General features: G+C 45.2%; 2 protein-coding genes across 3 annotated transcripts in view; one reads left to right on the top strand and one right to left on the bottom strand.

Annotated features, from left to right (window-relative positions):
- Positions 1 to 19,661: 19,661 nt before the first annotated feature.
- tmem87b (transmembrane protein 87B) lies at positions 19,662 to 74,465 on the bottom strand. Its single transcript, XM_055636316.1, has 21 exons — positions 74,220 to 74,465; positions 67,009 to 67,069; positions 56,710 to 56,801; positions 54,617 to 54,757; positions 54,478 to 54,531; positions 50,579 to 50,644; positions 50,059 to 50,100; positions 48,728 to 48,824; positions 44,736 to 44,797; positions 43,355 to 43,538; positions 40,858 to 40,957; positions 38,148 to 38,241; positions 34,402 to 34,472; positions 33,207 to 33,316; positions 33,067 to 33,125; positions 31,521 to 31,624; positions 29,932 to 29,999; positions 28,274 to 28,341; positions 24,620 to 24,669; positions 22,289 to 22,319; positions 19,662 to 21,038 (listed from the first exon to the last, which is right to left on the bottom strand). Exons 1-21 carry the CDS (start codon positions 74,358 to 74,360, stop codon positions 20,997 to 20,999), a joined length of 1,737 nt encoding a protein of 578 aa, XP_055492291.1. The 5' UTR covers positions 74,361 to 74,465; the 3' UTR covers positions 19,662 to 20,996.
- Positions 74,466 to 100,838: 26,373 nt separating this feature from the next.
- Positions 100,839 to 104,227, top strand: part of mertka (c-mer proto-oncogene tyrosine kinase a) — a 158,996-nt gene continuing 155,607 nt past the window's right edge. The window contains exon 1 of one of the 2 annotated variants that reach the window (XM_055636313.1): positions 100,839 to 101,221. In XM_055636313.1, the coding sequence (XP_055492288.1) occupies positions 101,158 to 101,221 (64 nt within the window). In that variant the 5' untranslated portion in view covers positions 100,839 to 101,157. The remainder of the gene's footprint in view (positions 101,222 to 104,227) is intronic. The other variant, XM_055636311.1, reaches the window with a different exon arrangement.

Raw genomic sequence — 104,227 nt, 5'->3', positions numbered from 1 at the left:
GTATAAATGTAAATAATTTGTTGTACATATAGCTGCTGGTGTACATATGGTGTACATATAGTGGCTGGTGTACATATGTTGTACATATAGCTGCTAAATTTGTATAAGATAATTACAAGCAGTTGAATAAGGGGTGGGAATTAATAAGCTTTGGCTTATTCCTGCTCCTTTTCGGACACATACAATGCATTTATTTGTAGATATTGTTTGACACTTTATAAATATTCTTGTTTTGCTATTTGTATGCTGTTTCACACTTGCTATTTATTCTTTTATTCTGTTCGAAATAAAGAATTCAATAAATAAAATAAATGAATCTGCAGTTCCTTCCTACACATGGTTCCACGGTACATTTGCCCCGACCTGTTATGCCCAGCGTCCCCGTCAACAGTGCGAACTAGTCGTGGATTCAGCTGCGAAATTCCCCAAATTCCATCTCCTAGACTTTTCCACAATTCCCCATCACCCGGACAACAAGAGCTCCATTTGCATAAACTATTTATTAATAGAAGGACAATAAAGATCGCAAGGAATGTCAGCAAAGTGGAGTTGATGCCGGGGCCCGCCGTGAGTGATTGGAACAAGTGGGCTGAAGCGTGCAGACAGGGGTGAGACCAGAGGACAGAGAGTCAAGGGATGTTTAATTGTCAAATATATGGTCAACTTACAATGATATTCTTACTTGCTGTAGCTGCACGTACATAAACGCAAAACACAAATAAATATACAATAATCAGTAATACAACACATTATTAATCAATTATAGGTTCAAGGTGAAGGTGAAAAGATTTAATAGGAATCTGAGGGGTAACGTTTTCATAAAGAGGGTGGTGGGTGTATGGAACAAGCTGCCAGGGGAGGTAGTTGAGGCTGGGACTATCCCAACATTTAAGAAACAGTTAAATACTTACATGGATAGGACAGGTTTGGAGGTATATGGACCAAGCGCAGGCAGGTGGGACTAGTGTAGCTGGGACATTGTTGGCCGGTGTGAGCAAGTTGAGCCAAAGGGCCTGTTTCCACACTGTATCAAGGTTTCAAGGTGTCAAAGGTCAGTTTATTGTCACATGTACCAATTAAGGTGCAGTGATATGTTAATTATCATACAGCCATGCTAAAAAAAGCACCAACTACATAAAAGTTAACATAAACATCCACCACAGCGGATTCCCCACGTCCCTCACTGTGATGGAAGGCAATAAAGTCTAATCTTCTTCCTCTTTATTCACCCGCGGTCGGGGCAGTCGAACCATCTGCAGTCGGGGCGATTGAAGCTCCCGCAGTTGGTGATCGAAGTTCCCGCGTTGGGGTGATCGACACTCCCACATTGGGGCGGTCGAAGTTCCTACATCAGGGCGGTCGAAGCTCATGCGGCTTGGAGCTCCCGAAGTCGACCTCTAACCGGGGACCGCGGGCTCCACGATAAAAAGTCCGCAGGCTCCCGTGGTTGGAGCTCCCGTAGTCGGTCTCCAGCAGAAGCTGCCAGCCCCTCGATGTTAAGCCGCAGTTTCCTCCAAACCCACCCCCCCCCCCAACCCCCAATAAAACAAGCTAAAGAACAATAAAAACATACATTTAACACATACTATCAAACTACTAAGAAGGAAGGGACAGACTGACTGTTGGCGAGGCAGCCATTGCTAGCGCCACCCGGTGGTTCAAATATCACTCTATGATTCTAATAATACTAGTTAACAAGCAAGTGAAGAATGGTTTATTTGTCACGTGTCCCTAAAGGGAACAACGAGATTCTTACTTGCTGAAGCTTAACATGTCCGTTAATTCAAAACAAAAATACATATACAATACTCAGTAATACCATCAATAACTCATACCAGGTGACTTGACCAAAGGAATGTGAAGATAGACACAGAGTGCTGGAGTAACTCAGCGGGGCAGGCAGCATATCTGGAGGACATGGATAAGTGACGTTTCAGGTTGAGACCCTTCTTCAGACATTATTGGGGTGATGGGGGGGGGGGGAGGGGATAGGGGTGGCGAATGAAAGCTGGAAGACAGGAGGGGCAGGACCAAGCCTGACAGGTAATAGGTTGAAGATAGACACAAAAAGCTGGAGTAACTCTGCGGGACAGGCAGCATCTCTGGAGAAAATGGAAAGGAAAATGCAATGGAAAATGGAAACGTCACCCATTTCTTTAGTTTAGTTTAGGGATACAGCACGGAAACAGGCACTTCAGCCCACCGGGTCCGTGCCAACCACCAATCCCCACACATTAATACTATCCTACACCCACCAGGGGCAATTTTCACATTTACCAAGCCAATTAATATACAAACCTGCACGTCTTTGGAGTGTGGGTGGGAAACCGAAGATCTCGGAGAAAGCCCCTCGCAGGTCACGGGGAGAACGAACAAACTCCGTGCAGACAGCACCCGTAGTTGGGATCGAACCCGGGTCTCCGGCGCTGCATGGTCTGTAAGGCAGCAACTCTACCGCTGCGCCACCGTGACCACTCTTCTCTCCAGAGATGCTGACTGTCCCGCTGAGTTACTCCAGCCTATTGTGTCTATCTTCGGTTTAAAAACCAGCATCTGCAGTTCCTTCCTACACATTGTTGTTGAAGTAGGTGAGCGTTGCGCAATGTTTAAGAGCCTGATAGTTATTGGGAAGAAGCTTTTTCTTGAACCTGGGCGGTGAATATTTTGAGTTGGTTGCATCTCATCCCTATGATCACAGTGAGGTATGCCTAGAGTGGCGTTTGTCTTTGATGATGATATCAGCTTTCGAGGCAGAAACTCTCTATATCCCTTTGATGGTGGGAGCATCAGTACCCATGATGCATTGGGCAATGGCCACCATTTTCTGCAGCCTTTTTGTTCCTGGCTGTTTGAGTTACCAAACCAGACTGCGATGCAACCAGCCAATATGCTCAGCAGGTCAGGCAGCATCTATTGAGGGAATGGACAGAAAGTTTTGGTTTGGACTCCTTCTTTAGACTGACCTTGCTGCTCGGCAAGGCCAGCAGCATCATCAAGGACGAGTCGCACCCTGGCCACCCCCTCTTCTCCAATCTCCCATCAGGCAAGGGGTACAGAAGTGTGAAAACGCACACCTCCAGATTCAGGGACAGTTTCTTCCCAGCTGTTATCAGGCAACTGAATCATCCTACCACATCCAGAGAGCAGTGCTGAACTACTACCTACCTCTTTGGTGACCCTCGGAATATCCTTGATCGGACTTTGCTGGCTTTACCTTGCACTAAACGTTATTCCCTCATCATGTATCTGTACACTGTAAATGGCTGGATTGTAATCATGTATTGTCTTTCTGCTGACTGGATAGCATGCAACAAAAGCCTTTCACTGTACCTTGGTACACGCGACAATAAACTAAATTAAAACTAAACTAAAGATGGGACTTGATCTGAAACGTTGTCTCCCTATTTCCTTCCACAGATGCTGTCTGACCCGTTGAGTTCTTCCGGTACTTTGTGTTTTGCTCTTGTTCCAGTTTCTTGTTTCCCTCTGGTGAACTGTGGCAGCGCGGAGTCTTCATCTGACATCTTCCACTGTTCCACCTCTTCCCAAATAACATCATGTGGGGAATAGACAGGGCAACGGCACACAGTCTTTTACCCAGAGAAGGGGAATCAAAAACCAGGAGGGAAAGATTGAATAGGAAACTTACTGAGGCGTAACTTTGCCACACAGAGGGTGGTTGGTATAAAGTACGAGCTGTCAGAGGAGATGGTTGAAGCAGATACTATAACATTATTTAGAAGACATTTGTCCAGGCACATGGAGAGTGAGGTTTTGAGGGACATTGGCTTAACACGGGCAGGTGGTACTAGTTGGAAGAAGGGTCTCAACCCAAAACGTCACCCGTAGACATACAGTGGCCTACCGAGTCCGCACCGACCAGCGATCCCTGCACATATAACCATTACAGCACGGAAACAGGCCATCTCGGCCCTACAAGTCCGTGCCGAACACTTCTTTTCATTAACACTATCCTACACACACTAGGGACAATTTACATTTACACCAAGCCAATTAACCTACAAACCCGCACGTCTTTGGAGTGTGGGAGGAAACCGAAGATCTCAGAGAAAACCCAGGCAAGTCACGGGGAGAACGTGCAAACTCCGTACAGACAGCACCCGTAGTCAGGATGCAACCTAGTGCTGTAAGGCAGCAACTCTACCTTGCTAATGACTAATTGCTCCTTGAGGAGGCAGCGAGCCTGTCTTGACTAATTAGGGTAGTTGAGAGGGTACGTAAGAGTTACGGAAGTGTCAGCCACGTTAATGGAGGTGGGGTCTGTTCAGGAGGCTGATCACTCTGAACAAACCAGATTGGGTAACATTCCTTCTCTGGAGGTCTGAGGCTCGGCCCCCGCTCGATCCCAAAGGCACTTGAAGTTGGAGGGAGTCGTGGACAGTGGCAGACGTTGGGCAAAGGGCAGATTTCAAGATGGCGGTGGATGGTGGGAGAGGGTCGGTGAGTGGGCTGTGGGCTCAGCCCCTCACATACATGGATGCACTGATTCTGGGGTCGGCTGTAGGAGATTTAGCTCTTTACTGGCATATTAGTATGTAAGACATAGAATTTCACTGTACCTGGGCACATGTTCCAAATCTGAGGAAGGACACTATTGCCATAGAGGGAGTGCAGAGACGGTTCACCAGGCTGATTCCTGGGATGTCAGGACTGTCAGGACTGTCTTATGTCCTGGGATGTCAGGACTGCCTTATGAAGAAAGACTGGATAGACTTGGTTTATACTCTCTAGAATTTAGGAGATTGAGAGGGGATCTTATAGAAACTTACAAAATTCTTAAGGGGTTGGACAGGCTAGGTGCAGGAAGATTGTTCCCGATGTTGGGGAAGTCCAGGACAAGGGGTCACAGCTTAAGGATAAGGGGGAAATCCTTTAAAACCGAGATGAGAAGAACTTTTTTCACATGGAGAGTGGTGAATCTCTGGAACTCTCTGCCACAGAGGGTAGTTGAGGCCAGTTCATTGGCTATATTTAAGAGGGAGTTAGATGTGGCCCTTGTGGCTAAGGGGATCAGGGGGTATGGAGAGAAGGCAGGTACGGGATACTGGGTTGGATGATCAGCCATGATCATATTGAATGGCGGTGCAGGCACGAAGGGCCGAATGGCCTACTCCTGCACCTAATTTCTATGTTTCTATGTTCCAATAAAGCTTAATTGAAAGAACATTCTCGAACCGCGAACCCAGTGTTTTTTCTTTCTAATGTCGTTCAATAGACAACAGACAATAGACAATAGGTGCAGGAGTAGGCCATTCGGCCCTTCAAGCCAGCACCACCATTCAATGTGATCATGGCTGATCATCCCCAATCAGTACCCCGTTCCTGCCTTCTCCCCATATCCCCATATCCCCTGGCTCTGCTACTTTTAAGAGCCCCATCTAGCTCTCTCTTGAAAGTATCCTGAGATCCTGCCTCCACCACCCTCTGAGGCAGAGAATTCCCTCTCACTGATCAAGAAATCCCTCTCCGTTGACCCGGACTGAAGAAGTCTTGCCCAGAGTAGGGGAATCGAGAACCAGAGGACATAGGTTTAAGGTGAAGGGGGAAAGATTTAATAGCCCTATCTAGCTCTCACTTGAAAGCATCCAGAGAATCGCCCTCTGAGGCAGAGAATTCCACATTCACCACTCTCTGTGTGAAAAAGTGGTTCCTCATCTCTGTTCTAAATGGCTTACCCCTTATTCTTAAACTGTGGCCCCTGGTTCTGGACTCCCCCAACATCGGGAACATGTTTCCTGCCTCTAGTGTGTCCAAGCCCTAAACAATCTTATATGTTTCAATAAGATATCCTGTCATCCTTCTAAACTCCAATGTGTACAAGCCCAGATTTGGAGAAGGTGCAGTAGGTGCAGTACCAGAAGGCGGTGATTCGAGGGTATTAACCATAAAGTGAGGTTGGACAGAATTGGTAGACAAAAAATGCTGGAGAAACTCAGTGGGTGAGGCAGCATCTATGGAGAGAAAAAATAGGCGACGTTTCAGGTAATAGGAGACCCTTCTTCAGACTTGGATTGATTATTCCTGAACTTCGGAGACTGAGGGGAGACTTGATAGTACATAAAATTATATTTTCATATTTTAATATAATGTATGACACAGACACATATATATATACACATATATATACACACACACATATACCCTACCCCCCCAATACAAGGAAGTGGCGGCGCTGTTGAACGGCTCGCCTGCAGTCCGTCTGTCTTTACTTTTTTGTTGTTTTTTTTAAATCTTGCTTTAGTTAAATGTTGGTTATTAGGTTATGTTATGTGCGTGTGGGGGGCTGAAACATGGTTTTCTGTCTCTCCCTTTGGGGGAATGCGACTCTTTCTGTCGTTTCCCCCCTTCTCTGCCTCCGTCTGCGCTGGGGCCTAATGGCGGAGTTGGCGGCCTCCAACTGCGACCGACCCCGAGGCTCCGGAGGCAGAGCCAGCCAGGACTCACCAACGCGAGGCTGGCCGAATTCGGAGCTGTGGCGGCGTTTGAGCGCTTCGGTGCGGGGCGGAGACGGTGCTCCGGTGGCTGAGGCGGCGTTCTGGCAGCGGCGCCCTGAATCTGGGGCTCGGCTGCGGGCCAGTGGACGACATCGTCGGGAGCTCATGGTCACAGGCTGGTGACCTGTTTTCCGGAGCTCCCGCAGCAACAGCTGCGTCCGCTGGACTGGAGGGCGGCAGCTTCGACCATCCCGGGCCACGGAGCTTGAACCGGCCCGTTCGCGGAGCTCGGTTGAGCCGCGGGACTGACTACCATCGCCTGGTGGGGTAACAACATATCGCCTCAGCGCAGAGGGACAATGAGGAGGGAAGAGACAGTAACTTTAAGACTTTTGCCTCCATCACAGTGAGGAGGTGCCTGGTGAACTCACTGTGGTGGATGTTAATTTGTGTTTATTGTGAGTTTTGGTGTTTATTATCATATGTATGGCTGCAGGCAACGACATTTCGGTCTGAACGACAAATAAAGGATCTAATCTAATCTACCATATAACCATATAATAATTACAGCACGGAAACAGGCCATCTCGGCCCTACAAGTCCATGCCGAACAATTTTTTTTCCCCTTAGTCCCACCTGCCTGCACTCGTACCATAACCCTCCATTCCCTTCTCATCCATATGCCTATCCAATACCATGTTGTCTAATTTTGCACGCTAATCTCTTGTATAGGACCTTGTCAAAGGCTTGAAACCTTGTCAAAGGCCCAAAATGTTGCCCATTTCCTTTGTTACCTCACCCGCTGAGTTTCTCCAGCATTTTTGTCTACCTTTGATTTTCCAGCATCTGCAGTTCCTTCTTAAACACAGATTATACATCAGTTTCAATGCTTTGTTCAAATCCAGCACTTTGTGTCAATTTTTGCACTATTATGGTCTAGTTACCTAGTATTAGTGATTAATAATGCATTGTATTACTGATTAATGTATATTTATCTGTGTTTTGCGATTAACAGCATGTTAAGCTACAGCAAGTAAGAATGTATTTATTCTCTTTTGGGATTAGTTTCAGAAATATGTCATCGTGAAGAGTCAAGAATGCATGGAATTTCACTTCCACAACATTCTTTGCCAAATTACCCTTTCACCTCTATCCCGTCCTCCAGCTTTACATTTCACACCTCTCCTTATTGCGCCCTTTATGTCCCCGCTGTTATCTCTGGCCTTTGTCCACTCATCTGCCAACCAAACCATTCGCACCTGTACCCACCTATCACTTGCCAAGTGTTGGTCCATCCCAACCACATGTCCAGCTTTCTACCCTAACTACTATCAGCCTGAAGAAGGGTCCTGATCTAAAACATCATGCACCCATGTCTTTCAGAGATAGACAAAAATGCTGGAGAAACTCAGCAGCATCTATGGAGCGAAGGAGATAGGCAACGTTTCGTGCCCGAAACGTTGCCTATTTCCTTCGCTCCATAGATGCTGCTGCACCCTCTGAGTTTCTCCGGCATTTTTGTCTACCTTCAATTTTCCAGCATCTGCAGTTCCTTCTTAAACACTTTGTCCTCCAGAGATACTGCTCATTTCCTCCAGCGTTTTTGTTTCGTTTGATTAAAGAATACGATGTGATATGATGGAACTCTATTTATCCCGAGAGGGATATTGATCTGCCAACAATCATAATTAAAGCACCAAATACATGAAATTAAATTGACAAGTGGAAAGGTTTGGGGGATGTGCAAAGATTTGGGAGGAGAGTCAGTCTCAGTCTACCCCACGACAGAAGGGGGAGGAGTTGTACAGTGTGATAGCCACAGGGAAGAAGGATCTCCTGTGGCGTTCTGTGCTGCATCTTGGTGGAAGGTGCTGTTGCTGAAGGTGCTCCTCAGGTTGACCAGTGTGTCATGGAGGGGGTGGGCTGTATTGTTCAATACTCAGCATTTTATACATTGTAATTTAATTGTCATTAATTTTATTAGCCAAGTCTGTCAACATACAAAGAATTTGATTTGCCAACAGTCCAGTCATACAAATAAAAAGCAGCAAGATACATACTCGCATAAAAATCAAACATGGTGGCCGATTGGGAAAGGGGGAGATGCAGCGAGACCTGGGTGTCATGGTACACCAGTCATTGAAGGTAGGCATGCAGGTGCAGCAGGCAGTAAAGAAAGCCAATGGTATGTTATGTTAGCTTTCATTGCAAAAGGATTTGAGTATAGGAGCAGGGAGGTTCTACTGCAGTTGTACAGGGTCTTGGTGAGACCACACCTGGAGTATTGCGTACAGTTTTGGTCTCCAAATCTGAGGAAGGACATTATTGCCATAGAGGGAGTGCAGAGACGGTTCACCAGACTGATTCCTGGGATGTCAGGACTGTCTTATGAAGAAAGACTGGATAGACTTGGTTTATACTCTCTAGAATTTAGAAGATTGAGAGGGGATCTTATAGAAACTTACAAAATTCTTAAGGGGTTGGACAGGCTAGATGCAGGAAGATTGTTCCCGATGTTAGGGAAGTCCAGGACAAGGGGTCACAGCTTAAGGATAAGGGGGAAATCCTTTAAAACCAAGATGAGAAGAACTTTTTTCACGCACAGAGTGGTGAATCTCTGGAACTCTCTGCCACAGAGGGTAGTCGAGGCCAGTTCATTGGCTATATTTAAGAGGGAGTTAGATGTGGCCCTTGTGGCTAAGGGGATCAGAGGGTATGGAGAGAAGGCAGGTACGGGATACTGAGTTGGATGATCAGCCATGATCATATTGAATGGCGGTGCAGGCTGGAAGGGCCGAATGGCCTACTCCCGCACCTAATTTCTATGTTTCTATGTTTCTATAACCTTAAACAGCCATCGCAAAGGCATGTGAGAATCCCCAGGGTTTTTCCAGGGACCTCACATTCCCCACTGCGATGGAAGGCAAATAACTTCTTTCCTCCTTTTCTCCTGCGATCGGGGCAGTCGAAGCTCCTACGGTTGGAGCTCCCGTAGTAGATCCTTAACAAAGGGACCGCCAGCTCCACGATGTTAGGCCGCAGTGCAGACAGAGATAGGAATGGGGAAAAATGGCATCTCCGTCAAGGAAAGAGATAAAAAATGTTTCCCCACACCAACAGGACATGTACTCAGAATGTCACCAGAACATGCACCGAAGATAGCAATGACACGGCAACGCGACGGAAGAAGGACAAGAGGCCGACCAAATGGAGGCAAACATTCCAGTAGGAATTGGAAGCCCATGGTGCAAGCCTATCGAGAGTGGAAGACGTTGCACATAACCGAACTGAATGGCCAAAGCTTGCTGCCCAATGCACTCAACAGTGTGGGAGGAACTAAGTCTAAGTCACCCCCCCCCCCCCCCGCCCCCCCCCCACACATAATACAGAATCTCAAGATACACTAAAACATACAAGTAGACACAGAAACCAAACAGCAAAAGATGAGTCAGGCTGTTGGCGAGACTGCCATGTACGGCGCCACCCGGTGGTCAAAATTGATGATTGAGCGTGGACCCAACATCCCTCTCCTCTGCCGACGGCCCCTGTGTCCCGGGGGATGCCTCCTGCAGCCGACACCCAGGCCCACTCCTCACACCAATCACTGCCAGCAGTTAGTTCCCTCCTCCACTCTCCAGTCTTTGAGGTTACGAAGCTTCCTCTGGAAGGCAGCAATCCACTGGGCCATCCTCCATAGTGAAGCCGGGTCTTGGTTCTCACCGGCAGCTGGGTCCGTCCTTGATGTTGTCAGCCGCAGAGTCCTTGTTCTCGTTGGCCACCATCTCCATCCTCGTTTACGATGGATGCTGGGTCCATTCTTGTAAGGTTCTGCAGTGCCTCGCGGGAGCTTCCTTTCTGCACCCTGGGGCTCATTATAATCCACAGGTGGTGGAATGAAAGCCCAGGCAGTCACCCTCCAGGTGAGAGAGGATGGACAACCCAAGACTAATTGGGGACTGAGAAGTCCACTTGTAGACACAAAGGAGTAACTCAGCGGGACAGGCAGCATCTCTGGAGAGAAGGAACGGGTGACGTTTCGGGTCGAGGCCATTCTTCAGACTGAGAGTCAGGGTAGAGGGTGATACAGAGATAAGGAAGAGTAAGGTGTGAAAACGAGACATCGAAGGAGATGAGGTTCAAGGAAAATGAAGACTTAATTATTGTTAGCTAGGAGAAGATGACAACAAAGCAGATTAAAAAAATGCAAACGAGGACAGTCAGACTGGTCGGAGAACTGGGAAAGGGAGGGATGGAGAGAGGGACAGCAAGGGTTACTTGAAGCTAGAGAAGTCAATGTTCATACCGTTGGGATTGTAAACTGCGTAAGCAAAATATGAGGAGCTGTTCCTCCAATTTGTACTGGGCCTCACTCTATCCAGAGATGCCTCCTGTACCGCTGAGTTACTCCAGCGCTTTGGTGTAAACCAGCCTCTGCAGTTCCTTCTTACCCAACAGGTCTACTTGAAGTTGGCTCTTTGGACCAAGACCCGCAGTGCCCTCTACTGACCCTCCTCTGCAAGGTCATCACATTGAATGTTCAGCTTCAGAAACAGCTGGTGACTGCCCTCTGCTGGTTAGGACAAAGGTTCCAGCAAATCTTTATCTTAAAGCAAGACAAAAAAATGCTGGAGTAACTCAGAGGGACAGGCAGCATCTCCAGATAGGAGGAACGAATGATGAATAGCTGAGTTACTCCAGCATATCTTCGGTATAAACCAGTGTTTGCAGTTCCTTCCTACACATTTTACCTTAAGAAAGTCTGAAGAAAGGTCTTACATAGAAACATAGAACATAGGTGCAGGAGTAGGCCATTCGGACCTTCGAGCCTGCACCGCCATTCAATATGATCATGGCTGATCATCCAACTCAGTATCCCGTACCTGCCTTCTCTCCATAACCCCTGATCCCTTTAGCCACAAGGGCCACATCTAACTCCCTCTTAAATACAGCCAATGAACTGGCCTCAACTACTTTCTGCGGCAGAGAATTCCAGATTCTCCACTCTCTGTGTGAAAAAAGTTTTCCTCATCTCGGTCCTAAAAGATTTCCCCCTTATCCTTAAACTGTGACCCCTTGTCCTGGACTTCCCCAACATCGGGAACAATCTTCCTGCATCTAGCCTGTCCAACCCCTTAAGAATTTTGTAAGTTTCTATAAGATCCCCCCACAATCTTCTAAATTCTAGCGAGTCTTGACCCGAAATGTCACCCATTCCTTCTCTCCAAAGATGCTGCCTGTCCCGCTGAGTTACTCCAGCATTTTGTGTTTATCTTAAGGCAAGCATTGTACAAATAAGACATTCAAAATAATTCTGTGGCGTGATCCTGCATTGCTTTAAGTTAAGATAACTTAACCAGATTTGATAAATAACTCAAGGTAAAGGAACCACCAGGAGGTAGCGACCACAATATGATACATTTTAATCTGCAATTTGAGAGGGAGAAGGTAAAATCGGATCTGTCGGTATTGCAGCGGAGCAAAGGGGATTACAGAGGCATGAGGGAAGGGCTGGTCAAAGTTGACTGGAAAGGGACCCTAGCAGGGATGATGGTGAAACAGCAATGGCAGGAATTCCTGGGGATAATCTGGAAGATGCAGGATCTTTTCATTACAAACGGGAAGAAAGATTCTAAGAGGAGAATGAGGTGGCCGTGGCTGACAAGGGAAGTCAAAGATAGTATAAAACTAAAGGAGATGACGTATAATATCGTAAAGATTAGTGGGAAGCCGGAGGATTAGGAAGATTTTCAAGAACGACAGAAGGTAACTAAAAAGGGAACATGGGGAGAAAAGATGAAATACGAAGGTAAGCTAGCCAATAATATAAAAGAGGATAGCAAGAGTTTCTTCAGTTATATAAAGAGTAAGAAAGTGGCAAGAGTGAACGTTGGGCCGCTGGAGAATGATGATGGAAAAGTGATCATGGGGAATAAAGAAATGGCAGAGGAGTTGAATGACTTTTTTTGCATCGGTCTTCACAGTGGAAGACACCAGCAACGTGCCTGAAAATCAAGAGAGTCGGGGGGTGGAAGTTAGTGGAGTGGCTATTACTGGGGTGAAGGTGCTTGGGAAGCTGAAAGGGCTGGAGGTGGATAAGTCACCTGGACCGGATGGACTACACCCTAGGGCTCTGAAAGAGGTGGCTTTAGAGATTGTGGCGTTGTTGATAGTGATGTTTCAGGAATCACTAGAGTCAGGACTGGTCCCAGATGATTGGAAAATTGCCAATATTACCCCGCTGTACAAGAAAGTAGCAAAGCAGAATAGTGGGAACTACAGGCCGGTTAGTCTGACTTCAGTGATTGGTAAGATTTTAGAGTCCAATATAAAGGATGAGGTTACAGAGTACTTAGTTCACGATAAATTAGGCCAACCAGCATGGCTTTGTGAAGGGGAGGCCTTGCTTGACAAATTTGCTGGAATTCATTGAAGAAGTAAATAGCAGGACAGACAAAGGAGTCAGTAGATGTTTACTTGGATTTTCAGAAAGCCTTTGATAAGGTGCCACACGTGAGGCTGCTAAGGAAGATGAGAGCCCACGGTATCAAAGGACAGATACCAGCATGGATAGCAGGTTGGCTGGATGGCAGAAGGCAAAGAGTGGCAATAAAGGGGGCTTTTTCTGCTTAGCTGCCAGTGACTAGCGGAGTTCCGCAGGGGTCGGTGCTGGGGCCGCTACTCTTCACGTTGTATATTAATGATTTGGACATGGGGATTGAAGGCTTTATGGCCAAGTTTGCGGATGATACGAAAATAGGTGGAGGGGCAGGTGGTGTAGAGAAAGCAGGGACTTTTTTGCAAGTTCCTACCTTCCCGGAGATGTGATCAATTTTCGGATCACATTCTCCGGGCTCCGCGGCCTTACATCGATGGAGCTGGAGCCCCCCTCGGACTTTCGTGAGCCCCTCCGCGGGGCGCGGACTTTAACATCAGAGTTGATCCCTTGCCTGGGATCGCTCCCACCGCGGACTTTACCATCAAGGGCTCGCCATCTCGGGTGAGGTTAGTCGGGAGCTCCAACGCCGCAGAAGGCTTGACCAGTCCCAACGTGAGGTTTGATCGTCCAGCGTGGGGGAGCTGACAACCCCCCGATGCGGGAGCTGATCACCTCGACGCGGAGGGTTCGAACGCCGCCAGCCACGGGAGTCAAGATCGTCCCGTCAACAGAGGGCTCGAGGCCCACGACCAAGGAAGAACAAAAGCTTGAACTTTATTTCACCTTCCACCACAGTGAGGAATGTGTAGGAGTCACTGTGGTGGATGTTCATGTTAAAATGTGTTTTTGAGGGATCTGTTATTTATAATTGTATGACTGACCTGGCCAATGAAATTCCTCGTATGTTGCAAAGCATACTTGGCGAATAAAGTGTGATTCTGATTCTGAATGTTTTTGAAGGGGAAATAATGAAAATGCACATTTCCTTGAACAAATAAAATCCTGTTTAAAATTGTAATTAGCACGATACAATCAGTTTTTTAGAAAATACATTTAAGGTTGTTTAAACAACTAGTTACCAGCATATTTAACATTTAGTGTAGTTTAGAGAAAGAGCATGGAAACAGGCCCTTCTGTCCGGGCAAACCATTGATTACCTGATCACACTAGTTCTTTGTTATCCCACTTTCTCATCAAGGAGCAATTTACAGAGGCGATTAACTTAAACCTGCACGTCTTTGGGATGTGGGAGGAAGCCGGAGCAACCAGGGGGAAACTCACAGGGTTACAGGGAGAACGTGCAAACTCCACACAAGCAGCTTCCCCGGTCACGGCCGACCTGGGCCTCTGGAGCCGGGAGAATTATTCAAAATGAAATGTTGTAAGGGTCATCCATACCACCATCAAATCTGTTCAGTTTTACCGATTTCTAACAATATTGTTGAAATGGTCTGGCAGGACTCGTCAGCTGTATTAAAGTGGTACAAAGATGAAAAGTGGATGGAATTAAATGAATAAAAGCAAAAAAAAAAAAAAAACCCTAGGTCACGTTCAGCCCAATTAATCATACAAAGTCTTCCTCATGGACATGTCATTATGTTGGAGAATGTGCAGAGATTTAGGAGGATGTTGCCAGTACATGAGGGCCTGAGCTACAGGAAGTGGTTGGGCACGCTAGGATTCTAGGAGACTGAAGGGTGATCCTATGGAGGAGTATAAGATCATGAAGGGACCAGATAGGGTAGAGTCTTTTACCCAGAGTAGGGCCATCAAAAACCAGAGGACATCGGTTTAAGGTGAGAGAGTAAAGATTTAATAGGAATCTGGGGGGCAACGTCTTCCACACATAGGGTGGTGGGTGTATAGAACGAGCTGCCAGAGGAGGTAGGTACTATAACAATGTTTAAAAGGCACTTGGCCAGGCACATGGATAGGAAAGGTTTAGAATATGGGCCAAAAGCACAGCTGAGACATCTTGGTCAGCATGGACAAGTTGGGCTGAAGGGCCCGTTTCCATGCTGTACAACTTAGAGTTGAAAATATGTTAAGATGTCTTGCCTCATAGATGAGCCATACAGCCGGGTGACCTTGGTATAGCAATGTTACAACATTTTGAGATTTAAAAAATCAAGTCTGCAATTTATTCCATCAGATAAAGCATGAAAAGAAGTTTAATTTGACACCTAATTCACTTTCATATCTTCAGTATTAAAAAGGTTATGGCCATTTTCATACTCGGAAATTAGCATCTTGTTCCCTATTGATTTTCTATTGACTTACCACAAAAGCTGTGATCGAGGACAGTCAAAAGCCCATAACTTTCTTAAAAATCAAGAGAATTGAATTACATTTTCAGTTATTATAGATTAAAGCATTCTGATTAAAGCAAATATAAAACATCTTACTTGGATGACCTGAAATTAAAGCATATAATTAGTTAGTTACCTAATTGTAGCTAATTACAAAATTGACCGATGTGACGGAAATAGTAATAAACACCCAGACTGCCTTGAAAATTCAAAACTGTGATATTCTCAAGATCAGAACTTTAATATTATTGTGTTATATGCTGTAAGTCCGTAACAGATAGGTAAATAAATTACAATTTCTAGCAATAGACCAAGTCTTTATGGAGAAGATCAGTTGCTAGCTGGTAAATTGGCATATCATAATCAGTAGCATCATCATACTCCTCAGATTGTAACCAATAAACAACTCTGTACACCTGTCTGAAGAAGGTTTTCGGCCCGAAACGTTGCCTATTTCCTTCGCTCCATAGATGCTGCTGCACCCGCTGAGTTTCTCCAGCTTTTTTGTGTAACCTTCGATTCTCCAGCATCTGCAGTTCCTTCTTAAACACTCTGTACACCTTGTTTGTCCTCAACTTTCCAATGTTGGCATTGTAAACTACAAGTTTTTGCTCTTCAAACCACACATGACATGCCTTTCTGCCCACTACTTTCCCATTAACAATGTCCTGTAGATTCCATTTCTTAAGAAAATGATTTTTTTTTAAAAATAGCCTAAGTATCCAAATAACAAACTAATCCCATTCACACAAGAATTCACAATATACCATGATTTTTAAATCTCACTGTCATGAATGCGTATGCCAGATGGAAGGAATTTAATGTTTAATTCCCATAAATTAATCTAGAAACATCCACTCAATATAATAAAAAATATTTTTTTGCACAATACATGGGACTGATATTTAATATAACAATATTGACTATGGATAGACAGTAACACAAAATATAGACGATTTAGATGCTTTTATGACATGATTGTCCAAAAAAAGAGCATTTAAATCATCTTGCGCGGGTTTTTCTGGAACGCGATCGATTGGAACGTTGCATTTGCGGTGAATTTGAACCCCATATCGGCAGGAAAAACACTGCCGGTTCGATGGGGCCCAAATCACATTTTCGAAAATGTGTTTAAAGCCATCCCAAGAAACAAGATGATATGCAAAATACACAACTTACATTTTGTTTTGTCCCGTTCATGCGATCTGTCACGTTGTAGGCGTTAGAAGTCGCTTTTTATTTTTATGCAATTATTAAATTGTCTCGCGATTTAAAAAATGTTTTTTTAAAAATCGGGAACGGAAGTCGGATCGATTTTTCTTCAGCAGCTAGCAGCCCGAGGAAGTCCGTCTCCGATAAGCAGTAGAAAAGGCATTTTAATCCCGCCCCCACCCCAAAGGCGTCAAAGTCGCGCACACGGCCAGTGGCAGAACTGCAGCGCCGCTGAAGGTAAGTTTTGTAACATCGCTACTTGGTATGAATCAGTACATGGTCATCAGTTGAAACCCCTTCTTCACCTTGGGTATGTCCCATCTCACTGAAAAACTTCCTGAAGTGGTAGAGCAGCTGAATGGAAAGAAAACTATGACCAAGGGAGCACTCAAGAGTCTCTGGAGGCCATCAAGTCTCATGGGATCTGAACAATGAAGCCTGCTGTTAAGTACCCATCATCCTCCCTCATCTGATGAATCCATGCTATTTCATGTTCACACACCTAAGTGGAGAACTTACACAATGTATGCTGGGTGATAAACTTGGACACAAAGTGCTGGAGTAACTCAGGGCTCAGGCAGCGTCTCTGGAGAACATGGATAGGTGACGCTTTGGGTCGGGACCCTTCTTCAGACCCACGTTTCACTCGAAAGTTCACCTATCCATGTTCTTCAGAGATGCTGCCTGACCCGCTGAGTGTCTCCAGCACTTTGTATCCTTTGTGTCAACCAGCATCTGCAGTTCCTCGTTTCTACAGGTGGACTTCAATGTTTGACACCTCGAGTGGCTCGGTCACGTCACTTTCCATCAACCACTGAACAATATAGCCGTTAGATAGGGTCCAAGTCGAGAGAGAGATCTGTATAGGCACAAAATGCTCGAGTAACTCAGCGGGTCAGGCAACATCTCTGGTGATGTTTCGGGTCGAGACCCTTCTTCAGTCTGTATGACCCCTTTAGCCCACCTGACATAGCTATACATGCCCGTGACGGCCCAGACAGGCGTGACCTCTGTGCAGGGCTTCAGGAGCACCAACCCCACCCCACACAAAGATGATACTCGTGATCACATCTGCACCAGCACCTTCAGCTGGTCCAGCAGCTCAAAGTGGGCAGAATTATCCTCCATCAGAATCTGCAGCCAACATTCCTCAGTCAACCAAAGAGAGGCACAAATACCTGGAGTAACTCAGCGGGTCAGGCAGCATCCCTGGAGAACGTGGATAGGTGACGTTTCACAGAGTGCTGGAGTAACTCAGCGGGTCAGGCAGCATCTGTGGAGAACATGGATAGGTGACGTTTCACAGAGTGCTGGAGTAACTCAGCGGGTCAGGCAGCATCTGTGGAGAACATGGATAGGTGACGTTTCACAGAGTGCTGGAGTAACTCAGCGGGTCAGGCAGCATCTCTGGAGAACATGGATAAGTGACGCTTCACAGAGTGCTGGAGTAACTCAGCGGGTCAGGCAGCATCCCTGGAGAACATGGATAGGTGACCCTTCGGGTCAGGACCCTTATTCAGATGCTGGATCAGACCCAAAAGGTCACCGTGTTATCCAGAGATGCTGCCTGATCCGCTGAGTTACTCCTGCACTTTGTCCCTTTGTGGAAACCAGCATCTGCAGCTTCTACAGGTGGACTTCAACGTTTTACACCTAGAGTGACTTGGTGGCATTGCTGTTGATCAACAAGGTAGCTGTCAGATGGGGTTCAAGTCGAGAGAGGCGAGAGAGAAATCCATATATAGACACAGGATGTTGGGCAACATCTCTGGACGAAAAGACTAGGTGATGTTTCAGATCGAGATCCTTCTTCAGACCGAGTCAGGGGAGAGGGAAACAAGGTATGAACTGGTTCAGAACAAATCAGAGCCGGCACTGATGACTTACTGTTACCCCAGCATTTTGTGTCCATTTACCAGTAACGTAGTGCTCGAAGAACCAGATCACATCACCTCTCCACTGGATACAAAGTGATGGACTAACTCAACGGGTTGACTACGAGATGCTACCTGACCATGAGTTATTCCAGCACTGTGTCTTTTTTTTGTAAACTAGCACCTGCAATTCCTTGTAGAATTGCTGCTTTACAGCACCAGAGACCAGAGTTCGATCCCGACTATGGGTGCTGTCTGTTGGGAGTTTGTACGTTCTCCCCATGACCACGTGGGTTTTCTCAGAGATCTTCGCTTTCCTCCCACACTCCAAAGACGTAGATACATGTAGGTTAATTGGTTTGGTATAAATGTAAATTGTGCCTAGTGTGTGTCGGATAGTGCTAAGGCGGTTCACTAGCCGGTGCAGACTCGATGGGCCGAAGGAGCTGTTTTCTCGCTGTAACTCTAAACTAAACTAACTGTGAGAACAGAGCTGCTTCCAAAGTTGGTCGCACACCTATAGGTAGTGCCCAAAATGTAATTAAAAGGCAAGGCGTGTACAACTTTTAGGAATACGTTCAACATCCGCAGCAACACGGTGTATTGGAGTTTCAAAGTACTCTACCACTGAGTGAAAACAGAAGGTAACTGTTCGCTATTGATGCTTTTTTTGCTGAATGAGGGAAGGTACAAAATGGATGACAGGAAAAATAACACCCTTCGGAAATCCAAAACCTCCTCAATGATCAAAGGGCCACTTCGACCAACGCTCAATAACACAGTGACGGTAACATCACTCTACAAATTTCAAACTTACACAGAATTGTAGGTGTACATTTTAAAGATATTCCAAGCACTGGTTTACTAGATTTACTAGAATGTTGCCTGGGTTTCAACAATTAAGTTACAGAGAAAGGTTGAATAAGTTGGGTCTTTATTCTCTGGAGCGCAGAAGGTTAAGGGGGACTTGATAGAGATCTTTAAAATGATGAGAGGGATAGACAGAGTTGATGTGGACAAGCTTTTCCCTTTGAGAATAGGGAAGATTCAAACAAGAGGACATGACTTCAGAATTAAGGGACAGAAGTTTAGGGGTAACATGAGGGGGGACTTCTTTACTCAGAGAGTGGTAGCAGTGTGGAATGAGCTTCCAGTGGAAGTGGTGGAGGCAGGTTCGTTGGTATCATTTAAAAATAAATTGGATAGGCATACGGATGAGAAGGGAATGGAGGGTTATGGTATGAGTGCAGGCAGGTGGGACTAAGGGAAAATAATTGTTCGGCACGGACTTGTAGGGCCGAGATGGCCTGTTTCCGTGCTGTAATTGTTATATGGTTTAATGAAACACCCACTCATTTTCAACATGGGACACAAGGACATTAAAATATATATACTTTTAATTATCTTAGTTTGGAAGGCACCAAAAAGCAAACTGACAAGTGCTATACTGCTGCTACTCCTGCAAGAGCAACATGTGCACAAGGCCACCAGATGAACCAACCACCTAATTTGCTCAGTAAAGTCTGGTGAATCCAGTATCATAGCACCCAATAGCATTTTTTAATATATACACTGATCCTTCAAATGAATGTTCCAGAAAGAAATTTGATAACTTAAAGAAAAACATATAAGGTACAATGTCATCAATCATAATACACAAAATATTTTTTTACAAACATCACTTAAGGGATCTGGCTCTCTCAATAACTGAAAGACGAACTTGGATATTCATGACACAATTATTTTCAGATGACCACTGTATTAAATGGAATGTATAGTCAATATAATACAGAGATTCACTTTTCAGGTGCAGAGTCTAAAGTCAGTCATCTCTTGTGAGGTGGTCAAAAACTTTTTGTTTACAAAAATAAAAGATTCCAGTGTTCCAACAGCAATGTGCATTAAACCATAATATAATGTCTACGACTAAAATAAAGGAAACTGTATTTAGAATTTATTCCTACAGTATATTGTGCAGGACAAGGGGTCACAGCTTAAGGATAAGGGGGAAATCCTTTAAAACCGAGATGAGGAGAACTTTTTTCACACAGAGAGTGGTGAATCTCTGGAACTCTCTGCCACAGAGGGTAGTTGAGGCCAGTTCATTGGCTATATTTAAGGGAGTTAGATGTGGCCCTTGTGGCTAAGGGGATCAGAGGGTATGGAGAGAAGGCAGGTACGGGATACTGAGTTGGATGATCAGCCATGATCATATTGAATGGCGGTGCAAGCTCGAAGGGCCGAAAGGCCCACTCCTGCACCTAATTTCTATGTTTCTATGTTTCTAAATACTCTTAGGAATAGATAGTACCCACAGAGCAAATGTATGAAATTAAAACTTTCATACTGTGGACTATCCCTAACAAAAAAAATCCACATCTGCACCAAATCGTATAGCCCTCTAGTACATGAAGGGAGAGGGAAGGAGGAATAAGGGGAAATTGAAGACACCGATTACTTCAATAGAGAATTGAAGCAAAGCTTGCTTACACTCCCTCATGTTGGATTTCCCTTTGCACAATTTTCCATCTCAGTCTCACATTAAAGAGTGAGCATTGCACATGAAGTAAAGGAACACTTGGTGCCTTCTCCGCTGGCCCATTGATTACTCCAGTAATCTGCGTCACGTCTCCCTTCACTGGCCTGTCTGTTTGCTGTGCAGAGGTTTGGTCAAGCACTCCAGACTGAGTTTGACAGGAAAATATGCTCTTCACTCCATCTTGGATATTTCATATTTGATCGTCATTATTTCCTAGTTTGGAAAGAGAACCCAATATTAGATTTCTTCTTCCTTCAAAAAGGTGCCGCCCCTATGTTTTTGCCTATTTCTCTACAATAACTACCATCCTATTGCATAACAAGAGTTAACTATGGATCTCTGATTCACCTTCATCTTTTTCTGATTGAAACATACAGACTGGAAGCAGGCCCTTCGACCCACTGAGTTCACGCTGACCTTCGATCACCCGTTCACACTAGTTCTGTGTTATCCCACTTTTGAATCCACAAGGGGCAATTTACATATAACCATATAACAATTACAGCACGGAAACAGGCCATCTCGGCCCTACAAGTCCGTGCCGAACAACTTTTTTCTCCTTAGTCCCACCTGCCTGCACTCATACCATAACCCTCCATTCCCTTCTCATCCATATGCCTATCCAATTTATTTTTAAATGATACCAATGAACCTGCCTCCACCACTTCCACTGGAAGCTCATTCCACACCGCTACCACTCTCTGAGTAAAGAAGTTCCCCCTCATGTTACCCCTAAACTTCTGTCCCTTAATTCTGAAGTCATGTCCTCTTGTTTGAATCTTCCCTATTCTCAAAGGGAAAAGCTTGTCCACATCAACTCTGTCTATCCCTCTCATCATTTTAAAGACCTCTATCAAGTCCCCCCCTAATCTTCTGCGCTCCAGAGAATAAAGACCTAACTTATTCAACCTATCTCTGTAACTTAGTTGTTGAAACCCAGGCAACATTCTAGTAAATCTCCTCTGTACTCTCTCTATTTTGTTGACATTACAGAAGCCAATTAACCTACAAACCCGCACCTGGAGGCCCTGGAGGAAACCCATGTGGTCACAGGGAAAACGTGCAAACTCCACACACAGACAGCACCCATGGTTAAGATTGAACCCAAGTCTCCGACGCTGTGAGGCTGCAGTTCTACTGTGCTCTTGCTTATGTGCAGAACGCGTTGTGGTGTTACAAGCCCAGGAAATAAAGGACTTGCCTTACACTGTACAAACAGTGCCATGAATGATCTGCAGAAAATACCGCTAAGTATTTTGTAACCAGACCAACCTACCCAAGCAGCAAGTTCAAATGACTCGTGCATTGCACAATTACCATGCTACCCACGGCTGAGCATTTATCGTGGGCTGCACTGTGCATTTCAACAACAGACCAGATGCCAATTGAGCAATTTAATGACCCAGGAGAGCGAAGCAACAACTGACTAGATCTAATGAATCCTCGAGGTGGTGTGTACTTACTTCATCTGAATCCAGCAACAAGGGAAGTGCACTGAAACAGAAAAAGTTGTATCAGCTTTTGGCAATGATCCTCATCAATGGCAATGAGCAACGACACATTCGGCATCAGACATGCGCGACGGCTCTCTCTCCAAGCCCCAACACTCACCCTGGCCCAGGTCCCACCTTCCCTTTAAGCATTGGGTTTACGAGAACATTTATTATAATGCTGCCTCTTTTTTGAAAAAGTGAATTTAAAGCAGATGTGTGAGGCTGGTTTTACTTTTACACGGAGGTGGGTGGTGGGTATTGTCAGGGATGGTGGCAGACACAGTAGTGGCGTGTAAGCAACTTTTAGACAGACACGTGGACATGCAAGGAATGGAGGAATAGGAACCACGTGCAGGAAGAGGAGATCTGGACAGGTACATGGATAGGGCAGGTTTCAAGGGGTATGGCCCAAATGCAGGCAGGTGGGACTAGTGTAGATGGGGCATCTTCCTCGTGTGGGCATTGAACCAAAGGACCCATTTCCATGCCTTATGGATATCGATATAACTAAAAGTCTCATCTTGACCACTTCCTATCTGTGCTGTATATAGATTTTAGAAAAAACGCTACCCTATATAGCTATGATTTTTGGCCGTCTTACTCACAGTCCTCCTCCGCTATGAAATGGAATGTGGTGGCCTGCACTGCTTGAAATGCTATGAAATGGAATGTGGTGGCCTGAACTCTGCTTGAAATGCTATGAAATTGAATGTGGTGGCCTGCACTCTGCTTGAAATGCTATGAAATTGAATGTGGTGGCCTGCACTCTGCTTGAAATGCAATTTCAAGGAATAGCCGTGAGCGTACTGTCAGCCAACCAGCCGTGAGTGATTGAGCTGCCAGCCCACCAGCCCCGAGTGACTGAACTGCCAGTCCACCAGGCCTGAGTGACTGAGCTGCCAGCCCACCAGGACCGAGTGACTGAACTGCCAGCCCAGCAGGCCTGTTGCCAGCCCAAGAATCCATTCGGCCCACAATGTCCATTCTAACCCTCTGGAAACCAGTCCCTTCTGCCCACTATACCCATACTAGCACTCCAGAAAGTACCCCCCCCCCACTGGCCACCAATATTGGAATTGGTGGAGAGGTGGAATATTGCGTTGGGGGACCAGTCCTCTTGTGTGAACATGGGACCCATTGGGTCCCACTTTGTCTAGTAATTGTATAAATGTTACTTTTATTGATTAAAATCAAAACATTACGTATAATGTTTCTATGCTGCATGACTGACTATTAGTTTATCTTCGCAATGTGTTCTGCACAGATCATGAGTAGCCATAAAAAGCTGGAGTAACTCAGCCGGACAGGCAGCATCTCTGGAGAGAAGGAATGGGTGACGTTTCGGGTCAAGACCCTTCTTCAGACTGACAATTATCTCCAGAGATTCTGCCTGTCCCGCTGAGTTACACCAGTATTTTGTGTCTATCTTCGGTTTAAACCAGCATCTGCAGCTACTTCCTACACACAAGGTTAAAAGTGTTAGATGCAGAAATTCGGCCCTTCAGATGTACTTTGCCATTCAATCATGGCTGATCCTTCTTTCCCTCTCAACCCCAACCTCCTGCCTTCTCCCCATAACCTCTAACACCCGTACTAATCAAAGATCTATCTATCTCTGCTGTAAAAATATCCATTGATGTTTTGGCCGAAGGGCCTGTTCTTGCGCTGTACTATTCTAAGCATATTGGGGTATGAATGACTATCCAATAGTCCAGAAACATGCTGATCTGGCACAACGAGAATCCTCAGCACGCTAGGCTAACAGCATATTTGAAGTATATTGCAACTACATGGCAAGTTCGAGCTGAAAAGATTTGGCCTTTCAAGCCGACTAAGTTAAATTGAGTGGAAAGCAAGATTGTATTCAAACAATCAAATGTATTGTGAGAAAATGAACATGGACCGGTGGGAGAACACAAGATCACTGTCATGAGATGGTGGATGGGGAGAATAACACCTGCGTCTGTGTGCAGCAAATATCTGTGTTAGTGCTTCTGATAAGGAAGATGAAATCCAGAGATCAAATGAACTTAGGGAGCAGTGGTAAAGAATCAAATGAACAATTCAAGCTTTGATCCAATGTGCTATTGAATTGCATTAAATGATTCATTTCAATCAACTGATAGCTTTGGTCACAATTGCACTTTGTGTTTGGTTAATGCCTCTGAGAATGGGCGGAGGGCGAGTCTGAGTAACAACTGGCGTGTTGCCACAAGGAAATGACAGCGTGCACAGCAGAGAGGGGCAAAGTACTAAACATTGAATAATGTGGAGTGGGTAGAATAAAATGCTGATACGTACACATCTGTTATCGAAGGAATGTTGTCTTCCACCCACTTCAAATCTTCATCCTATTAACAATAAAACAAACCACATTTCAGGTGTAGGTTTAAGGTTTTATTGTCACATGTACCGACGTACCATGACAAGCTTTATTTTGCATGCTATCCAAACGCATCAGAATACCATAAATAGATACAATCAGTTCAGACTCAAGTACAATACATAGAGTAAGGGGAGAGTGCAGACTATCAGGTGGTGTAGCAATAGAGTTGCTGCCTCACAGCACTAGAGACCCAGGTTCAATCCCGACTATGGGTGCTGTCTGTACAGTGGTTGTACCTTCTCCGTGTGACCCGAGTGGGTTTTCTCTAGGTGCTCTGGTTTCCTCCCACACTCTAAGGACGTTTGAGTTTGTAGGTTGATTGGCTTCAGTAAAAATTGTTCCTAGTGTATAGCATTCAGGGATCACGGGTAGGCCAAAGGGTCTGTTTTTGTGCTGTGTCCCTAAAATAAACTAATATAGCTCTCAGCATTGTAGCACATCAGTTACTTAGACAATGTCCAATGTCCTCAATGGGGGAGAGGTACATCAGACAGGGCCCCAGCTTATGGAAGGGCCGTTCAGAAGCCTGATAATTTGAGCGGGGTGGGAAAGAAGCTGTTCCCGCGTCTGGTGGTGCGTGCTTTCAAGATTCTATACCTTCTGCCGGACGGGAGCAGGGAGGAGGAGGGATGACCGGATTGGGAAATGTTTTGAAAAGGGATTGAAAAGAAATGCAGAAAAAAAACATCCGCAAATGCTGGAAATCCAAAATCAGAATCGGTGTTTTAAGGAGCATCTGTGAGAAGAGGAACAGTTAGCAATTCTAGTTGATGACCTTACATCAAAAGGAGAAAATATGAGTATTCTACTTTGAGAGAATAGACAATAGATGCAGGAAGAGGCCATTCGGCCCTTTGAGCCATTCACTGTGATCATGGCTGATCATCCACATTCAGTACCCCGTTCCTGCCTTCTCACCATATCCCTCGACTCGGCTATCTTTAAGAGCCCTATCTAGCTCTCTTGAAAGCAGCCAGAGAATTGGCCTCCACTGCCTTCTGAGGCACAGAATTCCACAGATTTACAACTCTCTGGCTGAAAAGGTTTTTCCTCGTCTCAGTTCTAAATGGTCTACCCCTTATTCTTAAACTGTGGCCCCTGGTTCTGGACTCCCCCAACATCGGGAACATTTCTTAATTGTTGGAAGGAACAAAAGGAATATTTGTGTTGAAGTTTCGACCAAGAACGTGAGAGGATGCGTTGTGGCTTGTTAATGGTGGCTGAGCTGTTTGGGGAGGTATAAATGGAGCAGAGAATGAAAAGCAATGTTGGAGATTGAAAACACCATTGACATGAGGCTCACCAGCCTATAATTCCCTGGATTCTCCACTTCCCTTCTGACAAAAAAACCCATTAGCGACTCTCTGGTTCTCTGGGACTTTGTCTGTGGCCAGAGAAGATGCAAAGTTCTTCATCAAGGCTCCTGCAATTTTCTTTCTTGCCTCTCTCAATATCCTGGAAGAGATCCCATCAGGCACTGGAGATTTCCTCCTCAATTTCAATCTGCCCTTGTATATCAGTATTCTCCACACTGATCTCATTGCCCTCCATGTCCTTCCCTTTGGTGAAAATAGATACAGAGTACGCTACTGGTACCTTGCCCAGGCAAAATTGGTAACCTGTGGAATTTATTGCTACAAACGGCTGTGGAGGCCAAGTAAGTGGGCATTTTTAAAACAGAAATTGATAGATTCTTGATTAGTCAAGATATTAGAGGTTATGGGGAGAAGGCAGGAGAATGGGGTTGAGCGGGAACAATAGAACAGCCATGATAGAATGATCAGGCTTCCCAGTTGTTATCAGGCAACCAAATCATCCTTCCACAACCAGAGCAGTGCTGAACTACTATCTACCTCATTGGTGACCCTCAGACTATCCTTGATCAGATTTTGCTGGCTTTACCTTGCACTGAATGTTTTTCCCTTATCATTTAGTTTAGTTTAGAGATACAGTGCGGAAACAGGCCCTTCAGCCCAACGGGTCCGTGCCGACAAGCGATCCCTGCACATTAACACTATCCTACACTGACTAGGGACAACTTTTCATTTACCAAGCCAATTAACCTGTACGTCTTTGGAATGTGGGAGTAAACCGAAGATCTTGGAGAAAACCCACGCAGGTCACGGGGAGAACGTACAAACTCCTTACAGACAGCACCCGTAGTCGGGATCGAACTCTGATCTCCGGCGCTACATTCGCTGTAAGGCAACAACTCTAATGCTGTGCCACCATGATCGCCCATGCCCAGTGTATGTATCTGTACACTGTAAACGGCTCGATTGTAATCATGTACTGTTTTTTTCTGCTGACTGGATAGCGCGCAACAAAAGCTTTTCACTGTACCTCGGTACACGCGACAATGAACTAAACTGAAACCAAACTGATTAACTAATGGAGCAAACTCAATGGGCTGCATGGCCTAATTCGGCTCCTATGTCTTATGGTCTTATCTTTCATCATGGCATAACAATTCATCACCAATGTCAACCTGGCGAGTCACTGCTGAATGCCACAGACTCACCACTCTCTGTATGAAAAAGTGTCTCCTCATCTCCGTTCTAAATGGCTTACCCCTTATTCTTAAACTGTGGCCCCTGGTTGTGGACTGGCCCCTGGTTGAGGAGCACAGAATTGATCAAACTGAGGGGTTTAGGAAAATAATTCAACATCTCGGATCCCGTTTGACTGATTGCAAAACCACCAATGGATGAACAAATGCAACATCCCTGGAGAACTTATCCAGAGATGCTACCCGACCCGCTGAGTTACTCCAACTCTTTCTGTCTCTTTTTTGTAGATCAGCATGGGCAGTTTTTTGTTTCTACATTTCCGTAGAAACAAGGAACTGCAGATTCTAGTTTACAAAAACAAAAGACAAGCGCTGGAGCAACTCAGCGGGGCAAGCTGCATTTTATCTATGCAACATATTCCAAAGTATTTCCTAACCACATTCCTCTTTTTGGCACATGTAACATGGTTAAAATGCTCTAGAAGGGAGACGAGGCAAACAAGAGGCAAATATTAGGATGGGTTGTACGTAACCGACCCAAAGAGTTGAAGAGACCGAGAGGTTTTGGAACAGAATACAACATCTTAGATCTTGTATGATTGAATGCATGACCATCAATGGAAGAGCAAAGATGGTAGGCCACGGGAGTGAGGCCAGAGGGACAAGAATTAGTGTAGCTGGCAAGGAGCTTTGTGCAGCTGGAGGAGGTTATAGATACTTAAAATATTCAAAGAAAGACACAAATGCTGGAGTAACGCAGCGGGACAGGCAGCATCTCTGGAGAGAAGGAATGGCTGATGTTTTATGTCATGACCCTTTTTCAGACATTGAGAGTCAGACGAAGGGTCTCGTCCCAAAAAGTCACCCATTCCTTCTCTCCAGAGATGCTGCCTGTCCCGCTGAGGTACTCCAGCATCTTGTGTCTATCTTCGGTTTAAACCACTATCTGCAGTTCCTTCTTACACTTAAATTAAGTTAAACCTGAACACATTCAATACTTTGCGTCCGATTTCTTATCGGTATTTTGCCCATGCCATGAAGAATGAACAAAACTACTCACCAATTTGGAAGACGGTTTTGTTAATCCATTAGCCCGTATGTTGGATGTTCGTTTCTTCATTCCATCGGCTAAGCAGTACACAGACAAAAACATGGATTATTAATGAACAATTGTGTATTTCGCTTAATGTCTAAAAAAGACAAGAAACATAGACTAGTTTATATCTCATTACTATTGTTGTAAAAAAAAAAGTTAAACTGCACATCTTTATACATTTTTTTTTACTGCAACAAACAAGTTTGAGAGTAATCTTGACTAATATTTTTGTAACAATTTCCTTAATTATGGCCTGATAACGGCGAACAAACGAATACTTAAATTTTGGAAACATACATCAGTCCCTACTGTTAAGATGTGGATTACAAACATGTCTGAGACACTACATCTTGAAAATATTAAACTTGTTTTGGCAGAAAAACCAGATCATTTTTCCAAGACATTGACAACATTCACCGAATTCTTACAAGGATAGTATGGTGCAACCCAACTTTGGATTTAGATCCAATTATGGGCTGGGTGAGGTGGGTGGGGAGGGACGAGAGGCAGGTATATCACCACTTTTTTCTCTCTTTTTCTTTTTGTTCTTTTTTTCCCTTTTTCACTCTTCCTTTTACCCACTCTAGCTACACTACTTTGGTAATCTAGGGGTTCTATCTTTGCACATCTCACTTTTTCTGTCTTATGAAGAAAGACTGGATAGACTAGGTTTATACTCTCTAGAATTTAGGAGATTGAGAGGGGATCTTATAGAAACTTACAAAATTCTTAAGGGGTTGGACAGGCTAGATGCAGGAAGATTGTTCCCGATGTTGGGGAAGTCCAGGACAAGGGGCCACAGCTTAAGGATAAGGGGGAAATCCTTTAAAACCGAGATGAGAAGAACTTTTTTCACACAGAGAGTGGTGAATCTCTGGAACTCTCTGCCACAGAGGGTAGTTGAGGCCAGTTCATTGGCTATATTTAAGAGGGAGTTAGATTTGGCTAAGGGGATCAGAGGGTATGGAGAGAAGGCAGGTACGGGATACTGAGTTAAATGATCAGCCATGATCATATTGAATGGTGGTGCAGGCTCTAAGGGCCGAATGGCCTACTCCTGCACCTAATTTCTATGTTTCTATGTTTCTCCCTCTCGTCCTTTCTCTTTTCTTTCCCTCTATTTTAAGTTAAAAAGTTAAAATTGAAGCTGTACAATAACTGTATCTTTTGATATGCCGATTGTTCATTTGCTTCTAATAAATTTAAAAAAAAAAGAATATATTTATTTTTGTAACACTATTTGTTTAGTTTATAGTTTAGATATGGCATTGGATACAGGCCATTCAGCCCATCCTAACCAGTGATCATCCACACGGTAGTTCTATCCAACACACTAGGGACAATTTACAGAAGCCAATTAATCTACAAACCATGTCTTTGGAATGTGGGAGGAAACCAGAGCACGCGGAGAAAACCTACGCGGACACAGGCAGAACGTGCAAACTCCGGACAGACAGAACCCGTAGTCTGGATCGAACCCAATAAGGCAGCAACTCTACCACTGCGCCACTGTGCGCCCACAATTCACAGTTTGTGGAATAGTAAAAATGGGGGCCATAACAGGCATCAATTCTCAGAAGTAATAGATGATTAAATATTTCTGAATAGAGATGCACACTTACCAAAGTTTTCTCCAATCAGCTCATTCGCTTCATCGTCTGGGTCATCAATAAGAGGGGTAAATGCATATCTGAAGTCGTGCACGAGAGGAAAATGCCACAATCAGAATAAAGAACAAGTTCACAATCTCAATATAATAAACATTGCCTAATCCTCCAAAATTAGTGACCCAGGGAGTATGCTCACATGACATTTTCTTTCCTGTTTATTATATTGTTTACAGTGTACTATGTTTACATCTTGTGTTGTGCTGCTGCTGTTCTATGTGGGATATATGACAACAAAACACTCTTGACTCCTTACCACCAGTGTCACCAAGTTACAGCGTAGGGAGGGGCGGGGTGCTGAGCCTTGAAATCTAACAGCATTAAGGGGCTGTCCCACTGTGGCGACCTAATTGGAGAGTTTAGAAGAGTTTAGAAGAGTTTTAAAAAAAATGTCACGTAGAAGACCTCCTTTGACTATGTTGAAGACTATCTACAACTACCTTCGATTGCCTTCCACTACCCTCGATTACCTATGAAGAACATGCCGACCTTCTACGACCTACTTCAACTAAACCCATGAGTAAAAAAATATATAGATTTTTTCACAGCGCCCTTTTTTTTTTTACTCGCGGGCATTTTTCAGCATGTTGAAAAATACGCCGCGACCTAGCTGAGGCCTCGAGTACGCGGGGACTGCTCTCGAACATGAAGGAGAGTTACAAAGGCCTCCTAGGACCTCGTGTCGACCATGCTGCGAATAAGAGTTGAGGGCAAACTCGTCTGCACTCGTGGATTAGGTCGCCACAGTGGGACAGGCCCTTAACATTATGGCTATTTCATCAATAATACAAATTCTATTTATCAAAGCTAAGAATTAACAATATATTAACTGAAGATTTTTGTGATGTGATGTGATGTACTGCTCTGCGTTGTATGTTTATTTTAGTTTAGAGATACAGCGTGGAAACAGGCCTTTTGGCCCATCGAGTTTGTGCTATCCAACTATCACCCATACCCTATCCTACACAGGTAGGGACAATTTACAGAAGCCAATTTTCCCACAAACCTTGCATGTCATTGGGATGTGGGAGGAAACCGGAGCACCCGGAGGAATCCCACCCGGACACAGGGAGAACAGACAAACCAGTCAGGATCGAATCCAGGTCTCAGAGATCAGGCAGGAAAGTAGTGCTGAGGTAGATGAGTCACGATCTTGTTGAATGACAAAGCAGACCCCAGGAGCTAAAAGGTCTGTCCCACTTGGACTTCATTTGCGCATCACGCAGATGGTGCACAAAGATTTTGTACATACTGGGGGGCCGCGCGCAACTGCCCATGTCACCACGTACAATGCGCGCGCAATGCGCACTCACGTGTGCTGCACGCCACACGTGTCGTTCATCGTGACGTGTAAATTACACTCAAATGACGCCCAAGTGGTACAGGCCCTTAAAAGGCCTACTTCCAAACCTAATTCTTAATTTCTTTATTCTTAGAGGAAACAGGCCATATGCAATGACATCATGGCAACAGAACTAAAGGAAGGCAAAGTAGAGGGGAAATAAATAATTAAATTCTCCACAAAAAGTATTAGAAAGGCTTACCTCTGATTATTTGCCGATGGTCTCCAGAGGAACATTATAACTAAGAGAATCACAGAGAAGAGAAGTCTCCAGAAAGCATCATCCACCCATAGCTCCATCCAATCCTGCCAATTTTAAAATACAGGTAAAATTAGATTCAATCCAGACAACAATGTACAAATTGGGAGCTTGAATAAGAAAAGGCTAATTTGTAGTGAGTGAGAGTTTAAGGATATTTATAGTTAAAAGTAAGAAATGTTGCTGTAGGAGGTAGAGATTTAAAAGTGTGGCGATTGTAATATGTGTTTGTTGATCTGCTTCTTTGGCAAGCAAATAATTGTCTGGAGATAGACACAAAATGCTGGAGTAATTAAGTGGGACAGGCAGCATCTCTGGAGAGAAGGAATTGGTGTCTTTTCGGGTTGAAAGCATCATAGAAACAGAAACATAGAAATTAGGTGCAGGAGTAGGCCATTCGGCCCTTCGAGCCTGCACCACCATTCAATATGATCATGGCTGATCATCCAACTCAGTATCCCGTACCTGCCGTCTCTCCATACCCTCTGATCCCCTTAGCCAAAAGGGCCACATCTAACTCCCTCTTAAATATAGCCAATGAACTGGCCTCGACTACCCTCTGTGGCAGAGAGTTCCACAGATTCACCACTCTCTGTGTGAAAAAAGTTCTTCTCATCTCGGTTTTAAAGGATTTCCCCCTTATCCTTAAGCTGTGACCTTGTCCTGGACTTCCCCAACATCGGGAGCAATCTTCCTGCATCTAGCCTGTCCAACCCCTTAAGAATTTTGTAAGTTTCTATAAGATCCCCTCTCAATCTCCTAAATTCTAGAGAGTACAAACCAAGTCTATCCAGTCTTTCTTCATAAGACAGCCCTGACATCCCAGGAATCAGTCTGGTGAACCTTTTCTGCACTCCCTCCATGGCAATAATGTCCTTCCTCAGATTTGGAGACCAAAACTGTACGCAATACTCCAGGTGTGGTCTCACCAAGACCCTGTACAACTGCAGTAGAACCTCCCTGCTCCTATACTCAAATCCTTTTGCTATGAAAGCTAACATACCATTCGCTTTCTTCACTGCCTGCTGCACCTGCATGCCTACTTTCAATGACTGGTGTACCATGACACCCAGGTCTCGCTGCATCTCCCCTTTTCCTAGTCGGCCACCATTTAGATAATAGTCTGCTTTCCTGTTTTTGCCACCAAAGTGGATAACCTCACATTTATCCACATGCTTATCCACATTTATCCTTGATGCTGCCTGTCCCACTGAGTTACTCCAACATTTTGTGTCTACCTTCGGTTTCAACCAGCATCTGCAGTGCCTTCCCACACAAATAATCGTCTGGTTTGGTAGCCATCTTGGAAGATGTTATCTAACACAGCGGGACATAACAGTGGCAAGGATTCAAGTTCATGAATCCTCTCAGGGTTAAGGCAACCACTAACTCCCATTGTGAATCACTAGCATCAGTGTGATTACACTCAGCATTTCAAAAGGCTGAACGTCCACAGCAAAAGAAAATTATAAAAAATAATTTAACTTACTGACTGACACGGTGTCAATCTGAACTTCTTGGTTGTCCATGCCATAAATCCAATTGATGCTAGAAATCGAAGACAATTGGATTATTATAGTATATTGATAAATTCACTGGAATAACTTGGATATACTGGAGGTGACTCACCTATTATGGCAAATATCAATGTGTTGGTAAAATGTCTGTACAGTGAAAGCTTCACTGTATTTTTCCTCAATTTCAGCATTTTAATAGTTTGAGCCAGGCTAACAAATATGTAGCAAAAGCTAAGGAGAATGTTTTCAGTAATAAAGTAAAAGAGCATTTAAAAAGGATAATAATCACTATATGTGTCATTGAAATGTAGCCATGAGAAAACAAATCCAAACCATTAAAATTCCTTTTCACCTAGATTCCCCTCTCCATCAGTGTTTCACTAATGCATACCTAATACGCAAAAGGAGGCCACAGAAGCTATTGAGTAGTGGGAGGCATCAACATCAAGCTCAATGTAACCATCACTCATTCCCACTCTAATCCCAATCTTTGACCATCTTCACTTTTCCAATGAAGCCCAACGCAGGCATGAGGAACAAAACCTCAACTTCCTTTGCGGTGTTTGGGATTCAATAATGCCACAACCAATCTTTTATCCTTGTTCTAACATAATGTTATCTACCCAAAACATTACTTCAGTTTTTCTCTCTCTCTCTATTAATGCAAACTGGTCTATATGCCAAATCAGCAGAGCAGGTTACGTTATAGAGAAAAGTACCAATTGATAACAGCGAAGAGAGAAAACTGGAATCAAAGTAGCAGTTTAAGATAGTGGTTGTTTAGCTTAGTTTAGAGATACAGCGTAGAAACAGGCCCTTCGGCCCACGCCGACCAGTGATCTCCGTACATTAACACTATCCTACACACCCTAGGGCCAATTTTTACATTTACCAATCCAATTTACCAACAAACCTGTATATCTTTGGAGTGTGGGAGGAAACCGAAGATCTCGGAGAAAACCCACGCAGGTCACGGGGAGAACGTACAAACTCCGTACAGACAGAACCCGTAGTCAGGATCGAACCTGGGTCTCCGCCGCTGCAAGCACTGTAAGGCAGCAACTCTACCGCTGCACCATCGTGCCACCCTAAACGAGCATAAACTACAGATTAAGTCTGGGAATTTTTCACAAATAATGAATCAAATAGTCTTTGTGCTGCCTGGGAACTGTAAACTCATCAGGCGTGAAGACGTCTATTTTATTGTTGGTGAGTAAGGGAGTTCAGTCTATGATCTCTTACACAGGAACAGTTCAGATGAAGATTGGCATATTTTGAGGGAACATCGGGTACTTGAAAAGGATATGAACCACACAAAAAAGGAATCGATCACTGCTAAAAATATTTCAGCCACCAAAACGGGAACGCTTCTCCGATCCTGCAGTGTTAGAGAAAGGAAATATTAGATTATCTGAGAATTGGTTTCACAGTGACAATCTATATATTACTAAAACTCTGTTCTTGACCGGTTTTGGCGATCTGTGCTGCGATTTCCGAGAGAACGCCGCTACCTACGGCCGTCATTTTTGGCCACCTCGCTCAGAGCCCCCCTCCGCCGTATGCGTGCCGAGGATTTTTCCCATCGATGAAATATGACAGAGATATTAATGATTTTACAAAATTCCCCATTCTCTCTGCTGCCCCCGCTGGCGGCAGGGGGGAGGGACTATAAAACCAGGAAGTGGTGTGCCTCAATCAGTCTCTGCAAGTGGTGTGCCCCAATCAGTCTCTACAAGATGGAGGTCTGAGCTCTGAATGACTGAACAAATGTCTACACAGCTGTGAGTAAGTACCCTTAATTTGGTTTGAAAATGAAAATATGGTTATGGTTAGTTTGAAGGAAAAAAGCACTGCCTGCAAATGGTTGTTTGAGTTGAAGTAACCCCCCTCTCTTCTCCCCCCCCCCCCCCCCCCCCCCCCCCCTCTCCCCCCCCCTCCCTCCCCTCTCCCCCTCTCCTCTACCCCCTCCTCCTTCATTGGATGTCTGAGTTCAAAGGCACTCTCTATCTCCCCCCCCCCCCCTCCTCTCTCTCCTCCTCCCTCCTCCCCCCCCTTTTCTCCTCCCCCCCCCCCCCTTCTCCTCTCCCCCCCCCCCCTCCCCCCCCCCCTCCTCCTCTACCCCCCTCTCCTCTCTCCCTCTCCTCTCTTCAGTGGATGTGGTGTGCATGGACTTTAGTAAGGCATTTGACAAGGTCCCGAATGGTTGATTGATCCAAAGGAGCAAATTAAGCTGGAGTAACTCAGGGGGGTAATATTAAGGGGGATAATTAGCGCGAGTGTGGTGGGGGTGGGGGGGGGGGGGGGGATAGTTGGGGTGTGTGACGCAGCATGCTGCCCCCCCCCCCCCACACAACCGCACGTTGGGGGAACAGACCCAACGGGTCTGCACTTGTCTAGTAAATTATATAATTAGAGTCATTCTGAGTGTAAAGGAAGATTTTAAATTAGAAAATAGAGAATAGTGAATTACATTTCAAATAATACATGGAAATTAAACTGTGCCCCTTAATACGAAATCAGCAAGCAGCCAATAACTATCAAATAGAAACAAGGGTCTACAGACGAGATGTGTAGGGAGGAACTGCAAATGCTAGTTTAAACCGAAGATAGACTGCAAAATGCTGCAGTAACCTGCAGTTGCAGTTGTATAGGGCTCTGGTGAGGCCACATCTGGAGTATTGTGTACAGTTTTGGTCTCCTAATTTGAGGAAGGACATCCTTGTGATTGAGGCAGTGCCGCGTGGGTTCACGAGATTGATCCCTGGGATGGCGGGACTGTCATATGAGGAAAGATTGAAAAGACTAGGTTTGTATTCACTGGAGTTTAGAAGGAAGAATGTATCTTATAGAAACATATAAAATCATAAAAGGACTGGACAAGCTAGATGCAGGAAAAATGAGAAAAATGAGTCCAGAACCAGGGGCCACAGTCTTAGAATAAAGGGGAGGTAATTTAAGACTGAGGTGAGAAAAAATGTTTTCACCCAGAGTTGGGAATTTGTGGAATTCCCTGCCACAGATGGCAGTGGAGGCCAAGTCACTGGATGGATTTAAGAGAGAGTTAGATAGAGCTCTAGGGGCTAGTGGAGTCAAGGGATATGGGGAGAAGGCAGGCACGGGTTATTCCTAGGGGACGATCAGGCATGATCACAATGAATGGTGGTGTTGGCTCGAAGGGCCGAATGGTAACCCAGCAGAGACAGCATCTCTGGAGGGAAGTAAAGCATTTCTCCAATTATGCTGTCTGACCTGCTGAGTTACTCCAGCTTTTTGAGTCTAACAAGGGTCTACAGATTCTGGTTTACCCAGGGCAAATACAAGATGCTGGAGTACTTCAGCTGGTCATAGAGCATCCTTGGAGAATACAGAAGGCTGTGGAGGCCAAGCTATTGGGGATTTTTAAGGCAGAGATTGACAGATTCTTTTCTTCAGTAGTAAGTGTGTCGAGGGTTATGGGGAGAAGGCAGGAGAATGTGGTTGAGAGGGAAAGATAGATCAGCCATGATTAAATGGCAGAGATGACTCGATGGGCCGAATGACTCAATTCTGCTCCAAAGACATAAACATAATATAGATAGGTGCTGATTTGGTTCAGGACTTTTCTTCAGACTGATTGCATGGGGTTTTTTCCCCCAATAGGCAGATGGTTGGGCAAAGGCCAGAGATTAACCAATAGAGGGGGTGAGACGATAGGAATAGAGAGTTGCGAATTGTGAAGACAGGGGAGTGACAAAGTGCGAATTATTTAGGAACGTCGGTGGAAGTGGAGGGGAGAGATAGCGGGGAGTATTTTGTAGAGGTTACCAGAAGTTGGAGAATTTAATTTTCAATTCAATGGTCAAACCAATAACTATACTTGTATTACAGCTTCTCACTCCTTCCCTCGAAGAGTGGTTCTGATATGGCACATGCAACCCCATAAGCTTGGGTACAGTCCCGATTCTCACAAGCTGGGGTACAGTTCCAATTCTCCAACCTACCTCACGCAGTCATTGCACTTTTCCCTCTGGAACTGGTTAGTTCCAATGCTCAGACCTGTATCTTTCTCTTTGCTCTATGCCTTTTGTACATACGTGTCGCGCTTGATAGCATTAGTCTGTATATTATCATCTGATTTGATTGGATAGCACATTAAGTAAGGCTTTTCACTGTACCTCAGTACACATGACAATAATAAACTTAAACAAGACATGTGAAATTCTGGTCACAAGTACCACATATATCAACAAATATAATGATATGAAAATATCAAAACGAAGTCTGAAGTCACTTCCATATTTACAAATAATCCTAAATTTCCAAGTGTTAAAATGACCTCAGCTTTCACATTTGTTAGCCATTGTACACGAGTCATGACATGAACATTAATATCATGCTTAAATTTAGATTTTACTCATTTGAATGTATATCTTCTCAAATTATTTCAATCGATCTATTCTATTCTAATAAAACACCTTTTACTACCTCCCCGAGGTAATTTTCAAAGCTGAAAAAGTATATTCTACAAATCCTTTCCTATTTACGTTCTGTTGCTTTGGTAAATACAAAATGCAGGAGTAACTCAGCGGGACAGGCAGCATCTCTGGAGAGAAGGAATGGGTGATGTTTCGGGTCAAGACCCTTCAGAAGGGCCATTCCTTCTCTCCAGAGATGCAGCCTGTACCGCTGAGTTACTCCAGCATTTTGTGTCTACTTTCCATTTAACCCACATCTGCAGTTCTTTCCTGCACATTCCATTGCTTCGGATCAGTTTTGCTGGTTCTTTTCCAAGTTTCAGAATCTATTAAAGAGTCTTTTGTTGTCACGAGGATTGCAAAATGGATTAAATAGGTGGCGTGATCAAACTGCTTGGCGCTTTGTCTGACATGGAGTTTGCTGACCTAATTACTTTGCTCGGCATTCCTCTTAGCTTCTTCGTGAACAAGATATCCTTAACTCAGGTAAACAAGAAAATTGTCCTTTCTGAAAGAGTGTGCGAATCAAACATTTCTGACAACACTTCATTTTTGCGGAATTTTTCAGTGCAAGGTTCGGGAGTTAGGTTTCACTTTACCCCTGTAATTCTCAAGACTCCTTCGACGGCTGCAAAAACAAGGTAGAGGGCTCCCAGTCCGATCACCCTATGCATGACTGTGCCCAATCGAGGCCTGTACACAAGCAGAAAAAGGATATGTATTTCAAACACACATTTACTGATAACTATTAACCTGCCTAGAGAGCAGATGACAGAAGCAGTGAGCCAATTTTCTCTCTGAGCCCGCTCTATCTTTTAGAGTTACAGCGCGGAAACAGGCTGTTTGGCCCCACTGAGTCCGCACCAACCAGCGATCACCCCGTACACTTGCACTATCCTTCATACTAAGGACAATGTACAATTTTTTACCGAAGCCAATTAACCTACAAACCTGTGCGTCTTTGGGGTGTGGGAGGAAACCGGAGCAGCCAGAGAGAACCCACGTAATCACAGGGACTCCATACAGACAGCACCCATAGTCAGGATCAAACCTAGGTCTCTGGCGCTGTGTGACAGCAACTTTACCGCTGTGCCATCGTGTCGCCCTATCATGCAATAATTTTATGGCTACTTTACTGCACCAACCCCATTCCATTATTGTCTAAAAATCTATCAACCTCTGTAGCAGTGCTGGTCATCAACACTCTGGTTTTGGTTGAAACTGAACTTCAACTACACTGGTGTAAATATACCATTTCCAAAGGCTTCTTCCACCACCGGTGGACTGGTTCAGTGTTTCTGCAACAGAAGTATGAACTGAAACTAGGGGCGATGCACTGGTGTAGCTGGCAGAGTGGCTGCCTCGGCACCAGAGACAAGGGTTCTACCCTGACCGAGGATCAACCCTAAAATAGGGGCTGACTGTGTGCAATTTCCACATTCTCCCTGTGAATATCCTTTCTAATTTGAGGAAGGACATTCTTGCTATTGAGGGAGTACAGAGTTGGATCACCAGGTTAATTCCCTGGAAGGCGGGACTGTCATATGATGAAAGAATGGAGCGACTGGGCTTGTATTCACTGGCATTTAGAAGGATGAGAGGGAATCTTATAGAAACACATCAAATTATTAAGGGATTGGACACGCTAGATGCAGGAAACATGTTCCCGATGTTGGGGGAATCCAGAACCAGGGGCCACAGTTTAAGAATAAAGGGCAGGCCATTTTGTACTGAGATAAGGAAAAAGTCCGTACAGACAGCACCCTTGTCAGGATCAAACGCCAGTCTCTGGGGAATGTGAGGCAGCAACTCTACTGCTGTACCACCGTGCCACCCCCAGAATTAGAGTGAAAGGAAAATGGAGGGAAAGTGTTTTCACCCAAGTATGGGTGTGGGCCTGAAGCAGAAATCTCACCACATATAAAATTCAGAAGATGAGGATGAGGGGTGTTGTTATAGAGGTATACAAGAACATGAGGGGAATAGGTTAGGTAAATGCACATCGGATCGTTTGCCCAGGGTAGGGGAATCGAGAACCAGAGGACATAGGCTGAAGGGGGGGGGGGGGAATATTTAACAGGAAACCGAGGGGAAACTTTTTTTTTTTTTTTTAAACAAAGAGTGTTGGGTATATGAAAGGAGCTGACGGGGGAGTTAGTCGAGGCAGGTTATTATCAGAGCATTTAAGAGATATTTGCAAAAGTATATGGGCAGGATAGGTTTAGAAGGATATGGGCCAAAGGTAGGCAGGTGGGACCGGTGTGGATGGGGCAATTTGGTCGGTGTGGGAAAGTTGGGCCGAAGGGCCTGTTTCTACATTGTATCACTCAGACTCACTGAGCACTGAACGTTTCAGAATCTAATCAACACACCAAATGCGAGGAGCAAAATCTGAAGAGGGGCGGTCACGGTGGCGCAGCGGTAGAGTTGCTGCCTTACAACGAATGCAGCGCCGGAGACCCGGGTTCAATCCCAACTACGGGTGCTGTCTGTACGGAGTTTGTACGTTCTCCCCGTGGCCTGCGTGGGTTTTCTCCAAGATCTTCGGTTTCCTCCCACACTCCATAGACATACAGGTTTGTAGGTTAATTGGCTTGGTAAATGTAAAAAATGTCCCAAATGGGTATAGGATAGTTTAATGTGCGGGGATCGCTGGTCGGCACGGATTTGGTGGGCCGAAGGGCCTGTTTCTGCGCTGTATCTCTAAACTAAATTGTATTTTATGAGTTGCAATATCGAGAGCCTGAGGTTTGTTTTTGCATAGCTCTCAAGACTCAGTGAACTGAACAGGTTCAGTGGAGTAGTTGTTTGCATGAACCCTCCGTTGAAGGCAGCTTCTTTGCAACAAGATCAAAGCTACTAGGCAGAGAAACACGGTCTTAACAGTGGTCACAAAATCTGTGAAGATTTTTAAATCAAGTTCTCTGTACAGATTAAAATAATGAAAATAAAGAAAACACACATGAAATCCAGTAATAAACAGACTCGTCAAAAAAAGAATGCAGAGGGCCGTTGAGAATGAAGGGGCCGTTGAGAAGGAAGGGGGAAACCCAGCATGGGCTTGCCTGGTTCAGCACTGCGAGAAGATAAGACCGTTTGATTAACCTTTTACTCATTTCGTCAGTGGCAGAAATGTAGCTACTCTTTATATAGTGCCTGCTGAGTGATTTTACCAGATTGTATGCAAAACCTACGTATGTAAATGTAGCTAGGTACATGTGACAATAAAGTATCATTGAAGAATAGCAAGGAAAACCATTGCTGTAGATCAGCCGTGATGTGACTGAAGGGCTTTGAGGAGATACTCACTTAACTATTCCATATCCCAAGCTTACAATGATCACAAGGAGGCGAGCCAATGTTCTTTTCACTGCAGAAATTACCTCTGCAAAGACCAGGAGACCTTGCACTGCAAGGGGTAAAAAAAAAAAAAAAAAAAAATTTAAATAGTCACTAGGAATTTCTATAACTTTCCATGAAGAATTTCAGAGGACAACATTTTTTAAAGTAGTTTAGTTTAGGTAAACAGGCCCTTCGGCCCACCGAGTCCTCACTGATCAGTGACCCCCGCACATTAACACTAGAATTACACAGATTCACCACCCTCTCACAAAATAAATTCCTCCTCATCTCCTTCCTAAAGGAATGTCCTTTAATTCTGAGGCTATGATCTCTAGACCTAGACTCTCCCACTAGTTTAGTTCAGAGTTTAGAGATACAATGCAGAAACAGGCCTTTCGGCCCACCAAGTCCACACCGACCAGCGATCCCCACACATTAACACTATCCTGCACACACTAGGGATAATTTACAATTATACCGAGCCAATTAACCTGCAAACCTGTACGTTTTTGGAGTGTGGGAGGAAACCGAAGATCTCGGAGAAAACCCACACAGGTCACGGGGAGAACGTACAAACTCCGTACAAACTGCACCTGTAGTCGGCCACCATGAATGGTCTCTACCTATGCGCCACCGTGCCGCCCTTTACTCTGGAAAATGGTTTTACTCTTGTGAAATAGAGGCTTTAATGCCATAAACATAACATTACACCAATGATGTAGAGACAGAGCAACTGGAGTTAGGTTCATTGTAACAAACAAGAGGAAATAAACATAAGGAAGAGAAATACTTGCATACTAATGGCACAGCATAGCAAGACACTGTTAACTTAAATTAGTTAACGTTACTTTACGACCCCAAAATTCTTCAAAAAGAAGAATCTGAGGAAGGATGTGCTGGCGCTTGGAGAGGGCCCAGAAGAGGTTTATGAAAATGATTCCAGGAATGATTGGGTGAACGGATGATGAACATTTGACTGCACTGGGCCTGTACTTACTGGAGTTTAGAAGTATGAGGGGGGGGGAGGGGGGGGGAACCTCACTGAAATTTACTGAATAGTGAAAGGCCTGGATAGAGTGGATGTGGAGTGGATATTTCCACTGGTGGGAGAGTCTAAGACAAGATCAGAATAAAAGGATATACCTTCAGAAAGGAGATGAACTTATAAAACTAATTTCAATTTCAATGAAAAGAGCAAAGAATGAACAAAGGTTCATTCTTTTTTTTAGTTAAAATATTAAATACTTTTAATCTGATTAAAAGTATTTGTTGAGCAACATGCTCATGTTCTGAGAATGACGTTGTGGAGGCCAAGCTATTGTGTATTTTTAAAGCGGCGATCGATAGATTCTTGATTATCAAGGGTGTCAGGGGTTATGGGGACAAGGCAGGAGAATGGGGTTGAGGGAGAGATAGATCAGCCATGATTGAAATAGCAGAGTAGACTTGATGGGCTGAATATCCTAATTCTGCTCCTATTAGTTATGAATATAACCATATAACAATTACAGCACGGAAACAGGCCATCTCGACCCTTCTAGTCCGTGCCGAACACATAATCTCCCCTAGTCCCATATACCTGCGCTCAGACCATAACCTTCCATTCCCTTCCTGTCCATATAACTATCCAATTTATTTTTAAATGATAAAAACGAACCTGCCTCCACCACCTTCACTGGAAGAATTCCACACAGCCACCACTCTCTGAGTAAAGAAGTTCCCCCTCATGTTACCCCTAAACTTCAGTCCTTAATTCTCAAGTCATGTCCCCTTGTTGAATCTTCCCTACTCTCAGTGGGAAAAGCTTTTCCACGTCAACTCTGTCTATCCCTCTCATCATTTTAAAAACCTCTATCAAGTCCCCCCTTAACCTTCTGCGCTCCAATGACCTAATAGCAAAAGACATCTACGCTATCTGAACATGGAAAGGCAAGGAATTTCTCATCAATGCAAGACGTGAATGAAACTGAACAACAGATAGTCGGATGTCGGTTTCATGACAAAATGAAGATATCAACAACATATTTAATGAAATCACTCGAAATCTGGCATATATGCATTCACAATTGAAGATGTGGGATAAAGATGTTGGAGTCAAGAGTTGAAAAGTTCTGGAAAATCAGAAATTATTGTTGGGATTTCATTAACTTGTTGAATTCACCTTAGAAGAAACATTCAGTATAATTATAAATCTTGTCACTTAAATGTGTCCAGTGATGAAAAAAAAAAATCAAGGCTTGGCCAATATAATTTTTTAAGTACAATATTTAAGTCCAACAAAGATGCACTTTGGCCTGCATCAGAACCCGATTAACACAATAGGGTTACACATTAAAAGATGATTCAAAATGGACCACCATTTTATTTCTCTCACACTTTAAATTTGCTAACAACTTCAGTCTAACATTTTACATGTTATCCAATTTCACTTTCATTTATTAGGCAGATCAAGTAGTAAACATACCAGATATTCCACGAGTATTTGTGTTTTGATATTCTGCATAGAACACAGCTTTTTCCAGCATGCCAAGAAAAATAACTCCAGCGATCCAGAACTGGATTCTCAACAAATCTTTCCAATAACATGCAGACCAGATGAGCCACAATATTCCGTAAAGTATATATATGATGCACATTATCATATAAAACTATGGGGAGAAAAATATACAGCTACAATTAAAATCAGAAAATACAATCAGCACACAATATAACATTTATCAAAGACATGATATGAAATCTATAACAAATATGGGGCAAGAGCTTAGTAACTGATTGCTGGAGCTATTCATTGTGCTGTTAGGAATGCTGGAAGATGAGATTTGCCATTCTACTCCAGCAAAGGTAAATCTATTGAATTTGCAAGCAATGGAGTTGGATTTATCAGGGATGAAGTGGCACTTGGTAAGGTGGAAGAAATCAGGCAATGTCTACCACAGCTGCTGGAAAGACTTTGAGCACACTTCAGCAGCCAACATCAAAGACTCCAACCACTCCAGTCATTCCTCCTTCTACCTGCTCCCTTCAGGCAGAAGATGCATGCACCATCGGACTCAGGAAGAGATTCTTCCCCTCTGTATTCAGACTTCTGAACGATCGTTCCAAAATGGCCAATTTACCTCAACCCCATTGTGTACATTGGACATTGCCTCTGGAACTGTGGTACTACAAGGCTGAGAATTACATTTTGTGCATCTTTCCCTTGGTCTACCTATTGTACTCGAGTTTAGCTTGATTGTATTTACGTATACTGTTATCTGATTTGATGGCAATGTTGAGTGCACGTGACTATAATAAATCTATACCTAAAGGAGTGGACAGATCTGGCATTCAGTTAACAGGCTGAAATTGTCAAAGATTAACGGAGAACCCAATGTATATTTGGGAAGCTTGGAGGTTGATGCTTTTGGAAATGACTTTAGATAGCGTATTTGTCCTTAATCAAAATGACAGGCAGCGATAGACACAAAATGCTGGAGTAACTCAGTGGGACAGGCAGCATTGTTGAAGAAAAGGAATGGGTGACGTTTTGGGTCGAGACCCTTCTTCAGGCTGATCTGGCAGAAATATACATATACTTTTTGACATTTATTTTGGTTGTTGGACTTATCATAACGTACAAAATTATACTCAGCAGACTAAACTAAAATCCACGCCAATTGTTTATTTACACAAGAGACTTGTCCATCTATGAAATACAATCTTTACCAGAAATTTAAATGGTAGTTTGTCATGACATTAATGCCAGGTACATAATGCGATGAACCACAAATTAGAATAGTGTGATTTTTCATCAATAAAGAACCTATAGGTCAACTGTACATGCAGAACAAATAATTCTTACTTACAATCATCAATGGAAATTCAGTTGCCGAGATGAATCCGTGGGATCCTTGCATCAACACCAGCACTGCAGAAGATACCTCGATTGATTATGAAACTCTGAATACGCAAGATTATTTGAAACTAATCAAGCAGACAATTTCAGCCACGGTAACTTAAAATTAGCGGTGAAGGTAACATTTCAGCCAGAGCCACTGCTAGGCAGCAATTTCACCCCCAATCAGTATGCCGTCCTGTCTTCTCCCCATATCCCCTGACTCCGCTATCTTTAAGAGCCCTATCAAGCTCTCTCTTGAAAGCATCCAGAGAACCCGCCTCCACCGCCCCGAGGCAGAGAATTCCACAGACTCCGTTCTAAATGGCTTACTCCTTATTCTTAAACTGGCCCCTGGTTCTGGACTGCCCCAACATCAGGAACATGTTTCCTGCCTCTAACGTGTCAAAGTCAAAGTAAACTTTATTATCAATTCAAATAGTAGTTACAACAAGTAGTTACACAGAGGATTGAAATTGCGTTTCCCCATACTCCAAATGTGCAAAGTAATATTTATAACACAGACAGACTATATACCAGTAAAGATAGACAATGGACATATACATTATATAAAAGGGTCCAAACCCTTAACAATCTTATACGTTTCAATGAGATACCCTCTCATCCTTCTAAACTGTACAAGCCCAGCTGCTCCATTCTCTCAGCATATGACAGTCCCGCCATCCCGGGAATTAACCTTGTAAACCTACGCTGCACTCCCTCAATATCAAGAATGCCCTTCCTCAAATTAGGGGACCAAAAGTGCACACAATACTCCAGGTCCAACACTTCAATCTCTGGTCTCCTACGCGTTAAACTTTGTTCAAAATCTTAGCTTGAGGCATAGCACCTCTCCATGCAGCAAAGCACATCACAACAGGTCCCGACACAAAACATTGCCTATCCATGTCCTCCAGAGATGCTGCCTGACCCGCTGCATTCCTCCAACACTTTCTGATCAACAGAATCCAGCATCAGCAGTTTTTTGTCTCACCATTTTATAATCTACTGGACTCTTGTTGAATTCAAATAACCTCAGATGGTCAGTAATTTTCATGTAATTTCATCCAATTTACCTTCTCTGGTTCATATGGTCATAAGTGATAGGAGCAGAATTAGGCGATTCGGCCCATCAAGTCTGCTCCGCCATTCAATCATGGCTGATCTATCTCCCCCATTCTCCTGCCTTCTCCCCATAACCCGACACCTGTACTAATCAAGACTATCTTTCTCTGCCTTAAAAATATCCATTGACTTGGCCTCCACAGACATCTGTGGCAAAGAATTGCACAGATTCACCACTCTCTGACAAAATATATTCCTCCTTATCTCCTTCCGAAAGGAACGTCCTTTAATTCTGAGGCTATGATCTCTAGACCTAGACTCTCCCACTAGTTTATATACTGTTTTGCGATAGTGCGGAAACTGGCCCTTCGGCCCACCGAATCCGCACCGACCAGCGATCCCTGCACACTAATACTATCTGACACACACGAGGGACATTTTACATTTATACCAAGCCAATTAAGCTACAAATTTGTACGTGTGGGAGGAAACCAAAGATCTTGGAGAAAACCCACGCGGTCACGGGGAGAACGTACAAATTGTACAGACAATACCCGTAGTCAGGATCAAACCCGGGTCTCTGGTGCTGCAAGCACTGTAAGGCAGCAACTCTACCGCATCCTCTCCACATCCACTCGATCCAAGCCTTTCCCCATTCATCCCCATTTGATTGGTACCCCACTAGTGATCCTAAAGGCACAGAGGCCGAGCCTATGCCATCTACAGAATGAAATGCAGCAACTTTCAAGCTCACACCAAATGAACCTCCGAAGCCCATGAGCACTACTTCTGAGGATAAGGGCTTTGAACTCATGAGCTTGGGAGCCCATCTTCTGCAGGTTCCTCACCAAGCCACACACCATCCTAACTTCACATTACATTTCTCTTTCTTCACCGTTGCCCGATCTAAATCCTGGAACAGCAATGTGGGAGCACGTTCACCAAAGAGACTCGAGCAGTTCAAGGAGGAAGCTCGTCATCAACTTCTTAAAGGTAATTAGAAATGGGCAATAACTGCTAGCTTTACCAGTGATGCCCAATTGCACATCCCTAACCTAGCTTTTGTTTCTCAATAGCTTTTGCCAAAGAGAACATAGAGGTACAAGGCAATTCAACCCTTTGGACTATAGAGATGCAGCGCAGAATCAGGTCCTTTGACCCGGGTCCCTGGCACTGTTCGGTAACAACTGCGCCACCATGCTGCCCTTGTGTGAACTCGCCATATAATAAGACCATGTCTACTCTTCTCCCTCAGTGGCACTTGCGCGCAAAGTCTCCCAACCCCTTGTATCAGCAAATCTACTTCTCTGCGACTTGAATATACTCATCGACTGAGCCGCCAACAACTATCATGGGTAGAAGATTCAAAAGGTTCACCACCCACATGGTGAAGAAATTCCACCTCTCTATGCTACTGGCCCTGTCCTCATTTCAATTCTACGACCTCTGGTTCTGATAACTCCAGCCAAGGGAAACATTAGGGTTGTTAAGTCCCTCATGGGCCTGTCCCACTTGGGCTATTTTTTAGGCGACTACAGGTGACTAGGCTGTTGCCACATGGTCGCCGGGGTGTCACCTGTATGGTCGTGAGTCGTCTTCTCAGTCGCCCAAAGAGTCGTAGCGTCTTTCTGGTCACCGCTGGATTTTCAACATGTTGAGACATTTTCTGAGACAGTGGGTTTGACGCCAATGAGCGTAGCTCGACTTCTCCTGACGTAGGTGGTGTCATAGTTAACGTAGGCTGGTGCCGACTTCATTTTTTAAAATTATTGTTAAAGTAACGATTCTATTTCAAATTTTATGTCCAGCAACCGTTTTTTCAGCGACCTGCTACAACTATGACAGTCGCCGGCAGTTGCCTAAGTGGGACAGGCCCATTAATAATTAATGATATCACCTCTCGTCCTTCCAAACTAGAAATATAGGCTCTCCAGTTCAAGAATGAATTTGGCCAACCTTCTCAGTACTCCTTCCATCGTAATTATCTCCTCCTTCAGGTAGAGAACAATCCCACTGCCATTTTAAAACCTTTCCTTTCTGCTTTCTATGCAGCCACCTCGCCCACAAAGATTTAAAACTTGTTTTGTCACGAACTTTTGATTAAAAAGTCATTGACCAGATACATCAATTTAGTTTCACTCTGCAAATGTAAACTTTTTTTTTCTTAAATTTTCTTTGACTGATTTCATATTAAATGAACCTAGTCTTCAGCTTGGAGTTTCTTTTTATTTGATGCACTATTTATTTCAATCCTTCAACCAGATTGGTATGGTCAACCTTCAAACCAGATTGGTATATGTGGCTTGTCATGCTCATTTTGTTCCCAAATGCCTGGATTTCATCAGTTCATAGAGTCAGCAACATTTAAGAAATACTTAGACAGGTACATGGATAGGATAGGTTTAAAGAGATATGGGCCAAATGCAGACAGGTGGGACTAGTATAGCTGGGACATGTTGGCTGAATAGGGCAAGATGGGCCGAAGAGTCTCTTTCCACGCTGTACGACTACGACATGGAAAACATATCCATGTATGCAACAAATATCATTAACCCAGCCAGACGGTAATTTGGGTGAATAGTTTTATGCATTGGAAATATACAAATATCAGCGGATTTAACCATTCAAAATAAAACCACGGGAATCCAAACTTTTAAATTAATTTTGTTTGACAGCACTGGAAACAAAAGCACAAATTTAAGAGCATCTTTTATATTCTTGAAAATTCCCCAGCAGAGTTAGTGCAGAAAACAGAATCTAGAATGGGTTTTTAAAGGGTGAAGAACACATTTTAAAATAAAAATCTAACGTGGTTCTGGGGATTTAATTAAATGACATGCACTGCATATCCAAAGTCATGATGCATTTAATAAAGCTCTTGTATAGTTTGGAATTCACCTGTTAGATTCCAGTTGCTTTTAATTATTTCGACAGGTTTGATGGAAACGATAAATAGATATGGGCCATCTCTCCAGGTTTGTGCCACAACATCATACTGAAGAACAAAAAACAAACTTGGTTATCAGCTAGCAGAACAAGTTTGCTTACTGAACATTTCCATTTAGAATTTGGAACATGTTCACCCCACCCTGAGATCAGCAGCTCACTAATCCTTGCCAGGCCAATGATCAGCAGTTTGCTGTAAGAAAATTCATGGGATCCACTTCAAATTGTTATCTAAATATATATCATGGAACAGTATACCTGGACATTGTCTTAAAGGACATCAGACCCAGTTGCAAGACTCCAAATTAATAACCTCAAAATTCACCAATAATTCTGGGTGTGCGTGCGTGTGCCAGCACGTGTGCATGCATGTGTGGTGTCTGCCTGTGTGTGCAAGCGCAAATAAACACATATCTACACACACACACACACGCGACATTAGAAAATGTTACATAAGAGTAAACTGTAAATACCCAGTGCTCCACACTTTCATGAGTTTTGAGGAGAAAACGGAATTAACAATGTAATGCAATTACATTTGGGACGGCCCTCTAAAGTAAAGTGAGACGGGGAAGGTTTAAAGGAGACGTGGTAAGCAAGCTTTAGTTTGACACGAAGAGCGGAGGTGGCTGGAATGTGCTGCCAGAAAGGGTGGTAGCAGCAGACACAATAGTGCCATTTAAGAGGCATTTGTAATCAAGTCAAGTCAAGAGAGTTTATTGTCATGTGTCCCAGATAGGACAATGACATTCTTGCTTGCTGCAGCACAACAGGATATTGTAGGCATCAATACAGAACAGTTCAGTGTGACCATATACCATAGTATATATACAGACATAAATAAACAGATAAAGTGCAATTGGCCGTTATAGTTCAGAGTTTGTTTGAAGTTGTGTTTAACAGTCTGATGGCTGTGGGGAAGTAGCTGTTCCTGAACCTGGATGGACCAGGTTTCAGGCATATAAACATGCAGGTATGGAGGAATATGGATCATTTGCACACAGATGGAATTAGTTTAATTTGGCGTCGAGCACGGCACAGATGCAGAGGGCCAATGGTCCTGTTCCTGTGCTGCATTGTTCTCTGCCCCAAATTTCAGTACAATTACTTTTCAAGGTTGATTAAGGACTTCCATTATTTCAGCGGTTCCTGCTTTCATTTCAGATATCTTGCTTTTTTGGGATTTTGTGATTGAAAGCTCTGAACTTTGTTCATCCACTGTTAGAAGGATTCAGAATACGTTTAAAAGACTAATGCAGTAAAATTCACTTGTAGTTTTGTACCTTTTTTGTTGTAACATCTCTTTTCCATAAGGAACGAACAGCCTAGAGAAAATAAGATTATATTTTTGCTTAGAACAGATGGCTTCAACTATTTTGAATTGATTAGTTGAGATACAATCATGCACGTTTAGTATAATAATTACAATGTTATTATAATTTTAGTTTAGTTTAGAGATACAGTGCGGAAACAGTCCACCGAATCCGCACTGACCAGCGATCCCCGTACATTAATAATATCTTACACACACCAGGGACAATTTACATTTATACCAAGCTAATTAACCTACAAACCTGTACGTCTTTGGAGTGTGGGAGGAAACCGAATATCTCGGAGAAAACCCACGCAGGTCACGGGAAGAACGTACAAACTCCGTACAGACAGCGCCCGTAGTCGAGATCGAACCCGGGTCTCGGGCGCTGCGCCACCATGCCGCCCAAATTATAAGAAAGCAAATTTTAACGCATTAAAGTCGGGAGACAATGTTCAATAACCATATGACAGTGAAAAATATTGCAATACCTTAGCATCTCCCGACAAATGAAAAGTCTTTGTGGTCTTGACCAGAGTAGTGCTTTCTTCGACATTCTTGAAAGGAAATACTGAAGTTACGCTCAGGTTTAGCTTGAAGATAGCTCACATACAAGCTGATGCACAACCCACATTCCACCTAGTATCTAGATATTATTTTTCAAAACTACAGCAGTAGCAACAAAATCAAAACAAAATAATTTTTTTTATCTGTCATGGAGTAAATGGTAGGTAGACACAAAAGGCTGGAGTAACGCAGCGGGTGAGGTAGCATCTCCGGAGAGAAGGAATGGGTGACATTTCGGGTCGAGACCCTGCTTCAGACTGATGTCAGGGGAGGGGGCGGGACAAAGATAGAATGTAGTCGGAGACAGTAAGACTAGTGGGAGAACTGGGAAGAGGAAGGGGATGGAGAGAGAATGCAAGGTCTATCTGAAGTTAAAGAAGTCAATGTTCAAAGGGCCTGCTCCCACTTCTATTTATTGTTCTTCTACATCTGTGCAATAAACACAGATCAACTGAAAATAATCAGCTGCCCAGGCAGTTGCTGTAGAGAAAAGAATACTACCTCAGATTCTCCCTTGTCAAAGATAAACTGCAAAGCTTCAAGAAGACAGCAAGGGATAGGGACAGGTAGAATGTTTAAAAATGCTCAGTCCTCATCATGTTATAATAATTCTGTGCTTTAAAGAAGGATCAAACTGAGCTTGTGTAACAGACACTTACTGCAGTCTACTTCAGTTAGATTCTGTTCTCTGTTGTTAAAGGACAAATGCCAATGATAAAACAATTAAAAAAGAGGTCGAAAGGGAAACAAGATATCTGCTTGTCTGCAGTGGGGTGGAATTGAGCTGTGTTTTACTGATCTGTATTTTTCGGAGGTGCGTAATTTATAATTGTTATAAGACCATTCGGAAAAAGGAAAAGTGCCTGCTACAGTAAACAGGTCAAAGGAAAATTCTGTATACAAGGACCAGATGAACCCTTGTTCGTTGAGCAGTCTCCTAGATTGCTCCCAGTGTATTTGATGCTCTGAACGTCTTAATTATCTCGCCCGATCTTTGTGGTGCGTTTTAACATTTTCTTTAACACTTTTTACAGATACTCCCTGACCTACTGAGCATTCGTGGGATTATCAGCTCCTATTTCAGATTTCCAGCATCTGTTGCCTTTTGCTTTCGTAAACATTTCCGAGAAAGTATTTTGGAGCATCATCGGGCAAGCTTCGGTCGAGCTCACATTGCAAACATTTCACTTTGGGAAGATGGTAATAAATGTAACTATTCCCAAGTTAACCCCTTTCTAAATATTGGGGTATTAGTGTCAAAGCAAAATACATATAGACAAAAGACAATAGACAATAGGTGCAGGAGTAGGCCTTCTAGCCAGCACCACCATTCACTGTGATCATGGCTGATCACCCACAATCAGTATCCCGTTCCTGCCTTCTCCCCATATCCCTTCACTCCGCTACCTTTAAGAGTTCTATCTAACTCTTTCTTGAAAGCATCCAGAAAATTGGCCTCCACCGCCCTCTGAGGCAGAGATTTCCACAGATTCACAACTCTCTGGGTGAAAATGTTTTTCCTCATTTCCGTTCTAAATGGCCTACCCCATATTCTTAAACTGTGGCCCCTGATTCTGGACCCCCCCCCCCCCAACATCGGCAACATGTTTCCTGCCTCTTGCGTGTCTAATCCCATAATAATCTTATGTTTCAATAAGATTCCCTCTCACCCTTCTAAATTCCAGAGTATACAAGCCCAGTCGCTTATGACAGTCAACATATGACAGTCCCACCATCCGGGAATTAACCTCGTGAACCTACACTGGACTCCCTCAATAGCAAGAATGTCCATCCTCAAATTAGGGGATCAAAACTGCACACAATACTCCAAGTATGGTCTCACTAGGGCCCTGTACAACTGCAGAAGGACCTCCTTGCTCCGTAACTCAACTCTTCTTGTTATGAAGGCCAACAGGCCATTAGCTTTCCTCATTGCCTGCTGCACATGCAAGCTTACTTTCAGTGACTGATGAACAATGACCCCCATATCTCGTTGTACTTCCCCTTTTCCCAACTTGACACCATTCAGATAATAATCTGCCTTCCTGTTTATCCATACTTATCCACATTAAACTGCATCTGCCATGCATCTGCCCACTCACCCAACCTGTCCAAGTCACCCTGCATTCTCATAGTATCCTCCTCAGTTCACACTGCCACCCAGCTTTGTGTCATCTGTTAATGTTACTTACCTCCTACACCTCCAAATGTGTTCATCTTCAGTTCTTCAGTTTGGGGGAAGGGGGGGACAGGTACATTAAGAACCCTAACGATGTGGTTGCTTTCAAATATTGAGAATATGGAAGTTTGTAACTAGGAAAGTAGATAGTTGTTTAGAGAGAAGCTTATCTTTGATTGGAAACTTTAAACACATATCAGCCATGAGCTCTTTTCATCTGATGTATTCTTGAAATGAATGGAGTCAGATGTGCAGAGGTTAGTGGTACAATCAGCTGCTAAGCTTCTTGCTTGTATTTAGTACATTGCCAACTACGTATGAGAATTTATAGGATCAGAAAGGATAGCAAGCTATTTTGTTGTCATGTATAGGAAGGAACTGCAGATGCTGGTTTACACCAAAGATGGACACAAAGTGCTGGAGTAACTCAGTGGGACAGGCAGCATCTCTGGAGAGAAAGAATGCGTGACGTTTCAGAGATGATGCGTTTCACCGAGTTACTCCAGCATTTTGCGTCCAGCTTTTGGGATCATTTTGTTTTAAGAGCGTTAATTCGTTTTCTGTTTTCATAGCTTTTATCTAATCGCAATTCTGTGAAATTAGTAGGTTTGAAAATAAAGTTGGAAAATTAATTGTCAAGATTAAGGACAAGAAAGGGAGAACCCTAGTACAGTGTAAAGGCACAGTGCTCACTATTTAGCTTGCTCTCAAACATTCAATGGACTTCAGGGCAGATTTCTTGTCATGGTTTGTTATTTGCAAGGAGCTTGGGAACTGGGGAAGCAAATAGGGCTCTCAAACTAAATGGATTGAAGAGTAGTCACACAGTTCATGGTTGGAATCACATACTAGAAACAACATTCAAATTGTGTGAATGAATGACAAGAGAGATTGGAAAAAATATACATACGAAGGAGATCTCAGAAAATATTTAGATGTTTGCATTTAGCTAAAAATGTCTGTTTAACCTACTTCTGACATAACAGTTGAGCGGCTTGCTGTTAACATGGCCGGAAATTTTAAAATGTGATATCTATTTAACTGCGTAGGAAGGATCTACAGATGCTGGTTTACACTGATCTTCAAAATTGCCAACGCATCACCAGTTCCTCGCTCCCCTCCATTGAGTCTGTCCAAAGCAAGCGTTGTCTGCGGAGGGCGCTCAGCATCGCCAAGGACTGCTCTCACCCCAACCATGGACTGTTTACCCTCCTACCATCCGGGAGGCGCTACAGGTTTCTCCGTTGCCGGACCAGCAGGTCCAGGAACAACTTCTTCCCGGCGGCTGTCACTCTACTCAACAACGTACCTCGGTGACTGCCAATCACCCACCCCCCCCCCCCGGACACTCCTCCCACAGGAAAAACACTATGTCTGTATATATGCTAATGTAAATATTTATTCAAATCATATGCTATGTCGCTCTTCCAGGGAGATGCTAAATGCATTTCGTTGTCTCTGTACTGTACACTGACAATGACAATTAAAGTTGAATCTGAATCTGAATCTGATTCCTTCTCTCCAGAGATGCCGCCTGTCCCGCTGAGTTACTCCAGCATTTTGTCTATCTTTATTTAAATCTTGAGATGAAGTGGAAAACAAAGTAGGGAACAATCTGTTGACAAAATAAGCTAAATGTCTTACCTGTTTTGTATCTGGTGTCTGTACTACAACTGATTTTGGAAGACTTTTGCTCATCTAAAAGAGAAGGGTAAAATTCTGACTGAAGGACAAGATACAATTTAAATTAATAAATATTTTTAACAAAATTCAAAATACTCACATTAAATTTCGGGAAGACCTGAGTATTTTCATTACAAACAATATTTTCTGAGGTGTGTTTAATATATTGTCCTTTGCTTAATGGGTGAGGCTCAAAACTATTCGTATTGCCATTGCCAGAAAATTGGGTGTCAAATATTTCCTGATAAAAAGAAAGAATATACATAAGCCTATAGTCCGGTTAGAATTTGAGCACTTTGCATTAAATAGAAAATAGGTGCAGGAGGCCCTTCGAGCCAGCACCGCCATTCGTTGTGATTGTCCCCAATCAATAACCCGTACCTGCCTTCTCCCCAGATCCCTTGATTCCACTAGCCCCTAGAGCTCTATCTAACACAAAATCTCACTGATCTGATGAACCGTATAAAGATCAGGAACAACAATGCCTGGGTCTCTCAAATAAAAAGTTTAGAGATTCAGCGTGGAAATAGGCCCTTCGGCCCACCACATCCACAAGTTCTATCCTACACACTAGGGACAATTTACAGAAGCCAATTAACCTACAAACCTACACAGCTTTGGTATGCGGGAGGAAACAAGAGCCCCCAGAGAAAGCGTGCATGGAGAACGAGCAAACTCCACACAGACTGCACCCAGAGTCAGGATTGAATCCGAGTCTCTGGCAATGAGGCCGCAACTCTGTTTCTGCGCCACCGTGCCACCCTATTTTAATTTTATTTTTAAACTGAGACTTCCACCTTCTGTCAAGGGGAAAAAAGGAGGCACTTGTGTTACTAACACTGATTAAAGGATGAGACAAAGGATGAGATTGAAAGATTCTCGATTAGTACGGGTGTCAGACGTTATGGGGAGAAGGCAGGAGAATGGGGTTGAGAGGGAAAGATAGATCAGCCATGATTGAATGGCTGATAGACTTATTCTGCTTCTAGAATTTTAGGTTTGTATTTTCTTTTAATGGTGTCCATTAATGGTGATGTTTATGGTGAGAAGGGAAAGATATAAAAGGGAGGCAAGAAGCAATTGTTTCCACGCAGAGGACGATGCATAGATGGAACAAACAGCCAGAAGTGGGTACAATTACAAAATTTAAAAGGCACTTGGCAGACTCATGGATATGAACGGTTTGAATGGATATGGACCAGACACAGGGAAGTGCTATTGGCTTGGTAAGCAACGGGTCTGCATGGTAGAGTTGGGCTGAAGGGCCTGTTTTCAAAGGCTATCGAGCTCTATGTTTGAAAGGCTGTGACTGTTTTGTCTGGAACATAGAAAGTTGAAGGGGCGACCTTTATTGTGTTATTCAAATTCAAGAGGGACACAGATCACATAGATGATTGATCAGTCTTCCTCCCAAGATAGGAGAGTCTAAATTAGAGGGCACAGATTTAAAATGAGGTGATACATTTAAAATATATCTGAGGAAGTGGTAGATGCGGGTGCAATTATAATGTTTTAAAGATATTTAGTCAAGTACATGTCTAGGAAACCTTTAGAGGAATGTGGACCAAAAGCAGGCAAAGGGGGTTAGCTCAGCTAGATATATTGGTTGGTGTGGGCGAGTTAGACCAAAGGACCTGTTTCCGTACTGTATAATCATGACTCTATAACTTGTGCAATCAAAAATTATTTAAGACATTTGTATTCAAGTTCAGAGAAGGGCCTTAAAGCATCTTATTTTGAATGGTGAACATTTGAATAACAGTTTTTGCCTTAAATGTACTTTCATAGAGTAATAGTGACAGTGTGGACCTTCCGCCAACTTGCCCATTCCGGCCAACATGTCCCAGCTACACTAGTCCCACAAGCCCACGTTTGGTCCATATCACCTCCAAGCCCGTCCTATCCATGTACTTGTCTAACATTCATCTTTTAATTAATCAATATGGATTATATATATAAATCCCTAACACAAGGCAATTACAAAGGACCCTTCAACCTTTATAACATTTCATTTCCACAAAATGATGAACATACAAATCTTATAATTTTAGTGTAAATTGTTGTTGGCCACAGAAATCAGATATCCCTTTTCTAAATTTGGTATCTGGATTAAAATAGTTATACATGCCGCCGGAGAGTGTACAATAGTTCATAGTGCATTCCAAGTCTACACAAAAAGTATTTTCTACTCACTTCAATATTATTAAATTCATTGTGGCAGGGGTAATATCTGAGGTACCATTCAACAATTAGCAATACTTCTTCAGTACACTTGAATGAAACAACTAAAATTAGAGGAGAATAAATGAGAAAAAGAACATTTTAGAATACTGAAAAGTTAACCAAACAATGCTACAGATACACAGAAATTGGGGAAAAAAAACTCAGGAAATTAGGCATTGACGAAACAACAAAATGATGACTGGTATTAAGATGAATTCTCCAATTTGCTTAGAAAAATGTCCAAAAATGAATGCATGCATTTTGCATGAGCCGAATGATTGTCTAACTTTGTACACAAAGTTTAAAGGGCCTGTCCCACTTTCACAACCTTTTTTTACTCGTGGACATTTTTCATAATGCTAGAAAAAACGCCCCGACCTACTTGATGCCAAGTCAAGCCAAGTCAAGTCAAGTCAAGTTTATTTGTCACATACACATACGAGATGTGCAGTGAAATGAAAGTGGCAATGCTCGCGGACTTTTGTGCAAAAGACAAACAACAAAACAACCAAACAAATTATAAACACAATCATAACACACATATTCTTTTACACGAGTACCTACGACTAGCATCACGGCCTTCTACGACCTACCTACGACCATGCTGCGAGTACGTCAAGGGCAAACTCGGCAGAGGTCGTGAATTAAGTCGTGAAAGTGGGACAGGCTCTTAATGATATGTTAAGTAAAAATCAAGTTTGGAACTCTTAGCCACACAAGACTCAGAATAGCAGTCATTAACAAGGTTACAATACATTATCCAAGTCAAATGCAAATCTACAACTTGGATTTTCTTTTACAGTATCATTCGTAACCTCTCCATCCCTCAATTCTTAGCAAGGTGGAATGTGCCCGTTTTCCACATTTTCCTCAGTTCTGCAGCTCACCAATCCCAAACATTAACCCTGGTTATCTTTCTGCAGACACTGCCTGATCTGCCGCGTGTTTCCATCGTTTCATTTCTTAGTTCAGATTTCGGGCATATGAACTTTTTTCAAATTTTTGGTTTTCTTCATTAACACAAATGCAGGAAAATTAAGTACTGAATACACGGTACGGAGAAAATTTACGAGGGCATTCCCAGGCCTAAAGAGTGTGAGGCTGGGACTCTATTCCTTGGAGAGCAGGAGGATGATGGGAGATCTTATAGAGGTATACAAAATCATGAGAGGAATAGACGCAGTCTCTTGCCCGGAGTAGGGGAATCAAGGATCAGAGAACATAGGTTTAAGGTGAAGGGGAAAAGATTTAAAAGGAATCCGAGGCGTAACTTCTTCACAAAGGGTGGCGGGTGTATGCAACAAGCTGCCAGAGGAGGTAGTCGAGGCTGGGACTATCCCAGCATTTCAGAAGCTGTTAGACAGGTACATGTATAGGACAGGTTTGGAGAGATATGGACCAAACGCGGGCAGGTGGGACTAGTGTAGCTGGGACATTGTTGGGCAGTGTGGGCACGTTGAGCAGAAGGGCCTGTTTCCACAGTGTATCACTCTATGACTAAGCACAATTTTCCCATCGTTTGTATTAAAACATTTATTTTTTAAACTTCCATCGCACTGAAACATCAGTTGCACTGAGTAACATACATCACATTTCAACACAGGCTTTACACATCTGCATCTGAAAAGGCAGAAAAAAGGAGGCAGAGCAGGTCTGACTAGCGAAGATGGACACAAAAAGCTGGAGTAACTCAGCGGGTCAGACGGCATCTCGGGAGAAACGGTAGAGGTGACGTTTCGGGTCGAGACCCTTTTTCAGACCTGAATAGCACTGGGGTAATCAGGTTGAAATGTTCATGAATTTCCAATGAACTGCCATCGTAACAGACGATGCTACGTAAGCTAAAGATGTCACGGCAAGGTTGATTTACAAGTTTATTTCAGAGTTATACCGTTTGAAGTTGTATATGAGATGGGAGATACAATACAATATTTATTACATGTCATTTGAACCTCAGTGAGGCTCAAACGAAACTCTGTTTCCACAGCCATACAAACAAAGACAATTCCTACAAGACATACAATTTCAATTTACACAAACATCCATCACAGTGACTCTCCTCCTCACTGTGATGGAAGGCAAAGTGTTTTTCTCTCCCCTGCACCATTTCTCTCACGGTCGAAGCCCCAGCGGGCGCTGGAATGTCCCGCGGCCATTAAAGCCGCGCTGGGCGATGTACGCCCCGCTCCGGGTCGTTCCAACCCCGCGACACGGGCGGGAGAAGTTGCGTTGCAGGAGCTCCGAAAAGCGGTCTCCACTCGGACCCGCGAGTTCCCGATGTCCCAGTCCACAGGTCTGCACCTGGAGCCTCCGAGCACGGGCCGCAGCAGCGAGCCACCACCGCTCCCCACGCTCCGAGGCCGGCCAGCTCCGCGACTGGAGCCCCCAGATGGAGGCTACGGCAGAGGTAGCAAGTTTGTGGCATTGATAAATATTTTTAGTGGTCCCAGTATATAAATAGATGAAACCAGAGAATTCAGTAAGCCCATGCGGCAGTTGCTGTGAGATGACATGATGCAGTAACCATTTGATTGCACTGCCAGTCCAAGCTACGTTGAACAGGTATTATTAGCTTGCCATGACAGAAGAATTGCAGCTGAACTGAATTCCTACATAAATTATTGAATGATTCATCACCGTTGAAAACATTAGCGACGCAGTGGTGCTGGGTTCCGACGGGAACGGTGATGGACGAACCACACATCTCTGTCCTCCCGTTGCTGCGGATTTCCGCCGCTGGAAGTATAGGATTTTGGTGTGTGCTTTATCATCATTCCTTACAATGCCATGTACACCAGTGACCACAACTTCTACGGAAGTGTGGACGGCCGTTGGCTCGCTAGAAGCTCATCCGCCCTTTGACAGGTCTTGTTTTTGGTCCTGCTGGGGGTCCACAGCCCCCTCATCACCTGGCAAACCAGGTGGGGGAGACGGTTTAGTCGCCGACTATCCGACCATGGAGCAGGTAGCACGGGATTACGTGGTACCCGTAGCGGGGGGTTGGGAGGGGGGGGGGTGGACTCCTACATAAATTATACAAACGATGGAGTATGGATAAAATATTTATTCCAAAAATCCTGTGAAAAAGTTTACCGATTAGTCCCACTGCTCTCCAGCTCTTTGTCCTCAAGTATTCACCTACAGGATAAAGTCATGATGATATTTATAGCCAGAATGCAAACAAACTAGGAGTTAGTTTAAAAATAAAGTGTCACATATTTGTCAGATACGTGGCAAAAATCTCTCTTTCCAGTGCTCACAGCCTTTGTAATTCAGTTTCCCTCTCTGTGAGGAAGAGCTTTTGAATATTTCTAAAGTAGTAGATAGATTCTCGATGCAAGGGGGTGAAAGATGAGCAGGAAGTAACTGCAGATACTGGTTTATATTGAAGATCAAGTCAAGTCAAGTCAAGTTTATTTGTCACATACACATGCGAGATGAGCAGTGAAATGAAAGTGGCAATGCTCGCGGACTTTTGTGCAAAAAGACAAACCAACCAAACAAACTATAAACACAATCATAAACACACATATTCTTTTACATAATAAATAATGCAAGGAAAAACGTTCAGTAGACAAACAAAATGCTGGAGTAACTCAGCAGACCAGGCAGCATCTCTGGTGAAAAGGAATTTGCAACGTTTCAGGTTCGGAAGCCTTCTTCAAACTGGAGCCTGCAGCCGGATTCTAACCCAAAATGTCACCTCTTGCTTTTCTCCAAAGATGTTGCCCGACCCTCCGAGTTACTTCAGCATGTTGTGAAAGAAATCTTAATCTCTGCCAAAGCTTAGACCACAACCAGTTTGGCCTTGATTTTATTGATTGACAGAGCAGATTCAAACAGGCAATTGACCTACCCTTGCTCCTAATTCATAGATATGTAGTAAAAATCTTGTTCAAAATTGGACATCTTAAATCAAAACATGAAAGGGGTTCATCTGCCAACTACATGGTACTTGAAAATTAGATACATAGAAGTGTACATAATAATGGAACAAAGCAAGGGCAGTCATGTTTAGCTAGACAATGTACACATATTCGAGTCATAAAATCAGAGCGCTTTACGGCCAGGACACAGGTCCTTTAGCCCATCTTGTGCAAGTAGATCTGGTATACTGGGCCTAGCCCTATTTGCCTGCATTTGGCACATCCCTCCCTGAATCCTTCATTTCCATATATCTGTCCATATTATAGGTCATGATTTTATTCACTTGCATAGCATCCTCTGATACAGTGGCAGCCAGAGTGGCACAGCGGTAGAGTTGTTGCCTTACAGCACTTGCAGCACTGGAGACCCGAATACGGGTGCTGTCTGTACGGAGTTTGTACGTTCTCCCCGTGACCGCATGTGTTTGCTCCGACATCTTCGGTTTCCTCCCACACTCCAACGATGTATAGGTTTTTTAGGTTAATTGGCTTGGTATTTGTGTAAACTGTCCCTAATGTACGTCGGACAGTGTTAATGTGCGGGGATCGCTGGTCGGTGTGGACTTGGTGGGCCGAAGTCCCTGTTTCCGCGCTGTTTCTCTAAACTAAAGAAAGAAAATAACAAAAAACAAAACCTTGTTCTAGATATGGACCGAGTGTAAAAGTTGTCCCTAAGGCCCCTCTTAAATCTCTCTCCTTGCAGCTTAAACCTATGCCCCCTAGTTTCAGAATCCTCCACCCTGGGAAACATACTGAGAATGTTCATCTGCTCCTCAAGATCTTGTACACCTCAATAAGGTCACCCCTCCGCCTCCAACGTTCCCTGCTATCCAGCCTCACTCTATAACTCAAGGTGCTCCGATTTCTTCCCACATACCAAAGACTGCAGGTTTATAGTTTGATTGGCTTCTGTAAACTACCCCTCATGTGTGAGATGCGAAGCTGGGATAACATAGAACTAGTGTATGGGTGACCATTGGTCGACACGGACTCAGTGGGCAGGAGGGGCTGTTTCCACACTGTATCTCTAAACTAAACTAAGCTAAGCTTAGGCAACCTCATCTGCTATCCAAAGTGTAATGTTGCAAACGACTTCATCACAATGTCCCAACATTCATACGCAATACACTTCCGGTAAAGAAGCTTCAAGGGCTTGTCAGAGGGCTGCCCTAAATTAACGATATTCCAAAAACACTTCCTTAATTATGGTTTAATAACTGCGAAAACATTTATACTGAAATTCTGAAAAAAGATAACAGTTCCCACAGTGAAGATGTGGATCACAGAAATGACCGAGACACTACATTTAGAATAAATAAGGCTTGTTTTGTCCGACAAATCAGATCAATTTTCCAAGATATGGTCTCCTTTCATTGAATTTCTTCAACAACGAATGGTTGAACACAAATTCAAAACCGACGCTAGAGCGGGCGCAGGGAAGGGCAGTGGGGATATAGCTCTGCTTTATTTTTCTCTACTTCTTCATTAGTTCACGGGTTTTTCTTTTTTCGTATCTTTTTTGAAATCCTTTCTTTTCTTTTTCCTTTCTTCTTCCTTTCCCTTCTTACCTTTTTTCTTTTTTCCCTGATTTACTTATTAGTTTATAAAATGTTAAAACTGAAGCCAGGGCTCTCGCTTAACTTTTTTTCCCTGTTGCCAGCCGGGCAACCTTGGCTGTTTTTTAGGTTGTCAAATGACATTTTAGGTGGTCATTTAAGACGGCTTGCATGATGCGTGCGATAATGTGCTCGGATAAAGTGCGTAGTTACCAGTCGGAATTATACTCAATGAAGCTTTCACATATTATTTCTGCTTCAAATAAAATCAAACTAAACATTCACCAATCAAGACATGATATATCCCACAATGACATGCAGCAAAATTATAAGACAGTATCTCAACTCTTTTTACACATTGCAATTAATGCAATTTCTATTAGTTCTTTCCACTTCCAAACAAAAATGTGGTTGGATTATTCAGCGTATGAATAAATAAATCCTGGACCATGGTAACATATATGCGTACATATAGTTGTGACTGTTGCTCATTAAATAACTACAGTACTGATACTCCATATTAAGAGCATTGATTTGCCGTTAAAATGAATTCTGTAATAACGTGTCAACGGTAGCAGTGACAATCGAACACTGCGGTTTTAATGTTTCACGTGTTCACAATTTAATTAATCCATCTTTATGGATTAAAACAAATAATAACATTGGGAATTAAAACACATTTGATTGCACTCCATTATCAAACATAGTCAATGTTCGCTCTGAAGACATTCCCAGGACAATGGGGTTAGATGGAAGTCGGTGCAGAATGGATGGGTTGAGGCAGGTGAATCAGTACGTGTTGGTTGGAGTAGGTAAAATTGTGAGGGGAGAGCACGGGGGATGTCATGGTGTTGAATGGGGGGGGTTCAGTACGGGATGGATGGGGGTAGACAAAAGTGCTGGAGAAACTCAGCGGGTGAGGCGACATCTATGGATGAATGGGGGATCATTACAGGGTGAATGAGGGGAAGGTGCAGGGTAAATGGAGGGTGGGTCAGTAGGGGATGAATGCGTGGTTGGAGATCGCTTCCAACATTGTAGCGTAGACATTGCCCCCTCACGTCCACTAAGAGCGATTGTGCCCGCAGGAAATATGCACCCAGCAACAGCTGGGCCACATCCGCGATAGTGAATGGCCAGGTGAACTGGCATGCACCAAAGATAAGGGGAATGGTGCGGACACCATACGTTCGTGGCAGTCAACGAGGGAGGGCCCCCGCTTACCAGAACGCGTGTCTACTCCTGACAGGGGCAAAACACTGACGTTTCAGGTTCAGAACCCTTCTTCAAACTGGAGCCTGAAGTCGGGTTCCAACCCAAAACATCACCTATTGCTTTTCTCCAAAATGTTGCCTGACCCTCTGAGTTACTCCAACCTGACCCTCTGAGTTACTGTGAAAGATGACGTGTACACCAAAACATAGATTCCACTCCTGACTGGGTCAAAACGCTGACTTTCGCCCCCGTGTCCACCAGGAATCTGAGCCCCCAGCACCGGTCCCAAGCATACATGTGATGGATCTTGCCGGCCACCGCGGTGACTACCGGCGGCCGGCCCCAGCGCTTCCCAGAAACGAACATGGCAGGCGGCATTGGCGGGCCGCTGAACGCCAGCGCAAGTGGGAGAAACACCACATTCTTTTTTCTGCTTCTTCCGTAGACAGAGGCTCTTGAGCCTCTGGTGGGAGCGGCCCTTGGCCATTGCGCCTTCCAGGGCGCTGTGGACATTTGATTCAGCGCGCCCACTTCCTGCTGCCTGGCCAGCCACAGCTCGTCGGCACGCTCCGCCAGCTGCAGGGGGTCATCAAAGCTCGCCCCTGAGGGCAGCAGGCAGATTTTGTTCAGCATCTGCTGGAGCAACACGTACTCGAACAACAAACAGGGCCGGTGGCCGCCCATGAGCGTAAGCATCTTGCTCATGAGAGTCAATGGCTTCCGGTAGGGGCATCAAGAACCAGAGCACATAGGTTTAAGGTACTGATTTTAGATGATCAGCTATGATCATATTGAATGGTGCTGCTGGCTCGAAGGGCCAATGTTTTTTTAATGTTTTTATGTTTTACGTTTTTCTATGTTTTTTTTCTATGTTCTGGAGAAATGATCTGAATTATTTTTCTGAATAAAGATCCTGATAGGAAACTACAAAAATTACTATAACATCAGTCAAGTATACATTGTTTTAAGGTGGAAAACACAAAAATATGTATAACACAGTAAAGAGTCAAGAATACATCACTTAGACCATGATACTTGTTCTATGAGTGTTAAAGGTACCTATCAGGATCTTTATTCAGACAAACAATTCAGCACAAAAGTAAAATGGTGCAGATACTGGAAACCTGAAGCATAAACAGGAAATGACAAAAAGACGTAGCATGCCAAGCACCTTTCTTGGCTAGAGAAACATCATCAACTTCTGTATTTATATTCCTATCTCTCAAACATTTTCACTCCCTCCTCTCCTCTCTGATCAGGCAAACGGTATAGAAGTGTGAAAACGCACACCTCCAGATGCAGGGACAGATTCTTCTCAGCTGTTATCAGGCAACTGAATCATCCTACCACCAGGGCCGGATTTAGATGAAGCTATTTCACTTGTGAGCCCCCCCCCCCCCCCCCCCAACCCCCCACCCCCCCCCACGACTAGAGGAGCATGACTACCCGACAGTGCCAGTGTGACACTTTTAGATCGTACTATATGTTGTCATTAAACAGTTGATTTTAAAATACATATTGGATTCACCGTGGAGTGGGCGATGTGTTACCTGGATCGCCGTTTGAAGCTCCAAAGTGTTGGGCCTGCTGCTTCAACATCATGGAGCTGGGTTTGCAGAGCTCCCAGCCTCGGGCCACGCTGATTTTAATATCGCGGAGCGCTGGGAACCCTTTACCGAGGGCCGCCAGCGTGAATCTCTGTCAGCCTGTGGATTTCGGGAGCCGCGGTCTCCGGTAGGAAGTGGCCGATTCGGAAGTCCAAGCCGCTGAGAATGTTCTCCCGTTCCGACGTCGGATGGTGACCCCCAGATTTAAATGTACCAATGGACATGAGGGGGGGGGTCCAAGAGGAAGGGGTCGTTGGAGACGGGAAAGGTGATCATCAATGGGGGCGAGGACTCCTTCCCATGGAAGAACGGTGTGAAGCGAAGGCGACGGAAGAAGAGCTCCAAATCACGGCGGGCGCGGAACTCAATGAGGTGGGGACGGAGGGGGACAAAGGTGAGGCCTCTGCTGAGAACAGAGCGTTCGGTATCTGAGAGGGGAAGGTCAGGGGGAATGGTGAACACATGGCAGGGATGGGGGTTGGGGCCGGAGGAAGGCAGGCGAGTGGACTGAGGCCGAGGCGATGTCTGGTGGAGGGGTGGTGGGTATCCAGAGGGTGGGGGGGGGGGGGGGGTATGAGGACTGTAGTGTGGGTGGGAAAGAGCTGGGGTCACATTATAGGCTACCACAATCAGAGAGCAGTGCTGAACTACTATCCACCTCACTGGTGAACCTCGGACTATCCTTGATCGGACTTTGCTGGCTTTACCTAGCACTAAACGTCATCACCTTATCATGTACAGTGGCTTGCAAAAGTATTCATACCCCTTGAACTTTTCCACATTTTGTTACGTTACAACCACAAACGTAAATGTATTTTATTGGGATTTTATGTGATAGACAAACACAAAGTGGCGCATAATTGTGAAGTGGAAGGAAAATGATACGTGGTTTTCAAATTTTTTTACACTTTTCAGTTTTTTATTTGTAAAAAAATGTGAAAACCATTTATCAATTTCCTTCAACTTCACAATTCTGCGCCATTTTGTGTTGGTCTATCACATAAAATCCCAATAAAATACATTTACGTTTGTGGTTGTAACGTGACAAAATGTGGAAAAGTTCAACATGAGAATGTTTTCAATATGAAAACTTTTGCAAGCCACTGTATCTATGCACTGTAAATGGCTGGATTGTAATCATGGATTGTCTTTCTGCTGACTGGATAGCACGCAACAAAAGCTTTTCACTGTACTTCGGTACACGTGACAATAAACTAAACTGAACCTTAAACTACACTTCTGAGACAAAAGAGACCGGAGAGGTTGGGATCTGGAGTTACAAACATCTGGTGGAGGAACTCAGCAGGTCAAGCAGCATCCGTGGATGGAAAGGAATAAGTATCGATGAAGAGTGTTGCGGGCAGAAATGTCAAGCATTCCTTTCCCGTCACAAATAGTTTTCAACCCGTTCCTCCAGTTAGTTGCTCCACTCTTCTGTGGACAGGTCAAAACTTTACACTTTGCCAAACAGAGCCAACGGAGTATTCCCATTGCGCCAAACACAGCCAAACTCTCAGTGAACACCCCTTCTGAGTATTTAATACACCAAAGTAATAAGAAGTGTACGGAGTAATCGCTGATCGGTGGGCTGTCGGGCCTGTTTCCACACTATAACTCTAAAGTCTAAAGAAAGCAATCCTTTTACCCCAGATAAATGAAGTGCTAATTAAAAGCAACTTTGAATTTAAACCCGCAATCTACCATTAATTTTATAAAATATTTAATTTATAGTTTCACAGCATATTGAGACGCTGAGGAAACTACTAAAGTAAGCTAAAAAACAGGAGGCAGAGGATCCCATTTCAGAGTTTGTGTTTTCCTTTTTATTGGTCAAGAGATTGAGGTTTTCTTTAAAAAATAGCAAAGAAAAAAGGTTGCCACATCCGCGCACACGATTAACTGCAGTTAACGTCTAAACTATGTGCCTGGGAAAAAAATGAAAATAGATTTTTAAACAGAACTTACCTTGAAGTGCTATATTTGTGTTGTTAAACATTGTTTTTGTAAACACGAGAGGTTTATGGCTCTGAAAATAAAAGAATAAGCATGGGTGAGATAAGTTTAAGAGTGCTTGTTGAATTGTGTTAGAACACACATACTCTATTCTAATTAAGAACAAAATAGTTATAAACGGCACCGCGAAATGTACAAACACTTATACCAAGGAATAGGTGACGTTGCGGGTCAAGATCCTTCTTCAAATGTTACCTATTCTTTTTCTCCAGGAGGGTGGCATGGTGGTGCAGCGGTCAAGTTGCCGCCTTACAGTGTCAGAGATCCAGGTTCGATCCAGACTACAGGAGCTGTCTGTATAGAGTGTGTACATTCTCTCCGTGACCGCTTGTGTTTTCTTTGGGTTCTCCGGTTTCCACCCACACATCCAAAGATGTACAGGTTTGGAGGTTAATTGGCATCAGTAAAAAGATGCTGTCTGACCCACTCAGTTAATCCAGCACTTTGTTTCTATCTTCGGTTTAATCCAGCATCTGCAGTTCCTTCCTAAACTTATACCTGCAGCCTTACACTTCCTGTAACATTGCTGGAATCTTATCTGTGAAATTACTTTTCTGAAAATTATTCTTCATCATCAAGTGCCTTATATCCAGATCTGAGCTGTGCTTATCACTCTAACCACATGGCCACTGAAGTTCTGCAAAGCTTTGGTTTGTCATCCAATATAGCTGGTTGAATGCTGATACTCATAATTAATGCAAAGTGCTGACTCCACTTCAGATCAGATCTACTCACTCATAACCTGGTACATTTTTCAATCCGCCATTACAATAAGCCTGGAACCAATTCATTCTGGTTCTTTTAAGATCAGAGAAGGGAATGAGAGCACCAGCAGGAATACCTATAAATGAGTTCCCAGCCTGGTGAAGCTACAACACAAAACAACATCTAAAAAATGCCAATATAAGACAACATCAAAGGATCCAATAACTAACGGATTAAATCAAAGCTCTGAAGTCTTGCTATGTTTACCGGTGAGGCAAATGCAATGTTAGCATTTATTTCGAGAAAATAAAAACAGGGATGCAAGGCTGAGACTTTATAAGGCACATAAGACTTTATATAGTCGGATCACATTTGGAGTATTGTGAGCAGCTTTGGGCCGTATATTTGAGGATGGGCATGCTGGCATTGGGGAGGGTCAATAGACAAAAGACAATAGGTGCAGGAGTAGGCCATTCGGCCCTTCGAGCCAGTACTGCCATTCAATGTGATCGTGGCTCATCATCCACAATCAGTACCCCATTCCTGCCTTCTCCCCATATCCACAGAATCCACTATCTGTAAGAGCCCCATCCAGCTCTCTCTTGAGTCCAGAGGTTTACTAGAATGGTCCCAGGGATAATTGGGTTAATGTATAATGAGTGTTTGATTGCACTGGGTCTGTAGTTTAGCAGAATACGGAGGGAAGGGGGGGGGGGGGGGGGGGGGGGGGGGGGGGGGGGGGGGGGGGGGGGGGGGGGGGGGGGGGGGGTGAAGCTTGGATTACATTCAAGGAATATTCAAGGAATAGTTGGCTTTAATCATTTGGGCATAGAATGCAAGAGCAGAGATGATGGTAAACCTGTATAAAACATTGGTGCAGCCACGGCTGGAGCAGTGTTCAGTTCTGTTGACACTCAGGAAACTATGACTAACGGAGAGGGCACAGAGGTGACTGCTCAAATATTGCATGTCCCTGGGAGACACTGGATTAACTGATGCTATTTTCTTTGCAGCAAGCAGGTCAAGTGGAATCCAATAGAGGTATACAAAATACCAAGTGGCATAAGAGTAGATAATAGTAAAACGGTTTCCGCATATATAAAACAATGGTTTAGCTATGTTTAGAGGGGATCTGAGAAAGAACATTCCAACAGACAATAGGTGCAGGAGTAGGCCATTCAGCCCTACGAGCCAGCACCGCCATTCAATGTGATCATGGCTGAGTGTATTCATGTGATCATGGCTTTCCATTCAGTGGAGTTGGAATCTGGAGTCAGAAATGCTGGAAACACTCAACAGGTCAGGCAGCATCTCTGGATCAGGTAATGTTTCGGGTCTAGGATCCTTCATCAGAACTTATAACTTTGAGGGAAGAGATTTAAATGTTTTAGAAAAATGGTAACTGGGTAGGCAGGAACTGCAGATGCTGGTTTAAACCAAAGATAGACACAAAATGCTGGAGTAACTCAGTGGGACAGGCAGCATCTCTGGATACAAGGAATGGATGATGTTTTGGGTCGAGTCTGTAGAAGGGTCTCGACCAGAAACATCACCCATTTCTTCTATCTAGCAGGCAGTGAAGAAAGCAAATGGTATGTTAGCATTCATAGCAAAAGGATTTGAGTATAAGAGCAGGGAGGTTCTACTGCAGTTGTACAGGGTCTTGGTGAGACCACACCTGGAGTATTGGGTACAGTTTTGGTCTCCTAATCCGAGGAAAGACATTCTTGCCATAGAGGGAGTACAGAGAAGGTTCACCAGACTGATTCCTGGGATGTCAGGACTTTCATATGAAGAAAGACTGGATAGACTCGGTTTGTACTCGCTAGAATTTAGAAGATTGAGGGGGGGATCTTATAGAAACTTACAAAATTCTTAAGGGGTTGGACAGGCTAGATGCAGGAAGATTATTCCCGATGTTGGGGAAGTTAACTGGGGGTCCGGAATCTCTTTTAATCGGGACAAAATTACGAGAACGCTCTTGAAATCCCCCCCCCCCAGGTTTCCCCGAAAAGGTGATGCTTGGCTGTGTAAGGTGGCCGATCACAACCTCACTGGTAGTTCTATATTGATCACTAGGTCAAATTTGCCTGCTGCGGTCAGGGCTCAGGAGCTCTAGCTCGCTGGAGCCGACAGGTCCGTTTCCATAGCAGCGTTCCGCAGTCAATCCTTACTTTAGGCTTCAGAGATACTTGTCCATTGGCCCACCGAGAGGGCGTCAAACAGTAATCACCCCAGCGATCAGCACAATCATACACACTATGGACAATTTACTATGTACAGAAGCCAATTAACCTACAAACCCATACATCTTTGTAGTGAGAGGAAACTAGAGCATACGGAGAAAACCCACGTGGTCACAGGCAGAACATATAAACTCCGTGCACCCAGAACCCGTAATCAGGATCGAACCTGGGTCTCTGGCGTTGAAGACTGCAACTCTACCGCTGCGCCACAGTGCCACCCATAGGGGGTTGAAATTGCCCCCTGCAGCCAGGGCTCTGGAACTCCTGCCCAGCCGGAGCCAGCAGACCTCCCATAGCAGACCTCCGAGGCCAACTTTGCGGGCTAGTGTCTCGGCCCTCAGCGGCCTAAGCAGACCGTTGGGACACCTCCCAGAGGCTGTGACCCCTGTTGTTCCGGCAAAAATGATAATCCTGAAATGATCTGGAATCAAGTATGGACGAAAATCAGTGGTGGTCCTTTACTCTACTTTGTCTCTCATGGTGTGGCCATGAGCCCTGGTCAGAAGAGGCAATGATGAATAAAGATTACTGTTGTAAAAAGAGTGCAGACCTGGGGTCATTGAAACTAGCAACAGCTTGAACAAGTCGCAAATACTGACAGTTTATCAACTGAAACAAAGCCTTCATTCAGAGAACCTTTATAAAATAGTAGACAGCTGGCCGTGGAACCTTACTATAGGAAGGATGTAAAATCATAAGGGAACAAGGGGATTTCAGTATAGGAGTAAAGAGGTTCTTCTGCAGTTGTATTGGGCTCTGGTAAGACCACATCTGGAGTATTGTGTACAGTTTTGGTCTCCTAATTTGAGGAAGGACATCCTTATGATTGAGGCAGTGCACAAGATAGGTTCACAAGATTGATCCCTGGGATGGCAGGACTGTCATACGAGGAAAGATTGAAAAGGCTAGCTTGTATTCACTGGAGTTTAGAAGGATGAGGGGGATCTTATAGAAACATATAAAATTATAAAAGGACTGGACAAGCTAGATGCAGGAAATATTTTCCCAATGTTGGGTGAGTCCAGAACCAGGGGCCACAAAATAAAGGGAGGCCATTTAAGACTGAGGTGAGAAAAAACGTTTTCACCCAGAGTGTTGTGAATTTGTGGAATTCTTTGCCAGAGGGCAGTGGAGGCCAAATAACTGGATGGATTTAACAGAGTTAGATAGAGCTCTAGGGGGCTAGTGGAATCAAGTGATATGGGGAGAAGGCAGTCACAGGTTATTGATTGGGGACGATATGCCATGTTCACAATGAATGGCGGTGCTGGCTCGAAGGGCCGAATGGCCTCCTTCTATGTTTCTTAGGACGCAGAAAAGATTTACAAGAATAGTTTTTGGGTTGTAGGACTACAGTTACAGGGGCAGCTTACAGAGGTCGGAGCTGGGCAGTTCCTTCAGTGAAAAATTCTATTAGAAACATATAAAATGATAAGCAGTCTGGACAGAGTGCATAGTGCGAGGCTGCCCCATTGGTGAGAAAATTCAGGATTAGAGGTGAAAGGTACAAAATAACATGGAAAAGAACAACACGTGAAACTTTTCTATGCAATGTGTGGTTGGAATGAGGAATGCATTGCCTGCTGGAGGCAAGTTGTGACCTTCTAATGGGAATTGGTTCAATGTATGCTGAGGTATAAAATTGCAAGCCTTACTGGGTGCATTGGTGTGTTCCTATAATGTGGTTTTGATTGAATTGGATAAATGCAAAGATATAAAAAGTTGCATAGCTGCGTGCAATTAGAATGTTGTTCAACCCATCAACTCTACACCTACCATTGATCACGCAAGATCTTTCTTATCCCGCATTTTTATCCATTTTTTTTACGAGAGACCAATTAACCGATAAACCCACAAGTTTTTGGGGTATGGGAGGAAACCGGGATACCCGGAGTAAACTCTCATGGTCACAGGGACAACAAGCAAACTCCTCACGAACAGTACCCGAGGTCAGAACCAAATCAGAGTGTCTGGTGCGTGAGGCAGCGGTACTATCAGCTTCCAGGCAAAACGGGACCAGCTTGGATGGATATCCTGAGCATCATGATATGTTAAAAGTGTTAACAAATTGCTTACTGCAGAGTTGTGTAACTGGAATGTCATGTTAATAATAATAATAATGTTTATTTATATAGCACTTTTCAACAAAATCAATTTGAACCAAAGTGCTTTACACAGATTGAGTAAACTAATTGAACAGATTAAATGTCAATAAACCCATACAAAATAAAAAATAAAAAAAAAGACACAGAACAGTACACTATAGAAATCAACAAGAAACGTCCCCCCACAGCAGAATTCACTGTGAGGGAAGGCACTAAAAATATCCAGTTCTCCCCTCATAGTCCACCCAAGGACCAAATTGGATATGTATGGGGAGGTAAAAATTGCTTAGCTGGGGGGGGGGGGGGGGGGGGGGGGGGGGGGTGTAAATAAAATGTTGCTTCTTCTTCAGTTCTAGGAGCAGAATTAGGCCATTCAGCCCATTAAGTCTACTCTGTCATTCGATTATGGCTCATTTATCTTTCACTCTCAACCCCATTCTCCTGCCTTCTCTCCATAACCCCCGACACTCTTACTAATCCAGAATCTGTCAATCGACACCTTAAAAACATCCACTGACTTAGCATCCACAGCCACCTGTGACAATGAACTCCACAGATTCACCACCCTTTGATGAATGAAATTCCTCCTTTCTAAACGAACGTCCTTTTATTCTGAGGATATGGCCTCTAGTCCTATACTCTCCCACTAGCTAAACCACCCTCCTCACATCCACTCGATCCACACCTTTCACTATTCTGTCAAAACTTCAACGAGGTTGCCCCTCATCCTTCTAAACTCCAGTGAGTACAGCCCCAGGGTCGTCAAACGCTCATCATAAATTCATGCAATAATTTCTGGGATTATTCTTGTAAACCATCTCTGGATCTTTTCCGATGCCAGCTCAGGCTTCCTCAGATATGGGGCCCAAAACAGTTCATAATACTCCAAATTATATCCAACCTGATATAAGTTCACAATACAAGTACTGAGAGAATTGGTTATTTTATGGTGTAATAAATTGCTTACTGGGGAGCCATGTAACTGGAATGTCATTCTGGTCGAATTAGATACATGCATGGGGTTTTAAAATATGCTTACAAGGCGAGTTGTATGCAACTGGGGTGCGATTCTGATCAATTTGGATAAAGGCATTGGGAACCGAGGGAGGAAGTAAAATTGCTAGGCTTGGGGGGGGGGGGGGGGGGGGGGGGGGGGAGGAGAATTTAGAGTGCTGTGCTGATAGAGACAGCACAGATACTGTAGGCTGTGGGAATTCCTCGTGCCGTAAACTTTCCAAACTGTTTCAAGTGTACAAAATCATGAGAGGTATAGATGAGTTAAACACACAGAGTAGAGGAAACTTGTCCAGAGTAGAGTAATCAAGAACCAGAGGACATACGTTTTAGGTGGGGGGTGGAGATTTAATAGGAGCCAGAGGGATGACTTCTTCACACAAAAGGAGGCAGGTGTATGGAACAAGCTGCCAGAAGTAGTTGCGGCTGGGACTATCACAAAGGTTAAGAACCGGTTAGACCAAAATGCTGGAGAAACTCAGCGGGTGCGGCAGCATCTATGAAGCGAAGGAAATAGGCAACGTTTCAGGCCGAAACCCTTCTTCAGACGTGCGGTTGGACAGGTACATGAAGAACCAGGTGCATGGAGGTTGGACAGGTACATGGAGAGGGCAGGTTCACAGAGATATGGGTCTAATGGGGCTGGTGGAGATGGGACATGTTGGTCGGTGTGGCAAGTTGGGCCGAGAGGCCCATGAGGGTGATGAGAAACAAATATTAAGGTGCCAATGCCCTCCTCCGCTTTGGGCTACGGGGCAACTTGCGAAGGCGAATGATAAATGAGACGGTGGGGAGACTGTTGACAACAACCCATCATCCCATGTCTGAAGAAGGGTCTGGACCCGAGACCTCGCCCATCCAACCCTTCTCTCCACACACGCCGCCTGTCCCGCTGAGTTACTCCAGCACAGTGTGTGTCTGTCCTGTCAGCCAGCCTCTGCGGTTCCCCACTCACTGTCCACGGCGGCCCGGCCCGGCCCCGCTCACCTGCCCGGCCCCGCTCACCTGCCCGGCCCCGCTCATCTGCCCGGCCCGGCCCAGCTCACCTGCCCGGCCCCGGCCCAGCTCACCTGCCCGGCCCCGCCCAGCTCACCTGCCCCACCGTCTGGATCCACGACCCGGCCTCCGGCACGGCCTGCACGCAAACGCCGCCGAGGAGGAGAAGGCAGAACAGCGGGAGAAGCAACAGGCCCCGCTTCCCTCCCGCTCCGTCCCACCGACCTCCCGCAGACATGTTGTTGTAGTTGTGGATCCGGCTCCGGCTCCTCCCTCGGCGGACACGGACACGGACGTCAGCCCGGCCCGGCCCGGCCCCGCTTACCCGGCAACAGGTGACGTCACGCGGCCATTGCCCGGCCTGCGCCCTGTGATTGGTCGGGCTCCGGAAGAGAGCGTGTCTACTTCACCCGGCAACAGGTGACGCCACGCGGCCTTTACCTAGACTGCGCCCTGTGATTGGTCGGGCTCCGGAAGAGAGCGTGTCTACTTCACCCGGCAACAGGTGACGCCACGCGGCCTTTACCGAGACTGCGCCCTGTGATTGGTCGGTCAGAGGGTGAATGCGGACTCTGGCTCACCTGGCAACCGGTGATGTCGCGCCCGCGCGCTCTGAGTGGGCAGGACGCCCGTCAGTCAACGCAAGAGGGCGGGAGCTAGCTCAACTGGTGATGTCACACGCCACGCCCCCCCACCTGCTCTGCGCCCAGGCGTTGGTCAGTTAGAGCATGGGGGAGGGGGGTGGCTCTAGTTTACCCGGCAACAGGTGACGTCACGCGCCCCTTATCCGGCCTATGCCCATTTCAATGAGCCCCCACCCCTCATCCTTCTAAACTCCAGCGAGTACAGACCCAGTGCTGGGGCTCATGTTGTCGACCTCCCCGTGGTGAGCCCTGTCAACTGACCTCAGTCAGGTGAACGACAACAAACAAAGACAGCAGCAGAAATGCAACCTCAGTCGCCGCAGCTTGGCGCCCACCCGGAGCTGGCGCCCAATCACCCTGCTGCAGACTTCTGCTGCCTCAAGCGCAAGAAGAAGAAGAAGTCCAGCGCTCATCATATGTTAACCCACTCATTCCTGGGATCATTCTTGTAAACCTCCTCTGGGCCCTCTCCAGAGCCAGCACATCCTTCCTCAGATATAGGGCTCAAAATGGCTCACAATATTTCAAATGTGGCCTGACCAGCGCATTGCAGAGCCTCAACATTACATCTGTGTTTTTGTGTTCTAGTCCTCTTAAAATCAATGCATCTGCCTTCCTTTCTACCGATTGTGGCATCGGCTGCTCTGGGATTACAACGAGATTGGCTGCTCTGCCCCTTGGTGAGTGTGGCTGACGTGAGAGGCATCGTATTGGCTTGGAAGGTTCCAGTGATTGGCCCCTCAACTAAGGTCGCCAATTTTCTCACTCCCAAATAAGGGACAAAAGGTCAAAATAAGGGACAAATTCCTGAAAGCAATTCGTTGACTGACTCGGCCGTGTCTGGGTGAATGATGAGTTGGCCCGGGTGCTGGACTGCACACAAAGCCCAGCCGGCGGGCCAGCTGAGGAGTTCTGGCCCGGGCCGCAGAGTCCGGCAGCCCATCCAACTCATGAACTGATAATCGGCCATGAGAAGGATGGGTGGTGGTGTCAGCAGTAAGCGAAGGTCGGACAGCTGGCCAGGCCACGGGCGAGGCGCAGCTGCTGCACTCCATGGGCTGCACTACGTCGGGACGGGTAAGGCGGGGTGAGAGGGCATCCTAGACTCTCCAAACGTAGAAACATCCTCTCTACATCCACTCTATCCAGGCCTTTCGCTGTCTGATTAGTTCAATTAGGTCCCCTCTCAAATTAAAATACTTCCCCCAGTTGGAGTCTGCAGCCATGCAGCATTTGTAAATGAGTTTGTTCAGGACATGAGTACATGGAATGGGCTACCAGAGGAAGTAGTTGAAGCAAGCAGCATTTAAAAGATGCGATACTAGGAGTTGCAGATACTGATTTATATAAAACAGTGGGAAGAGGTGTCTCAACCCAAAACCTCACATATCATGTCTGAAGAAGGGTTTCGGCCCGAAACGTCGCCTATTTCCTTCGCTCCATAGATGCTGCTGCACCCGCTGAGTTTCTCCAGCAATTTTGTGTACCTCACATATCATGTTCCCCAGAAGTGCTGACTGACTTGTTGAGGATTTCCAGCACCTTGTGCCAATATTTAAAAACACTTTTAGATAGATAAAGGGATAGCAATGGTTTAGAGTCATGGAGTGATACAGTGTGGAAACAGGACCCTCGGCCCAACTTGCCCACATCGGCCAACAATGTCCCAGCTACAGTAGTCCCACCTGCCTGGGCATGGTCCATATCCCTCCAAACCGGTCCTATCCATGTACCTGTCTAACCGTCCTTAAACGTTGGGATAATAACAACCTCAACTACCTCCTCTGGCAGCTTGTTCTATACACCCATCTGCGTGGAGAGCTATGGGCTAATGGCAGGCAAATAGGATAGTTTGGATGGGTCATCTTAGTCAGCATGGATGAGTTGGTGCCAAAGGGCCTGTTTCCATTCTGTATGACTCTATGGCTCCAGATTCAAGAACAGTTCCTTCCCTGCTGTTATCTGGCAACCGAACGATCCCATCACCAAATGGAGAGGGCTCTCTACCTCGTTGGTGACCCTCAGACCATATTTAAGCGGACTTTACTGGACTTTATCTTGCACTAAACGTTATTTCTGTACACTGTGTACGGCTTGACTGGACTCTCATGCAGAGTTTTGCAACTGACTGGATAGCACGTAACCAAAAGCTTTAGTTTAGTTTAGAGGTACAGCGCGGAAACAGGCCCTTCGGCCCACCAGGTATTTGCTGACCGGTGATCCCCGCACATTAACACTATCCTACTGTGCTGCAAATGGCAACTCAAATTTCACTACACCAGAAATGGTGTATGTGACAATAAATGTTCTTTGTCCTTTGTCCTTGTCCACCCACTACAAACCTGTATGTCTTTGGAGTGTGGGAGGAAACCGAAGATCTCGGAGAAAACCCACGCAGGTCACGGGGAGAAGGTACAAACTCTGTACAGACAGCACCCGTAGTCGGGATCGAACCCGGGTCTCCGGCGCTGCATTCGCTGTAACTCTAGGTGCTAAACTAAACTGAACTGGTAAACTTATCTCTGCGATTGGGACCTCAATGCTTATCACATTTTTTTCTAGGAGTGTTGGAAACTAATTGACTCAAGGGTGAGTAACTGATGCATACGGACGATTCACCCATCAGTGGGAGATCATGGCAAATGGCTCCACCTTAAGGAACCGTTTGTAATTGCATTAACATCTGCTCTGGAAGAGGTGCCACCTGACAAATTTGAAGCTGAGAGAATGGTAAGCGTTTTGGTGGCACTATCCTGAAACCTATTCCTTTCCAGGTGTTCAAACTATATTTTAGGAATACTGCATAGGAGATATTAAAGAAATCTTTAAAACGCAACACAAAGATCGGGAAAGATAATCAAGACTTTATTAAAGAATGCCAGAAACAGTGACCAAAGGGTGCAATCTAGGAGATGCTGAACGAACAAAGTTCATCTACTCCTTATATACAGAATTCTCCTTTTGATGTGCCATTTATTGTAGATGGCACTTTAGAACTTTTCCTTCTTCCAATTGGCCTTATAACAAATACACACCATGCACCTCTGAAAGTCTCAGCGGAGTAAACACAGCCCGATTCCACTCCATTACGGGTAAGCAGATTGTTTTAGAAGGAACTGCAGATGCTGGAAAATCGAAGTTACACAAAAAAGTCTGAAGAAGGATTTCGGCCCGAAACGTTGCCTATTTCCTCCGCTCCATAGATGCTGCTGCACCCGCTGAGTTTCTCCAACATTTTTGTGTACCTACAGATGCGCAGATATCCTGTTACCCTTTCAACCTTATTTTATTGTTTTACGATTGCCATTTGTCCTTTAACAACAGGGAACAGAATCTCACTAAAGTAAACTGCAGTGTCTGTTACACAAGCTCAGTTTGATCCTTTGAAGCACGGAATTATTATAACACATGATGAGGGCTTTGACCATTTTTAAACATTTTACATGTCCCTATCACTTGATGTCTTCTTGAACCTTTGCAGTTTATCATTGACACAGACCTGGAGGGTTGTGCAGGAAGGAACTGCGGATGCTGGTTTAAGCTGGAGATAGACACAAAAAGCAGGAGTAACTCAGCGGGACAGGCAGCATCTCTGGAGAAAAGAAATAGGCGACGTTTCGGGTCGATACCCTTCTTCAGACTCGGGGGAAAGGGAAATTAGAGATATAGAGGGTGATGCAGAGAGATGTCAAATAATAAATGAAAGATATGCAGAAAAGTAATGATGATAAAGGCAGGCCATTGTTAGTTGTGAGCTAGATGAAAACGGGTTACAGACAATGAGACTTAACAAGTCTTGGTTTCAACGACAACCTGGAGAGTTGTTGTTGTTTTGATCCTGCATCTGAAGAGTGAATTGTATCCAAGTAAATGATTGAAAAATACAGCATGGAAACTGTCTTGTCGGCCTACCGAGGCCATGCCGATCATCTATTACCTGCTGATACTTGTTCTGTTATATCACTTTTGCACCACTCTCTACACTCGAGGGACAATTTCCAGGGACAATTAACCTAGAAATAATCTGCATTGTTTGGGATGTGGGAAGAAACTGGAACATCCCAAGGAGATGTCTCTTCTGTGCCCCGTAGCCTTGCTCCCGCTTCCACCTAAACCTCCCCCCCCCCCCCCCCCCCCCCCCCCCCCCCCCCGCGCCAGAGGCAGAAAGATATTCCCCGGGTCCTCACCTTTCACCCCACCAGCCTCCAACACATCATCCTCCGACATTTCCCTCGCCTCCAACGTGATCCCACCACAAATCACGTCTTCCCATCTCCACCCCGTCCCGCCTTCAGCAGGGACAGCTCCCTTGCAACTCCTTGAGATGCAACACCTGCCCCTACATGTCCTCCATCGACTCCATCCAGGGAACCTGACAGTCCTTCCAGGTGAGACAGAGGTACATGTTTTCAAGAGGGAGTTAGATAGAGCTCTTTGGGCTAACGGAATCAAGGGATATGGGGAGAAAGCAGGAACGGGGCACTGATTTTGGATGATCAGCTACGATCATATTGAATGGAGATGCTGGCTCAAAGGGCCGAATGACCTACTCTTGCACCTATTTTCTATGTTTCTATGTGCCCCATCTCTAACCTCATCTACTCATCCAGTATTCCCGATGTGGCCTCCTGTACATCAGTGACACGAAGCAATGACTCGGCGACCGTTTTGCTGAACATTTACCGTCAGTCCACCAAGGCAAACTGGATCTCCCTGTTGCTAACCATTTTATCTCCCCTTCCCATTCGCATACTGACCTTTCTGTGAGGTGGTGCGCAGTATTTGGAAAAACTTGTCCATGCATTTATCTTCAGTAGACCCTAAAAAATCGATTAGACAGCTGCAGCTGATTCAGAACACTGCTGCTCAAGTCCTCTCCAAGACCAAGAAAGTGGATCACATCACTCCAGTTTTGAGGTCTTTGCACTGGCTTCCAGTCTGACAAAGAATTGATCTTAAATATTAGTTGGTTTATAAAGCACTGAATGGTCTGGGGCCAAAATACATTTCTCATCTTCTGCTTCATTATGAACCATCCAGACCTCTGAGGTCGTCTGGGACAAGTCTGCTTTCTGTCCCCAGAGTCAGAACTAAACATTGAGAAGCAGCGTTTAGTTTCTATGCATCACATATATGAAACAAACTTCCTGAAAAATGCAGGCCCGCTCCAACTCTCAGTTCTTTTAAATCGGGGCTGAAGACTTTTCTGTTTGACGCTGACTTTAACTAAATTAAATAATTATTTATTTCTTACACTGCACCGTAACTTTTATTCTTGTATTTTATACTTGTCTTATTCTATTTTAGCTTGTTTTTATTTTCTATTCTTTTTAATGACAGTTTTTAATTACTTTTGATTGTTTTTTAATGCTTTGTGTAAAGCACTTTGGATTGCCTTGTTGTTGATATGTGCTATATAAATAACTTGCTTGCTTGCACCACTGTGCTGCTCCATTTTAGTCCTTTCCACAATACTGTTAGCAACATAGTCCTGGGAGGTAGACCTTGTCAGGATCGTGTGTGATTTGACACGGGATCTTGCAGATTGTGTGCATTTATCATTCATTGTGAGTTTGGGACATACTGCCAGAGTAGCTGAGGCAAGGAACTATTATGCATTTTTGAGATGGCATCTATTGCTGCCACGATCTGCCGGCAGTGGAGGGAATAAATGACATGGGCAAGACTTGTGGATCCCATCGTGAAGGTTGCTTTGTCTTGGATGGTGTGAGGCTTCCTGGCGCACAGCTTGTTTTGGGTGGCACGGTGATGCAACGGTAGAGTCGCTGCCTCACAGCGCCAGTAACTCGGGTTGCATCCTAACTACGGGTGCTGTCTGTACGGAGTTTGCACGTTCTCCCTGTGACCTGCGTGGGGTTTCTCCAGGTGCTCCGGTTTCCTCCCACACTCCAAAAACGTACAGGTTTGTAGGTTGATTGGCTTTGGTATAAATCATGAATTGTCCCTAGTGTGTAAGGTAGTGCTAGTGTACGGGGTGATCGCTGGTTGGCATGGACTTGGTGGGCCGAAGTTTTCGCACAATATCTGTAAACTAAAGTACAATTAAAGCTCTAGTTTCAGACCTTTATGCCAGGTAAAAGACTATGGTCTTCCATCCTATTCATTCCTTCATGATTTTATAAACCTTCGTGAAGTCTGCCTTCACTCTGGGGAACAATAGTCCTAGCCTATTTAGTCCCTCCTTGGACTGTAACTAACGGCTCATTGAAAGCACACACCAGTAGACTCAGAGACAGCTATTTACTTCTGTTATCATCAGACTACTGAATGGTCTTCCCATACATTCTTGGCATAAGGCCAAGAAAGCACCTCAACGCCTCTACTTCCTGAGAATGCCTAGGAGGTTCGGCATGTCCCCGATAACTCTCACCAACTTCTACAGATGTGCCACAGAAAGCATTTTATTGGGATGCATCACCGCTTGGTTTGGGAACAGCTCCATGCAAGACAACAAGAAACTGCAGAGAATTGTGGATGCAGCCCAGCCCGTCACACAAACCGACCTCCCTTCTATTGGCTCCATCTACACTTCACGCTGCCTCGGCAAGGCCAGCAGCATCATCAAGGATGAGTCGCACCCTGGCCACTCCCTCTTCTCCCCTCTCCCATCAGGCAAAAGGTACAGAAGTGTGAAATCACACACCTCCAGGTTCAGGGACAGTTTCCTCCCAGCTATTATCAGGCAACTGAACCGTCCTATTACCAGTTAGATTGTGGCCCTGACCTCTCAGTAACGGGCCCAGCACCGAACCTTGCGGCACACCACTAGTCACAGGCCTCCAGTCTGAGAAGCAACCTTCCACCATCACCCTCTGCTTCCTTCCATGGAGCCAATTTGCTATCCATTCAGCTATCTCTCCTTGGATCCCATGCGATCTAACCTTCCAGAGCAGCCTACCATGCGAAACCTTGTCGAACGCCTTACTGAAGTCCATGTACACAACATCTGCAGCTCTGCCCTCATCAACCTTTTTGGTGACATCTTCAAAAAAATCAATCAGATTTGTGGGACACAACCTCCTACGTATAAACCAATGCTGACTGTCCCTAATCAGCCCTTGCCCATCCAAATGCCTGTATAACCTATTCCTCAGAATACTCTCCAGTAACTTACTAACTACAGATGTTATGCTCACCGGCCTATAGTTCCCAACATTTGCCACCCTCCAGTCTTCTTGCACCTCTCCTGTATTTAAGGACGACTACTAAATCTCAACCAGGGCTCCCGCAATTTCCTCTCTAGTTTCCCACAATGTCCTCGGATATATCAGATCAGGCCCTGGAGATTTGTCTACCTTCAAACACGACGGTACCTTTAATATGTCTTTGACAGTAACCCTGAGAGCTCTCAAGGCACTTCCAGTGACTGTTCCAAGTTCCTCCGTCCTACTGTCTTTCTCCTCAGAGGAGAATACTCATAGAGGACCTTGGCCATATCCTGTGGCTCCACACAAAGCTGACCGCTTTGATTCCTGAGCGGTCCCACTCTCCCTCTAGTTACTCCTTTCCCCCTAATGTATATATAAAATATTTTGGGATTGTCCTTAATACCACCAGCCAGAGCTATCTCCTGGCCCCCTTTTGCCCTTCTGATTTCCTTTTTCAGTTTACTCCCTAGTTCCCGAAACTCCTCCAGGGATGTACTTGATCCCAGCTGCCTTTACCTGTCCCATGCATCCTTCTTGTTTTTGACTAACGTCTCAATTTCCTTCATCTGTCAAGCTTCCTTACGTTTGCCTGCTTTGCCCTTCATTCTAACGGGGACGTACACATCCTGAGCTTTCATCAGTACACTTTGAGTCTTTTCTTTGACTGGATAGCACACAACAAAAAGATTTTGACTGTACCTCGGTGCGCATGACAATAATAAACTGAATCTAAAGTTGGGCTGATTCCCAATCTAACAGCCCTACCTTCATAGAAACATAGAAACATAGAAATTAGGTGCAGGAGTAGGCCATTCGGCCCTTCGAGCCTGCACCGCCATTCAATATGATCATGGCTGATCATCCAACTCAGTATCCCGTACCTGCCTTCTCTCCATACCCCCTGATCCCCTTAGCCACAAGGGCCACATCTAACTCCCTCTTAAATATAGCCAATGAACTGGCCTCAACTACCCTCTGTGGCAGAGAATTCCAGAGATTCACCACTCTCTGTGTGAAAAAAGTTCTTCTCATCTCGGTTTCGGTTTTAAAGGATTTCCCCTTTATCCTTAAGCTGTGACCCCTTGTCCTGGACTTCCCCAACATCGGGAACAATCTTCCTGCATCTATTGCAGGTGCTAGACTTTTTCTCTGTGACTGTTAAAGCCCTGTCCCACGGTACGAGTTCATTCCAAATGCTCACCCGAGTTAAAAAAAAATCAAACTCGTGGTAAGCACAGAGAATGAACGTAGCGGGTACGTCGGAGCTCGGGGACGTCTCTTACTGGCTCGTACCGCTAACGGCAGGCACTCAGGAAGACTCGCTAACAGCAGGTAAGCTCGGGAAGACTCGTGAAGATTTTTCAACATGTTGAAAAATGGCCACAAGAGCCCCGAGTACCAACAAGTGGCCATTACCGTAAATCTCCGAGTTCGAATCAGAGCAAACTCGGGAGAGCTGTTGGAATGAACTCGTACCGTGGAACAGGGATTTTACACTACAGTATTGTAAAACAATATTCTGCATGCTAGTAGTTTGCTGTCCACACTACCTGTTTTGATTGTGTCTGGCTTGCTTGGTACTTGTGTATAGTTTCATCTGATTTAATAGGTTGGCACACAAATTAGCTTGACACTGTACCTTGGTACATGTGACAATAATAATCTAATACCAATATAAACAATATGATATCATCAATATAAATCGTCACCATCACACTGATGTAAAATACAACGAGATTGGAAATGACATTATCATGTTGGGAGCAGTTTGGGGTATGTGCGCAGTTCTTCTTGCTGAATTAACAGAAAGATGTGGAGGCTTTGGAGAGGGTGCAGCAGAGGTTCACCAGGATTTTGCACAGATAACAGAATACTATAGGGCCACCACCAATTTCTGGCAGCAGCTGGTCCGACCCCTGCTCTGGACAATATCTCCACCCCCCGCACCCCCCCAAATGTGGTATCGAAGCCGGGTGAGGCGGTCGAACGCGACCTCATCTGGACATCCGTGGCTGATCCCGTGGTGGGTGTAATATACGCCCCCAGCAGCCGGAGCTCTATAACTCCAGCCCAACCAGAGCCAGCAGATCCGTTCCCACAGCCGACTTCCATGACCAACTTTTTGGGCCGGTATCTCGAGCCTCTCCAAGACCATAACCATATTATCTAAATGGTGGCCGATTGGGAAAGGGGGAGATGCAGGAAGACCTGGGTGTCATGGTACACCAGTCATTGAAGGTAGGCATGCAGGTGCAGCAGGCAGTAAACATAGAAACATAGAAATTAGGTGCAGTAGTAGGCCATTCGGCCCTTCGAGCCTGCACCGCCATTCAATATGATCATGGCTGATCATCCAACTCAGTATCCCGTACCTGCCTTCTCTCCATACCCCCTGATCCGCTTAGCCACAAGGGCCACATCTAACTCCCTCTTAAATATAGCCAATGAACTGGCCTCAACTACCCTCTGTGGCAGAGAGTTCCAGAGATTCACCACTCTCTGTGTGAAAAAAGTTCTTCTCATCTCGGTTTTAAAGGATTTCCCCTTTATCCTTAAGCTGTGACCCCTTGTCCTGGACTTCCCTAACATCGGGAACAATCTTCCTGCATCTAGCCTGTCCAACCCCTTAAGAATTTTGTAAGTTTCTATAAGATCCCCTCTCAATCTTCTAAATTCTAGAGAGTATAAACCAAGTCTATCCAGTCTTTCTTCATAAGACAGTCCTGACATCCCAAGAAAGCGAATGGTATGTTAGCTTTCATTGCAAAAGGATTTGAGTATAGGAGCAGGGAGGTTCTACTGCAATTGTACAGGGTCTTGGTGAGACCACACCTGGAGTATTGCGTACAGTTTTGGTCTCCAAATCTGAGGAAGGACATTATTGCCATAGAGGGAGTGCAGAGACGGTTCACCAGACTGATTCCTGGGATGTCAGGACTGTCTTATGAAGAAAGACTGGATAGACTTGGTTTATACTCTCTAAAATTTAGAAGATTGAGAGGGGATCTTATAGAAACTTACAAAATTCTTAAGGGGTTGGACAGGCTAGATGCAGGAAGATTGTTCCCGATGTTGGGGAAGTCCAGGACAAGGGGTCACAACTTAAGGATAAGGGGGAAATCCTTTAAAACCGAGATGAGAAGAACTTTTTTCACACAGAGAGTGGTGAATCTCTGGAACTCTCTGCCACAGAGGGTAGTTGAGGCCAGTTCATTGGCTATATTTAAGAGGGAGTTAGATGTGGCCCTTGTGGCTAAGGGGATCAGGGGATATGGAGAGAAGGCAGGTACGGGATACTGAGTTGGATGATCAGCCATGATCATATTGAATGGCGGTGCAGGCTCGAAGGGCCGAATGGCCTACTCCTGCACCTAATTTCTATGTTTCTATGACCTCTGTTAATCGGATAATCCAGAAAGGCTCGGGAACCAAGGGTGCCAGAAAATCAGTGGTGGACCTATAAGTGTAAATGAAGGTTATTCCAACTTGGATTGTTTTCTGTGGAGCTTCGGAGACTGAGGAGAGACCAGACAGAAGCATATAAAGTTATGAGGGGCAGAAATAGTTGGTAGATTGTAAAATACTTTTTCGCAAGGTGGAAGTGTCAACTACTAGAAGATATAACTTCATTTTTACGAGGATGTTGCCAGGACTAGAGGGTGTGAGCTATAGGGAGAGGGTTGAGCAGGCTGGGTCTCTATTCCATGGAGCGCAGGAGGATGAGGGGTGATCTTATAGAGGTGTATAAAATCATGAGAAGAATAGATCGGGTAGATGCACAGAGTCTTTTGCCCAGAGTAGAGGAATCGAGGACCATAGGACATAATGTTTATGGTGAAGGGGAAATGATTTAATAGGAATCTGAGGAGTAACTTTTTCACACAAAGGGTGGTGGGTGTATGGAACAAGCTGCCAGAGGAGGTAGTTGAGACTTGGATTATCTCAACTCTTAAGAAACCAGTTGGACAGGTACATAAATAGGACAGGCTTGGAGGGATATGGGCCAAACGCAGGCAGGTAGGACTAGTGTAGCTGGGATATGTAACCCGGTGTGTGCAAGTTGGGCCAAAGGGCCTGTTTCCGTGCTGTATCACTCTATGACTCTATGACTATGATGGGAGAGGGCAAGTTTAAAGAAGGTGTACTTGGTATGACCTGTTTTACACAGTGAGAAGTAGATGGCTGCAACGTGCTGCTAGGAAAAGTGATGTTTCGGGTTGAGACCTTTACGATCATAGAGTGATACAGTGTGGAAACAGACCCTTCGACCCAACTTGCCCACACCGCCCAACATGTCCCAGCTACACTAGTCCCATCTGCCTGTGTTTGGTCCATATCCCTCCAAACCTGTCCTATCCATGTACCTGTCTAACTGTTTCTTAAACGTTGCTGTAGTCCCTGCCTCAACTACCTCCTCTGGCAGCTTGTTCCATACACCCACCACCCTTTGTGTGAAAATGTTACCCCTCAGATTCCTATTAAATCTTTCCCCCCCTCACCGTCAACTTATGTCCTCTGGTTCTCCATTCCCCTACTCAAGGCAAGAGACTCTGTGCATCTACTTAAGCTATTCTGCACATGATTTTATACATCTCTATAAGATCATCTCTCATCCTCCTGCGCTCCAAGGAATAGAGTCCCAGCCTGGTGTCGGTAATAAAGTTCCACTTGAAAGGACACAAAGTAGAAGATACGATAGCAACGTTTATCAGGTGTTTACACACTCAGAATAGGCAGGGGATTGAGGGATATGGATCACATGTAGGCAGATGTGCACTTTAACATGGCCACATGTCTGGCACTGACATTGTGGGCTGAAGGGCCTGTTCCTCCACTGTACTCTTCTACATTTTAAGATTTTGTAGGAAGGAACTGAGAATGCTGGTTTAGACCAAAGATTGACACAAAAAGCTGGAGTAAATCTGCGGGTCAGACAGCATCTGCGGAGAAAAATAATAGGTGACGTTTTGGGTCGAGACCATTCTTCAGACTGAGAGTCGGGGGAAAGAGACACGAGTGATACGCATGGTGATGTAGAGAGATATAGAACTCATGAATGAAAGATATGCAAAAATAGTAACCATGATAAAGCAAACAGGCCATTGTATTTTGGTGAGAACTATTTCATTAACAATGGCCTTTATCATTGTTACTTTTTTTGCATATCTTTCTTGTTTGTTCCATACCTCTCTATATCACCGTCTATATCTCTCGTTTCCCTTTCCCCCAACTTATTTTTTAAGATAAGTTGTCCCTAAAATGTATTTTCTCCTCTCTGTTCTGTCGATGTTGACTCCAATTGAGGTGTAGTCCCACGAGAGCATGCTGACTGGTTGTATCGTGGCTTGGTTCGGAAACTTGAGCGCCCTGGAGCGGAAAAGACTACAAAAAGTAGTAAACACTGCCCAGTCCATTATCGGCTCTGACCTCCCTACCATCGAGGGGATCTATCGAGCGGACCCACACCATCCGAGCCATCCACTCATCTCCCCACTACCTTCAGGTAGAAGGTACAGGAGCCTGAAGACTGCAACAACCAGGTTCAGGAATAGCTACTTCCCCACAGCCATCAGGCTATTAAACCTGGCTCGGACAAAACTCTGATTATTAATAACCCATTATCTGTTATTTGCATTTTATCAGTTTATTTATTCATGTGTGTATATATTTATATTATGGTATATGGACACACTGATCTGTTTTGTAGTAAATGCCTACTATGTTCTGTGTGCTGAAGCAAAAGAAGAATTTCATTGTCCTATCAGGGACACATGACAATAAACTCACTTGAACTTGAACTCGGACAAAACGCTGAACATTAATAGCCAATAATCTGTTTATTTGCACTTTATCAGTTTAATTATTCATGTGTGTATATATTTATATAATGTTATATGGACACACTGATCTGTTCTGTATTCGTGCCTACTATGTTCTGCTGAAGCAAAGCAAGAATTTAATTGTCCTATCAGGGACACATGACAATAAACTCTCTTGAACTCTTTGAGCAATCGCAATTGTTTGTTGATGAGGTCTATTATTATTGGTGAATCTTAGCTTGACAAATTACTTGAACACAAGAGGGCATCAGAACCCAAACCTTGGTCTCTCCTCACCTGATCACCAGCCACGATCCTATCCAGCAGAAGTTGCAAACGGGGCAGGTTTTTCGCAATGCCTCATCCGAAATGAAAAGAACCAGCACCGGACCTGAAATACCGCCTGCCCATTCCCCCCATGAACTGAGGAAGTGTCGGTGGTTCTGGAGCGGTGGTGTTGTTGGTGTTGCTTCTCCTGACTGCAGTGGCGTTAGGATCTTGGCCTTGTGGTGTTCGGGCAGGCGGCGCGGTCCAGCGTTGGAGCCCCGTGCCTGCGGGCGGAGGAGGGACCGGTCTGGAGGCGGGCAAGCTTGTGATCTTTAGTAGAGTCCAGGTAGGCGAGGAAGCGTTTGTTCAGGGCGTGGATGTGCAGTAACATTTATTTTGCCCCACCCTCCCGCCTCTACTTTCCGACCTGAAACGTCACCTATTCCTTTCCTCCAGAGATGCTGCCTGACCCACTGAGTTACTCCAGCATTTTGTGTCTATCTGCATTCTGATTGTGTTTCGTTAGATTTCCTAATTACATGCTGCACTTATGTAATTGACATTTGTGAAGCAGGCACTTAAACACCAAATTCCTCAGCATCTCACAACCCTGTAATCTCTCGCCATTTAAGAATTTCTCCCTGTTTCCTTGTGGCAAAAAGGATAATTTCACTTTTTTTTTCTAACATTATAACCATATAACAATTACAGCACGGAAACAGACCATCTCGGCCCTTCTAGTCCGTGCCGAACACATATTCTCCTCTAGTCGTGGAGCGTGAACACCACTGCGCTGCTGAAAAAGGTCCAGCAGAGACTGCACTTCCTGCGGGTGCTCAGGAAGAACAACATCACTCAGAGACTGCTGCTGTCCTTGTATCGGTGCTCCATTGAGAGCATACTAACATACTGTGTATGCGTGTGGTACACCAGCTGCACAGCGGCTCAGAGGAAAGCGCTCCAGAGGGCCATTGACAACGCCCAGAGGATTGTTGGCTGCCCTCTCCTTACCTTGGAGGACCTACACAGTTCCCGCTGCACCAAAAAAACCCAGAATATAATAAAGGACATCTCCCACCCCGGACACTCCCTGTTTGAACTGTTGCCGTCAGGCAGACGGTACAGATCCACAAGGACAAGGACAAATAGACTAAAAAACAGTTTTTACCCCACTGCTATAAAAGCACTAAATGTGGCCGCCAAGGAACGCAGGGGCGATACAGACTAAGGGACTGTGGTAACGGTGAAATCGACAGAAGGATGGAGGGTTGGGTGTGTATGCGTGCTTTGTCTGTGATATTTATTTATTTGCTTATCTTTATTATTTTACCGTGGATGTTTCGTTAGCTTTAGAAATGTTTGAATGCTGCACTGACTGGCTGACATTTTAAATTTCGTTGTACATGGCCCATGTTACAATGACAATAAAGAAACTATTCTATTCTATTCTAGTCCCATCTACCTGCGCTCAGACCATAATCCTCCATTCCTTTCCCGTCCATATAACTATCCAATTTATTTTTAAATGATAAAATCAAACCTGCCTCCACCACCTTCACTGGAAGCTCATTCCACACAGCTACCACTCCCTGAGTAAAGAAGTTCCCCCTCATGTTACCCCTGAACTTCTGTCCCTTAATTCTCAAGTCATGTCCCCTTGTTTGAATCTTCCCTACTCTCAGTGGGAAAAGCTTATCCACGTCAACTCTGTCTATCCCTCTCATCATTTTAAAGACCTCTATCAAGTCCCCCTTAACCTTCTGCGCTTCAAAGAATAAAGACCTAACTTGTTCAACCTTTCTCTGTAACTTAGTTGCTGAAACCCAGGCAACATTCTAGTAAATCTCCTCTGTACTCTCTCTATTTTGTTGACATCCTTCCTATAATTAGGCGACCAAAATTGTACATCATACTCCAGAATTGGCCTCACCAAATGCCTTGTACAATTTTAACATTATCCATTTGCCATGTGATCTTTTCCCACTCACTTAACCCATCTACACCCCTGGCTATCCTCTCTGATCTACTTCATAATTCACTTTCCAAACTATCTTTGAGTCATCAGCAAGTTTGACTGCCCACCATGGGCGGCGCGGTGGCGCAGCGGTAGAGTTGCTGCCTTACAGCGAATGTAGCGCCAGAGACTCGGGATCAATCCTGACTACAGGTGCTGTCTGTGTGGAGTTTGTACGTTCTCCCCGTGACCACGTGGGTTTTCTCTGAGATCTTCGGTTTCCTCCCACACTCCAAAGACGTGCAGGTTTGTAGGGTAATTGGCTTGGTATGAGTGTAGATCGTCCCTGGTATGTGTATAAAGTTGCAAAACGTTATGGTTCTAGCACCATTCTCTGTGGCAACTTATGATGTACCCATTATATGACACAAACAGAAATAACATGTCCAACGTAGGACAGTACAACACAGCAACAGGCCCTTCAGCCCACAATGCCTGTGCCGAACATGATGCCAAGTGACACTACATCTCCTCTGCCTGAACGTGGTACATAGGATCTAAGTGATAGGAGCAGAATTAGGCTGTTTGGTCCATCAAATCTTCTCCACCAGTCAGCAGCACAGCAAGATGAGCAGGCCCACTACCAGCTCCACTGCAGGCTTCACCCCAACAGCAACTAAGGTAGAGGAGAGAGAGGCAAGTCGGCAGGAGCTGATCAAGGCAGTAACTACTTTTGGGGACATTTTTTGGCAGATTTCTCTTCTCATCCATCCACCCATCTTCTTCTCCTTGTTTTCCCCAAATGTACTTAACTGTATCATACTCATTTATTTTGCAACTCATGCAACAGGCAACAGTGGCCAGAGAGGCCATGACACAGCCCCAGACACCACATGAGAGGGCGGATGTGCGGGAGTGGGCGCCGTCTGTGTATGGCAGCCTGCCCGCAGTCCGGCTCTACACCTTTTTTTATTTTATTTTAAGTCCTGTTAAAAAAATGTTAGTGGAGGTCTTCTATGTGGGGGTGGGGGTGGGGAAGGGGGAAACTTTATTTCTGAGTCCCCTACCTCAGATTCAGATTCAGATTCAGATTCAATTTAATTGTCATTGTCAGTGTACAGTACAGAGACAACGAAATGCATTTAGCATCTCCCTTGAAGAGCGACATAGCAAACGATTTGAATAAATAATAATAAGTGTCCGGGGGTGGGGGGGGGTGGTGATTGGCAGTCACCGAGGTACGTTGTTGAGTAGAGTGACAGCCGCCGGAAAGAAGCTGTTCCTCGACCTGCTGGTTCGGCAACGGAGAGACCTGTAGCGCCTCCTGGATGGTAGGAGGGTAAACAGTCCATGGTTGGGGTGAGAGCAGTCCTTGGCGATGCTGAGCGCCCTCCGCAGACAGCGCTTGCTTTGGACAGACTCAATGGAGGGGAGCGTGGAACCGGTGATGCGTTGGGCAATTTTCACCCTCTGCAATACAGAGCAGTTGCCATACCATACTGTGATGTAGTTGGTAAGGATGCTCTCGATGGTGCAGCGGTAGAAGTTCACCAGGATCTGAGGAGACCGATGGACCTTCTTCAGTCTCCTCAGGAAGAAGAGACGCTGATGAGTCTTCTTGATCAGAGTAGAGGTATTGTGGGTCCAAGAGAGGTCATCGGAGATGTTGACTCCCAGGAACCTGAAGCTAGAAACACGTTCCACCTCCGTCCCGTTAATGTGGATGGGGGTGTGCGTGCCGCCTCTGGACTTCCTGAAGTCTACAATGAGCTCCTTGGTCTTCTTGGAGTTAAGGGCCAGGTTGTTGTCAGCGCACCATGCTGCTAAGTGCTGGACCTCCTCCCTGTAGGCCAGCTCATCGTTGTTGCTGATGAGGCCAATCACCGTTGTATCATCTGCATACTTGATGATGGTGTTAGTACCATGTACAGGTGTGCAGTCATAGGTGAAGAGGGAGTAGAGGAGGGGGCTCAGCACACAGCCCTGTGGAACGCCGGTGTTCAGGGTGAGGGTTGAAGAGGTGTGCTTGTCTAACCTCACAGACTGGGGTCTGTTGGTTAGAAAGTCCAGTATCCAGTTGCAGAGGGAGGGGTCGATGCCCAGATTACCGAGTTTGGTGATCAGTGATACCTGGTTGGAGAGGCAGCATCCCTCCAAGCTGCTTCTTCCCCCCGTCCTTGCGGCCTACCATCGAGAATGGAGCGGCGTTTCCTGTCGGGACCGGCCGGGACTACAGCTTCGGCGGCGGTGGTGCAGCGCTGGGATACCAACACGGAGCGGGCGATGCCTTACCGGGTTGCCGTGCGGTAAGCTCCGGAGCGCTGTGGCCGTCGATCCCAACATCGCGGAGCTGTGGCTGCGGGCGTCCGGCCGTGGGCGGCGCTGGATTTGGAGCGCCGCAGAGCCAGGGTTCGAGTTTGCCGGGGTCGGAACTCCAACCGGCGCGGCCTGAGGGCTACGAGTGCCCCGGTCTACGGTCTACGGGGAGGAGGCAGCCGCTCCAGACTTTTCCAAGCCGCTTGAGGAATGTTTCACCTGACGCCAATGTTCCATCTTCACGGCAAGAGGGCCCTGAAAATCATCGGACTGGCTGCACGGCCACAAATGGGCACCGACCTCCGGTGTTTCACAGAGGAAGAGGACTTAACTTTCTGGTGCCTTTCCCCACAGTGGAAATGTTTTGATTCTGCTGTGGGGGGACGTTTGTGTTGAACTCTGGTTTGTAATGGAACTTATTATTTAATTTATGTAAAGCACTTTGGGGTCAATGCGAGTTGACTTAAAACGTGCTATATAAATAAAACTTACTTACTTACTTACTACTTCCAGGCATTCTTAATGACTGAGCTGCTCAAGATACCAGAGAACGTGTGGTTCAACTACACCATGGCTGCCAAGGTGATGGATGGCCCATAACTTCTGCCAGACGGTAAGTAATTTTAATGGAATTTTGGGAACGTTTGAGTTTACTATTTGACCTTAAAATTTATGTTTTGTATGAAATATTCAAACTGAATTCATGTGTGTCGCAGTCTCAGCAGCAGATGGGACTGATGGGACTGCCACAGATGCCACTAATGGGACCACCACAACAGATGCCACTGATGGGACCACCACAACGGCAGGCTCACCAGGTACCTAATGTTATATGTTTAAGAAAGAACTGCAGATGCTGGAAAATCGAAGGTAGACAAAAATTCTGGAGAAACTCAGCGGGTGAGGCAGCATCTATGGAGCGAAGGAAATAGGCAATGTTTCGGGTCGAAACCCTTCTTCAGAAACCCTTCCATAGATGCTGCCTCACCCGCTGAGTTTCTCCAGCATTTTTGTCTACCAAATTTTATAATACTTTTTGTGAATTGGACTTGAAGTTCTTTGTCACGCACAGCTTGTGAAAAGTTTTAATTTATTTGCCTTCTACTTAGTATTGATATGGTTCTGTGTTGCAGCCACAGTCACTGATGGCACCACCACAGACACCACCACCAGTGATGTCATGCTCACTGATAGCCATGGACTGGTCACCCACCCAGTTCCACAGGACAGCAGCAGCCCCACTCACAGCCACAGTACTGACAGAAACAGCAGCGGCAGCCCACATCAACACCATCACAGCAGGTAGCCACTACTTCCACATGCACTGCCTAATGCAGCCTGCAAGATCCAGTGGCTGCTCTGCACTCTCAGCTGCATTCACAGACTACCCCAGCCTTGACACACCCAGACCTGCACCAGTGACAACAGGGGGCTTGAGTTCGAGTTTCCCAGGACTAATGGACACAGTTCACCCGTCAGTGTAATGTGTCCATAAATGATGTTAAGTCTTGAGTATAGGAGCAGGGAGGCTTTACTACAGTTGTACAGGGTCTTGGTGAGACCACACCTGGAGTATTGCGTACAGTTTTGGTCTCCTAATCTGAGGAAGGACATTATTGCCATAGAGGGAGTACAGAGAAGGTTCACCAGACTGATTCCAAGGATGTCAGGACTTTCATATGAAGAAAGACTGGATAGACTCTGCTTGTACTCGCTAGAATTTAGAAGATTGAGGGGGGATCTTATAGAAACGTACAAAATTCTTAAGGGGTTGGACAGGCTAGATGCAGGAAGATTGTTCCCGATGTTGGGGAAGTCCAGAACAAAGGGTCACAATTTAAGGATAAGGGGGAAATCTTTTAGGACTGAGATGAGGAAAACATTTTTCACACAGAGTGGTGAATCTGTGGAATTCTCTGCCACAGAAGGTAGTTGAGGCCAGTTCATTGGCTATATTTAAGAGGGAGTTAGATGTGGCCCTTGTGGCTAAAGGGATCAGGGGGTATGGAGAGAAGGCAGGTACAGGATCCTGAGTTGGATGATCAGCCATGATCATATTGAATGGCGGTGCAGGCTCAAAGGGCCGAATGGCCTACTCCTGCACCTATTTTCTATGTTTATATGTTTCTATGGCTTGTATGTTTCAGTAGTTGTATTATGTTTGAAGTTTGAAATTTAAAGTTTGAAGTTTATTGAAACGACCATTCTTGGGGTGATGATTCTTTATAGATTTATTATAGATCATTTCAAATTTTATGCGATTATAATATTTTGGCATACAGTGTTGTATGTTCTTATCAACCTTTTTTTTGTTGTTAAAACTTTTGTTTGTTTCAATATCATTAAAGAAAATGCTTGACATTTTGATGGCAAATTGATGTATGGAGATATTATAATTCGGAGTAGTGTCTCATGGCATCACTTTCAAATATTTACATTTTATATATTTTGATCAATAAAACACAAACACAAGCATTGCACTGCATTGAAAATTAAACTCCCTTGGAAGGATGTGGGTGACCCTGTAAAAGGCCTTTTCTTGTGGTCTGTTGTGAACTCTCTTCCTGGAGTGGAGGACTTCTGTTTGTGGTGTGGGCTGTTTGCTGCTGATCTTCAGATCATGAGGTCATCAGATCAATAACAAGAGGATTTCAGTATAGGAGTAAAGAGGTTCTTCTGCAGTTGTATAGGGCTCTGGTGAGACCACATCTGGAGTATTGTGTACAGTTTTGTTCTCCTAATTTGAAGAAGGACATCCTTGTGATTGAGGCAGTGCAGTGTAGGTTCACGAGATTGATCCCTGGGATGGCGGGACTGTCAAATGAGGAATGGTTGAAAAAACTAGGCTTGTATTCACTGGAGTTTAGAAGGATGAGGGGGTATCTTATAGAAACATATACAATTATAAAAGGACTGGACAGACTAGATGCAGGGAAAATGTTCCCAATGTTGGGCGAGTCCAGAACCAGGGGCCACAGTCTTAGAATAAAGGGGAGGCCAATTAGGACTGAGGTGAGAAAAAAACTTTTTCATTCTGAGAGTTGTGAATTTGTGGAATTCCCTGCCACAGAGGGCAGTGGAGGCCAAGTCACTGGATGGATTTAAGAGAGAGTTAGAAAGAGCTCTAGGGGCTAGTGGAATCAAAGGATATGGGGAGAAGGCAGGCACGGATTGATTGGGGACGATCAGACATGATCACAATGAATGGCGGTTCTGGCTTGAAGGGCCGAATGGCCTCCTCCTGACCCTATTTTCGATGTTTCTACGTTGTTCTGCCATGGTACACACATGGTGTTGTAGTAAGTGCAGAGATGGTCTCTCTGGTCCTTGGCTCTCTTGTGGGAGGTGTTTCCTGGCAATCTCTCAAGCCGCACCATCGGTGCAGCCTGTCCTCCAGTTCTCCATGAGCCTGGTGTAATGCTGCCTGTATGGTTGACCACTCGGTCATCCTCCATCATGGCTGCTGCTGCTGCAGTAACTCTTGTACGGATCAAGTTATGGAGGACACATGTTGCGTAGACAATTGTCTCCACATTCTTGGGCTCCTGCTCCATCCTAGTCAGCAAGCATCTCAATCTGCTGGGGATGATGCCAAAGGCGTTTCCCACAACCCTCCTAGCCCTGGACAGCCTGTAGTTGAAGATCCTCTGCTCCCTTGACATCTGGCTGTGAAGGTATGGCTTCATCATCCATGACCTGAGTGGGAAGGCGTCATCACCAGCCAGTGTGTAGCGGATGTCAGGGTTGTCTTAATAGACAATACGTACAGGAGTAGGCCATTTGGCCCTTCGAACCATTCAATGTGATCAGGGCTGATCATCCACAATCTGTACCCCATTCCTGCCTTCACCCCATATCCCCTGACACCGCTATCTTTAAGAGTCCCAATCTAGCTTGCTCTTAAAAGTATCCAGAGAACCGGCCTCCACCGCCTCTAAGGTAGGGAATTCCACAGATTCACAACTCTCTGTGTGAAAAAGTATTTCCTCGTCTCCGTTCTAAATTAGAATTAGATTAGATTCCTTTATTGTCATTCAGAGCTTTCGGTCTGAACAAAATTTCATTGCCTGCAGTCATACACAATAATAATAAACAACAAAACACACAATAAACACAAATTAACATCCACCACAGTGAGTTCACCAGGCACCTCCTCACTGTGATGGAGTCAAAAGTCTTAAAGTCTCTGTCTCTTCCCTCCTTGTTCTCCCTCTGCGTTGAGGCGATCGATCCAGGCCGAAGATGCCGCCCTCCAGTCCAGCGGACGCAGCTGTTCAGATTCAGATTCAATTTTAATTGTCATTGTCAGTGTACAGTACAGAGACAACGAAATGCATTTCACTGTTGTTGCGGGAGCTCCGGAAACAGGTCACCAACCTGTGACCTGCGAGCTCCCGGTCGTCCATTGGGCCCGCGGCCGAACCTCCGAAGTCATGTCACTGCCGCCTCAGCTCCGTTTCGGGCCGCCGCCGCCTCAGCCCCAGTCAGGGCTTGCCCCTGATTCTTAAACTGTGGCCCCTGGTTCTGGACTCCCCCAACGTCGGGAACATGTTTCCTGCCTCTAGCATGTCCAAACCCTTAATAATCTTATATGTTTCAATAAGATCTCCTCTCATCCTTCCAAATTCCAGAGCGTACAAGCCCAACTGCTCCATTCTCTCAGCATATGACAGTCCTACCATCCAGGGAATTAACCTTGTAACACTACGCTGCACTCCTTCAATAGCAAGAATGTCCTTCCTCAAAATTGTGGACGAAAACTGCGGAGGTGTTCGGCGAAACGATCGCCCAACCTCCGCTTGGTCTCACCGATATAGATCTGCTGACATCTATAGCAGCGAACGCAATAGATGAGGTTGGAAGAGATGCAGGTAAACCTCTGTCGCACCTGGAACGATTGCTTGGGTCCTTGAACGGAGTCGAGGGGGGAGGTAAAGGGACAAGTGTTGCATCTCTTGCGGTTGCAAGGGAAAGTGCCCGGGGAGGGGGTGGTACGAGAGGGAAGGGAAGAATTGACAAGGGAGTTATGGAGGGAGCGGTCTTTGCGGAAGGCAGACATAGGGGAAGATGGGAAGATGGGAAGATGTGGCGAGTGGTGGGGTCACGTTGGAGGTGGCGAAACTGACGGAGGATTACTTTTTGTATGTGACGGCTGGTGGGGTGAAAGGTGAGGACTAGGGGGACTCGGCCCTTGTTGCGAGTGGGGGGATGGGGAGAGAGAGCAGTGTTGCGGGGTATGGAGGAGGAGGGGAACCCCCGTTCCCTGAATAATGAGGACATTTCAGATGTCCTGGTGTGGAACGCCTTATTCATGGAGCAGATGCAGTGTAGACGGAGGAATTGGGAGTAGGGGATGGAGTCCTTACAGGAAGCAGGGTGGGAAGAAGTGTAGTCCAGATAGCCATGGGAGTCAGTGGGTTTATAGTGGATGTCGGTCAGAAGTCTATCACCTGCAATGGAGATAGTGAGGTCAAGGAATCGTTGGGAAGTGTCGGAAATGGTCCAGGTGTATTTGAGTGCCGGATGGAAGTTAGTGGTGAAGTCAGTCAGTTGTGTGCGGGTGCAGGAGGTGGCACCAAAGCAGTCGTCGATGTAGCGGAGGTAGAGGTCGGGGATGGGGCCCTGGTATGTATTGAACAAGGATTGTTCAACGTACCCGACAAATAGGCAGGCATACCTCGGGACATGCCATTTCCGTTCTGCACTGCCTGCTGTACCTGCATGCTTACTTTCAGTGACTGATGGACAAGGAAAGCCTGCGCTTCTCCTGGCAGAGGTACTGGATCAGGAAAGCCTGTTCTTCTTCTTACAGTGCTTGCCCAAGGGAGGTCTCTCTCCAGATCCCACCATCTACGGCACTGCCAGGTGTGCACACATCTACAAACAGGAAGTTGTAGTTTGCATCCACCACAGCTAGGAGTACGATGGAATGGAACCTCTTGTTGTTGAAGTACGTAGAACCTGCCTTGGGTGGACACCTGATGGCCACATGCTTGCCGGCCACTGCCCCACATGTGTGCTGGAAGTTTAATCTGGTTTTATAGCCCTGCACCACTCTCTTCCACCCATCTGGTGTACGAGGGCAGTCCATGACTTCATCTTCATCAGCATTGATGATGGCCTCACTGGTCTCTCGGGCAACGTTGCTGATGGTGTTGTGGGCCACAAGAAAGCTGTAGGAGAGGTTCTTGTAGGAGTCTCCTGTTGCCAGGTAGCGGAGGGTGATTGATGGCTTGGCGCAGGCCTGGTTCCAGTGCCTTACTCATGAAAGTCTCCTTTTTCTCCAGGAGAGGGCACACCCGTATCTTCAGCTCCTGAAACAGCTCAGGAGGGGAGCCTAGTGAAGTTTCTGAAAGCAGCCTCATCTTCTTGCTGGAGCTCAGTCATCAGGTTGTCATAATGGGTCTCTACAGGGACAAGGGCTTCAAGCACACACACCGCTTCTTGGTCTTCCTCTGCCCCATCCTTCTTGTCCTTCAGTCTTGCTGATCTTTAAGCATGAGGGCTGGCTGCAGCAAGCAGCAGGGCTTCTTCTTCTTGTGAGAGCACTGCCCTCAGATAGACAATAGACACTAGGCGCAGGAGTAGGCCCAATCAGTACCCCGTTCCTGCCTTCTCCCCATATCCTCTGATGTTGCTCCATGCCAGACCTGATGCAGAATGATTGGAAACCGCACCCGTTTTATAGGAAATCTGGGTGATTCCATGTGGCCAGAATGACGTCAATTGTCTTCAGTTGTCGCCGACAGGGCCGTAGCTTGTCGCGGGTGGACGTAGGTTGACTATCGTAGGTTGGCGCTTGTGTGGCTGGCTGTAGGTTGTCGTAGGTGGAGAGGGCCAATTGACCTACAAATCGGCACCATCCACCACCATCCAGTAGCACAACTCACTGCTTTATGTTAATGTTTGAAACTTGGCCGTCATTTCAGATTCAGATTCAGATTCAGATTCAATTTTAATTGTCATTGTCAGTGTACAGTACAGAGACAACGAAATGCATTTAGCATCTCCCTTGAAGAGCGACATAGCAAACGATTTGAATAAAAAATAAATAATAAGTGTCTGGGGGGGGGGGGGGGGGGGGTGGGGTGTGTGGGTGATTGGCAGTCACCGAGGTACGTTGTTGAGTAGAGTGACAGCCGCCGGAAAGAAGCTGTTCCTCGACCTGCTGGTTCGGCAACGGAGAGACCTGTAGCGCCTCCCGGATGGTAGGAGGGTAAACAGTCCATGGTTGGGGTGAGAGCAGTCCTTGGCGATGCTGAGCGCCCTCCGCAGACAGCGCTTGCTTTGGACAGACTCAATGGAGGGGAGCGTGGAACCGGTGATGCGTTGGGCAATTTTCACCACCCTCTGCAATGCCTTCCGGTCGGAGACAGCAGTTGCCATACCATACTGTGATGCAGTTGGTAAGGATGCTCTCGATGGTGCAGCGGTAGAAGTTCACCAGGATCTGAGGAGACAGATGGACCTTCTTCAGTCTCCTCAGGAAGAAGAGACGCTGGTGAGCCTTCTTGATCAGAGTAGAGGTATTGTGGGTCCAAGAGAGGTCATCGGAGATGTTGACTCCCAGGAACCTGAAGCTAGAAACACGTTCCACCTCCGTCCCGTTAATGTGGATGGGGGTGTGCGTGCCACCTCTGGACTTCATTTGCACGTGATTAACGCGACATCATTTACGTGTCACGACGCACGACACACGCACTTGATGCGTGCATGGTGCACGATGACATAGGCAGTGACGTGCGGCGTTGCAGGATTTTGTGATGTACAAAATCTTCGCGCGCCATCTGCGTGACCCACAAATGACGGCCAAGTGGGACTGGCCCGTAACCTTTCACTGGCAGTGAATACTTAATTAGTAACAGAGTCCTCCTCGGCAGCCCCCGAGGCCAGGAATGCGGTGGCACAAATGCATTCCAAACCAAATGAACAACAGATGTTTTTTGCACACCGTTGAGGCTGGTGCAATAGTGAGCAGTGGACTCTTTGCAGGAATAAATGTCAGTGGCTAAAGTGACAAGGGACAAAGTGGTCAGAAGTGTATTCTTTGTTGAAGGATAATGTTTTATTCTTGGAAATCTTCATTGGAAGCTGGAAGGGAGCTGAGACCAGGGAGGGAGGTGAGCTGGAACCCGGGAAAGTTACCAACCTGGCGACACACTTCAACACACAGCGATGACTGAATACCTCAGCAAAAACAAAACACTGTGTTCCTTTTTGACTCGCCCGGTGCAAAGCCACTGGCACTTGCCGGGAAACCTTCTCAACCCATAACATTGTAGGGTTTGTGTTTGCTTTGGAGGAGAGGGGAGGGGAGGGGAGGGGGATGGAAGGTCATGTGCTTCACCAGAGCTGGCTCACGCTGTGGGAACGAGAGCAAAGGGACAAGACGCTGGCTGCTCGCACTCAGCAAGTTGTTGTGGCTGCTGTGGACGCGGGCGAGAGGGGAACAGAGGGAGGAGATTGTGAGCGAGGGGAGGAAGGAAGAGAGGTGCAGAGGGGGAGGAGGAGAGGTGCAAAGAAGGGGGAGGAGAGGGAAAAGAGAGGGGGAGGGGTAGAGAGCAAGAAAGAGAGGGGGAGAGAAAGAAAGCAGGAAAGAACTAACAGGGAGAGTGGAAACAAGAGAGGAAGAGAAAGCAGCGACACGAACTGAAGCAATAGGACGTGAGACTGGTGGCTGTGATCAAACTTGTTGTTGGGGTTAGTTTAGTTCGAGTGGGGCAGTCGTGTGGTTTGAGGTGATCAGAGCCCCGCTGCTTGCTGCCTGCAGGCGCTGGCTGCTGTCTCCCCGGAGCCGGGCTGCGGGATCCCCCGGGCAGGGTGGTCGCCGTGTGGGCTGGCGAGGCGACCCTGACCCCCTGCCTCCATGGAGCACATCAACTTGCTGTGGATCCTCCTCACCCCCTTCCTGTACTCCGCCTGCGGATTTGGTGAGTCCCTTGAAACACTTGTTTAGTTGTTTATCAACATTGTTTTACTTATTTTTAATTTCAAAGCGAGTTTTGCAGGCAGCTCCCAATCTCAAGTCCAGTCAAAGTCAAAGTATCCTTTCGGTCTGGACGAAGTTTCCTGCCTTGCAGTCATTTATATAACAAAAACACACAATGAACACAAATTTAACATCCACCACAGTGAGTTCACCAGGCACCTCCTCACTGTGATGGAGGCAAAAGTCTTAAACTCTGGGACTTAAACAAGCTTTCCTGCTTAAAAGTTTCCTGCTTTCTAATTTATTCTCTGTAAAGCACTGGCTTCAACGTGATTTGATTTAAAAGTGCGATTTAAATAAAAATTACTAACTTACTATTTTTTATAACGTGCCTATAAATAATATACTGTAGCCGATGGCAAGAGAATCTTTCTTCCACGAATTAACAAAATGTTAAGCTGCACTTTACATTCCCGAATGAAGCACCATGTACATTTCAAGATTCAATTTATTTGTCATTTGGACCCCTTGAGGTCCAAACGAAATGACGTTTCTGCAGCCATACATTACAAACAAATAGACCCAAGACACAACATAATTTACATAAACATCCATCACATTGCTGATGGAAGGCCAAAAAAACTTAAAAACTTATCTCCACTGCACTCACCCCCCCCCCCCCATGTCAGAGTCAAAGTCAAAGCCCCCGGCTGGCGATGGTGATTGTCTCGCGGCCATTAAAGCCACGCCGGGTGATGCAAGGTCGCACACCGGGTTCTTGATGTTAGAGCCCCCGGCGTGCGCTCGCAGAGTCCCGCGGCCATTCCAAGCCGCGCGGGGCGGTGCTGTAAGGCCCCGCTCCAGGAGCTCTTCAACCCCGCAACTCGGGCGGGAGAAGTCGCCGTTGCGGGAGCCCTGAAAAGCGGTCTCCCTACAGGGACCCGCGGGCTCCCGGTGCCGCCGTCCGCCAGACCCGCAGTTGCAGCCTCCGAATCTCTGGAGGTCGGGCAGCAGCAGCAGCAGCAGCGCTCCACCACCGCTCCACCCGCTCCGGACTCGGCCAGCTCCGCGACGGTGAAGTGAGTAGTCGGCACCAGAGCCCCCAGTCTTCCTGTTGGAGGCCGCTCCCCGTTGCAGCCCCAACGACAACGGAGCCCCGACAAAGAAAAGGTCAGGTCTCCCATGCAGGGAGAGATTTAAAAGTTACCCCCTCCCTCCCACCCCACCCCCACACACATACCCCAACAAAAAATAACAAAAAAACTACATTAAAAAACATAGACAAAAAATAATAAAAACGCAGACGGGCTGCAGAGGCCGCTGCTGACGAGAGTCGCGCCGCATACCGTCTGCAGATAGACAGAAAATGCAGGGGTAACTCAGCGGGACAGGCAGCATCTCTGGAGGGAAGGAATGGGTGACATTTTGGGTCGAGACCCTTCTGTAGACTGAGAGTCAGGGGCAAAGATCTTATAGTGGACGGAGCAAGATGGGCTACTCCTGCTAAATGCAATGGGCTGACATGTAGTAGCTATGGAGGGGATCCTGGGCATTTTTCCCCGCCCATTTTAGTAACCTGAGCCTACCTGACCCGACTCGCAGTGTAATCAATGTTGCGGGGCAACAGTTTGTGTGGGTTAGATTCATAAATCTGTCAGTTCAAACTTCTTGTCAAGAATAAAATTTGACTCTGGTAATTGTCTTTTTTAATGTTTTTTAAATCATTTCTTTTTAAATGGCTCACAAGCAGTGTTTGAGTTGATTTTGTAGTAACCGGAACCGACCCGACTCGCAGGGTAATTGACATTGCGCGGGAACCTTTTGTGCGTGATTATAGGGTTAGATTCATAATTCTGTTAGTTCATAATTCTGTTAATTCTTGTTAAAGAATAAAATGTATATAAACACACATACATGAAAATTATGTAAATGTATATAATCATATAACACACACAATTATATTTCTTCTGATCCAATAATGAACTTTATTTCAGACTAGACAAGAAACATTGTAAATAAGAAACATTGTAAACCTCCCCACAACTTCACACACACTAGGCCTTATCCCCTGCACTCCCTCGCCCGCCCCCACATTACAATGTCTCCCCCCCTCCTATGCCCCTCTCCCTGCTGCCCCACACTCCCTCTACCGCTGCCCCGGACCCCACACTCCCTCTCCCCGCTGAGGATCCAATCTTTGGCCGGAAGCGAGATGGCTGAGCAAGATGGTGGAACAAGATGGCGGGGGATACGGCTGGTTGCTAAAATGAGTCATATAATCACCCATGAATCCGCCCATGGGCGTACTACACTTTTGCGTGAGAGTAACCCGTCTTTCTTCGCTATAAGATCTTTGGTCAGGGGAGAGGGAGACACTGAGATATGGAAGGGTAAGGGATCAAAAGAGATGAAGATCAAGGAACAATGATCATTGTTAGCTGAGAGAAGGTGACAACCAAAGCAAACAGATAACAGTTAATCAGGGAGACAGTCAGACTCAAAGGTCTTATAGCAGAGCAAGATAGGCTACTCCTGCGAAATGCAATGGGCTGACGTGTAGTACGCTATGGAGGGGATCCTGGGCATTTGTCCACGCCCATTTTAGCAACCTGAGCCTACCTGATCCGACCCGACTCGCAGTGTAATCAATGTTGCGGGGCAACAGTTTGTGTGGGTTAGATTCATAAATCTGTCAGTTCATACTTCTTGTCAAGAATAAAATTTGACTCTGGTAGTTGTCTTTTTTTAATGTTTTTTAAATCATTTCATTTTAAATGGCTCACAAGCAGTGTTTGAGTTGATTTTGTAGTAACCGGAACCGACCCGACTCGCAGGGTAATTGACATTGCGGGGGAAGTTTTTGTGTGTGATATAGGGTTAGATTCATAATTCTGTTAGTTTATAATTCTGTTCATTCTTGTTAAAGAATAAAATGTTTATAACACACATACATGAAAATTATATAAATGTATATAATCATATAACACACACAATTATATTTCTTCTG

This window comes from Leucoraja erinacea, chromosome 5 (genome assembly GCF_028641065.1).
Source record: "Leucoraja erinacea ecotype New England chromosome 5, Leri_hhj_1, whole genome shotgun sequence".
Classification (NCBI taxonomy): domain Eukaryota; kingdom Metazoa; phylum Chordata; class Chondrichthyes; order Rajiformes; family Rajidae; genus Leucoraja; species Leucoraja erinaceus.
Note: the sequence above shows the minus strand (reverse complement) of the source record. Positions and strands in the feature narration are given on the sequence as shown.

What these genes read in the sequence shown, in the direction of transcription:
- tmem87b (XM_055636316.1), bottom strand. Translation starts at nt 74,360, where the DNA reads ATGTCTGCGGGAGGTCGGTGGGACGGAGCGGGAGGGAAGCGGGGCCTG. An exon ending in ATTGATATTTGCCATAATAG is followed by an intron (nt 33,126 to 33,206) that starts GTGAGTCACCTC and finishes TTCGATTTCTAG; the next exon opens with CATCAATTGGATTTATGGCA. An exon ending in GCTGATTGGAGAAAACTTTG is followed by an intron (nt 28,342 to 29,931) that starts GTAAGTGTGCAT and finishes TGTACTGCTTAG; the next exon opens with CCGATGGAATGAAGAAACGA.